The sequence below is a fragment of the Salvelinus alpinus genome, chromosome 27 (genome assembly GCF_045679555.1).
Source record: "Salvelinus alpinus chromosome 27, SLU_Salpinus.1, whole genome shotgun sequence".
Taxonomy (NCBI): domain Eukaryota; kingdom Metazoa; phylum Chordata; class Actinopteri; order Salmoniformes; family Salmonidae; genus Salvelinus; species Salvelinus alpinus.
In genome coordinates, this window is record NC_092112.1 from 23,995,558 (window position 1) to 24,139,736 (window position 144,179).

The 144,179-nt window shown below is 42.5% G+C and overlaps 3 protein-coding genes and 1 long non-coding RNA gene across 4 annotated transcripts; 3 read left to right on the forward strand and 1 right to left on the reverse strand.

The window, feature by feature from the left end:
- The first annotated feature begins 2,700 nt into the window (after window positions 1-2,700).
- Window positions 2,701-97,649, forward strand: LOC139556200 (heparan sulfate glucosamine 3-O-sulfotransferase 5-like). The gene is made up of 3 exons (XM_071369832.1): window positions 2,701-3,243; window positions 93,971-94,112; window positions 94,334-97,649. Exons 2-3 carry the CDS (start codon window positions 94,006-94,008, stop codon window positions 95,265-95,267), a joined length of 1,041 nt encoding a protein of 346 aa, XP_071225933.1. The 5' UTR covers window positions 2,701-3,243; window positions 93,971-94,005; the 3' UTR covers window positions 95,268-97,649.
- Window positions 97,650-102,688: 5,039 nt separating this feature from the next.
- Window positions 102,689-108,269, forward strand: LOC139556202 (histone deacetylase 2-like). Its single transcript, XM_071369834.1, has 4 exons — window positions 102,689-102,808; window positions 103,095-103,247; window positions 103,414-103,466; window positions 103,639-108,269. Exons 1-2 carry the CDS (start codon window positions 102,700-102,702, stop codon window positions 103,241-103,243), a joined length of 258 nt encoding a protein of 85 aa, XP_071225935.1. The 5' UTR covers window positions 102,689-102,699; the 3' UTR covers window positions 103,244-103,247; window positions 103,414-103,466; window positions 103,639-108,269.
- Window positions 108,270-110,651: 2,382 nt separating this feature from the next.
- Window positions 110,652-114,145, reverse strand: LOC139556201 (myristoylated alanine-rich C-kinase substrate-like). The gene is made up of 2 exons (XM_071369833.1): window positions 113,703-114,145; window positions 110,652-112,514 (listed from the first exon to the last, which is right to left on the reverse strand). The coding sequence occupies exons 1-2, from the start codon at window positions 113,796-113,798 to the stop codon at window positions 111,825-111,827; spliced, it is 786 nt and encodes a 261-aa protein (XP_071225934.1). The 5' UTR covers window positions 113,799-114,145; the 3' UTR covers window positions 110,652-111,824.
- Window positions 114,146-115,010: 865 nt separating this feature from the next.
- Window positions 115,011-116,136, forward strand: LOC139556203 (uncharacterized). The gene is made up of 2 exons (XR_011671081.1): window positions 115,011-115,402; window positions 115,567-116,136. It is a non-coding gene; the product is annotated as an uncharacterized lncRNA (long non-coding RNA).
- The last annotated feature ends 28,043 nt before the right edge of the window (window positions 116,137-144,179 follow it).

Here is a 144,179-nt window from a genome sequence, read left to right on the forward strand (position 1 = left end):
ACAAAAAAGTGTTAAACAAATCAAAATATATTTTCATATGAGATTCTTCAAATAGCCACCCTTTGCCTTGATGACAGTTTTGCACACTCGTGGCATTCTCTCAACCAGCTTCATGAGGTAGTCACCTGGAATGCATTTCAATTAACATGTGTGCCTTCTTAAAAGTTAATTTGTGGAATTATTTTCCTTCTTAATGCGTTTTGAGCCAATCATTTGTGTTGTGACAAGGTAGGGGGGTATACCGAAGGTAAAACACGAAGTCCATACAGCTCAAATAAGCAGAGAAACGACAATCCATCATTAATTTAAGACATGAAGGTCAGTCAATGCGGAAAATGTCAAGAACTTTGAAAGTTTCTTCAAGTGCAGTCACAAAAACCATCAAGCTCTATGATGAAACTGCTTCTCATGAGGAACACCACAAGAATGAAAGACCCAGAGTTACCACTGCTGCAGAGGATAAGTTCATTAGAGTTACCAGCCTCAGAAATTGCAGCCCAAATAAATGCTTCACAGAGTTCAAGTAACAGACACATCTCAACATCAACTGTTCAGAGGAGACTGCGTGAATCAGGCCTTCATGGTCGAATTGCTGCAAAGAAACCCCTACTAAAGGACACCAATAATAAGAAGAGACTTGCTTAGGCCAAGAAAAACAAGCAATGGATATTAGACCGGTGTCTTTGTGAGACGTGGTGTGGGTGAACGGATGATCTCCGCATGTGTATTTCCTACCGTAAAGCATGGAGGAGTTGTGATGGTGTAGGGGTGCTTTGCCGGGGACACTGTCTGTGATTTATTTACAATTCAATGCACACTCTGTAGCAATACGCCATCCCATCTGGTTTGGGCTTAGTGGAACTATCATTTATTTTTCAACAGGAAAATGACCCAGCACACCTCCAGGCTGTGTAAGGGCTATTTTACCAAGAAGGAGTGTGATGAAGTGCTGCATCAGATGACCTGGCCTCCATAATCCCCCGACCTCAACCAAATTAAGATGGTTTGGGATGAGTCGGACCGCAGAGTGAAGGAAAAGCATCCAACAAGTGCTCAGCATATGTGGGAACTCCTTCAAGACTGTTGGAAAAGCATTCCAGGTGAAGTTGCTTGAGAAAATGCCAAGAGTGTGCAAAGCTGTCATCAAGGCAAAGGGTGGCTATTTGAAGAATTTCAAATATTAAATATATTTTGAATTGTTTAACACTTTTTTGGTTACTACATGATTCCATATATGTTATTTCATAGTTTTGATGTCTTCACTATTATTCTACAATGTAGAAAATAGTACAAATAAAGAAAAACCCTTGAATGAGTAGACATAGATTCTAAAATGTTTGACCGGTAGTGTACAGTAGGTACACGGTAAGGGTTTAATAATTTACATTTCTACAATTATCGACTTTTAATGTAGTGGGAGATATAGTCCATGTGAAGTACGTTTTGGAGTTTAGTTTTTCTTAGCTAGGTTTACACCTGTTGTATTCTGTGCACGTGACAAATAAACGTTGATTTGATTTGGTTCTGTTAATGTGACAGGACCGATCTTGTTAATATATTGGTATAATAATCATACAGGCAATCATTAAAGCTTCAGTCTAATATCACTAATGGCCAATATGGTAATTGTGGACCATTAAATGTCTTAACCTTCACATAATGTCTCTTTAGTGAATTTATGACCAGGTTTTGTTTTATTGCTTTTCACACATTCTTCTCCAACTTTTGGTAATTTCCATAATTGCATTTGATTTTATGTAATGCATTAGTGAATGGAGCAAACATTCAACATCTATTAAAAGGAATAACATGTTTTTTTATGTGCAGGTAAGTGCTGTGTGGTTAGTAAAAGTTGGAACAGGTAAATAATGTTTTTTCACCTCTGCAATGAAAACGACACATTGTGCTCTCCAAAACAATTACGAAGCTTAACTACTGTAACTAAATCTTGAGCAACAGCACCTGCATAAGCTTTATTAGTTACATTTGAATATGTAGGAATGTATATTAATTTATTGATGTAAAAACAAGTGGTACCAACTCACTAGTACATATCCCATGGTTCCACTTGCAGCACAGGAAAAGTCCAGCCAAGTTGTCTTACACTTGACAGATTCAATCTGCTCTGGGATGACTGAATAATTGAAAAATCTAACGCATGACCATCTGGCAGCTGTGAGTGCTACACATCCAGACTAGTTCTTCAAATAGTTTTTGTGACCAAACTAGCCTAGTGACTGAGAAGCCTCAATATTATATACAACTGTATTAGGAGGTTGATCATCTTCTAATGTACTAATTGATATTTGTGGCACTGCATCCAAAGTTATGCTTTGGATGCATCTTTATCAAATACCGACTTCAGTGCCAAATTATCTAGGGCATTCTCAGTAGAGCTGATGATATGGGTTATCAGCTAATTGTCCTATTATATAATGTCATGACAGTGCCAAGCATGAAGCCCCTGGAAAGTCTTTCAAATATTAAGTGGTACTATTGGTTTTATGGATATTTAAGGACCTCTCCTTGTCAATAACACACACACTTTGCCCTGGTTATCAATTATTTACATTCTACATAGCTGAGGATTTTTATATAAACTACCACATGTGTTTTTATGGTAGGCTAATTTGATCATCACCTTTCTTGTCTGAGCTGAGCTACATGTATTTTCCCGCATCCACCTTTCTTCTCCAAGAAACACGCCCAAACTCTCAACATCAGTCGTCCGTCAGAAGTCTGCTGCTACTGGTCGAGGTCTGTGGTGGGCGATCCTATTGTATTTGGAACTCAAAAGCTTGAACGCGCATATTCCAACAGCACAGTATTTTTTCAAGGTCCCCTAAAACCAGAGAGAACAGGAGAGGACGTACTTTAATGCAGATCAAACATTTCCGCGGGACAGCTCTGAGATTCACCAACACCATTAATATCCCACTAATTTAGCAGATTTACACCTGTCTTCTTATCGCCAAGACTGGTGTCAGTCTGGAACCATCGAGATGATTGTTTAGAATACTTTGAGAGCATATGAAAACAGCCGACCAGAACATTTTCTAGACGACTCGCTCCGGGACAACTCTTCCGGCAGTGTGTGTTGGTGCTTGAGACGGAGAAGCACCTGCTCTAGCCTGCGGGAAGTTGATTATGTGTAGGCGCTTTCTGACCTCTACTGCATCTTGTCAGTTTTTGTGCATTTCGCTGCTGAGAGGATAGCCGTGTCCCGAGGAGGATGCCGAACAGGTACAGTAACATTTTGCTGGTTCAAAACATTTTTCTAGACGTGTCATGCGTTTCACAATGTCGGTAAGGCGCTGGGTACTGACTAGGCTGTTTTCTACCGACTAATTCGTCACTAAGGCATTTAGACAGGTAACTGGAAGGAAGCATAGGCTGTATTGACATATTTTACGTTTTCATCCCAAAGTCCCTATAACTTAGTTCACAGAAGTAATAGGCCTTTGCATTTTCCTCCATATTTCCACCTGTCAGGACAGAGCTCAAATTGACCTTCTAGACATCATTATTTTTGCCCATGATTTAATAATATAATATTTAGAAACAAACAAAAGTTTCCCTTATGTCAGCCTTTCAGTTCACAGTTATACTAACTTATGTATTGGATACATAGTATACTATATATCCATCTAATAACCATGTAATAACCTCCAGAATTTCAAACATATTCCCACTAAATTAATTTGTAACACTTTATCACCTGTTTATAGTTGATGTATTATAAACATGCACAGCCTCTACAGTATGTGTTTATGCTGTTATTTGCTGTAAATTGCTTTATGAATTCTCATAGCATGTTTTACTATATACCGTACTATGGGAGTGATAGAGATCACAAAATGCATTACACAGGCAGTTCATAAAAATTGTTGATGATAAAACAAAAAATCATAGAGATAGCTTTTGAGATACATTCGCTTACAGATTGCTTTTTAGGATGTACTATAATACACTATATAAAGAAAAGTATGTTGACACCCCTTAAAATTAGTGAATTTCAGCCACACCCATTGCTGTATAAAATCGAGCACACAGCCATGCATTCTCCATTGACAGACATTACCAGTAGAATGGCCTTACTGAAGCGCTCAGTGACTTTCAACGTGGCACTGTCATAGGATGCCGCCTTTCCATCAAGTCAGTTCGTCAAATTTCTGCCCTGCTAGAGCTGCCCCGGGAAACTGTAAATGCTGTCATTGTGAAGTGGAAACGTCTAGGAGCAACAACAGCTCAGCCGCGAAGTGGTAAGCTACACAAGATCACAGAATGGGACCGTGCAGCGCGTACAGATCACCTGTCCTCCGTTGCAACATTCACTATTGAGTTCCAAACTGACTCTGGAAGCAAAGTCAGCACAATAACTGTTTCGTCGGGGACTTCATGAAATGAGAGAGCCCTGACCTCAACCCCATCGAACGCCTTTGGGATGAATTGGAATGCCAACTGCGAGCCAGGCCTAATCGCCCAACATCAGTGCCTGAACTCACTAATACTCTTGTGGCTGAATGGAAGCAAGTCCCAGCAGCAATGTTCCAACATCTAGTGGAAAGCCTTCCCAGAAGAGTGGAGGCTGTTATAGCAGCAAAGGGGGGACCAAATCCATATTAATGACCATTATTTTCAGGTGAGATGTTCGACGAGCAGGTGTCCACATACTTTTGGTCATGTACTGTATTTTCTTAGACCTGTTCTCAAAGTTTTCACCTTCATCCAGCAAATTAAAATCAATAGAACCTGATTACTCTGATGTGCAAATAGAGCTCTCATGTCAGACATTTTCAGATCTTAAAACAGATCTGGGCTTCTAGTGATTGGGTAGGTAGATTCAAGAGGGTCTTTGCTTTATAAACACAAGAGTTAGTGTATTTTAATGTATCCCCCACAGGTTTACTCTTGGGGTTTCTCTGTGTTCTGTTTTGAAGGATGGAGACCAAGGCATTATTTAGACAGGAAAGCGCTGGTTGTATTGCACCCTAAGCTTGCTATGTGCTATCCAGTCATATTTTTCCTATGCCAATGAAATTCATGAGTTTAAAGTGATACCAGACCGACCAACACAACGCAAACACACATACATACACATTACACACACTCACACACACACACATACTCTTTTACACTCATCATTTGCTGCTACTGCTCTGTTCCTTATTTTACTGTTATTATTATCTATCCTGATTCCTAGTCACTTTGCCCTGCCTTCATGTACTGTAAATATGTACCTCAAATACCTCTTACTTCTGCACATCTGTTACCGGTACTCATTGTATATACTGTAGCTCCATTCTTGTGTATTTTATTGTAACGCTCTTCTACTTCGTCCTCCTCATCAGACGAGGAGAGGCGAGAAGGATCGGATGACCAAAACGCAGCGTGGTAATTTGACATTATATTTATTTAAAGAAAAGACGAAAAAAACACGGAAACACTTTAACCCACTACAAAACAACAAACGAAGTAGACAGACCTTGACTTACGAACTTACATACAACGAAGAACGCACGAACAAGCACAGACTACAAAATAAATGAACGAACGAACGATACAGTCCCGTATGGTGCAATAACGACACAGACACAGGAGACAACCACCCACAACAAACAATGTGAAACCACCTACCTTAATATGGTTCTCAATCAGAGGAGATGAAAACCACCTGCCTCTAATTGAGAACCATATCAGGTCACCCATTAACCAACATAGAAACACATAATATAGAATGCCCACCCACACTCACGCCCTGACCGACTAACACATATAAAAACAACAGAAAACAGGTCAGGAACGTGACATAACCCCCCCCTCAAGGTGCGTACTCCGGACGCACCACCAAAAGTCTAGGGGAGGGTCTGGGTGGGCATCTGACCACGGTGGTGGTTCAGGCTCTGGGCGAGGTCCCCACCCCACCATAGTCAATCCCAGCTTACGTATCCCCCTCCGAATGACCACCCTCCTATTCCACCCACCTAATTTAAGGGGCAACACCGAGATAATGGCCAGCAACGGGATAAGGGGCAGCACCGGGATAAGGGGCAGCACCGGGATAAGGGGCAGCACCGGGATAAGGGGCAGCACCGGGATAAGGGGCAGCTCCGGACTGAAGGACTGCAGCTCCGGACTGAGGGGCGGATCCTGGCTGGCTGGCTCTGGCGGATCCTGGCTGGCTGGCTCTGGCGGATCCTGGCTGGCTGGCTCTGGCGGATCCTGGCTGGCTGGCTCTGGCGGATCCTGGCTGGCTGGCTCTGGCGGATCCTGGCTGGCAGCTCCTGGCTGGCTGGCTCTGACTGCTCATGGCTCGCTGACGGCTCTGGCTGCTCATGGCTCGCTGACGGCTCTGGCTGCTCATGGCTCGCTGATGGCTCTGGCTGCTCATGGCTCGCTGACGGCTCTGTCTGCTCATGGCTCGCTGACGGCTCTGGCTGCTCATGGCTCACTGGCGGCTCTGGCAGATCCTGGCTGACTGGCGGCTCTGGCAGATCCTGGCTGACTGGCGGCTCTGGCAGATCCTGTCTGGTTGGCGGCTCTGGCAGATCCTGTCTGGTTGGCGGCTCTGGCAGATCCTGTCTGGTTGGCGGCTCTGGCAGATCCTGTCTGGTTGGCGGCTCTGGCAGATCCTGTATGGTTGGCGGCTCTGGCAGATCCTGTCTGGTTGGCGGCTCTGGCAGATCCTGACTGACGAATGGCTCTAGCGGCTCCTGACTGACGAACGGCTCTGACGGCTCGGGACAGACGGGCGGCTCTAATGGCTCGGGGCAGACGGATGGCTCAGATGGCGCTGGGTAGACGGATGGCTCAGATGGCGCTGGGCAGACGGATGGCTCAGATGGCGCTGGGTAGACGGATGGCTCAGATGGCGCTGGGCAGACGGATGGCTCAGATGGCGCTTGGCAGACGGGTGGCTCAGATGGCGCTTGGCAGACGGGCAGCTCGAGCCGGATGAGGCGCACTGTAGGCCTGGAGCATGGTGTCGGAACTGGAGGCACTGGGCTAAGGACACGTACCTTCAGGCTAGTGCGGGGAGCAGGGACAGGGCACACTGAACTCTCAAAGCGTACTATGGGCCTGGTGCGTGGTACCGGCACTGGTGGTACCGGGCTGAGGGCACGCACATCAGGACGAGTACGGGGAGAAGGAACAATGTGTACAGGGCTCTGGAGACGCACCTGATGCTTGGTGCGTGGTGTCGGAACAGGAGGCACCGGGCTGGAGACACGCACCATAGGGAGAGTGCGTGGAGGAGGAACAGGGCTCTGGAAACGCACTGGAAGCCTGGTGCGTGGAGTAGGCACTGGTGGTACTGGGCTGGGGCGGGAAGGTGGCGCCGGATATACCGGACCGTGCAGGCGTACTGGCTCCCTTGAGCACCGAGCCTGCCCAACCTTACCTGGTTGAATGCTCCCCGTCGCCCGCCCAGTGCGGGGAGGTGGATTAACCCGCACCGGGCTATGTAGGCGAACCGGGGACACCATGCGTAAGGCTGGTGCCATGTATGCCGGCCCGAGGAGACGCACTGGAGACCAGACGCGTTGAGCCGGCTTCATGGCACCTGGCTCAATGCCCAATCTAGCCCTACCAGTGCGGGGAGGTGGAATAACCCGCAACGGGCTATGAACACGTACAGGAGACACAGTGCGCTCTACTGCGTAACACGGTGTCTGCCCGTACTCCCGCTCTCCACGGTTAGCCTGGGAAGTGGGCGCAGGTCTCCTACCTGCCCTCGGCCCACTACCTCTTAGCCCCCCCCAAGACATTTTTGGGGTTTCTTCACGGGCTTCCGTGCTAGCCGCGTACCTTCATACCTCCGATCTTGGGCTCTCGCTGCCTCCATCTCCTCACGAGCGCGGCGATATTCCCCAATGTGAGCCCAGTGTCCTTTTCCCTCCATTGCTTCCTCCCATGTCCAGAATTCCCGTGTAGTGGACCACTGTTCGTAGTCCCGCTGCTTGGTCCGGGTTTGGTGGGTGGTTCTGTAACGCTCTTCTACTTCGTCCTCCTCATCAGACGAGGAGAGGCGAGAAGGATCGGATGACCAAAACGCAGCGTGGTAATTTGACATTATATTTATTTAAAGAAAAGACGAAAAAAACACGGAAACACTTTAACCCACTACAAAACAACAAACGAAGTAGACAGACCTTGACTTACGAACTTACATACAGCGAAGAACGCACGAACAAGCACAGACTACAAATAAATGAACGAACGAACGATACAGTCCCGTATGGTGCAATAACGACACAGACACAGGAGACAACCACCCACAACAAACAATGTGAAACCACCTACCTTAATATGGTTCTCAATCAGAGGAGATGAAAACCACCTGCCTCTAATTGAGAACCATATCAGGTCACCCATTAACCAACATAGAAACACATAACATAGAATGCCCACCCACACTCACGCCCTGACCGACTAACACATATAAAAACAACAGAAAACAGGTCAGGAACGTGACATTTATTTTATTCCTCTTGCGTTAGTATTTTATTTTTTATCTTTAAACTCTGCATTGTTGGGAAGGGATCGTAAGCAAGCATTTCACAGTAAAGTATACACAAGTTGTATTCAGCGCATGTGACAAATACAATTGGATTTGATTTTGATTTTATATGTAACAATACCACCAAATAATGGATAACATCAACAGATTCGCTCTCTCTCACTCTCTCTCTCTCTGTGTGTGTGTCTCTCTCTCTCTCTCTCTCTCTCAGCCTCCCCTCTCTTTCATTTCCTATGTGTAGGCTCTTTGTTCTGTGTGTTCGTTTTTATCTCTTTGTGTCTTCCGCTCGTTTCTCTGTGGTGATTTAGTTTCATTACTGTCTACAGATGCTTTTTGCAGTGTAGATTGGCCTGTCATCATTATTCTGCAATTACTTTATAATAGGTATTTTGCAATTAGTTAAGTCTCCAAACTCATCTATAACAGTCTGTGTAAACAAAGACATAAACCACACAGACCAATACTGAATAATGTGCAATGGCAGAATGAACTACGTTAGTATCTACACATTGCAGTGCCATGTTGTTGGATGTTCAACATGGGTAAAAAGACAACGGCATAACTTCCTTAAGCCACCTGCCTCTGTGTTCTGCAGCGCAGTCTTGAACATAGGTGCACCTCAGCCACGCTCATGATCCTAAACAATATCATAACCGCCATCGATAAAAGACAGTACTGTGCAGCCGTCTTCATCGACCTGGCCAAGGCTTTCGACTCTGTCAATCACCGCATTCTTATTGGCAGACTCAGTAGCCTTGGCTTCTCAAATGGCTGCCTCGCCTGGTTCACCAACTATTTCTCAGATATAGTTAATTGTGTCAAATCGAAGGACCTGTTGTCCGGACCTGTGGCAGTCTATATGGGGGTGCCACAGGGTTAAATTCTCGGGCCGCCTCTTTTCTCTGTATATATCAATGATGTCGCTCTTGCTGCTGGTGATTCTCTGATCCACCTCTACGCAGACGACACGATTCTGTATACATCTGGCTCTTCTTTGGACACTGTGCTAACAAACCTCCAAACGAGCTTCAACGCCATACAACACTTTCCGTGGCCTCCAACTCCTTTTGAATGCTAGTAAAACTAAGTGCATGCTCTTCACCCGATTGCTGCCCGCACCCTCTCGCCCGACTAGCATCACTACTCTGGATGGTTCTGACTTAGAATATGTGGACAACTACAAATACCTAGGTGTCTGGTTAGACTGTAAACTCTCCTTCCAGACTCACATTAAGCATCTCCAATCCAAAATTAAATCTAGAATCTGCTTCCTATTTCGCAACAAAGCATCCTTCGCTCATGCCGCCAAACATACCCTCATAAAACTGACTATCCTACCGATCCTTGACTTTGGCGATGTCATTTACCAATTAGCCCCCAACACTCTACTCAGCAAACTGGATGTAGTCTATCACAATGCCATCTGTTTTATCACCACAGCCCCATATACTACCCACCACTGCGATCTGTATGCTCTCGTTGGCTGGCCCTCACTGCATATCCGTCGCCAAACCCACTGGCTCCAGGTCATCTATAAGTCTTTGCTAGGTAAAGCACCGCCTTATCTCAGCTCACTGGTCACCATAGCAACACCCACACATAGCACACACTCCAGCAGGTTTATTGCACTGGTCATCCCCAAAGCCAACACTTCCTTAGGCCGCCTTTCCTTCAAGTTCTCTGCTGCCAATGACTGGAACGAAATGCAAAAATCACTGAAGCTGGAGTTTTATATCTCCCTCTCTAACTAAGCATCAGCTGTCTCAGCACTTACCCATCACTGTACCTGTACACAGCCAAACTGTAAATAGCACACCCGACTACCTCATCCCCATATTATTACTTACCCTCTTGCTCTTTTGCAACCCAGTATCTCTACTTGCACATTCACATCTGCACATCTATCACTCCAGTATTAATGCTAAATTGTAATTATTTTTGCCTCTATGGCCTATTTATTGCCTTACCTCCCTAATCTTCTATATTTGCACACACTGTACATAGTTTTTTATATTTTTTTTATTTTGTGTTACTGACTGTACGTTTGTTCATGTGTAACTCTGTGTTGTTGTTTTTGTCATACTGCTTTGCTTTATCTTGGCCAGGTCGCAGTTGTAAATGAGAACTTGTTCTCAACTGTCCTACCTGGTTAAATAAAGGTGAAATAAATACAATTAAAATAAAACATGGGCACCAGTAGACTTCACTAGAGAGCTTGATATCCTTCTCCTTCTCAGCAGAAACTGTAAGTAAAGGATGGATCTCATGAAAGGAGTCTGTCTTTCCCCTCTCCACTCACCTTCCACCCCCACATAGGCAACAGTACACCACAGGGATGAACTAATGGCTGCTGCATTGTCGAAAGCCTAATTTGAGATAATAAATGCCATAATGGCAAACAGTGGGAGGCATCCAGGGCACCATATTGTTGTATTCATCTTAATGATTCCCGCTGGGTAGGGCTGCAGCAGGGTTCCCAGGCAGGAAGCTGAAAGTTGAATACAGGCCAGTCTCTGTTGACCTTCTGGAGGTAAAAAATGAGGTGTCCTGCTACTGGCTGATGAAACAACAGGCCTGGCTGGAGAGCTTGCCAAGCACTGTAAAACTCCCAGGAAAAAGAAAGCAAGAAAGAAAGAAAGAAAGAAAGAAAGAAAGAAAGAAAGAAAGAGAGAGAGAGAGAGAGAGAGAGAGAGAGAGAGAGAGAGAGAGAGAGAGAGAGAGAGAGAGAGAGAGAGAGAGAGAGAGAGAGAGAGAGAGAGAGAGAGAGAGAGAGAGAGAGAGAGAGAGAGAGAGAGAGAGAGAGAGAGAGAGAGAGAGAGAGAGAGAGAGAGAGAGAGAGAGAGAGAGAGAGAGAGAGAGAGAGAGAGAGAGAGAGAGAGAGAGAGAGAGAGAGAGAGAGAGAGAGAGAGAGAGAGAGAGAGAGAGAGAGAGAGAGAGAGACTGGATACAACCATGGAACACATGCTTACAATGTGTAAACACACAGAGAGAGAGAGAACCCTGTCACTCAGAGTTTACAGTGTCCTTTATGGTGAATACATTTTCTCCATCTCTCAATACCCAAGTTAGTTATGTTACATTTTATTCACGTTTGGGGGCAGAAGCACTAATTGAATGTATTTAGTATACAAGATAAACCATTAAAAACATACACAGTGTAATCATGCCCTTATGAATCAGTGTCATCATTCCTGATCCATAATAATCCATGGTGTTTGCAGAACAACAACTGAGATGTTGTTGTTGCTTGCTTGTTACTTGCTTGCAATGAATGCAATTAGAGAAAGAGAAGAGATGGGCAAAGGTGTTAAAAGCTGCTGCATATCATGTAAAAATGTGTCAGTCCTCTGTGCTGACACCACTATCTAAGTCATCTACCTGTGGCTGGTGAGTTATAGCTAAGGTGACTGTGATCATTATTCACAGACCGATCTGCTCTTCCCTTGCATTCTGTTCCTCTTGGGTCTGATCAAGTGTGCTCTATTATACCTCCCAGTAATTATTTGTGGAGGTCTGGCTGTGTAACATCTGAAGGACAGCGGCGCGTACTAGCACCTTTGAAAACAATATCACAATCCACATCCATTAGGCATATGGGTTTCATTCTCAGGATTCATCTGAAACAATTTAGACGCCATTCTCAAGGGTTTACCGTTGGAATCCTTACATTAGAGTTTGTACTTCTGATTCTCATTTTCTTTTTTCCAATTGAGCTTCTCTTTCAAACACACATTTTTATTTCACATGAAATAAGCATGGTTTAATTAGAAATACAAAAATGCATGCCATAGTATTGGTGATATGTTGAGTAGCTTTTGCTACAGGTTTTCGAATCAGTCTCAGGGTATATCAGGAATTGTATCTTTTTTCGTTTGTGTTTGGATGAACAATGAAAGTGATAGCTCTCCCTCTGTGGTGCTTGTGGTTTTAAAGCCGTTGAAGGAAAACGCAGGGAATTACCCCTAGCATGGATCCATATTTACTACCAGTGCTCTGTACTGTGTGTAAATGAATTTGGAATGCATAAATAATGACGACGACTTCTTCTGTGAGTGAGTGATGCCTACGGCCTCGCTCCCTCCCGTGTTCCTCATCGTCCCTGTTGCAAGCTCTCACTGTTCATTACTTATCGTCCCTCACCCAGTCTCTGTTGTAGGCTAAGCGATGATAGCGCACCTGTAGCAGTGCTTCCATTAGGAATAGTGAGTGACCGGTACAGGTGGCACCGGGCTGATGACACGCACCTCAGGGCGAGTGCGGGGAAGAGGAACAGGACGGACCTGACTGGGGACACGCACTTGAGGGAGAGTGTGAGGAGCAGGAACAGGACACACCTGACTGGAAAAGCTCACTTGAGGGAGAGTGCGAGGAGTTGGCACAGGAGGTACTGGGTTGAGAAGGTACACTGGAGACCTGGTGTGTATAGCCGGCATCAATTGTTCCGGAACTTTAACACACGTTTCAGGACGAGTACGAGGAACTGGCACAGGTGGCATCAGACAGCTAACACGCTCCTCAGGGCGAATGCCGTGCATACTACGCCAAACCAACAGCTCTCTCTCTTCACTCTCCTCCAATTTGATCAACAACTCCTCGAAGGTCTCTAACTCACCCCTCCGTTCACTCTCCTCCAATTTGTCCAATAACTCCTCGACAGTCTCTGACTCACCCCTCAACTTCGCCGACTGCTCCATGTGCCTCAAAAAAATTATTGGGGTTTCTGTGGCCTACCTCCCCGACGTCGTTGCTGTCCTCTCATGCTCCTAGGCCACTCCCGCCAAGGAAGGCGATCCTGTCCTGCCAGGATTTCCTCCCAAGTCCGGGAACCTTCCCATCCAGGATCTCTTCCCAAGTTTAGGATACTTCCTCCTCCTGGGCACGCTGCTTGGTCCTTTGTTGGTGGGATCTTCTGTCACGATCGTTGTAATGATGAGACCAAGGCGCAGCGTGCATAGAGTTCCACATACTTTTAATAAAGAGAAACTCACTAAACAAAACAACAAAAGTACAAACGAAACGTGACGCTACTGGAGTGCACAAAGGCAACTTACTGTATACAAGATCCCACAACTAACAATGGGGAAAATGGCTACCTAAATATGATCCCCAATCAGAGAAAACGATAAACAGCTGTCTCTGATTGGGAACCATATCAGGCCAAGATAGACATACAAACACCTAGATGACCCACCCGCGTCACTATCACGCCCCAACCAACACAGAGAAAAACAGCTTACTATGGTCAGGGCGTGACATTTATTCAGTTTAAGGTTTTGCACCGTCTCCATTACTCAAATGACAGATTGGAAAAAATATACCCAAATGTTGACCCCAAGTGTTTGAGATGCCACCAGAGTCCAGCGACTGTGGGGCACATGTTTTGGTCATGCCAATCTTTGAGTGGTCTCTGGGACCCCAGAGGCATTCTCACATATGTGTAATACAACTGTTAGCCCCAACCCGGTCACTGCCATTTTTGGGGTACTTCCTCTAGACCAGAATGCTACCTCGCTGCTAGCTCACTGCCAGCTTGCCGCCTTGTCCTCTTTCAATGGAAGTCTGCAAAGTGGATGGATGGGAGGGAGGGAGGGAGGGGGTGGGAGAATGAGGGGTTGGGGTTGTACTGTTTTTTTTATATATTTGAAAATCTATAAATAAGGTTTTAAAGCATATGTAGTGTACGTATATGTGCAAGCATTGGTGAATGTCGGCATTGTATTAGTACATAGTCTTTTTTGTGTCAAGTCAAAACACATAATAGTTGTGTTAGTAACTGACACAGATAATAACATGAGTAGGTATATTATTACTCCATTTATATAAAGAGGTGGGCATTTGAGTTTGGACCAATATTGGAATCAATTTAGCCTTTTCTCATTTAGAAACTGTTAGTTGTGACCTTCATAGGGGCGTTTCCCATAGGGACAGATCTAGGATTAATTTAATTAAATAATAAATAAAAATAATAATAATTAACTGATCCACTTCCCCTCCCCCAACATGAACCATTAGTGGGAAAAATGCGAAACTAACCCAAGATCAGCATCTAGGGGCAACTTCACCCGACCTCGATTCCTCCATCTGGGGGGACAAGTATCTGTTCATCCATAGGACATTCTAGACATTTGAAACGTCTGTATGTTTAAAAGGAAGAGCTCGGCTTGTCTTCTGTCACATATCTTGGTCCAATCCACCTTTTCATCTCAGGCAAGGGGAACAGAATGGGTAGCCCATTCTAGATCAGATGGGAGGTCAGGGACCTCCACATACACGTACGTGCACATGTGCATCACACACATACACACTAAGGCTTGGAGATATGGCCTAAAAATCATATCTCGATTTTTTCAAAGTTATGGGCGATTCACGATATACTGTATTCACGAGTCACTGAGCTTTTCAGTAAGGCCATTCTACTGCCAATGTTTGTCTATTGAGATTGCATGGTCAAATCAAATCAAAGTTTATTTGTCACGTGCGCCGAATACAACAGGTGTAGACCTTACAGTGAAATGCTTACTTACAGGCTCTAACCAATAGTGCGAAAAAGGTATGTGTGTGTGTGTGTGTGTAGGTAAGTAAAGAAGTAAAACAACAGTAAAAAGATATTTGAAAATAAGAGTAGCAGTATTTAGTAGTAGTATATACAGACACCGGTTAGTCAGGCTTATTGAGGTAGTATCTAGTGGAGGAATGTGTGTACTGTTCTGCACTGTATGTTCAGTCCCATGGAAGACCCAATGCAGATAGCTGCAGAGAGAAGGTCAACATTCCTAATAACAGGCATAATCTCCTCTATGCATGTCAGTCATCCCTTGTGTATCTCTGTCAAGCTCTTTCCACAGCTTTCAATCATATGACACAAGTGATTGACTGTTGACTGACCATATTGGCCACTGGCTGAATACAAACACAAGATCAGATCATTCAAGATCGTTCAAATGTTATACATAATGTGTCTCTTATAAGATGTAGTTTTAAATGAATGTTTAATTCTGGCATAGATCTGGCAACACAAAAAAGATTCTGGGGAAGATATTACAATCTCCCCTTCCCCCTTCAAAGCTTCATAAAGTCTCACGCTTGTGAATCAATTGATAAACATCAAGTTTTATCTGATCTGCCTTCCTCTCCGGCTGTGTCCAGGATATCATTCTCCAGCCTGACCTCTCTGTTGACAAAAATGATGAGAGCAGTATTTGTTTGTTGTCTGACTGCAGAGCACTCACTCATTACTTCACAGAGACAGACAGAGGTTGTGGTGTTTTTTTTTCTCCACTGTGGCGTGTCGAGTTGCGTCAGGGTTCAGCGTTTTCTTGTTTTTTTTTGCATTAGTGTGTCGCCGCTGAAGTCTTGACCGTAAATAATATACACTGTTGAAGCTTGGTTGACAAATGGTAGACATAACTAAATGAGAGTCAGGTTCATGGCTGCCAGGAATGAGGGGAAAAAGGACAGAGAGAGAGAGAAGGGACCTAATTTCTCTTCTTCAATTCACTCTGCTGAGAACAAGATATGAGAACTAATGTATTCTGTAATGTTACCTTACAAGTGGCATCACAAACAATACCAGCAAGTCATATGTCTGGTTTAGTGTTTATTACAGTATATAGACTTGAGATTATTTTTGGTGATTCATGCTAGTGAAACAACATCCCATTCTTGGCGAAGATTATTTGATAGTTTTTAGGACGTCTAGACAAGTCTGTCAGTTGTTTTATGTAGTGATAGAGTACTCTCCTAACTTGGGCCACACAGGGGCACAGAGTTACGGGGATACAGGTTTGATCTGTCTGACAGTGGAATGCAACACAAAGTAACAGACAAGCGTGATTCATTTTGAGCTGCTATTCACCGCTGTCAATTACACGTTTTATAGGGAGGTGCTCTCAGAGTTGCCATGGCAACCCCGTGTCTTTGGGAGAGCTATGCATCCCCTGTAGGGCTTGTGGATGGAGTGCTACACATTTTACTGCCCTGTACCATTTAAAGATTCAAAGTTTTCAGCGTCCAGGGACAGAAACAATAAGCATGAATACTTAGCAGTGTTGGCAGAGCGAGCATAGTGTGTACCGCAGACCTAGTTTCTCCACTGAGTTCTTTCGGTCTAGCTAGGATTGCTGAGGCTATCTCTTGCAAAAAGATCGGCTTTGACAATTTTGTGTCGAGGCAAGAGTCTTTCAGAGGCAGTCATACAGCGGCATCGGTTCCAAGCCCCGGAGTATGTTGAGTTTAATATTTCCACTTTTCAACAGGAAATTGCCTGAGATAGGACATTTAGACAAGCCTCTTAGATGGATCCAGGCAAATGAAAATGGATGGGTTGACAACTTGATTCAAGTCAAATAGTATTGAGATACAAATTCTGTACACAGACAGTCTCCTCTGATTTAACCCTCAACCCTGAGTTTGCATCCACAGACTGAAACATCTAGGAATCTGCCATCTTGGAGATACTGCTACTGGCGGCCAGGAGAGGTGAACCTGAAACATACAGAGATGAATGGAGAGACAGGGACATGGAGTCTGGAATGCTTGATGTCATTCAGATCTGGCTGAGCCACTGGAGAGTGATGCTGATGAGGAGTAATCTAACCGGCCCTCGGACAGAGAAAAATCTCTCTCTCTCTCTCTCTCTCTCTCTCTCTCTCTCTCTCTCTCTCTCTCTCTCTCTCTCTCTAGTCTACCCACTTTGAGTTATGGGCGGCATTTATCTGATGGAGCGGTTCGTTGCTGTTTGAGCCTTGTTTTCAAGTCCTTTTTTCACTTACGTTGTATCGATCGCTGTTGCCAGAGTGTTAATGATGAGTCATACTAATAAATGGGATGACCCACACCGTATTCAATTACCTCCCTTTCTTATAGAAATGGCCCCTTGTAATTGAGGTCTAAGCAGATGCACTTAGAAAAGAAGAACAGCAGGCAAAACACAATTACCCAGATAGCCTTCACACTGATACCAGTAGAGAAGAAATATGGAGCAGAGCAGATCTAAGGCTGTGTAAGTTTATAGTTCTCATTTTTTATTGGTGTCTCTCACTAAAAGAGATTAATGATTTGGTGAAACTAGTGAAATAAAATACTGGTGTGAAACTGACAGGATAATAATTTATTGGAATTAATAGGGGAGCACATCCTTATTTAATTCATACGGTGTGGTATTTTCCCCAAGTTGACTGTACTGTAGGTTGTGTTGGGAATGTGCAGTCACAGTTGTAGATGTAATGCCGAGGGCCTCCGGTCAGGCTAAGGGTTTATATACATGAATAATTGAATGTAACGAGGCTGTGTAGGACAGAGTTGTGTAACCACAAGGCAAAGTGCTTCTGTTCAGCCCGTCATCACTCGAGACATCTTTTGACTTCATGTAGGCCACATGGAATGTAAAGAGTCTTAAAGTTCTATGTTGAATTCTACTGATTCTACTTGCTGTATATTTATAGAGAGGAGGAGGAAGAGGAGGAAGAGGAAAAGGGCTATGGGATATTCTTGTCAGTGCTGGCCACCCTGTCTGGGTGTGTTATAAGCAGAGGAACTGGGGGGGAGCTGGAGGCTGCGTGACTTTCATCTAATAGCAAGCTGAATAATTCAAGAGAACCAACCAAGGAATGTTTTAGGTAGAAATGGTCTGGATGTCTCCTGGGCACGTCTTACTTCTCATAGGAAACCAGTTAGAACTCCCTGCTGCCCATTTAAACTATGTTCTGAGAAAGAAGTTGACCCAGGACTGCTTAGATTCATGTGAACATGTTTTCCTAATGCATAAGAACGTTGATCACTTAAACCATGACAAAACCTTCATGTTGGATCTCCAGTGCTTATGTGGATCAACGATTACGTTTTAATGATTTGTGTTTTTCTTGCAGGCAGCATAACAAACACGAGGATCTAGTTTACATGGTTTCAGAATATCAGTCTACCAGCTCCTCTAAAATGTGTTCATTTCATAGCCAGTTTACTCCCTGAATCTCTGAGAGGGCAGACTCCTCTCCTCATAACTTTATTATATTCTCAGGACAGTCTTGTGTCTGATTGCGTATTCAGGTCACCCTGTTGCAGCCCGAGGGGCGTTAATAAGAGACATGTCAGAGGCCATAAAGGCTGTGAAACTGGAAAGTTTCTGCTGTCAAAACAGCAAAATCCCATTAATATTCAATTGGTCTCACATAGCAGAGCTAGGAGGCTACAGCATTCCTTTAGTCATCAATTAGCCCATGGAGTAGGGCACATAGGCTGAGTGACACCCAGTGCTCGCCCACGTCATAGCCCTAAAATAGTCAGTCAGAACATCAGCATTGTCCTTTAGTTTGACGGACCTGACTCCAGTGCTAATCTACCACCAATAATAATAAGAGAATAATAAGAGAATGATGCTGTTGAGGACACTGTTTTGAATAGACAATGCAATCTGTTGCATGTATTTGAATAAGATATTCAACATTAGGTTAATGCAATAAACTGCAGGCTCTTTCTTAAGGCCGACAGGTGAAGGAAGAGCTGCTAGATCATCTTAACTCGAACCCTTACTGGCATCTGATTAACTATGTTAGAACAACTATGTTCTAACTATGGTATGGAGCATAATGGTTTAACATAGACTAAACAAGTATCCTAGATTTTAGTGACGTGTTTATAGAAGGTAGTGGGTCGTTCCACCAATTCAGTGCCTTTTGTTTAAAGAACGAAAAATAACCGCTCCTCAGCACTAATTACTTGTTACTTCTGTGAACTTTTATTATCCTCCCCCCTCATGAGGGACAGAAATTAGAAAATATCTTAAAGATATGTGGGTTTTTGGTAATGGAATTACAAGGCAAAAGTTTATGTTTCTTAAACTTACAGAAGGTAAATAATTTATCCAAAACGAAATATGTGTTGATATTAGTTGGCAGGGGTTTTTACGTCAACATTATTGTGTGTTGATGTACACTGAGTGTACAAAACATTAAGAATCCCTTCTACAAGGTGATGAAAGCGTTCCACAGGGATGCTGGCCTATGTTGACTCCAATGCTTCTCACAGTTGTGTCGAGTAGACTGGATGTCCTTTGGGTGGTGGACCATTCTTGATACACACAGGAAACTGTTGAGCGTGAAAAACTCAGCAGCGTTGCTGTTCTTGACATAAACCGGTGCGCCTGGCACCTACTACCATACCCAATTCAAAGGCACTTCAATATTTTATGTTGCCCATTCAAAATGGCACACATACACAATCCAGGTCTCAATTGTCTCAAGGCTTAAAAATCCTCCCCTTCATCTACACTGATTGAAGTGGATTAAACAAGTGACATCAATAAGGGATCATAGCTTTCACCTGCATTCACCTGGTTAGTCTATGCCATGGAAAGAGCAGATGTTCCTAATGTTTTGTACACTCAGTGTATTTCTGATACCTTTTAAGGCTTTTTCTGGTAGATGTTTTCTAAGACCCCTTTTCTATCTGTTTATCCAGAAACCAAAGCCTTTACGTATGCCTAATTTTTAAGATGGAAAATGGTTGAAAAATGTATATACTGTATGCCTTAATTTCCCCAAAATATGGACTCTTACTGTATCTTCCATTTGACACCCAATTTGATATGCTCCTATGAATTCCCATGTTGGTGCTCAAGGGTCCTTTTTGATGGAAATGCCTTGCTACAGCAAACAATATTACTATCATAAGATCATTACCCTCAAGCAGAACTATCAGGGACCTCGACTTAAAGTACTCTGACACTGTTGGCTTTTTGAAATATTAAAATCATCCTGAAAGCAAAATCTGTCACTTTTGCTTAGAAACTCATGTTCTCACTCGGCCAAATGTAAAGTTTTGTGTCTGAACCCTCTCCAGGCCTGAGAGTGCAGTGCCCTTGCCCTTGCCAGTTAAATAAAGGTTAAATAAAAAATGTAAATAAAAACAAGGAGACTCACCTAATGCTTTTCAGTGTCAGATCCCACAGTTACAAATACTCCCCTTCCCTCTACTTTTTGAAGCATGTGCTCAAGTATTAATGTGCAGGGTTATTTCATGGCTAGCTTTATTTTTTGTATTTTTTTTGTGTCTCCTAATGAATTTGAAATAACCACACTCAAATGCAGTATTCAATTTGGGAATATTAGTGTGTAACATTTGCTGAAACTGTTCCAGTGCACCTCTTGCACTCCTCTGCTCTCTCAGATGCACACACAATCCATCATTACATTTTTTGTCACGTATAGAATGAGGTGCAAGTGGGGCTTGGCACAAGTCAAGGTACAGTAAATCCTCCGGGATGTAACCTACAGGTTTTTATCCTCTCAGAGCTGCAGCCTTGCCTGCTGCATAACAGCTTCTTAAGCTTACTGTTGCTTACGTGACCTAGGAGGTTATACAAACATTACAGCCCCTGAAAATAATTCAGTTTTTTGTCATTTTTGTTTTGACATCTCTGTGTTTACACATTGTAAGCATGTGTTCCATGGTTGTATCCAGTCTCTCTCTCTCTCTCTCTCTCTCTCTCTCTCTCTCTCTCTCTCTCTCTCTCTCTCTCTCTCTCTCTCTCTCTCTCTCTCTCTCTCTCTCTCTCTCTCTCTCTCTCTCTCTCTCTCTCTCTCTCTCTCTCTCTCTCTCTCTCTCTCTCTCTCTCTCTCTCTCTCTCTCTCAAATGGCGTTTTCCTGGGCTGTGTAATATCTCAGAGGTCTCAATTGTAAGTGTTGATGGTCTTTTAGTCTTCAAAGCAGTTCTGTTGACTTTCTGTTTCTCTGTTTACTCCACAACACTGCATCAGCCATCCAGTTTGGCACTTTCAGCAGCATACAATTGTGTTTTTATATAACATCACATTTGCTGGGTTTTCTTTTAAATCTGCTGTACTAATGATATTATATGCAGAAATCTGACCTAATGCTAATGTACCAAAACACTGTAACGAACACAATAATGTAACTACAGTAGAAGAAAAGTCCACTGTTCAAGCTTTAGGTTATTTCAATTGCTTCACTACTTAGACTCTGCTACTTACACATGCAGTGTTGAGTTCATATGAACACAATACATGCATGAACTGGGATGTATTATTCATTCTTCCATGTTTCTCTCTGCGTTTTGGATGATGTGGTAGGTGGTGGGGGGTAAAAGCTGAGGCAGCAGAAAAAAAGGCATTGAGAATAACAGTTTGCGTTGAGCACCGGAGCTGATGACCTCAGAGTCAACAAATGCATTTGCAGGTCATAGGGGCTCTCCATCTCCGACAGCCACTTCCATTATCAGCGGACAGCTGAGCGTCTTCCAAGATTAGGTGCAGCCTCTGCATCGCAAGGCACAATGGAGATGAGGAGGATGGAGGGTAGGTGTAAGGGAGGGGGGTATGGACACGGACCGGGGGTAGATGGACTGGGGGGTTGCAGCGAGCGAGGTCATCCATTCTGGAGCTCCAGCTACTGTCTAGGTCAGTAGATGTACATATATACACTACCGGTCAAAAGTTTTAGAACACCTACTCGTTCATGGGTTTTTCTTTATTTGTACTGTTTTCCTACATTGTAGAATAATAGTGAAGACATCAAAACCAAGAAATCACATTTATGGAATCATGTAGTAACAAAAAAAGTGTTAAACAAATCTAAATATTTTTTGAGATTCTTCAAATAGCCACCCTTTGCCTTGATGACAGCTTTGCACACTCTTCTACAATGTAGAAAATAGTCAAATAAGAGTGAGTAGATGTGCCCAAACTTTTGACTGGTACTGTATATTTAACCATTTTATATATGGTATAATTGTGTGATATGACAGCATTTAGCAAACCCGTGGTGTGCATGATCATGAGCGAATTCATTGTAGCCTATCATTTCACTTCCCGTGTGAGAACCATGAGCACGGGCTTACTAGGCTTTGCTGTACTGCGGTCAAAGCCTGCCAGCAGCCTACCTACCAAAGATTGCCCCGTGTCCATTACAATGCAGAAAAACTAATATCAGCTATCTTTCAAAGTTATCCATATTAGCGGAGCTTCATCTTATTCTTTCTATCTATTTCTATGGCAGATTTGCAGGCGCAATTTATGGAAGATGCAAAAACTTTGGAGATAACAATAGATGGCAAAGTCAAAGATAGGCCAGTGGTTTCCTCTAAATCAATATGTATGACTAATCCAGCTCCAGAACCAGCCGTTGAGCCAGCTGGCTAATCTTTTGAATACGGTGTAGTTAAAAAAAAACAGCATTAACAGATAACATTAGCTAGCTAGATAAGGTTAGCAAGATAGCTAGCTAGATAATGTTAGCATGCTAGCTAGCTACACTGACAGCTGTCAGTGCCTTATTTGTTGATGTTTGTCAACTCCACGTGGAAATTCCAACACCCAAATTGTGAATATAATATACCTCTAATATTCTTTAGAGGTGAAACCTAAACATGCATTTTCTCTCTAGAACAGGAAATTAGGTCTAAATAGTGGTGTCAACTACAGTATCCTCAGCCCCAGGGCTTCGTAGTACAGGATCTATAGATGAGAGCAGAGCAGGGCTGAGTGAAGGAGTCTGCAGGGCTGCTGTCCATGTTGCTGATTCAGCCCAAGGAGCAGGGAAAGCTATCACCCCAGAACTCAGACTCAACTATGAACACTTTTACTAGAGTGAAGATACATATTTGCTTTTGGTCTGAATAGTTCCATGACTGCGAGTCTGCGAGCGAATAGAACTGTGTCTCAATTATCCCTCATGCTTGTCATTTGACAGATATTAGGTGTATTTATTCAATTAAAATATGTCCCAAGTAGTGCATAAGCAGTGCTACTCATTTGTGCAAAAAGATTGATTTATTTCCAAGGTATGCTGTTCTTATCAGTAAAACGCTGCATCATAGTATTGGTTCAGCAGAATTAAATCCACTAGACGTGGTTCTGTGTCTAATTGGATTTGCTGCTCTGTGATTTGTGGGATCGGTAGTGTCCTTTTAACACAATTTCACGAACAAGAGATTATTGATAACAAGCCATGAATATAATGGCCGGCTGTTGCGTGCGTGGTCAGTGAGGAGGGAAGTGTCATACGTTGGGGAAGATTGATGCAGGCCACGCTGTGTGGGGTCAAACACATTTCCAGAGCTGTGGCTAGGAAGCCATGGCCAAGTGTAACTGCTGTTGGAAGGAGAGGACCAAGGTGCAGCGTGGTACGTGTCCAAAATTATTTAATGAACACTGAAATAACAAAAATAACAAAGAGAACGACCGAAACAGTTCTGGCTGGTGCAGACACACAACAGAAAACAACTACCCACAAAACACAGGTGGGATGAGGCTACCTAAGTATGGTTCTCAATCAGAGACAACAATAGACAGCTGCCTCTGATTGAGAACCACACTCGGCCAACACATAGAAATATAAAACATAGAATGCCCACCCCAACTCACGCCCTGACCAAACCAAAATAGAGACATAACAAAGGAACTAAGGTCAGGGCGTGACACCAAGGTAAAACTCTACATCTACATACTATATGTATAATATACCCTGTTAAACATTTCTGCACTATGAGCCCAATGCAAGGGGAAAAAGTTGTAAATAAACCCATTGCGATGCGATATGCATTACACAGCTCTGTCTAGACATGATAAAGCCATGAAAAGTTTAGACATTATATTATTGTACTGTATCTGCAACTCAAAGAAAATAGATGACTATCAACAGTCGGGTTATGAGGCAGAGTTTATATGAGCTCTGTAATCATTGGAATGCATGTTTATACCCCGCTGTAAATAAACCATGGTAACAGTGGCCATGGTTAGATGAGCCTCCGTAAAAACCGCAGAATCCTATTAAAAAATATATTAAAGTGGCCATGTTTTATGAAGTCAAATCCACTCAATATTATTTCCAAGGTTCATAGCTTAGCATTGGGACTTGGGAGGGAGCAACTGACAGGATCTTATTACACAGGATGTAGCAATGGACAATAACAATCCATAGATCTCAGGGCCCTCCACATTGATGTCAATGTCTCTTGTATCCCATCTTACCGGGAAAAGTATTCATTTTGATGTCATCGGTTCCTATCAACAACCTCTCATGTGAAAGCTGAAGAGTTATGTCTCTCTGTTGAGCATTGACAGGTCACTGTGGTGCTGTGCCTCAGAGAAACTATGTTCACCTTCCAGCCATCACAATAACAACTGAAATAGAGCCGTCCGCACTTCTACACTTCTAACCCACCTGAGCTTTCATTTTCTGCTGGGTTTCTTAACTAGTGATGCATCACAGCACACAGCATGCACAGAAAGGGCTGCTTCGTGGGAATAGCTGTTGCCTTGGCTGTTACATGACTTTTGGCTGAGTGTGTGATTTAATTTACTCTGTGGCCCCAGCTGATGCACTCTTCATTATTTGTCAACACAGCAGAGCATGACTTATTAATGATTTCTTCATGGTTTATTAAGCTCACAGTCAAAACACTTCGCTGGGGACTTCTTTGGGGTAAAGTTCCCTTTCTCTCCTCCCACTGACAAAACAATTTCATGCTGAAAGAAAGTTTTAAAAAATGGTTGTTTTTGCTTTACTCACAACACCTGAGTCCCTGTATTCAACACTGTGTAAGGAAAACGATACTCCTGGGAGCTTGATCATCACATGGGACTGGATTACTGCTCGTGTGCACTTTGCCTTGCGGCCATCTTGGAGCAGATTGTCCATGTTATTGCAGAGCTGTGTGTGTGGTATCAATCAGGCTTGCTTACCCTTAACCATTCATCCTTCAAGCTGTAGATGCCATTTAGAAGCCCTCCTGGTCAATGATTTTGGCAATCTACAATTATCACCGCCTCAACAGTGAGTCCATGCCAAATGGAGCCACAGTCGGCCAGAAGAAGAAGCAGTAGTGTGGCTCCCCTCCCCGGCCACCTCAGATCAGGAAGCACTGCCATCAAGAAGGCTCTGCTTATTTTAGGCATGGCTCCTTTCCTCTACCCTGTCTGCATTACGGATGTGACTTGCTCTTGGAGCACATGGCAGCCTTGGAGTGAGACTATAGATTTACTTTAGAGGGGGTTCTCTCTACCCTCTACAGTCTACACCGAGCACTGAGGTCTGAGAGACAGATGTTCTTTTCCTGATTCTGTTTACTAGGTGGGCTCGGAGCCAGCGAAGCCAAGTTTACCACTGTGCTTGTTACTTTGCCTGTATCTATGTCTAGACCAGCTCCAATACATTTACTCATCTGCTGCTTCCCCTGATTAAGTTTGTGTGATGTTCATGCAAAAAAGCAGAAGAATTTTAGAGTTGGCAGGAAGACATCTCATGTTCAGAATGACTAATTGTAAAACTAGATATTAAATCAGTGATCAAATAGTTCTCTCTGAGCAATTGTGTTAGTATAAAATAATATAATTTCCCCAATTTCTTTTGCATACAATATAGTTCAGTATTTGTATTATTTATTTTCTACATAATTTTTTGCTCATCTTTATCAAGGGTGCCAATCATTTTGGACATATATGTGTGGAATTATCATGGGTCTAGTTATACAATGACAACCCAGAGACTCTTCTGGTGTTTTTGCGCTTAGAGACAAATAAGATAACTCATCAGTTGGGAATGACTTCATGTTGCTACATCTCAGCTCAAGTGATCAAAGTGGGGAGAAAACAAGCTAATTGGATCTCCTCAGGGAAATCAGGCAGGAAGACAGATCTTGCTTGAAATGTAGTTCAAAACACTGAAAATACAGTCTAAATATATACAGTACAGTGCAATATTATTTATGTCATTTCAAATCACGTACACAGAGATTAGCATATGTTAAAACAGGCGCAGCGAAATGCTTGTGTTTCTAGCACCAGCAGTGCAGTAAATGTCTAACAGTACAATACTAACACAACTAATTTCAAAAGATGAAAAAGAATGACGAATGTCGGAGTCCGGAATATAAATATGTGGTGTGTATAGACAGTATGGACAGTATATAAGTAGGAAAAGGTATGTATAACAGTAGATAGATAGGATGAGCTATGTCCAGAAGACAGTATGTACAGTTGAAGTTGGAAGTTTACATATACTTAGGTTGGAGTCATTAAAACTCGTTTTTCAACCACTCCACAAATTTCTTGTTAACAAACTATAGTTTTGGCAAGTTGGTTAGGACATCTACTTTGTGCAGGGCACAAGTAATTTTTCCAACAATTCTTTACAGACAGATTATTTCACTTATAATTCACTGTATCACAATTCCAGTGGGTCAGAAGTTTACATACACTAAGTTGACTGTGCCTTTAAACAACTTGGAAAAATCCAGAAAATATGTCATGGCATTAGAAGCTTCTGATAGGCTAATTGACATCATTTGAGTCAATTGGAGGGGTACCTGTGGATGTATTTCAAGGCCTACCTTCAAACTCAGTGCCTCTTTGCTTGACATCATGGGAAAATCAAAAGAAATGTACATTATGGCAATTCATCTTATCATACACTACTTGACCAAACGTAGTCGAACATCTCATTCTAAAATCATGGGCATTAATATGGAGTTGGTCGGTCTCCCCTTTGCTGATATAACAGCCTCCACTCTTCTGGGAAGGCTTTCCACTAATTGTTGGAACATTGCTGCTGGGACTTGCTTCCATTCAGCCACAAGTGCATTAGTGAGGTCGGGCACTGATGATGGGCGATTAGGCCTGGCTCGCAGTCGGCATTCCAATTCATCCCAAAGGTGTTCGATGGGGTTGAGGTCAGGGCTCTGTGCAGGCCAGTCAAGTTCTTCCACACCAATCTCGACAAACCATTTCTGTATGGACCTCGCTTTGTGCAAGGGGCATTGTCATGCTGAAACAGGAAAGGGCCTTCCCCAAACTGTTGCCACAAAGTTGGAAGCACAGAATCGTCTAGAATGTCATTGTATGCTGTAGCATTAAGGTTTCTCTTCACTGGACGTAAGGGGCCTAGCCCGAACCATGAACAACAGCCTCAGACCATTATTCCTCCTCCACCAAACTTTACTGTTGTCACAATGCCCAGGAGGCCTATACACATTAGCTTTGCAAAGTGATTGAGTAGGCTGTAAATGTTAGCAACACCTTCGCCTTTGAGGGATGCACAGCTCAAAAGATGAAAGCAGTCATTTTTTTTATTTTATTGAAATTTTCTGTTGTAAATTTTATAGCAAAGTACATCCTCCTGAATGTTCATAACAAACAACATATGTATGGAATGGGTCTCTCCGATAGGAGACTCTCGAACAGCTCATTAAAATTATTCTCGAGTGACTGGTCAGTTGCCAATAGAACGGAGGGGAGCGCCGTTTAGTTTTATCTTCACCTCAATTTCACTGCGTCTACACCTGCTGTGTTTTGGTAGCCCATGAACAAAGGAATAGGGTTCAGTATGTACATTGGAACAGCTGAGATGGAGTTGCAGTCATAATCGAGGTTAGTAACAGATCTGATGTCCATAAATGCTTGGTGGTCATATGTGATAATCTTTACTTCTTTTGTACAGAAAGTTCATACTATTAACCTTTCTAGGACACACGTTCCGCTAGCGGTACCCCCCCCCCCCCCCCCCCCCCAACAGTCCGCTGAAAAGGCAGCGCGGGAAATTCAAAACTATTTTTTAGAAATATTTAACTTTCACACATTAACAAGTCCAATACAGCAAATGAAAGCTAAACATCTTGTTAATCTACATATCGTGTCCGATTTTTAAAATGTTTTACAGCGAAAACACAACATATATTTATGTTAGATCACCACCAAATCCAAAAAACACACAGCCATTTTTCCCAGCCAAAGATAGAGTCACAAAAGCAGAAATAGAGATGAAAATTAATCACTAACCTTTGATAATCTTCATCAGATGACACTCATAGGACATCATGTTACACAATACATTTATGTTTTGTTCGATAATGTGCATATTTATATCCACAAATCTCGGTTTACATTGGCGCCATGTTCAGAAATGCCTCCAAAATATCCGGAGTAATTACAGAGAGCCACGTCAAATAACAGAAATACTCATCATAAACTTTGATGAAAGATACATGTTTTACATATTGTAATATTCATATGTGTAAACATACTGAATTGTAATTGGATGCATTTTACTGCCATATCATACTGTGCTATGATTGGTTAAGACCACCCAAATGGTTAGGTCATGGTCAGTTTGATCCTGGTTGGCATTACGTGAACATGCCAGTTATAGCTAGCTAATAAAGAGCTACGTTAAGAAATATCCTGTAGTACTGCATTTTATTATTTTGTACAAAGCGTGCAAAACAAGACATGGTGTCAGAGTAAAAGGTCTTAAAAGATGGATTTTTCTGGAGTTCCTTCACCTCGAATGGACTGGGAGTCTACAAACTTACCCGATGCATGGCGTAAGTACAAACAGCATGTGGAGCTCATGTTCACGGGTCCTCTGAAGGAAAGAGGAGAAGAGGAAAAGTGCAGCTACTTGCTCCTCTGGATCGGTGAAAAAGGAAGAGATATTTACAACACATGGACACTTACCGAGCCTGAATCAAAGGTACTGAAAACATACTACGATCGTTTTGAAGCATATGTTGTGCCGAAGACCAATACGATATTCGCTAGGTACAAATTCCATGAGAAAGTACAGGGAGCTAGCGAGTCTTTTGAACAGTTTGTGACAGAGCTGCGTCTGCTTGTGAAAGACTGTGATTATGCAAACAAGGATGAGATGGTCAGGGACCGTATTGTATTTGGAATACACTCACCGCGAGTGAGAAGGAAACTTTTGAATGTTGGGTCTGAGGTAACGCTGGACAAAGCTATCGACATAGTCGGATCTCACGAGCTAGCACAGGCTCAGATGAAAACTATTTCGCGCGGCAGCATGAGCGCATCACGTGAACAAGAAGTGCACGCAGTCAGGCAGACATCAAAGCACACCTCCGGTGCGCAGAGAGCGCGTTTTAGAACAGAGAGAGACATAACTCCAAAACAGAGCGACACAGACTCAAAACGCCCCAAACCATGTGGATATTGTGGATACAAAGTGCATGGCGAACAAGGAAATTGCCCAGCTAAAGGCAAACAGTGTACTAAATGTGGAAAATGGAATCACTTTGCAAAAGTGTGCAGAGCTTACCGTGGAAAAACAGTACACGCAGTGAGTGAAGATGAAATGTCAATCAAAGAGTCAAACGCTGATGAACTGTTTATTGATTCAGTGACACAGAAAAGTCAAATATCAGAGACAGAGCAAGCCTTTGCTGACATTGAGATAGGAACACAAGGCACAAAGCTGAAGTTCAAACTAGACACTGGTGCACAAGTAAACATTATTCCTCTGAATAAGTTCCGCAGCTTGACATCTGAGTGCGAGCTACAGCACACCACGCGCAGACTGACTGGTTATGGTGGTGAACAGCTCCCAGTAAAAGGCACATGCACTTTCAAATGCAAATACAAGGAAAGTGACATGATGTTGGACTTTTATGTTGTTGACACTAGAGCACCTGCAGTGCTAGGTCTTAAAGCATGTTTAGACATGGACCTCATCGAGCTAGTTTTATCAGTGACAGCACCAGTAGAGACAGACAATGTACTGGAGGAGTTTGCTGATGTTTTTACAGGAATAGGATTATTCCCAGGAGAATGTACCATTCACCTTGACCCAGACGCAATCCCTGTAGTCTACCCACCGAGAAAGATTCCCCTTGCTCTCCGTGCCCGTCTGAAGAAAGAGTTGGAGAGCATGGAGCAATCTGATATAGTCACCAAGGTTACAGAACCGACTGACTGGGTAAACGCGTTAGTGGTGGTGGAGAAACCACGCACAGGCAAGCTCAGAGTATGTCTCGACCCAAGAGATTTGAACAAGGCTATTTGAACATCCCAAACAAGGCTATCATTATCCTTTACCGACGCTAGATGGCATCACACACAAGCTAGCAGGAGCACACTACTTCAGTGTCATGGACGCTAGATCAGGCTACTGGGCTATCAAGCTCACAGAAGAATCATCTAAGCTCACAACATTCAACACACCGTTTGGACTCTACAGGTTCCGTCGCCTGCCTTTTGGGATTATCTCAGCCCAAGACGAGTTTCAGCGAAAGATCGACGAAGTGTACGAAGGCCTCGATGGAGTTGTGGCAATTGTGGACGACATCCTTGTCTATGGTCGAACCAAAGAGGAGCACGACCGAAACCTCCGCGCGATGCTGCAAAGGTCCCGCGAGAGAGGAGTCCGGCTCAACCCCGAGAAGAGCACAGTCGGCGCTACAGAGGTCAGCTACTTCGGACATCTTCTTACAGCGACTGGAATCAAGCCAGATCCACAGAAGATCTTAGCCATAAAAGAAATGGAGCCACCAAAGAACCGTGCAGAGCTGGAAACAGTGCTTGGCATGGTCAACTACTTAGCCAAGTTCGCACCTAGCCTCTCCAATGCTAATGCACCCCTGCGTCAACTGCTAAAGCAGTCCAGTGAGTTTCTCTGGGACAAGCAACACTACATTGCTTTCCAGAATGTGAAAGACTTGATCACGAGAGAATCAGGACCAATCCTTGCCTACTATGACCCCGACAAAGAGCTCAGACTCCAAGTGGACGCGTCGAAGTATGGACTAGGTGCAGTGCTACTGCAAGAAGGAAAGCCCATCGGCTACGCTTCCAAATCTCTCACAGACTGTGAAATCAACTACGCTCAAATTGAAAAGGAGCTCTACGCCATTCTGTTCGGATGTAAACGTTTCCATCAGTACATATATGGATGACAAGTCATTGTGGAATCCAACCACAAGCCCCTTGAGTCAATCATGAGGAAACCACTAGCAGCAGCCCCGCCAAGGCTACAGAGAATGATCCTTCAACTACAAAAATACGACTTCACAATCACTCACCGTCCAGGCAAAGACATCCCTGTCGCAGACACACTATCCAGGAAGTTTCTTACCTATAAGGACAGCAGCCTCAGTGAAAGAATGGACATGCAAGTGCACACTGTGTACAACAACTTACCAGTTAGTGACACAAAACTGAAGGAGATCCAAGCAGAAACAGAAAAGGACTCACAACTCGCACAGCTGAGGAAAGTCATACAGGATGGATGGCCTGAGGAGAGGAGAAAATGCCCTCAGAGCGTCTCAGAATTCTGGAACCATCGTGATGAACTATCACAGATCTACGGAATAATTTTCAAAGGAGAGAAAATCATTATTCCTACCAGTCTCAGAGAAGAGATTTTGACAAAGATCCATGCTGGACACATGGGCATGGAAAAGTGCAAACAGAGAGCACGGGACATTTTGTTTTGGCCCGGAATGTGCAAACAAATAGAGGACATTGTTGGTAAATGCGCCATATGTCTTGAACGACGCCCCTCAAACACCAAAGAGCCAATGTTACCTCACTGTATCCCAGACCGACCCTGGCAGGTCGTGGCAACCGATCTGTTTACCTGGAACAACGAGGACTACATCGTAACAGTGGACTACTACAGCAGATACTTCGAACTCGACAAGCTTCACAGCACCACATCTGCAGCTGTGATACACAAGCTGAAAGCAGCCTTTGCCAGGCATGGCATTATAGAGACTTTAATATCTGACAATGGGCCCTGTTACAAATCAAATGAGTTTGAATCCTTCACAAAAGCATGGCCGCTTACACATGTCACCACAAGCCCGCATTACCCTCAAAGTAATGGCCTTGCTGAAAAATCTGTGCAGATTGCTAAATCACTCATGGATAAAGCAAAAGCAGACAAGAGAGACCCCTACCTCAGTCTCCTTGAATACCGCAACACTCCAGTTGACAACTTCAAATCACCAGCCCAGCTGTTGATGAGCCGCAGACTTCGCTCAATCCTTCCCAGCACCAACCAGCAGCTACAACCTGAGGTCGTCAGCTACAAGGAAATGCATGGAAAACGTGCACAGAGACAACAACAACAAAAGCGATACTACGACAGGTCAGCTAGACCACTGCCACCACTGATCGACGGAGAGTCAGTTAGAATCCAAGAGCATGGCCTCTGGAAGCCAGCAGTCCTCATCCAGCCAGCTGACACTGAACGTTCATATCACGTCCGCACCGCAGAAGGAGCGGTGTACCGCCGCAATCGCCGTCACCTACTGAACACAAAAGAACAACACACTGATGAGATGAACTGTTCCCCTGAAAGAGAACGTGATGGACTAAACACACACACAGCACAACATACACCATACTTACCTGCAACACCACAAGAACTGTTGACTGACACAGAAGCATGCTCAGCATCATATCGCACAAGGTCAGGAAGAGAGGTCAAGCCCAGAGCTGTCCTAGACCTGTGAAATGTCAAAGGGTGTAGGCGGATCGCTGCCCTAAAAGAGTTCCAGACTGTAAACTTGTTATTGAAAGTTCACTTGAAATGCTTTGGTATTATATTTGTTTGAAATGTTAAGATGTTATTTCTACAGTGAATGCTGAGTTGCTGAGAATCCCTTGTTTGAAAACTAACAGTATGTTGGATTATTGTTTCAGAGTCTATGTTGATTCAGTTGGTATAGTATGCAATATAAATGGTTACTTACCTTGAGTTCAAACTACAGAGCATGTATTCAAATTAAACGCTTAGAATATGTAAACATTTTTATTTTGTTTTTAAAGAAGGGGGATGTAATATTCATATGTGTAAACATACTGAATTGTAATTGGATGCATTTTACCGCCATATCATACTGTGCTATGATTGGTTAAGACCACCCAAATGGTTAGGTCATGGTCAGTTTGATCCTGGTTGGCATTACGTGAACATACCAGTTATAGCTAGCTAATAAAGAGCTACGTTAACTTCTTGCAACTATAGGGGGTGCTGTTCCGCATTAGCATATTTGGGTCTCCAAATTAAACTGCCTCGTGCTAAATTCTTGATCGTACAATATGCATATTATTGTTATTATTGGATAGAAAACACCTTCTAGTTTCTATAGAAGTTGGAATTTTGTCTCTGAGTGGTACAGAACAATTTCTACAGCACTTTTCATGACAGGGTTCAGATTTCAGAAATGTTTACCTCTGATCTGGAGTCTGTTTTTAAGGCGACAGTGAATGCTATGAAGAAACCGACACTGCCTACGTCTTCCTCTGGGTGTCTGTACGTCATCACGTTTTGAATGAAATCGATGGGACATTCACAGCCATTATAAAAGACCAAAATGTATAGGGACCGCCCTTTCTCGTCGTGCGCCTGAAGCGTGAAGGCCATCGGACTTGCCTCGTTCCAAATCGTTGTCTAACCAGCAATATTTCTCCGGTCATGTTTTCAGTCGTTATAGTTGTTAAAAACATCATAATGTAGTTAATTTGAACCGTTTTATAGCAATTTATATCCGTTTAGTGCGATTTTGAGGAATTTATTTGTTGTGCACTCTGAAACTTTGGACACGTTTTGGGGTGTCGGTCGTTGGTGGTGGACATTTCGAAGGACAGAGGACATCTATCGACCAAAAGACGTTTATAACATAGAAAGGATACATTGCCCAAGAATATGATGGAAGAACAGCTCAAAGTAAGCAATATTTAATATGATAAATCGTGTTTCTGTCGAAATATTTTAAACGCATATTTCGCCATTTTGTTTGGTATAGCTTCACTTGGCGAACCCTGTATTGAAAAGTAAGGATAATTTTAAAAATGTAAATCAGCGGTTGCATTAAGAACTAATTTGTCTTTCGATTCCTGTCAACCCTGTATTTTTTAGTCAAGTATATGATTAGCTTTCAATTAAACTAGATCACTCTGATAGATGACGTCAGACATATTGAGGCTTGATTTCCTAGTATTTTTATTGTGTAACCACGGTTTTGTATGGCTAAATATGCACCTTTTCGAACAAACTGTATATGTATATTGTAAAATGATGTTACAGGAGTGTCATCGGAAGAATTCTGAGAAGGTTAGTGAAAAAATTAATATATTTTTGCGGTGATTACGTTATAGCGCTCTTTGGCTGGAATCGATGCTCTGGTAACGTTTGCACATGTGGTATGCTAACTTATCGATTTATTGTGTTTTCGCTGAAAAACGCTTAGAAAATCTGAAATATGGTCTGAAATCACAAGAACTGGGTCTTTCCATTGCTATGCTTTGTCTATTTTTATGAAATGTTTTATGATGAGTAAATTGGTCATACACGTTGCTCTATCTAGTAATTCTAGTCGATTTGTGATGGTCGGTGCAATTGTAAACTGTGATTTCTACCTGAAATATGCACTTTTTTCTAACAACACCTATCCTATACCATAAATATGTTATCAGACTGTCATCTGAAGAGGTTTTTTATAGGTTATTGGCTATCAATATCTTAGTTGAGCCGAATTGGTGATAGCACCTGAAGGAGTAAGAAACTGATGGAGTTAGAAAAGTGGTGTATTTTGCTAACGTGTTTAGCTAATAGATTTACATATTGTGTCTTCCCTGTAAAACATTTGAAAAATCTGAAATGGTGGCTTTATTCACAAGATGTGTATCTTTCATCTGGTGTCTTGGACTTGTGATTTAATGATATTTAGATGCTACTATCTACTTGTGAAGCTATGCTAGCTATGCTAATCAGTGTGTGGGGGGGGTGGGGGGTGATCCCGGACCCGGGGTAGAGGCTCGTGAAAGGTTAAGAAATATCCTGTAGTACTGCCTTTTATTATTTTGTACAAAGCGTACAAAACAAGACACATATAATTAAAGATACACTTGTTCTTAATGCAACTGCTGTGTCAGATTTAAAAAAAACTTTACGGAAAAAGCATACCATGCAATAATCTGAGACGGCGCTCAGAAATACACAACATTTGTCCGCCATGTTGGAGTCAACAGAAATACGAAATTACATCATAAATATTCCTTTACCTTTGATGATCTTTCATCAGAATGCAGTGCCAGGAATCCTAGTTCCACAATAAATCGTTGTTTTGTTCGATAATGTCAATTACTAGTGTCCAATTAGCTACTTTTGCTAGCACGTTTAGTTCACATGTCCAAACGCTGGCGCCGGTCCAGGCGAACTCGGACAAAAACTTCAAAAAGTTATATAATAAACTGGTCAAATTAAGTAGAGAATCAATCTTCAGGATGTTGTTATCATATTTATCCAATAATGTTCCAACCGGAGCATTCGTTTTTGTCTACAGAGTAATGGAACGCATGGCGATATCATGTGGAATGCGCGGAACCAGGAACAAGCATTCTGCCAGACCACTGACTCAAATAGCTGCCATCCGGCCCCACATCACACTAGAGGCTTCCTTCCACGTTCTACTGACTGTTGACATCTAGTGGAAGGGGTAGGAAGTGCGAACAGATCCATATCTTACTGGGATGTGAATAGACGATGAGTTTAACATCAACCAGACCCAGAATTTCCACTTCCTGTTTGGAAGTTTGCCTGCCATATGAGTTCTGTTATACTCACAGACATAATTCAAACAGTTTTAGAAACTTCAGAGTGTTTTCTATCCAATAGTAATAATAATATGCATATATTAGCATCTGGGACAGAGTAGGAGGCAGTTCACTATGGGCACGCAATTCATCCAAAAGTGAAAATGCTGCCCCCTATCCCTAAAAAGTTAACACTATAAAAGTCACTAAATAGTTGGGTTGGAACAAGATTTCATCGTTGTGAGAAAGCATCTCTCTGCGTTGCTGCTTGTTAAGCAGAAGGTCCACTTTGGTGTCCCCAAATGTCCCCGTAGCTCGCAGATGAGCGCTGACTTTGTAAAACTGTAAAACGGGCTAGGTCTCTTTGAAACCAACCAGTACTGGCCCTGGTTGACGTGCTTGTTGGTGCTGAAGAGCAGACAATCCCAGCAGTACAGCTTCTTGGTTTGCTCACACCCAGTCATCCATGGATAGCACTCATACTTCTTAGCTTGAAATGCCTTTCAAATATCTTTCTTCGTTGCACCACTCCTGGCTGTGCTGGTGTTGGTCTCCCCCATTTCATTTCTTGTTGAAAGTTAATCTTGAAAAGGGTGATCTTAAATTAAACACCACATCCTTCTCAACAACACCTGCTACAGCCACTGCCATTGTCACTACCACCCATTGCAAGTCAAAATGTGAGTGGTTCATTCCACTGTCACTCCAAAATTCTGCCCTAATACAGTTGAATTGCTGATGCCTTCTGTCCAGCGTTTGAAGGCCTAGCCAATGGCTGGCTGAGCTAGCTGAGCTAGCTTTTTCTACTCAGATACCTCAAAAACAAAATCCTGATTTTGATATTTTTTTCTCTTCAGTATTAACCCTTCTCTTTCCAACACAAACTGAAAAACAGAAGGTCATTCAAATTGTTTTACATGTTAAATAGAAATTAAAACAACATAATTTTGAACTGATATTTTCACCTCAGTCACGTGAAACCACTTGCAGTGTGTAAACAGTGTTTACCCGCTAATTGCATTTTGGAACATTTGCGTGTAGCATGTGTGCATTGTTGATCTGTCAACCCTGAACTGTCCCATAGTCTTTTTTGAATCGTATACATATTATTTTGCCCAAGGGATGACATACATGGTTGGAATTATTTTATAAAGACAAAGTATTTGGTTGTAACTGTAATATTGCAATATTTTATAGGGTACCAAAGGTGGCCAACCATCCTCCAAGAAAGCCTTAAAGGGGCAGGTTAGTGATTTGAGACAGGCCTGAATATGCAAAGAAGCCAATAGGCAGAGTGTAGCTTACATTTTTGTCTGATTCTCTATGTTGAAAAAATATAGCTTTTGAACTAGTAAAAAATCTGTCCGTCTTGTCCAAAGGACAAATGGCTAAAAAAGTGAATGTCAAGCCTTGATGTGAGGTAGCCACACAGCTAGTGACTCACTTCTGATGGGTTTGCTCTGTTTTTGCTGTCTATTAAATGCCCAAATATGTTAAAAAAGGACCTCACTATGTATAAATAGACCACAATGTCTTCACAAGACATACAACGCACATATACAATGACATAGTAGCAGCTATGCAGTTAGATTTACCGTGCTGGTTGTGAACATAGCGCTTGCCCTAAATGACTGTATTGTTTCACTGATTACTGACTCGATCACACAACGATCTCCCTGATCAACTCTATCGGAGTAATTGACACGTAGACACTGAGGACTTGGCCTGACAGTTTTATCAGTCACATCTCACACATGATTCAAACTTTAGTGTTTGCCCTTTCAGTCTTTGTCTTCATTTAATGTCCCCTTCAACCCTCCTGAAATTTCAACTAGTTACAGTGTCTTTAGACTTTTCCACATTTTGTTGTGTTACAGCCTGAATTTAAAATGTATTAAATTGAGATTTTGTGTCAATGATCTACACACAATACTCCATAATGTCAAAGTGGAGTTATGTTTTTAGAACTTTTTACAAAAAGATTTCAATAAGTCAATAAGTATTCAACTCAAGTAAAAATGTGCTTAACACATCACATGATAAATTGCATGGACTCACTCTGTGTGTTTAACATGATTTTTGAACGACTACCTCATCTCTGTACCCCACACATACAATTATCTGTATGGTCCATCAGTCGAGCAGTGAATTTCAAGCACAGATTGAACCACAAAGGGCAGGGAGGTTTTCCAATTGTTCCCAAAGGAGGGCACCTATTGGTAGCAGACATTGAATATCCCTTTCAGTATGGTGCTCTAATTAATTACACTTTGGATGGTGTAAATCAGTTGCTTGAGAGGAAGGAAACCGCTCAGGGATTTCACCATGATGCCAGTGGTGATTTTAAAACAGTTACAGAGTTTAATGGCTGTGATAGGAGATAACTGAGGGTGGATCAACAACATTGTAGTTACTCCACAATACTAACATAAATGACAAAAAATATTCCACACATGCATCCTGTTTGAAGTAAGGCACTAAAGTAATACTCCAAAGAAATTGTACTTTTTGTTCTGAATACAAAGCGTTATGTTTGGGGCAAATCCAACATACCACTGAGTACCATTTTTAATATTTTCAAACATGGTGGTGGCTGCATCATGTTATGGTATGCTTGTCATCGGCAAGGACTAGGTTTTTGGGGGGGGATAAAAATAAATGGAATAGAGCTAAGCACAGGCAAAATCCTAGAGGAAAAGTTGGTTCAGTCTGCTTTCCAACAGACACGGTGTCACGCCTGCTCCCGCTCCTCCTCTCTGGCAGTCAAGGGCGCCAGGCTGCCCATCATTACGCACACCTGTCATCATCATTACCCGCATCAGCGCTCGCTGGACTAGCTGTTACCTTGTTGATTACCCCTCCTATATCTGTCTGTTCCTCAGTTAGATCCCTGTGTCAGCATTATTGTCGTTTTGCTTTCCCTTGTCCAGACGCTGTCCGTATTCTGTTCATGTCCGTGTTTCATTAAATGTTCACTCCCTGCACTTGCTTCTCGTCTCCAGCCTCTGTCCTCACACTGGGAGACAAATTCACCTTTAAGCAGGACAAAAACCTAAAACACAAGACCAAATATACACTGGAGTTGCTTACCAAGACGACATTGAATGTTCCTGAGTGGCCTAGTTACAGTTTTGATCTAAATCGGCTTGAAAATCTAGGGCAAGACTTGAAAATGATTGACAGAGATTGAAGAATATTTAAAAGAATGATAGGCAAATATTGTACTATCCAGGTGTGCAAAGCTCTTAGAGACTTACCTGGAAAGACTCACAGCTGTAATTGCTGCCAAAGGTGATTCTAACGTATTTACTCAGCGGGTTGAATAATTATGTAATCAAAATGTATGAGTGTTATAATTTAATAAAAACATATTTGACATTACAGAGTATTTTGTGCAGATCGTTGACAAAAAATGACAATTAAATCCATTTTAATCCCACTTTGTAACACAACAAAATGTGGAAAAAGTCAAGGGGTTTGAATACTTTCTGAAGTCACTGTAAGCTCTGCCTTGGGTGCTGACAATAGAGATGCTTTTTATTTATTTATTAAAACACAAGTTCCAGCTTTAAGTTTTACCAGAAAACCAAAGCACTTGAACATAATCGACAAACAAACACAGAAGGCAGAAGGCATTTGCATAACTTGGCTTTGATTGGCCACTTTTATATGTCAGTGAAATACCATTAGCTCAGTTGATTCGCATAAATCACTCACAAAGCCTGATGCAGCAGAAATAAAAGGGAAAATTAATGATGAAAATTGAGTGATTATGGGTTTCTCAGAGTGATGCTGTCTCTGCTAGACTTCCGGGTGTGAGTGCTGCTGTCACAGATGTGTTGCTACCAGCCAACTGAAGAACAAGTAGAGAGAGTTTATTATGCACCCAGTAAAATAAAACGGGTACAGTATTTCCTGTTCCCATGGAGATCGTTCATAAAGTACAGCATGCTACTGGAAGTAGACCACCCAAAGGTGAAGTGCAAAGTCACTTAAATCTTTATGGTTCACTGTTCACACCAGCTAATTGGCTGTCCTTATGGGTCTGTACTCTGGCCACATACAGAACTGTCCTGCGTTTTACTGACCCAGCTTTAAAGGCCTCAGCATGATACTATGTAGCCACTAAGTGCTATTTTTAAAGCTGGTCAGTGATCATGTGTCACTGGCAACAGGTGATAAACTGGGAGATGAGGAGGAGATGAAGCCTTGGCTAGTAGTGGGCTGCTGCCGCTGCTGTTTGAAGGCTGTCAGTTTTACAGCTGACCTTGAGCAGAGTTCCAGTAATTTATGGGAAATAATGTTTTAAGAAGATCCATTTCCATGATTCACTGTCATTTTGCACTAAAGATCACTCTGCCTCCAAAGACAAATCTACACTCCTGACAAGGCAATCCTATAAAAAATATTGCCTGGCACCTAGGTGTCCTATACAATAAGGTGGAGTGGAAATTAATATTTTTAAAAGCTGCTAGTTTTTGAAAGGTAATTGCAATTTATTCTAGCCGGTTCCCTAGCGTTATGATCTATTGGCTTATGGCATCATTAGTTTCTAGTGTGAGCGCCTTGCCTTGCAAGAGTGAACTGCATTGCCAACTTATTGATGTAATACTTATTCTGAATATTGAAGTCCGAGGGCAATCTATGTCACGAGCAGCTTGGTAATTGGTGACATTAGACCACTATATTTGAAGAATCTCTGGCCTGAACTTTGGTTTAAGAAAGGTTTTTACCAAAATAAATGATCAATTCATGTTAATGTATTGGTTATATATTAAAATATTGGTTATCAATTTGCAATGCATTAATACTAAATAACCACATTTCCTTGCTGTACGTGTCGTTAGATTGTTGTTACAGTGCCTTCGGAAAGTATTCAGAGCCCTTGACTTTCCACATTTTGTTTGTTATTAGCCTTATTATAAAATTGACTACATAGTTTTCCCCCCTCATCAATCTACACACAATAGCCATAATGACAAAGCAAAAACAGGTTTTAGACATTTTTGCTAATAATTAAAAAGAAAATCTGAAACATCACATGTACATAAGTATTCAGACCCTTTACTCAGTACTTTGTTGAAGCGCCTTTGGCAGCGATTACAGACTTGAGTCTTCTTGGGTATGACCCTATAAGCTTGGCACACCTGTATTTAACAACCCTCCAGACGAGCTTCAATGCCATACAACTCTCCTTTCGTGGCCTCCAATTGCTCTTAAATACAAGTAAAACTAAATGCATGCTCTTCAACCGATCGCTGCCTGCACCTGCCCGCCCGTCCAACATCACTACTCTGGACGGTTCTGACGTAGAATATGTGGACCAATATGTGGATCTCCAATCCAAAAGTTAAATCTAGAATTGGCTTCCTATTTCGCAACAAAGCATCCTTCACTCATGCTGCCAAACATACCCTTGTAAAACTGACCATCCTACCGATCCTCGACTTCGGCGATGTCATTTACAAAATAGCCTCCAATACCCTACTCAATAAATTGGATGCAGTCTATCACAGTGCCATCCGTTTTGTCACCTAAGCCCCATATACTACGCACCACTGCGACCTGTATGCTCTCGTTGGCTGGCCCTCGCTTCATACTCGTCGCCAAACCCACTGGCTCCAGGTCATCTACAAGACCCTGCTAGGTAAAGTCCACCCTTATCTCAGCTCGCTGGTCACCATAGCAGCACCCACCTGTAGCACGTGCTCCAGCAGGTATATCTCTCTGGTCACCCCCAAAACCAATTCTTCCTTTGGCCGCCTCTCCTTCCAGTTCTCTGCCGCCAATGACTGGAACGAACTACAAAAATCTCTGAAACTGGAAACACTTATCTCCCTCACTAGCTTTAAGCACCAGCTGTCAGAGCAGCTCCTACTGTACCTGTACATAGCCCATCTATAATTTAGCCCAAACAACTACCTCTCCCCTTACTGTATTTATTTATTTATTTTGCTCCTTTGCACCCCATTATTTCTATCTCTACTTTGCACATTCTTCCACTGTAAATCTACCATTCCAGTGTTTTACTTGCTATATTGTATTTACTTCGCCACCATGGCCTTTTTTTTGCCTTTACCTCCCTTATCTCACCTCATTTGCTCACATTGTATATAGACTTATTTTTCTACTGTATTATTGACTGTATGTTTGTTTTACTCCATGTGTAACTCTGTGTTGTTGTATGTGTCGAACTGCTTTGCTTTATCTTGGCCAGGTTGCAATTGTAAATGAGAACTTGTTCTCAACTTGCCTACCTGGTTAAATAAAGGTTAAATAAATAAATAAATACAAATTTGTGGGGTTTCTCCCATTCCTCTCTGCAGATCCTCTCAAGATCTGTCAGGTTGGATAGGCTGTGCAGTTGCTGCGCAGCTATTTTCAGGTCTCTCCAGAGATGTTCGATCGGGTTCAAGTCCGGGCTCTGGCTGGGCCACTCAAGGACATTCAGAGACTTGTCCCGAAGCCACTCCTGCGTTGTCTTGGCTGTCTGCTTAGGATTGTTGTCCTGTTGGAAGGTGAACCTTCACCCCAGTCTGAGGTCCTGAGCGCTCTGGAGCAGGTTTTCATCAAGGATCTCTCTGTACTTTGCTTCATTCATCTCTGCCTCGATTCTGATTAATCTCCCAGTCCCTTCTACTGAAAACTATCCCCACAGCATGATGCTTCACCGTAGGGATGGTGCCAGGTTTCCTCTAGACGTGACGCTTGGCATTCAGGCCAAATAGTTCAATCTTGGCTTCATCAGACCAGAGAATATTGTTTCTCATGGTCTGAGAGTCTTGCAGTGCATTTTTGGCAAACTCCAAGCCGGCTAACATTTGCCTTTTACTGAGGAGTGGCTTCTGTCTGGTCACTGTACAATAAAGGCCTGATTAGTGGAGTGCTGCAGAGATGGTAGTCCTTATGCAAGGTTCTCCCATCGCCACAGAAGAACTCTAGAGCTCCGTCAGAGTGACCATCGGGTTCTTAGTCACCTCCCCAACCAAGACCCTTCTCCCCCGATTGCTCAGTTTGGTGGTTCCAAACTTCTTCCATTTAAGAATGATGGAGGCCATTGTGTTCTTGGGGACCTTCAATGCTGCAGAAATGTTTTGGCACCCTTTCCCAGATCTGTACCTCGACACAATCCTGTCTCAGAGCTCTACGGACAATTCCTTTGACCTCATGGCTTGATTTTTGTTTTGACACTCACTGTCAACTGTGGGACCTTATATTGACAGGTGTGTGCCTTTCCAAATCATGTCCAATCAATTTAATTTAGCACAGGTGGACTCTAATCAAGTTGTAGAAACATCTCAAGGGTGATCAATGGAAACAGGATGCACCTGAGCTCAGTTTCGAGTCCCATAGCAAATGGTCTGAATACTTATGTGAATAAGGTATTTCTGTTTTTTTTAAACATGTTTTTGTTTTGTCATTATGGGGTATTGAGTGTGGAAAAAGTCTGAATACTTTCCTAAGGCACTGTATGTAGCATGCTACATTGTACTGCCATATTAATATACTCAAAGTGGAGTTGATTTATGACTTGTGTTGCTGCGTAGATGTCCCTGGATCCTGCTCTGGCACAGGGTGACCAAGGCCCTGGCCCAGGTTGCATCCCACATTTTTGGGGTCCCAAATGGAAGCCTATTCCCTTAATAATGCACTACTTTTGACCAAGGCCCTATGGGGACGCATCCCCAGAGTGTGCCTCTAAGCAGACCTGACTGGGATAAAGTGTGGAACTTCTCAGCTATTAATAATTAGAGTCCGGCACTCAAGGACATATGTTTCCCCAGGCTGGATCAGCACATAAATACAGTAACTTGATGCAGGAGGGCTAAAAGTGGACTCACTGGGTGACACTGCAGTTCCTCACCAACCTTTCTTTGTCTTCATCTTGGCCCAATGCCAGATCATGTTATAAATTAGTGGATTAGCATTTGGTCTCCCTTCCCTTTCCCTACCCTGATAAAAACAACAGCCCATATTAGAGCAAGTGGAAAAACCCTGCCTCACAGCTGTAAAGAATGGATAAGACCTGAGTGGATGCTAAAGCCATTTGTTATCATAAAAAAAATTGACTGCTGGGTCAAAAGGCATTCAAAAAATAGAGGGGGGATCCTGGCGAGATTAACCGGCCACCTCTTCCCTCTGTTCTACTGGTCACTTGATAATAAGATGGATGACCTTCGATCACGGATTTGCTACCAATGGGACTCCCAAAACTGCAATATTCTTTGCTTTTCTCAAACATGGCTCTCGGACAACATACCCCCAATAGCTATCCAACTCGATGGGTTCTCCATTCACTGTGCGGACAGGACAGTGGAGTCAGGCAAATCGAGAGGGGGAGGGGTTTGCCTCTTCATCAACAACAACTGGTGTGCTGATTCTAGCGTGGTGGAAGTGTCGACCCATTGTTCACCCGTCTTGGAATACCTGATGATCAAATACCGACCCTACTACCTCCCGAAGGAATTTTCAGCTGTTGTCTTGACTATTGTATACATTCCACCTCAGTACAATAAAAATAACAAGCTGGCCCTTAATGAACTGTACAAGGCTATAAACAAGCAGGAAGACGTACATCCAGTGGCTGCTTTTCTGGTTGCCGAAGATTTTTATTCTCGCGTCATCAAGACACTTGATACAAGAAGTCCCTCTATGACCTCTGCAGAGTCATCAACCGAGCAAAAGGACAATATAGGAATAAGGTTGAATCATATTACACAGGCTCTGACACTCCATTACGGATTACAAAGGAAGATCCAGCCATGACCTGCCCACGATGCCTCTCTACCAGACAAATTCCATGCATTTTATGGACGCTTCGACAATAATAACATCGTGCTTGGTGTGAGGGCCGCCACCGACTTAGAGGATTGGGTGATCTTGCTCTCTGAGGCCGACGTGAGTAAGCTCTTTAATCAGGTCAACACCCGCAAGGCCGCAACGCTCGGTGGTATTCCAGGGTGCGTTCTCAGAGCATGTGCAGAACAGCTGACAGGCATATTCACAGATTTTTTCAACCTCCCCTTGTCCCAGTCTGTAATACTCACATGTTTTAAGATGACCACCACCACCATTCCTGTTCCCAAGAACTCTAAGGCTTCATGCCACAATGACTACCGCCTTGTAGCTCTCACATCTGTAATCATGAAGTGCTTTGAGAGGCTGGTTATGCCACACATCAACTCCATCATACCAGACACTCTAGACCCACTCCAATTTGCATACCACCCCAACATATCTATAGAAGACGTAATCTAAGTTGCACCCAACACTGCCCTCACCCACCTAGATAAGAGGAATACCTATGTGAGAATGCTGTTAATTGACTACAGCTCAGCGTTCAAGACCATTGTCCCCTCCAAGCTCGTCACCAAGCTTAGGAAACTGGGACTGAACATATCCCTCTGCAACTGGATCCTGGACTTCCTGATGGACCAACCCCAGGAGGTGAGGGATGCTGACCATCAACACGGGTGAGGCCTTAGAGGTGTGTGCTTAGTCCCCTCCTGTACTCCCTGTTCACCCACGACTGCATGACCACGCACGACTCCAAGACCATTAAGTTTGCTGACGACACAACGGTGGTAGGCCTGATCACCGGCGACTATGAGACAGTCTATAGGGAGAAGGTCAGTGACCTGGCAGTGTGGTGCCGGAACAACAATCTTTCCCTCAACGTCAGTAAAACCAAGGAGCTGAATGGACTAAAGGAAACGGGGGGTGGGGGGGGGGGGTGGGGGGGGCACGCAACCATCCACATAAACAGGGCTGCAGTGGAGCAGGTCGAGAGCTTCAAGTTCCTTGGTGTCCAAATCACGGTCAACTCACAGCGCACAGTCGTGAAGACTTGGATAGACATAACATCTCTCTATCTCTCTATCTGTGTTATGGTGGTGTCTGTGAGAGCATGGGCAGCGCCATTGAGGCCATCTCCATCTTGAAATAGTCTATTTTCTACTTCATTGGCTGATCCCTCTTGATGACCCGGCTGTCACGACTCCAACCTGGTTATCAGGTCATGCCAACTGGGTCATCAGGAGGGATCAGCCAATGAAGTTGGAAGTCTCGCACAGTTGACTAAGTCAAAATGGCGAAAGTCCTCAATGGCGGTACCTATGCTAACACAGGATTTTGGCCACTAGAGGACTCCATACAACTCCATGGCCAGGACATAGGATTGGTTAGGTTTAATTTCTAAATCAATCCTAACTTGGATTGAAAGGATAAGCGCCTAGACTGGTGCAAGAAATATGGTGGAATGAAACTCTCTTGCCCATGTTCATTCCAATCCAATGCTTTTTTAACTTTAGTAGTAGATGTAAGAAGAGGAAAAAACTATAAGTCATGGCACATTCGACATGTTATGTTTATACAATATTAAACATGTATCACTGACTAACCCCTTCAAATAGGGTTAACAAAAATAGCTGCAACAACAGCAAAGACATAAGCAATTCAACACTTTTCACAAATCTATCAGTTCACAGCCTGTGTGTGTGTGTGCACATGCGTTCCGCAGCTTACACGTGGCACTTAATGCCCTGCCAGGTTGCCCCTCCGGCTGGACAGTGACCTCAGACACAAACTTTGATGTGAGATGCTTGCTGGATTCATCATGCTGGCATCGTCCCGAGCACGCCCCTATCCATATCGACGGGACCGCAGTGGAGCAGGTGGAAAGCTTCAAGTTCCTCGCCATAAACATCACTGACGATCTGAAATAGTCCACAGACAGTGTGGTGAAGTGTGGTGAAAAAGGCGCAACAGAGGATGGTGCGGTCTGCCCAACACATCACCGGGGGCAAACTACCTGCCCTCCAGGACACCTACAGCACCCGATGTCACAGGAAGGCCACAAAGATCATCAAGGAGAACAACCACCTGAGCCTTTGCCTGTTCACCCCGCTATCAGAAGGTGAGGTCAGTATAGGTGCATCAAAGCTGGAACTGAGAGACTGGAAAACAGCTTCTATCTCAAGGCCATCAGACTGTTAAATAGCCATCAATAGGAGGCTTCCACCCGGTTACGTAACCCTGCACCTTAGAGCCTGCTTCCCCATATACATAGACTTGAAACTTTAACCTTTACTTCATACCCATCCCGGATCCGGGAGCATCCTCATCAAAAAAGCTGACTAGCATAACCTAGCCTAACGGGACAGGGATATCATATAATATAATTTCATGAAATCACAAGTCCAATACAGCAAATGAAAGATAAACATCTTGTGAATCCAGCCATCATTTCCGATTTTTAAAATGTTTTACAGCGAAAACACAATATGTATTTATATTAGCTAACCACAATAGCCAAACACACAATGGCATATTTTCACCATGTTTCCACCGCATAGGTAGCCTTCACAAAACCCACAAATAGAGATAAAATTAATCACTAACCTTGAACAACTTCATCAGATGACAGTCTTATAACATCATGTTATACAATACATTTATGTTTTGTTCGAAAATGTGCATATTTATAGCTACAATTCCTGGTTTTACATTGCTGCCACCATCACAAATAGCACCAAAGCAGCCAGAATAATTACAGAGAGCAACGTGAAATACATAAATACTCATCATAAAACATTTATGACAAATACATGGTGTACAGCAAATGAAAGATAAACATCTTGTGAATCCAGCCAATATTTCCGATTTTTTAAGTGTTTTACAGCGAAAACACAATATATATTTATATTAGCTCACTACAGTAGCCAAACACACAACGCAATTTACTCCCCGCCAAAATAGCTTGCACAAAACCGACAAAATAGAGATAAAATTAATCACTAACCTTGAACAACTTCATCAGATGACAGTCTTATAACATCATGTTATACAATACATTTATGTTTTGTTCGAAAATGTGCATATTTAGAGCTGCAAATCGTGGTTATACATTGTGAATACGTAGCAAAGATTCACCAAAATCTCCGGAGATATTTTGGACAGTCCTCTAATCAAAGAACTCATCATAAACTTTACTAAAAAATACATGTTGTACAGCAAATGAAAGATACACTGGTTCTTAATGCAACCGCTGTGTTAGATTTAAAAAAAATAACTTTAGTAGAACATACAGCATGCGTTATTGTGAGACAGCGCTCACCAACACGGCGGAGAATAGGAGTCAACATATTACACAGAAATACGAAATAACATCATAAATGTTGTCTTACTTTTGCTGAGCTTCCATCAGAATGTTGTACAAGGAGTCCTATTTCCAGAATAAATCATTGTTTGGTTTTAGAATGTCCATTTCTTCTGTCGAATTAGCAACCTTGGCTAGCATTGTGGCGCGAACATTCCCATCATCTCTTGGCGCAAAGAATGGAAAATTCCAAAAGTCCCAATAAACGTTGAATAAACTGATCAAACTTGGTTGAAAAATCCTACTTTATGATGTTTTTCTCATATGTATCAAATAAAATCAGAGCCGGAGATATTCGCCGTGTATACCGAACGCTTTTCAGAAGACAATGTCGAGGTCCCCCGCGCGTCGTTGAAAACAAACAAAATACCGGACCTGTCACTCCAAAAGCTCTTATTCGGCCTCAGATCAAGCTAGACACCCCATTCAACCTTCCACTGCCTGTTGACATCTAGTGGAAGGCGTATGAAGTGCATACATATCGATAAATAAAAGCCAGTTGAATAGGCAGGCCCTGAAACAGAGCCTCGTTTTCAGATTTTTCACTTCCTGTATGGAAGTTTGCTGCCAAATGAGTTCTGTTTTACTCACATATATAATTCAAACAGTTTTAGAAACTTCTGAGTGTTTTCTATCCAATAGTAATAATACTATGCGTATTGTATGATCTAGAACAGAGTACGAGGCCGTTTAATTTGGGCACGATTTTTTCCAAAGTGAAAACAGCGCCCCCCTATTGACAAGAATTAATAATGGAACACTAGTCACTCTAATAATGTTTACATATTTATGCTTTACTCATCTCATATGTATATACTGTATTTTATTCTACTGTATTTTAGTCTATGCCACTCTAACATTGCTCACCCTTATATTTATATATTCCTTAATTCCATTATTTTACTTGTAGGTTGTGTGTTGTGTGTATTGTTGTGACTTGTTAGATATTACTGCACTGTTGGAGCTAGAAACACAAGCATTTCGCTACACCCGCAATAACATCTGCTAAACATGTGTATGTGACAAATTTGATTTGATTCCTGGTGTCCTGCTGCCCCACGGCTGTACGCTCAGATTTTTCTGAAGTACAAAACACTGCTTCCCTCATCAGTGGCATAATCTCTGATGAGTGAAGTGCCAGAGACACACAGGTCCATCAGGCAAGCTGCTGTAGGGGTTGGATCGAAGTTGGCTGCCGGAGGGTTTAGTATGCATGCGAATTACTCATGCAGTGACTATAGTGTTATTTATATTGGGCAAATTACAGGAGATGTTGTTCCACTTGAAACCAATAGGTTGCTCAACCTTATTCATTGTTTCATCACACATAAAGGTGGTGGAATTATGAGGGAATTAAGTCAAGGTCAGAATATGGAGTATCTTAGACACACCTTCGCTATACCTTAATTTCTTTGATCTTCACCCAAAACGAATAGCGGGTGCATAGCATGTGTCGTGGAAATTCTTACACAGGGACACTCGAAGTCAATCTTAAATGAATCATTGTTTATTATCAGAGCGCTAGAGAGGTTCCAACAAACTTGATGCACCATAGTGAACTGTCATATTTGCATGATTTAGCTTATTCATCATTCATAATTAATTAACGTTTGCTTCATTCATGTGACCGACCAATACTGGTTCATGCATGTGGCAGACCAATACCTCACGAGGCTTCTTCTCTCCAAGCTGAGACCTTGAAACTGAGATATCATTCTCAAAACAAGGGTCTGGGCATACTACCAAATTGCAGATAATACAGTGAGGATTTCTCCCAGGCGTTCAATCAGTCACTTGCATGAACACAGAAATTAGTTGATAGAAAAGCACAAACAGAACACTGAAATTAGTTATTTAGAAAAGCATAAATATTTCCATCACATTCCATCCTTTTATTACTTGTGTGATAATAATCATTACATTTTAATGTAAGCATTTCATGTTTATCTTCTATATCATATTTCAATTAAAGTAAGGGAAATCAAAACATAAAACCAGACACTTCATATTTTCAAACCCTTCATTCTGGGTTATACAATCTAATTAATATGGTAATACTATCATCATAATAAAAGTTATCCTCTCTAGGGTACGTGGGACGGTAGCGTCCCACCTGGCCAACATCCAGTGAAATTTCAGAGCTACAGAATTGTAAATATTTAACATTCTTGAAAATACACATGCAATATGTCAAATTAAATCTTGACTTCTTGTTAATCCAGCCACAGTGTCAGATTTCAAAAAGGCTTTACGGTGAAAGCAAACCATGCGATTATCTGAGGACAGCACCCCATGAAACAAACACAGACAATCATATATCATCCCGCCAGGCGTGACACAAAACTCAGAAATAACGATATAATTCATGCCTTACCTTTGAAGAGCTTCTTCTGTTGGCACTCCAATATGTCCCATAAACATCACAAATGGTCCTTTTGTTTGATTAATTCCGTCGTTATATCTCCAAAATGTCAATTTATTTGGCACGTTTGATCCAGAAAAACACTGGTTCCAACTCGCGCAACATGACTACAAAATACGTAATAAGTAACTGTAATCTTTGTCAAAACATTTCAAACAACTTTCCTTATACAACTTTAGGTATGTTTTAACGTAAATAATCGATACAATTTAAGACGGAATAAACTGCGTTCAATACAGGATGAAAACAAAGTGGAGCGAGCTTTCAGGTCACGCGCCCCAACCACAACAGTACACTAGACTCGACCCTCGTTCTGAACAGGGCTACTTCTTCATTTCTCAAAGGAAAAACATCAACCAATTTCTAAAGACTGTTGACATCCAGTGGAAGCGATAGGAACTGCAAGCAAGTGCCTTAGAAATCTAGATCCCCATAGAAATTTCATTGAAAAGAGTGTCCTCAAAAAAAACAATCCTGGACGTTGCTGGTTTTCCCTTTGTAGTCTGTGTTTGTCTATAGACCCTGCCACATACGTCTCATGTCTGAGCCGTTGAATTGCGACTCCACTTTGTCTCTATTCTGACGTTTTGCCTGTTTGATTGCCTTATGGAGGAAATAACTACACTGTTTGTATTCTGCCATATTCACAGTCACCTTGCCATGGTTAAAAGCAGTGGTTCACGCTTTCAGTTTTGCTCGAATGCTGCAATCTAGGGCAGGATTGAATAGTTACAGTGGGTACAACATCTCCTGTACACTTCCTGATAAACTCAGTCACTGTATCAGTGTATACGTCTATCTAATCTTGGAGGCAACCTGGAACATATCCCAGTACGCGTAATCAAAACAATCTTGAAGCGTGGACCACCGTTGAATAGTCCTTAGCATGGGTACTTCCTGTTTGAGTTTTCTGCCTATAGGAAGGGAGGAGCAAAATGGAGTCCTGATCAGATTTGCCGAAGGGAGGGCGTGGGAGGGCCTTATAGGCATTCCGGAAGTTGGAGTAGCAGTGGTCGAGTGTTTTAGCAGCGCGAGTACTACAGTCAATGTGTTTGTATTTTTGTTGGTATTTTATTAGGTACCCCATTAGCTATTGCAAAAGCAGCAGCTACTCTTCCTGTTGATAGAACTTCAGTAGTGTTTTCCTCAAATTTGTTTTGTTAAAATCAGCAGCTACAATAAATGTGGCCTTAGGATATGTGGTTTCCAGTTTGCTTAAAGTCGATTGAAGTTCTTTGAGGGCCGTCGTGGTATCGGCTTGAGGGGGAATATACAAGGCTGTGGCTATAACCGAAGAGAAATCTCTTGGGAGGTAATACGGTTGGCAATTGATTGTGAGGTATTCTAGGTCGGGTGAACAAAGGGACTTGAATTCCTGTATGTTATCACAATCACACCATGAGTAGTTAATCATGAAACAAACACCCCCGCCCTTCTTCTTCCCGGGAGATATGTATTCCTGCCTGCGTGATGAACTGAGAATCCAACTAGTTGTACGTATTTAGACAGTATATCCCAAGAGAGCCATGTTTCCGTGAAACAGAGTATGTTATAATCCCTGATTTCTCTCTTGAAGGAAATCCTCTCCCTGAGTTTGTCAAATTTATTATCCAGAGACTGAACATTAGCAAGTAATATTCTCGTAAGCGGTGTGTACGCCTCCTGAGTCGGACTAGCCGATACCACTCCAAATACCTCTTTTCCGCCGGCGGTGTTTGGGATCAGCTTCTGGAATCAGTTCAATTGCCCTGGGGGGTCATATTCCTGGAAAGTCATATTCCTGGTCATAATGCTGGTAATGCTGATATCCAAAAGTTCTTCCACGCTGTCATAAAACAAACAAAATTCTGGGCTAATAATATAAGAAATAACACATAAAAAACGAAATACTGCAAATTTGCCTCAGAACAAGAAGCATGGCTGCCCTATCTGTCGGCGCCATTTTACATTGTTAGTATTCAGACCCATTGACTTTTTCCACAATTTGTTTCTTGATTAAAAAAATGTCCCTCATCAATCTACACACAATACCCAATGACAATGCAAAAACAGGTTTTTAATAATTTCTGCAAATTTATATAAAAAAACTAAACTGAAATATCACATTTACATAAATATTCAGACCCTTTACTCAGTACTTTATTGAAGCACCTTTGGCAGCGATTACAGCCTTGAGTCTTCTTGGGTATTACGCTACAAGCTTTGCACACCTGTATTTGGAGAGTTTCTTCCATTTTTCTCTGCATATCCTCTCAAGCTCTGTCAGGTCTCTCTCGATCGGGTTCAAGTCCGGGCTCTGGCTGGACCACTCAAGGACATTCAGAGACTTGTCCCGAAGCCACTCCTGCGTTGTCTTGGCTTAGGGTCGTTGTCCCGATGGAAGGTGAACCTTCACCCCAGTCTGAGGTCCTGAGTTCTCTGGAGCAGGTTTTCATCAAGGATCTCTCTGCACTTTGCTCTGTTCATCTTTCCCTCAATCCTGACTAGTCGCTGAAAAACATCCTCACAGCATGATGCTGCCACCACCATACTTCACCATAGTGAGGGTTTCAGGTTTCCTGCAGATGTGGCGCTTGGCATTCAGGCCAAAGAGTTCAATCTTGGCTTCATCAGACAAGATAATCTTGTTTCTCATGGTCTGAGAGTCCTTTAGGTGCCTTATGGCAAACTCCAAGCGGGATGTAATTTGCCTTTTACTGAGGAGGGGCCTCCGTCTGGCCACTCTACCATAATGGCCTGATTGGTGGAATGCCCTTCTCCCCTGATTGCTCATTTTGGCTGGGCAGCCAGCTCTAGGAAGAGTGTAAGTGGTTCCAAACTTCTTTCAATTAAAAATGATGGAGGCCATTGTGTTCTTGGGGACCTTCAATGCTGCAGAAATGTTTTGGTACCCTTCCCTAGATCTGTGCCTTGACACAATCCTGTCTCGGAGCTCTAGGGATAATTCCTTCGACCTCATAACTTGGTTTTTGCTCTGACATGCACTGTCAACTGTGGGACCTTATATAGACAGGTGTGTGCCTTTCCAAATCATGTCCAATCAATTGAATTGACCACAGTTGGACTCCAATCAGGTTGTAGAAACATCTCAAGGATGATCAATGGAAACAGGATGCACCTGAGCTCAATTTCGAGTCTCATAGCAAAGGGTCTGAATACTTCTTTTCGCTTTGTCAATATGGGGTTTTGTGTGTAGATTGATGAGGAATACTTTTTATTTAATACATTTTAGAATAAGGCTGTAACGTAACAAAATATGGAAAAAGGGAAGGGGTTTGAATACTTTCAGAATGCACTGTAGTTGACTGCAGAAATCAACACTGCACCTGCGAGTAGTGTGAAGATGGTTATCGTCTCTACGGGCGAATGTTGTGATATATCCTGTATTCCTGTGCCTGCTTCACAGGTTGTATTCTTCCTCATCAAAACACAGGGCTGTGGTTCATAATTAGGTTGGTGTAAGACACGGCAATCTGTTGCATGGAGAGCTGTCTCTTTTTGAATTATTAAAATGAATATACTCTTATCCCTATTTGCATAAATTAAATTAATATTTGTTCTGCACCGCTTGGCAAACACATTCCCGTTCCTAACAGTGTATAAGCTTTCTTACTTGCAATGTGCGCGTTTTTGTGGATCCTACAGGAGCAATATTCTCCATAGCTCCACTGATAGCAGAGAGAGGACACAGTTCAATGGCGTTATATATGACCTTATCATATATGATTAATCTCCTTTCAATGCTGTCATGACACTAACTATTTTAAGTGATTCAAGTACTGTGCATTCCTTGAGGTCAGACCAACAACACCCGTTCCTTTTGACCTTTTGACCCTGTGACCTTTGGGGTCATTGTAGAGCTCTGTAATCGCAATATTGCCTGCCTTCCTCCTATCTCCATCTCTGCCTTCTGCTACTAGTCCATAAGGATCAAGGAAATAGAGCCCAGCAAATGAGTCTTATTGATTGTCATGAGCCCCCTACTCCAAACTGATGTTATAATATTCTTGTGATGGAGCATAGTCCCATTGCATCAGTCTGCATGGAATACATTTTGGAGAGGCTTAAAGCCAGTTCAAATCAATACATTATATAAAGAGAAAGGTCTGTGAATAATTTTTTGGGGGGTTTTGTGCTTTCATGTCTGTATTGCATTCCCCCCTGAGCCTCAGATCTTTAAGCTCAGAGACTTCCTATTGTCTGGGAGAATGTAGCTAGCAGTACAGCCTGCCTGGGCAGGTTCAATTTACAGCTTGATACTTTTGTGATGGTCAATGTGGTTGAAGGTGAAGGCAATAGTAATTACAAGGTTGTAGACTTGCTGTGTAACCAACCACTGTGGCCCATCTGTTTACATAATGTTGTCTGAAAGTCAAATTGAATCATACTTAAAACCCCTTGTTTCCAGGGTGTCCAGACGCTTGGCGGACCAAGATTGTTTCAGAGGAGAGAGAAACAGCATTAAAAGCATAATAATTAAGTCATATAAGTACAAGCAGTGTGGTTGTAAATAAATTATTTCCAGAAGCTTCCCGGATAAAACTGCTTGTGTTTATGCTAATGTTTTGTTATAGCGATGAGTTCTGTGTTATTCTCGTCTGCTTGGACGCTTTTAACACAGCACAGAATCCCCCTGGTGTATGCCAGTCTATTTATCATACCTGCTAGAGCTGAATGAGCTTCTCCCTGCGTGTGAGGTAAAGAGATGTATTAATAATTTAATTTACAGATGTTTACTATGATTTATACCACAGTATTGTTGAATACTCATTTCTGATTGGTTAGAAGGGCATTCTAGAATGGACAAGGTTCCTTTATAAAAGTGTTTTAATTACATACCATTAATATTAGATGTAGTCCTGAAAGAATTATGAAACTCCATGTATTTTTGTCTCAAGGTGACATAGATGTATGTAGGTGAGTTTACTTTTACTTGAGTACTGCACATGTTTATATGGTCATAGTAAGTGTTGCTTAACAGATGCAGTGAAAATTACGGCGCAGGATTAGCTGACCTTGTTGTCTGGCCTAGGTGACTGTTTATGTTGCTGCAGGTTACCTGTCCTTGGTGGTGACTTTGTCCTGTTCCGCGTTCACTTGTCAAAAGTTGATCTGAGAGGGGAGATGGCTGGCGAGCCCTGCTGCCTGGCTTTGTACACACTGTGAGGGGTGGTTGGGTGCCAGCATCGTCTGGGCTGGGGGGTGGCAGGCCACTAAATCGCCCCCACACTCATCCATCAATCTTCCCATATTTCCGCTCTCTTCTCGCTCTCTCTTTTCCTCTCTCTCCCCTATCTCGCTCTCTTTCTCTCTGTCTCTTTCTCGCTCTCTTTTTCTCACCTTCCCTCCCTCCCCCTCTCTCTTTCAGCAGAGGCTAAGAAACCTCTCTGTCTACACAATTCCTGGGCTGCATGATTAATCCCACCTCTCATATCTCTGCTGATGTGTCAGCACCGTCACTGGTTTATAGGATTATTTTCAGATCAAGTGACAGTTCCACACTAACATATCACCAAATTAAGATCACTGGCATGTGGAAACAACACAAATATAATTCTACATTGTAAATAAATCTTTGAACATGGTTGTTTTAACACTTTATTGGCCAGTAGTGCTGCTGTTGTTCACCGGATATCAAATACATGTAGTGTGTGTATAATCAGTTTACTATTAGCCAGTGGGGACATGTTTATTGTCTATACAGTACATTCAGAAAGTATTTAGACCCCATGACTTTACCCATATTTTGTTACGTTACAGCCTTATTCTAAAATTGATTAAATAAAAAATGTTCCTCATCAATCAACACACAATATCCCATAATAGCAAAGCAAAAATAGAAATACCTTATTTACATAGGAATTCAAACCCTTTGCTATGAACCTCGAAATTGAGCTCAGGTGCATCCTGTTTCCATTTATCATCCTTGAGATGTTTCGACAACCTGATTGGAGTCCACCTGTGGTCAATTCAATTGATTGGACATGATTTGGAAAGGCACACACCTGTCTATATAAGGTCCCACAGTTGACAGTACATGTCAGAACAAAATCCAAGCCATGAGGTCGAAGGAATTGTTCGTAGAGCTCCGAGACAGGATTGTGTCAAGGCACAGATCTAGGGAAGGGTACCAAAACATTTCTGCAGCATTGAAGGTACCCAAGAATGCAGTGGCCTCCATCATTTTATTTGGAAGAAGTTTGGAACCACCAACACTCTTCCTAGTGCTGGCTGCCCAACCAAACTGAGCAATCGGGGGAGAAGGGCCTTGGTCAGGGAGGTGAACAAGAACCCAATGGTCACTGACAGAGCTCCAGAGTTCCTCTGTGGAGATGGGAGAACCTTCCAGAAGGACAACCATCTCTGCATCACTCCACCAATCAGGCCTTTATGGTAGAGTGGCCAGACAGTAGCCACTCCTCAGTAAAAGGCACATGACAGCTCTGTTGGAGTTTGCCAAAAGGCACCTAAAGGATTCTGACTATGAGAAACAAGATTCTCTGGTCTGATGAAACCAAGATTGAACTCTTTGACCTGAAGGACAAGCGTCACATCTGGAGGTAACATGGCACCATCCCTACGGTGAAACATGGTTGGCAGCATCATGCTGTGAGGATGTTTTTCAGTGATAGGGACTGGGAGACTAGTCAGGATAGAGGGAAAGGTGAGTAGAGCAAAGTACAGAGAGATCCCTGATGAAAACCTGCTCCAGAGTGCTCAGGACCTCAGACTGGGGCGAACGTTCACCTTCCAACAGGACAAACACCCTAAGCACACAGCCAAGACAAAGCAGGAGTGGCTTCACGACAAGTCTCTGAATGTCCTTGAGTGGTCCAGCAAGAGCCCGGACTTGAACCCGATCGAACTTCTCTGGAGAGACCTGACAATAGCTGTGAGTAACACTCCCCATCCAACCTGACAGAGCTTGAGAGGATCTTCAGAGAGGAATGGGAGAAACTCCCCAAATACAGGTGTGCCAAGCTTAAGCGTCATACCCAAGAAGACTCAAGTCTGTAATCGCTGCCAAAGGTGCTTCAACAAAGCACTGAGTAAAAGGTCTGAGTACTTATATAAATGTAATCTTTCAGGTTTTTTTATACATTTGCAAACAGTTCTAAAAATCTGTTTTTGCTTTGTTATTGTAGGGTATTACGTGTAGATTGATGAAGAAAAAAATATATTTTATTAATTTTAGGATAAGGCTGTAAAGAAACAAAATGTGGAAAAAGTGAATGGGTCTGAAAACTTTCCGAATGCACTGTATAAGAACATGTTATACAGATGAGCTCTACAAAGTTTGTTTTGAGAGAAACTTTTCTGATCAGAATTTATTTATATATATTTTTTGTCAGTTTTCCATAACTTTTTACTTCTAAGTATTTCTCTAAAACCTCAGTAATATTTTCAACCCACATCTTTATCCAGAGCATATTTACTTTGAGCTTGTATCAAGTCACAGGGAGCATTCTGTTGTGTAACTACTTGAAAGTTTGTCAGGGTAAGTTTGGCAACTTGGTGGAAGTGTGAAGCACTTTGACGGGAGGGAAGGGAGGGAGCTTCTCCCATTGGAGTCTAATCCAAGGCAAGGCCCTGCAGTAGCCCCGCTGTGTAGCAGACAGATGGGGAAGGATTTTTACTGTGCAAGTTGTAGAGAAACGCTTACAGTCTGAGATCTGACTTACCTGCATATGCATGAAGTTAAAGTGTGTTGAATCCGCCGAAAAAACGTGAAATAAGCTCCATCTCAAACACATTCTTTTGGCACAGCTCTGTAACCATATTTCAGACTGTTCAAGCATGTTTGAGTTATCACCCATCAGGATGGATTTAGCCTTGCTACTGAAGGGGGCTGGAATTTAATTTCTCAGATCTACCAGAGAAATAATTTTCTCCTTTCCATCCGCCATAAAATACAGGCATCTGTGAGACAGAGGCCTACCTATCAATATTCTTAATTTCTCTTTGAAACTGGAGGGATTTATCTCACGTTTACCCAGAATGCGTTGCACAACGATTAAGAAGCAGGAAGGGTGGGATATAAATGGAGTTCTGTAAGCTGTCCTAAGCGTGTTGACAGATGACAGCAATTATGGAAAAAAATCAAATACACAGAATTATTCAAGAATATGAGAAACAGATTATTCCATCTGAGCATTCAGATATTATCTTCCCCTCAGTCGGGTTATTTTCATACACAGGGTATCTGTGCTAGGCCTACTAAACTTGGCTGAAATGTGACAACAGCTTGCGGCTAATTGTATTGACAGAGAAACATACATCATTTAGGCCATTTACATTTTCATCAGCTGAATCATTATCACTTTCACAAGACCAGCTGAAGGACAATGGCATTTTGAAGTCTGCATTTTCTGATATGTTTATGATCAGCTGGCTGTTGAATCACGATGGAGGGATAACAGTGTTAGCTCACCTTTTGGAACATTTTTTGTATGCAAGTGACTGGCCACAAGCAAATGGTACTAACAGTAATGATGCAATGACATTTAATTCTATGCAAATGGGATGCCTAGGGCCCAGACCTGAAACGTTCAATCAATGCGATCAAAGGCGGCCATCGGCCATCCTGCTGTGCCCTAAATGTTCCAGCAGAAATATCAAAGTTCTGCACTACTTACTGCCCCTCTCTCACCTTCAGGTGCTGCAATATTTCATCAACTCAATAGAATATATTGTTAGGCTGGCTTATTTATGGATCGACGGTGTTCCCTTTTAGTTTGCAGGGCAGAGCTCGGTCACGCTCTAATGAGGCAGAACACAAGCTGAAATCAATAGCTGCTCCAAGTGCAATGCAACGAGTTCTAAGCCAAGGCAACACAGCTAGGACACCAATAATTAAATGTATTTCACCATGTATAACAGCAGACTGGTTAAAGGTTGTAGGACCAGAGAATTACTCTGTAGATGCTGCCTGGCTGTCAGAATGGAGGTTATTCTTCTGTTGGAGGGAGACCATTTCACACTAGCCCCGGTACTGAAGAACGTTTGCTTCATAGGGTTAGTGTACGTTGAAGGCCTGTTAATTTTCACTGTAGGAGACAGAATACTTTGGCCCCGATGTTAAAGCTTGATGTAGCACAAATGACTAACATAGGAGCCGTTGCACAGATTTGCTTGGTTGCTATCTCGGTGTGCTGTACAGCATGGAAATGTCAGATGATTACCTCAAGAAGAATAGAGAGTTGGTTGGAACTGCCCTTGCATCTCCCGATCGCTCCACACTTCAGGGTGAATCAAGGAGTATCCATCAGTCTCTGCTAATAAGGAAATGGAGTCAATCCCACCTTACTGGACTAGTCATGGGTATCAGGAATCAAGGTAAGACCCAAGTGCAGACTGTGTGAAGTAACAATGTTTATTGTAACCACAGGAGCAGGCAAACGACAGGTCAAGGCAGGCAGGGGTCGATAATCCAGAGTAGAGGCCAAGGTACAGGACAGCAAGCAGGCTCAGGGTCAGGTCAGGCAGAGGTCGGTAATCCAGAGCAGGAGCAAATGTACAGGAGGGCAGGCAGGCTCAGTGTCAGAGACAGGCAGTGGACAGGCAGTGGACAGGTGGTGGGGGGGTACAGGGTCAGAACAGGAAAAGGTCAAAAACCAGGAGGATGAGAAAAAGAGAGACTAGGGAAAAACAGGAGCTGAGCCAAAACGTTGGTAGGCTTGAACAAACAAGACGAACTGGCAACAGACAGACAGAGAACACAGGTATAAATACACAGGGGTTAATGGGGAAGATGGGCGACACCTGGAGTGTGGTGGATACAAGCACAAGGACAGGTGAAACAGATCAGGGCCTGACAAGGGGGTGTAATACAGATGTTCAAACTTAAACTATAAGAGATTTTCAGCTTGTTTTAGGTTTTGGTAATACAGTATGTAGTTTTAAACAATACACATTGCACTCAGTTCTTGGAAATAACAGATATTAACATCAGGGTCTGCAAGAGAACACAGCAAGCTTTTGCATCACAACCTCAGTAATGTCTTCTATTGAGACAAATAATCGAAAAAGACCACTCCCCTGTTTTATAATCAGCCTGTTATAATTTCCATATTTCCTATTATTCAGGAGTTTCATAAAACAAAGGAATATTCAGGGCCATTGCTCCAGGCACTGTGGCTTTATATTGCTGTATCCCGGTGCTAGGCAACCTTCCTGTGGAGAGCCATAATTGAAGTTGATATCATGAGAGGAACAGGACGAGGTCATCGGAGGAATACATCCAGCACGTGGCCAGATGACACACTGGTGTAACCGAGCAGTCACCGTTGCTGTATACATTATAAACTACTGCCACCGGGGCGAGGGTACACAGTGGCGAAATGGATGCATAAACCACTGCCTTTCAAACAGGCCTTTGCCTTAGCTATTTTGGCATAATTACATTGTGTATAGAGGTTATTGTTATCATTTTGCTTGAGATGTACAGTGCTGTATTAGCTATGAGAGAATGTAGTTTGAAGGACAACACAGATTTTTTAAAGAGAGTTGAATGACTGTGTTCTTCTGACGTACTGTATATGTATGACAGTGCTCTTCACATGCACTAGACTTTATCTTGTAGGAGACTACAACAGTAAGAGGTTTTTACGGAAGGTTTTGTCTGATTAGCTTTGTCAGAAATAAAGTTTGAGTTGAAATAGATTTGTTCAGGTTTGAGAGTAAATAGCAACATGTGTTAACAGTTTAATTCCACAGGTGATTAATTAACAGTCTAAATGGCTTGCAGGTTCTATACCCCAGATGGGGAAAACACAATATATTATATTCTGGAGTTCCAATTCACACTATCACACATTGCATGTTGTTTTTTGTGTGTTTTTTTTCACCCCCCAAATATTCAACTGATTCTAATCATACGCTTGTCTAGTTTCTACTGACAGGATTATACTGTGCATCCTCTCACTGAAGTAGGAAATTGGATACATACTATATTTCATTGCACTCCAATACATGGACAATTCATAGAGTTGATCTCTGCCTACATTGGTAGAACGTATAGACTGTAATATCTCCTAATGGGCCACTAGTGACATCTTCTAGACAGAGCCTGTAAAGTACAGTGCTACGGTATGCAAGAGCGAATGTATGAAGTCTTTATCCTACCCCAGAGTGCTTGGACTCTATGAGATATTCCTAAGATCACAGTCAATGCATGGCTTAGATATGTTTAGCAAGCACTGGGTTCACCAGGCACGTACACAACATGAGAGAGAGAGGGGAGAGGGAGGAATGGTATTATTTAGGAACACAGCAACACACTGAATCCATTATTCATGAGCCGTGTACTCACTGCAGTCTTCATTTCGTGTAACAAGGCTTTTCGATTCCATCCGCCCGGCTTTGGAGGCAGAGCACCCTTCTATATGAAATTGTGGGTTTTGCCTAGCTAATGTGGCCTTATAAATAATGAATTGTAATAAGTGGAGCGTCCAAGCTTCTATGTTTTATTGCCTCCCTCCCTCTGCATTGCCCTGGCATTCCAGAACTGGCAAATATGTCTGGAAATGGCCAGAGCACATTAATAATAGAGAAGGCTTTAGTTCTTTTGAGACTCGACTTCTCTCTCTAGCATGGCTTCAGAGCTGCACTTCTACTCCACATAGCAGGGTTTTTACCTCCGCGTTAATGCCCTTTCCTTTTATCACTTCCATTGTGCAAATGTTATGATGGATATAATATGGGGCGTAATGCATGTTTTTATACAAAGCTTTATAAGTCGTTCATAAAGTCACCAGAGCCACGTGCTGTGGAACTTAAGGGAAGTTTTGGAAGCAGAACAAATGTCAGAACCTATTTGAGCAAAGCTATACTATGCAGAGCAATATCTGTACCTCTTCTTCTTTCTCTCTCTTCCTTCCCTTTCAGTCTTCCACTGAGCTCCAAATTCTCAGCTAGGACAAGTGCGTGGTCCATCAGTGCTGTCTCTCCGCAGAGAAAAAAAAAAATGTCATTATTGTTCTCCATGCATTAGATAAATCCACCTCTCCACACTGTGACACATGGATTGACTATAGACTCTACTACTTTGAGCTTTTAGGTAATACTTCTCCGTGTGGCTTTGAGCAATGATTGTTCTAACAGACGGCTGAAAAGAAGGTATAGGACAGGAGCTGCTACTGCCCATGTTGTCGTCTCTGATGAAGGAGTAGGGATGCACTGTAACGATCTTCGTCTGGAGAAAGAGAGGAGGACCAAAGCGCAGCGTGGTAAGTGTTCATGATGAAACTTTAATAGAACAAACTGAACAATGAAATACAAAACAAGAAATTGAACGAACTAAAACCGAAACAGTTCCGTGTGGAACACACAGACACGGAAGACAACCACCCACTAAACCCAGGTGAAAAAAGGCTACCTAAGTATGATTCTCAATCAGAGACAACTAACGACACCTGCCTCTGATTGAGAATCATACCAGGCCAAACGAAAAAAACAATATAGAAACACAAACATAGATAACCCACCCAACGCACGCCCTGACCATACTAAAACAAAGAAATAACAAAAGAACTAAGGTCAGAATGTGACATGCACACAGAGGTTAACAACATAGATTGTGGGTTATTCCTTGCTACTTTATTCTGTTTCATATGCAGCTAGTGAGCTAGTTTTAATCATACTGCTAATAGATTTTAGAGAGAAAAGAGCCTGCAACAAATTCACAAATACCCCAAAATATGATAACACGTTGCGATATGATTTACGAAAGAAGCACGCAAACAATGTTCTCACATGGGGTTTTGTAGATGGACATCATGTATATATCAGTTTGATTGTGTCTGACAAAAATAAAACAGAGCCTCTTTCTAAAAGTGAATCTGTTTCAAAGTCTGTATTAGACGACATCGACAGAGCACAAACAGGCCAGAATAAATATTTCATTCCTAGTTGAGAGGTATTCCACAAACAGAAAAACATGGCTGTATATATTTAGAATACATTATTAATAGCACATCAGCTATTTAATGCGTTAGTATTCTCCGAAGACTCAATTTGATTTGACTGTTTTGCTGTATGAGATGGATCTTATGAGCCAGTTCTTCAGTGACACCATTAGTCGGGAGTGAGGGGTGATCCATTGGAACTAATTTTCTATTTCGCTCCCCCAGGTGATTCTGTTTTACCTTTAGCAGTAGGCTTTAGTAGTGATGGACAAATCCTCTAAGAGTATGACATATACTTTGGTAATGAAGCTAATGCATAATGACACCAGGATGGACTTTGTTTGGCAACATGGTGAAACAAGCACTTAAGGAAAGAATCCGAATGTGCCGCCAATTAGTTTAGAGTGTGGCAAACCACCAAAAGCTGCCCACCCGGGGCGACAGCACACTAGGCACACTTATTGGCCTAGATGGTGTGAATGTCCCCAGTGTTCAGTGGTAGAGAGAGGGTCTTCCTCCCACAGTGGGGGTCTAACATTGTGTGACGGTTCCACTAATCAGCCGATCCGCCAATCTCCACGCTGTGGTTGGTCAGTACGATCAATCGCCTGATTGACCGGAGACATTGACTGGGCTTGATGGAGTGTGATGGAGGAGGACGAGAGTCTAGAGACAATGAATTGTTAAAGGAGTGGATACATGATGTAAACAGAACTGACCAACATTGGGACTACAGTAGCTATGTACTCTATGTAGGTTTAGCTATTGTCACCCGACATTTTAATCCAAAAAGGAAGCACGTTATCAGTGGTGCAAAGTACTTAAGTTAAAATACTTTGAAGTACTACTTTTACTTCACTACATTCCTAAAGAAAATAATGTACTTTTTACTCCATACATTTTCCCTGACACCCAAAAGTACTCGTTACATTTTGACAGGAAAATGTTCCAATTCACACACTTATCAAGAGAACATCCCTGGTCATCCCTTACTGCCTCTGATCTGGCGGACTCACTAAACACAAATGCTTTGTTTGTAAATTATGTCTGATTGTTGGAGTGTGCCCCTGGCTATCCGTCAATAAAAAAATGATTGCTTAATATAAGGAATTTGAAATAGTTATACTTTAACTTTAACTTTTGATACTTAAGTACATTTGAGCAATTCCATTTACTTTTGATACTTAAGTATATTTAAAACCAAATACTTTTAGACATTTACTCAAGTAGTATTTACTGGGTGAATTTCACTTTTACTTGAGTAATTTTTTGTTAATGTAATGGTGGTGAGACTTTAATGAAAGTTCCTAGTTTCAAATTTGTTCATGATTATTAAGTTATAACAGTGATGATTAAACTCAACAGGGTTAAAGCTATCTGGACAGCGGACACCACTGAGGCAATTGCCCTGGAGCCCATTTTGTCTTCTCCACCTTGTTCACATCTCCCATTTTTCACTCTCGTAGACCAGACGAGGCCTTGAGCGGTGCACACTAACAAGGAACCAATTACAGAGAGAACATGGTGCTCAGGATCAGCTCATTACAGGGACTGAAGGAGTTCTTGCTTCGCTTCAGTCCGTTACAGCAGGGGATAAGTATCTACAACCATTCAAGTGCAGGGAACAGCGATGGGGATCTCACTCAGTCCAGTTCTCCACTGTGAATTTCCATTTAGATTCCCTGCGAGAACAAACTGCTTGTGTGATTGAAACTTGAGATTGAATCTATTGATCCGGCGCTTGATTCAATATCATTGTTTTCCACCCCAAATGAAAAAAGTGTAAAATGCTAATATTGATTTGATTGTACGTGGCTGGTCTACTATTAAAGACATAGGAGATAAGACTATAACAGCATTAATAGGGATGTCCTGTGGTGCTGAGATGGGCTGTTTGCTGACAACCTGATAGAGCAATGAAATCCTGGGCACCAATAGGTCTCTGCTGATCGGAATGGATGAAATGTTAAACAGCTTGGTGGGGTAGATTCTTTATGCAAGGCAGAGCAGCAGACCTGTCACTGAGAATCAGAAGCATCTTGATGGCTGTACACAGAGAATGTTCTGGGTAAGAAGAGCCTGCTGCATATATGGGCTAAAAAGGTCCATGTGCATTTTGTTTTCTCTTGCCAGAGGGTCCCCCCACCCAGAACCCCTTCTCCCCCACACCTCTCCCCCACCAAATCGACCCTGGGCCCATTCACCACTGCTGGATGACAATTGAGAGCTGTGTGCACATACATTACCATAGTAGTAGTTACATTACTCCATTTTCAGACCAACATCTTGTGATACATTATCGTGTGCAATATGTCTGAAATTGATATCTTTATATAATGTACTGATGCTTAAGCACTAGGATATAAAACCTTCTTAAATGCAGATACCCTTGGATGTTGCATTGCATTGCACATGAAACCTTCAGAGAGGAAGAAGCAGTCAGTATGAGGAAATGCTGACCCAAAAGGCTGGGATATGTTTAACATGACTCAGAGGGTTGCATCTAAAATGGTACCCTATTCCTTATATAGTGCACAACTTTTGACCAGAGCTCTGACAAGAGCCTCATAGTCTGATAACTTACACATTAGTCAGCTTTTAACCTCCACATGCACCTGCCTTGATCTGCTGTCCCTCAGACCCTTCATAGGCCAGCTTTAAATCATGGATGTATCCCAAATCCCAAATGGCCCCTTATTCCTCATATAGTGCACTAATTTTGACCAGCTGTATGTGCCCTAGTCAAAAGCAGTGCTTTTTAGGGAATAGGGTGCCATTTGGGATTCACACCATGTGAGACCGATGATCCTGTTAGGATATGACCTCTCACTCTGAGCTGTGTGTGGATGGCAGAGTTTATTTACCCAAGTGTGTGCATGCATAAGCCCTTGATAAGATCTGGTCTTGTTATCACTGGGCTACTGGCAAATGTGCTTTCATCTTTTGATAAAACACCTGCTTGTTTCTCTCTCGTGCCATATCATGGGAAAAGCATTGTTGCTGATCTGCAAGATGATCCAGTGTTTGCTGACTGGAACAAATATGAAAATACCTTAATAACAGATTAATAATAATAGATGTATTTGATATATACAATTTAACAAAACAAATGTAGGGATCTTGCAGTCTTGGGCGAAGGTCTTCCATAGCTTTAGACGATAGGCAGTTCAGAAAGGTAGTGGCCGCGTTCTGGAGCTTAGGCGTTGCTGACGCCTGACAGATCTGACAGCGCCCAGTATCTTGAGAGGAGGAAGCGTCTATGGTACAGCCAGACAGGGAGGTAGAGATATCTGACAGACAGGCCACTAAGCTCTTCATCGGGCACCTCGTTGTCTTCAATAGCCACAGCTTCTCGTCTGGAGGTAGGCTGGATCGTCTACTACTGAAATGTAGCAGCCACCTGGGTGATGCTTCGGCGACTGTAAAAGCAACAGTAACACCACCACACCTCAGCAGTGGTCCAGAAAAACCCTCTACGAAGCGAGCCTTTGCATTCCCTCACACCGCAGTCCACTTCCCTCTAGTTACTGGGGCAGGGAGCCAAAAAGCTGATGCTGTTGATCTGGTTTTGCTGCATCATTCAAATGGCTAGCTAGCCAAGCCAAATAAAAACGGACTTGCCGTAATCAGTCCTGCAATTCCGTGGGTCACCACCAGATATTTCAGTTCATATATCAACAAAAAAACTCTCTGCCTAGGCTACCTCACGGCGCCATGGCAACCCCGGAACCATAGAGGTGTGCTTAAAACACACACACACACACAGTCCACACACACACACATTAATGCACGCTTATGCAGGCATGTCTCCTATTAGATCCTGCCAACAAAAAAGCCCTCTAGTCAGCGTGCTATGTCTAGATGATGGTATCCGTCTAGGAAACATGCAGGCACGACACTGTTCTACAGAACTAAGCTTGTCTCCCCTGGATATCTGGATTAAGTTGTTTCCACTTGACAACCTCTGTTTTAGCAGTGCCTGCCCAGTCTCCCAGCTAGCTGTAATAGTGGGGGGCAGAGCAGAGCCCAGTACAACCAGGGAACAAAGTGCATGTAGCAGTAATGGAATTGAATCAGAGGGGTTGAAGCAGCAGCAGTGGCTCTGGCTCTCGGGAGGTTGTGATTGTGCAGCACTGCTCCTCTGGTGGAGTACCAGACAGACAGACAGACATACGGACATCAGCCTGCCGATGGCCAAGCCGGGCGCTTTATTGAGCACTGAGCACAGCCAGCCAGCCTACATGGCCCAGCCGGCCTTCAGAGGAGAGTCTGCTGATAGGGAAGGGGGTTGGGGGGCACAACTGTTAGGGGAGCCAGCTGCTCCAGAACAGAGCCCATCTGTCAGATGTGGCCCAGGTTCTCCCCAGAGGTAGAGAGGCAGCCAGAGGCGCCCCATAACCCCCTCGTACACCCCCACCCTATTGCATTCCCACACAACTAAAGTACATCACGTGCCCCCTTCTCACAAGTAACATTTGCATATTTAACTATAAAAGTAAAAAAGGCCTTCTTCTATTAGCGTACTTAACTACAATGGTAAAATCCCCCCTTCCCTGATACACGTGTAAATATTGGACTATAAATTGTGCCTTCCTATATTATACTGATGCTAAAATGTCTATTCTATTCTACTGAGTCATTTACGTTATGTTCGTATTCTTTTATTATTTCTTATTGTTGTTGCATTGTTGAGAAGGAACCTGCAAGTAAGCATTTAGTTGGACAGTATATAGCATGTGGTACCTGTACATACACTATATATACAAAAGTATGTGGACCGCCCTTCAAATTAGTGGATTCTGCTATTTCAGCCACACCTGTTTGCTGACAGGTGTATAAAATCGAGCACAAAGCCATGCAATCTCCATAGAAAAACATTGGCAGTAGAATGGCCTTACTAAAGAGCTCAGGGACTTTCAACGTGGCACCGTCATAGGATGCCACCTTTCCAACAAGTCAGTTCATAAAATTTATGCCGTGCTAGAGCTGCCCCGGTCAAGTGTGGTTATTGTGAAGTGGAAACGTCTAGGGACAACAACGGCTCAGAACGGTACCCCGAGTGCTGAAGCGTGTAGCGAGTAAAAATTGTCTCTCCTCGGTTGCAACACTCACTATTGAGTTCCAAACTGCCTCTGGAAGCAACATCAGCACAAGAACCCATCGGTTTTCCATGGCCGAGCAGCCAAATACAGCCTAAGATCACCATGCACAATGCCAAACGTCGGTTGGACTGGTATAAATCTCTCCGCCATTGGACTCTGGAGTGTGGAAACGTGTTCCCTGGAGTGATGAATCATGCTTCATCATCTGGCAGTTCGACGGACAAATCTGGGTTTGGCGGATGCCATGAGAACGGTACCTGCCCCAATGCATTGTGCCAACAGTAAAGTTTGGTGGAGGAGGAATAATGGTCTGGGGCTGCTTTTCATGTTTCGGGCTAGGCCCCTTAGTTGACGATGCAGGGTATCTCGTTAGTCGTCAGTGTCTGTGATGATGCAGGGTATCTAATGTCAGTTCACAACACAACACCTCCAGTTACAGATGTCTGTTTGCATTAACAAACCTCAGCAAACCACAGCCACATAGAGAACATGGTTGCTCCGAATGCAGTTAGCTGTGGTTTTGCTGAGGTTTGTTAATGCAAACAGATGTCTTTAAATGGAGGTGTGGTGCTCTCCTGTGCCTCATTCGTAAATGACATCTCATTTCTCTGTGAAGTAAGCTAAGTCTAAGTCACAGAAATAGAGAAAGTATTTGTCTTACCTCGCAACGACGCTGACTATACTCGATTGAGGGACGAGCGTTCGTAGGAGTTACGCCACCTGTCGGAAGACAATGTGATAGAATCAGGGTGACTGCAAGTGTGATCAAGCAATTGATTTCAAGGGATATCTCCAGTTTACATAGACAAAATGAGGTTGTGAATATCGTTTTTTGGCGCACATATGATGTGTATTCCATCAGTGTCTGGGATCTATGGTGCCATTCATATCATCTTCAGAAGGGGTGGGGAAATTAGATGTAGAGTAAATGCCACACTATAGACAGACTTTGTCTTGAGGGGTAGAAGCATAAACCTTGTATCTCTCCCTCTCTATCTCCAGGCTGTGAGTTTATTGCATCAAGGTCGCAGCATAGTCAGCAATAAAGCAGATATTGTCTTTTGAGTTAATTGCAGTGATGCTGTTTATTATTTCACCCCACTAGTTAACTTCCTCCGACCATGTCTGCATGACCTTTGTATGGATATTCTAAAGACCCCTCAAAGGGACTTCTACCAATTAGTGTCTTTATATTTGGCGATGTGTCTGATAGCAGCTTGCCTGGAGTTAAAAGGGAAGGCTGGCATTTATGAAGAGCTGAAGCACTTTCAGGTTGTCTAATTGAGCCTGACATTAGTAAAGTCGCTTGACATTAGTCATGTCCTGGGAGGATCAAGCCTTCACAAAGACATGAATGGCTTAGTCAGTTGACCTGTCAATGATGTGATTATACCCCCCCCTTAACCTCTCTGGTACAAGTGGGACGGTAGCGTCCCACCTCGACAACAGCCAGTGAAATTGCAGGGCGCCAAATTCAAAACAACAGAATTCCCATAATTAAAATTCCTCAAACATACAAGTATTATACAACATTTTAAAGAGAAACTTCTTGTAAATCCAACCACAGTGTCCAATTTCAAAAAGGCTTCACTGCGAAAGCACACCATGCGATTATGTTAGGTCAGCGCCTAGTCACAGAAAACCATACAGCCATTTTCCAGCCAAGGAGAGGGCTCACAAAAGTCAGAAATAGCAATTAAATAAATCACTAACCTTCCATGTTAGACAATAAATGTGTGTTTTGTTCGATAAAATTCATCTTTATGTCCAAAAACCTCATTTGAAATTGGCGCGTTATGTTCAGAAATGCATTGTCTCAAACAAACGTTCGGTGAAAGTGCAGAGAGCCACATCAAATTACAGAAATACTCATCATAAATATTGATCTAAGATACAAGTGTTTAACATACGATTAAAGATAAACTTCTCCTTAATGCAACCACTGTGTCAGATTTCAAAAAGGCTTTACGGCAAAAGCACACCATGTGATTATGTTAGGTCAGCGCCTAGCCACAGAAAACCATACAGCCATTTTCCAGCCAAGGAGAGGTGTCACAAAAGTCAGAAATAGCGTTAAAATGAATCACTTACCTTTGATGATCTTCATCTGATGGCATTCCCAGGTCTCCATGTTAGACAACAAATGTTCGTTTTGTTCGATAAAGTTCATCTTTATGTCCAAATACCTCCTTTTTGTTTGCGCGTTTAGTACCAGTAATCCAAATGCACAAGGCGCGGGCACTAAGTCCAGAAGAAAAGTCAAAAAAGTTCCATTACAGTTTGTAGAAACATGTCAAATGATGTATAGAATCAATCTTTAGGATGTTTTTATCATAAATCTTCAATAATATTCCAACCGGACAATTCCTTTGTCTTTAGAAATGAAAGGGAACGGAGCTCGTGCTCACGGCTTCGCGCGTGACTAAACTTAAGGCTTTCAGCTTGACCACTGGTTCAACCAGCTCTTATTCGCTCCCCTTTCATAGTAGAAGCCTGAAACAACGTTCTAAAGACTTTTGACATCTAGTGGAAGCCTTAGGAAGTGCAATCGGAGCCCATAGACACAGTATATTGGATAGGCAATCACTTGAAAAACTACAAACCTCAGATTTCCCACTTCCTGGTTGGATTTTTCTCAGGTTTTCGCCTGCCATATGAGTTCTGTTATACTCACAGACATCATTCAAACAGTTTTAGAAACTTCAGAGTGTTTTCTATCCAAATATACCAATAATATGCATATCCTAGCCTCTGGGCCTGAGTAGCAGGCAGTTTACTCTGGGCATGCTTTTCATCCGGACGTGAAAATACTGCCCCCTACACCAGTGAGGTTAAAAACCCTTATTTAACCTGTCTCCTCCCCGTCATCAACACAGATTGACGTGGATTTAACAAGTGACATCAGTAAGGGATCATAGCTTTCACCTGGTCAGTCAATGTCATGGAAAGAGCAGGTGTTCTTAATGTTTTGTATACTCAGTGTATCATTTTGATATTAGTTTATTATGTTCCGTTGTGTACTGTGTTTGTCTTTACTGTGTAGCCAAAGCAGCCACCAACTGCTTCTTTTGATATGTAAATCATAACATTATCCCAATGTTCATGGCTTCTCTGGTGTATATTTCCCTCAAATGACATGTTGATAATTCTCTCACTGTTGTGTCACATACAGCTGGAGTGTGAGGAGTGGGATCCTCTCCATGGACATGAACAGCACTTTTGAAAAGTTACGTTTCCTTTGATGTAGAGACAAAATCCCTAACAGAATGCAGCACAGCGTGGACTTATTGAGTATAGGGTCATTCACTGTCCATGTCAGTGTGGTATAGAGCTTCAAAGCTGACACACTGGATGGACACAAGCAGGGGTGTGCGTGCAAGCAAGCGTGTGTGTGAGTGTGTGCGTGTGTGTGAGGGGGTGTGTCTGTGGACAATGAGGGGTGGCAGCTGGGCTGGCTGCAGCCAGGGGCGGACTGAGGCACGCAGACACGTTGGTGCCAGAGGAGAGTTCAGGACAAAGCCAATGCAGTGTGCTGGTGATAAATAATGTAGGTGTAATATCACAAAATGGAGGCTTGGAGAGCCTGGTGGAAGGGCTCGGGTGGAGGCTGGATGCAAACAGAACAGTAAAATCATTCCCCAGTGCATAAGCATACAGATCAATAATAATAATAAACCTCACACACAGTGGTGAATTATTCATAACCATTCTGTATTTTTTCATCTCTTTCATCCCTCCACGTTGTCCTCAGATGGCATTACTGGGCATTAGATGGAATAATGGCGCCAAAGTCTGTCTCCATTAAACTTCATTGGGATTTTTTCATTAACAAAGAGCCACTTCGAAATGTGAGAGTTCCAATAAAGTTTGTATATGAATATGTTCAGATGAATGGGATGGAATGTTGTTTTGCCTACATCAATAGTCTGTATCCTTCCTTGTGCACTACTGCACAATCCCAGTCTTCTGTCAGCTATGGAGAATGAGATTCCTATTAATCCCAGTCTTCTGTCAGCTATGGAGAATAAGATTCCTATAAATCCCAGTCTTCTGTCAGCTATGGAGAATAAGATTCCTATTAATCCCAGTCTTCTGTCAGCTATGGAGAATAAGATTCCTATTAATCCCAGTCTTCTGTCAGCTATGGAGAATGGGATTCCTATTCATTCCAGTCTTCTGTCAGCTATGGAGAATGAGATTCCTATTAATCCCAGTCTTCTGTCAGCTATGGAGAATGAGATTCCTATTCCTGTGTCAAGTAGACTGTCATTTCTAGTGGTAGTCTCTTGTCTAGCAGCAGTGTTACAAATAAATGGTATGAGGTAAATCACTCAACTCAATGTACTTGCCCCAAAAGTAAGTGAATTTCGCCTCTAATATTCAGCAGTCACATTACATGAGCATAACTCAAGATGGGACATGATTCTGAATAAAATATAGTAATTTGCTGCGTGCTTCATGGGTGTGAACAACAACTCGTTTGAGGAAAAATGTTCCTCCTGGAAATAGTTCCTCATATCACTTCTTTGTGTGGATCATTACCATTTCCTAATGTTCCGCTCCATCCCATAGACATTCTGTTTCCCCAATGGTTTATTTGAAGTGGAGAAAATGGTATTGATCTGACATGATAGTTTGGATCAGAGACAATGTGTCTCTCTAGACAGTTCTTACGGTATCCATGTGATGTGACACTCCACAGCTTCTGACTGTTGCTTTTGCTGCTACTGCAGGTGTCCCTGTGCCCTTCTGGCTGTCTGTCCTCATGGTCCTTGTGACAAACAGGGAGTAGCCTAGCAGCCAGTAGCCCTGAGACCCTACTCTGTGAGGCTGTTGGGGGGCAGGCAGGACCAGAGACTAGGGCGGGTTGGGGTGGGGATAGGGGGTGCTGGGAGTCTTCCCTGGCTTGTCTATCAACACTGGCCCACTCAGGTGTTCTACTATGATCTCAGACGACCATCCATGGACTCCACTGAGACCAACTGCAGCACTGATCTATTTTACCACCCGGCCACAGCATGATGTCCTGAGAATTAGAACAGCAGCGTAGCGGTGTACACATAATTAGCAGAACACAGCAGGCACCTTAATAAGTCAACAAGATTTTATGCAGTATCACTGTCTATAAGCACATGCTACAGTACACTAATATGAGTGCTTTATTATAGGGTGCAATAGTCTATATTGAAATGACTGTTATTATGTAGCCTGTGGATATTAAACATTTACTCGATGTAGCATATAATGATCTCCATGCTATTTGCAATTGCAGAGGACGCATTGTGGTAAAAAAAAAACATTGTATTTTGAAGCCTATGCTGTACTTCAGAACTCATGTCAGTCAAAATTAATGTAGGAAACAAATATTCTGCCCTCTATCTCTGATTTGCATACAATAAATATTTGAGAGGTAAGAATGCTCGGAGACAGTTAAAGACATGCTCTGGAACTTTTTCGACTAGTAAGTAATTTTTAAACCTCCCGCTTTGGGCTGGATGTGTCAATGTGTAGTCCAGACATGCGTAATCTATGAGCAGAATTACTGGCTTACCTCAATTAGCCATGGAATCCTTAGTTTGAAAGCAACTATTTACTAGGGCCAGGACGATACTAGTATTGTGATACTCGTTAGTATCGTGGCAAGGAAACAAAACAAGAAGTGGATTTGACTTCTTTAGGAAAACAGCCCTATTGTTGGAAACAAACATCATTATATTGTCATCCAGTTACATACAGCAGGTTTTTAAAGTACCAAAGAGAGAAAAATATTGTGATACTGGTATCGTAACATCCCTACTGTTTACTGGAAGCTATGCGGTGCTATTTTCCCTACAACCCCCCCCCCCCCCCCCCCCCACACACACACACACACATGGACTAGCCCCCTAGCAATTTGAGTTCCAGCCAATGAGATTCAGCCCCTCTCCATTTCAGTGACAGCTAGCAAGATGCACAAATAGCAGAGCGAGAGAGGGAGCAATGACATGGTGCACATGTCTGCACAAATGTGATGTAGTACGCAATTTTCGGGGACCACTTTTGGCTTGTGAACGTTACTTTCTGAACTACTGGCTAAAAAGTATACAAAAGGTCAGGAGCATAGATGAGAGAAAATGTAAAATGACTGAGTAAAAGGTTATTTATCCGAGAACTGAAATATCAGAGTGCCTTATTATGGATATCCATGCTTTGATGTAAAAAAATCAACACAAGAGACTACCAGATTTAAGACTAGAATCCCATACATTAATGTCAATTCCTTGTGTTGTCTGTTAAACTGCATATTGGCTCAGAGTTGGACAGAGCAAGATTTTTTGTAAAACTGAGGAACTAAAAATAAATGCATCTTGTCATAAACTTGCTTCCAGAATCTAGTAAAATTGTCAAGGTGAAAGTGATTCCTTCTCAAAATGTGTATTGATGCTGCTGTTCAATTTATTTGTATACAATTCCATTTCTCTCTCGAAGGACCTGCCTGCTTACAAATGCATAACAAATATGTCAGTCTTCGTTTCCCTCTGTCACTAGTAGCTGTACACTCTCTACTCTGTATTGTTCAAACTTTTCTCTTTGTCAAGTCCATCAAAGGGAATATCTCAGAGGCTCATCTTGGTTTATTTAGGTCACATTGTGTGAGTCTGCTGCTCGATTGCCTTCTGAGACTATTGTGCTCCTAACTTCGTTTATAGACTATATATACAGTGCCTTCAGAAAGTATTCATACCCCTTGACATAATCCACATTTTGTTGTGTTACAGCCTGAACTCAAAATTGATTAAATATATATATTTTTTATGTCACCCATCTACACACAATACTCCATAATGACAGTGAAAGTGAAAACATGTTTTTAGAAATTCTCACACATTTATTGAAAATGTAATACAGAAATATAAAATGTATATAAGTATTCACACTCGAGTCAATACTTTGTAGAAGCCCCTTTGGCAGCGACTACAGCTTTGAGTAGTCTTGGGTAAGTCTGTATCAGCAGTAATCAACAGTAATCTTCAAGGCTGAGTTGTCCTTATGTTCGGCCCTGATCTGGCTATGCTATATGGCTGTGGGCTACACTAGTTCATTTAGCAGACAAGATTTGTTTAGAATTCTGTGGCATTATTTGTATTATTTTATATTATGAAGAATAAAACTGAACATAGCTAAATAAAATAGAAAGGATATTTTCTCCAAGCAATTTGAAGAAGTGTGCACATGCGGCTATTCTGTGCTGAGCGGTTAACAAAGAAACAGGTACTCCTATATGCTTAACTTTGAGTTATTTATGTAACTTTATTTGTGAAACAAATGTTTGGCTATATGTTTAGATTTTTTATACATTCTAAGGCTGCATGATGCGACTCTAATGATGATTTTTTTTAAGTTGCATGAAGGGCATGAGCTCTGCTTTGTTTTTTTTTGCGCAGGCTGTACACACTTCATCAGTCTTTCATTCACAATTTAACAAGCACTTGATAATGCCTCAAATTCCCTTTGTGTGGCCGTAATGCCCCCTAAAAAATGCATGCCTTTTGCGGCCAGTGTTGTGTCCTTGGGCTGAATATAATAATTATAATTCCCAGTGGTGTAAAGTTCTTAAGAATACTTTAAAGTACTACTTACCCTCTAACGAGTCACAACCCCGGATCCGGGATCCCCCCCATCAATAAAGCTGACTAGCATAGCCTAGCCTAAAGCCACAGGGATATCATATAATCAAATGTTCATGAAATCACAAGTCCAAGACACCAAATGAAAGATACAGATCTTGTGAATCCAGCCATTATTTCCGATTTTTTAAATGTTTTACAGGGAAGACACAATATGTAAATCTATTAGCTAACCACGATAGCAAAAGACACAACTTTTTTTTCTCCACCATTTTTTTCCTGCATGGGCAGCTATCACAATTTCGACTAAATAAAGATATATATAGCCACTAACCAAGAAACAACTTCATAAGATGACAGTCTGATAACATATTTATGGTATAGCATATGTTTTTTTTGAAAAATGTGCATATTTCAGGTATAAATCACAGTTCTACATTGCAGCTGCAATCTGAAATAGCGTTGGAAGCAGCCGGAATAATTACAGAGACCGACGTCAATTACCAAAATACTCATCCTAAAACATTTCTGAAAAATACACAGCATACAGCAAATGAAAGCCCAACATCTTGTGAATCCAGCCATCATTTCTGATTTTTAAAATGTTTTACAGGGAAGACACAATATGTAAATCTATTAGCTAACCACGTTAGCAAAAGACACCACTTTTTTTACTCCACCAGTTTTTTACTCCATCAGTAGCTATCACTAATTCGACTAAATAAAGATATATATAGCCACTAACCAAGAAACAACTTCATAAGATGACAGTCTGATAACATATTTATGGTATAGCATATGTTTTTTTTGAAAAATGTGCATTTTTCAGGTATAAATCACAGTTTACCATTGCAGCCACTATCACAAAACTCACCCAAAGCGACTAGAATAACTACAGAGAGCAACGTGTATTACCTAATTACTCATCTTAAAACATTTCTGAAAAATACACAGTGTACAGCAAATGAAAGCCCAACATCTTGTGAATCCAGACAATATTTCAGATTTTCTAAGTGTTTTACAGCGAAAACACAATATATCGTTATATTACCATACCACATGAGCTAACATCACCCCAGCATTGATTCAAGGCAAAAAGCGCGATAACGTTATCACCACCAAAATATATTAATTTTTTCACTAACCTTCTCAGAATTCTTCAGATGACAGTCCTGTAACATCATATTACACAATGCATATAGAGTTTGTTCGAAAATGTGCATATTTAGCATCACAAATCGTGGTTATGCTATGTAATCAGTCAAAACATGGCATGCATTCTGGCCGGCGCCATCTTGGAAGGGCACCTAAGTTTACGATTATTTATCGATTAGATTGACAAAAAAAATACAGGTTGGACAGCTAATGAAAGATGCATTGGTTATTAATGCAACCGCTGATTTAGATTTTTAAAATTAACGTTACTAGACATACAGTGTGCGTTACAGCCAGACTAGTGCCGCAATATTGGCCGAAAAATGCGTTTACATTTTTCCACATAAATACGGAATAAAATCATAAATAGTTCTTACTTTTGGACGAGCTTCCATCAGAATCTTGGGCAAGGTGTCCTTTTGTCCAAAATAATCGTTGCTTTGTTGTAAAACGTCCACTTCAACTTCGGAACTAGCAGCTAACAGTAGCTACGTGGCACACACATGTCCATATCCTCAAACGCAATACTACGAAAATTCCGAAAATAGCAATATACTCGCATAAACTGATATAAATCGGTTTCAAATAACTTTGTTATGATGTTTCTAACACCTATACCGAATTAAATTACAGACGGACATATCTAAGGCCGATAACTGAGCGTTTCAAAATGCTATCCTGGGGTCTTGCGTTGCGTAATGGCGGAAGTCGAAAAGAGAGCGCACCTCGTTCCTTGCCCTTTTATAAGCTCTGAGAAATACGTAGAAACACAATTCCACTTCTCATTGGTTACTGACATCCAGGGGAAGGCGGGTGCAGTTCATTTCGATCCATAGGGCACACACAGAGCTTTAAACTGATCCGAGATCAGAGCCTAGTTTTCAGACCTTCGCATGTCCTGTCATGATTTTCGCTGTAGAAAGAGTTCTGGTTCACCCACAGACATAATTCAAACGGTTTAAGAAACTAGAGATTGTTTTCTATCCAATAGTAATAATAATATGCATATTGTACGAGCAAGAATTGAGTACGAGGCAGTTTAATTTGGAGACGCAAAATGTCGAAGTTGAAACAGCACCCCCTGTAGTGACAAGAAGTTAAGTATTTTTTGGGGGTATCTGTACTTTACTATTTATATTTTTGACTACTTTTACTTTTACTCCACTACAATCCTAAAGAAAATATCGTACTTTATACTCCATACATTTTCCCTGACTCGTTACATTTTGAATGCTTAGCAGGACAGGAAAATGGTTAAATTCACACACTTATCAAGAGAACACTTGGTCATCCCTACTGCCTCTGGCCTGGCGGACTCACTAAACACAAATGCATCTTTTGTTGGAGTGTGCCTGGCAATCTGTACATTTTACAAACAAGAAAATGGTGCCGTCTGCTTTGTTTAATATAAGGAATTTAAAATGATTTATACTTTTACTTTTTATTTTGAAACTTAAGTATATTTTTTAAATTACATTTAGACTTTTAGTCAAGTAGTATTTTAGTGGCTGACTTTCACTTTTACTTGAGTAACTTTCTATTAAGGTACCTATACTTTTACTCAAGTATGTCAATTGGGTACTTTTCCCACCACTGATAATTCCCTTCTCCCGGCTGCATGCTCCAAAGCACCTCTCACTCACGTGGCTCTCCATCAAGTGATCAGGTCTTTCTCACAGGCTACAAGTGAAGACAGACATCTGGGACGCAACTGCGTGTGTCCTTAACCAATTCTGAGGCGCATGAAGATATTGGAAGAACTGTCCACATTTACTTTTCGTCAAGATGAGTAGGCCTAACAAACAGCAAAAATGAAAATGATATTTTAATATTGTCACCCATCAGACTATTCTTGATTTAAAATTGTCTTTACATATACTAAATCATATATGTGTGAAATTTGTTTTGATTTAGAATGGACCATTATCATGCACCTGTCTCGAAACAGGGACAGCGGAAAAAAGTGCATGTCATCTATGCACTTAAATAGCGAATGGGGGATTATTTTCCAATGGTTCATTTCCATATAGGCTATACTCCTGTTGTAAAGAGAAGCAATGTGCTTAATATTAGGAAAGTTGAGAAATACATAGATTAGGCCTAGCCTATAAGAAAGCTGATGGGATCCTCCTTTGTTTTATAGAGGCCATCACATTTCTCACGCAATTGCATAGCCTATAGAAATGTTGCGCAACATGAGCTCATGGGGTCTCATGAAATGTTTGATTACATTTTTGATTACATTTGCATTGATGTCAGAGTGATTAGAGGGACAATAGAGGGCTGAGTACCAGGCAGTTAGCAAGTTTGGTAGGCTACTAATGACCATCAGCAGCATCAGAGCTTGGAGAAGCCTAATCACCGTGACTAAACGGTCACATGGAATTTGACTGCCGCCATGACTCATGACCGCTGGTGTGGTGGTAATATGGTCACTAACAGCTCTCTCCAATCAAGTTGTAGCGACATCTCAAGGATGATCATAGGAAATTGGATGCACCTGAGCACAAATTGGATTGTCATAGCATAGCGGTGTGAATATTTATGTAAATTCGATATTTTTGCATTTCATTCTCAATACATTTGAAAAGATGTTTGTGCTGTTGTTATGGGGTATTTTGTGTAAAGGTGTAGTACAAAAATCTATTTAATCCTTTTTGAATTCAGGCTGTAACACAACAAAATGTACAATAAGTCAAGGGGTACGAATACTTTCTGATGGCAATGTAATACTAAAGTACAGTCAGAAGAATACTGGCCACCCCTTTGGAAATCAAATCAAATCAAATCAAATCAAATTTTATTAGTCACATACACATGGTTAGCAGATGTTAATGCGAGTGTAGCGAAATGCTTGTGCTTCTAGTTCCGACAATGCAGTAATAACCAACAAGTAATCTAACCTAACAATTCCACAACTACTACCTTATACACACACACAAGTGTAAAGGGATAAAGAATATGTACATAAAGATATATGAATGAGTGGTGGTACAGAACGGCATAGGCAAGATGCAGTAGATGGTATAGAGTACGGTATATACATATGAGATGAGTACTGTAGGGTATGTAAACATAAAGTGGCATAGTTTAAAGTGGCTAGTGGTACATGTATTACATAAAGATGGCAAGATGCAGTAGATGATATAGAGTACAGTATATACATATGAGATGGGTAATGTAGGGTATGTAAACATTATATTAAGTGGCATTGTTTAAAGTGGCTAGTGGTACATTTTTACATAATTTCCATCAATTCCCATTTTTAAAGTGGCTGGAGTTGAGTCAGTATGTTGGCAGCGGCCGCTAAATGTTAGTGGTGGCTGTTTAACAGTGTGATGGCCTTGAGATAGAAGCTGTTTTTCAGTCTCTCGGTCCCTGCTTTGATGCACCTGTACTGACCTCGCCTTCTGGATGATAGCGGGGTGAACAGGCAGTGGCTTGGGTGGTTGTTGTCCTTGATGATCTTTATGGCCTTCCTGTGACATCGGGTGGTGTAGGTGTCCTGGAGGGCAGGTAGTTTGCCCCCGGTGATGCGTTCTGCAGACCTCACTACCCTCTGGAGAGCCTTACGGTTGTGGGCGGAGCAGTTGCCGTACCAGGCGGTGATACAGCCCGACAGGATGCTCTCGATTGTGCATCTGTAGAAGTTTGTGAGTGCTTTTGGTGACAAGCCGAATTTCTTCAGCCTCCTGAGGTTGAAGAGGCGCTGCTGCGCCTTCTTCACAACGCTGTCTGTGTGGGTGGACCAATTCAGTTTGTCCGTGATGTGTACACCGAGGAACTTAAAACTTTCCACCTTCTCCACTACTGTCCCGTCGATGTGGATAGGGGGGTGCTCCCTCTGCTGTTTCCTGAAGTCCACAATCATCTCCTTTGTTTTGTTGACGTTGAGTGTGAGGTTATTTTCCTGACACCACACTCCGAGGGCCCTCACCTCCTCCCTGTAGGCCGTCTCGTCGTTGTTGGTAATCAAGCCTACCACTGTAGTGTCATCCGCAAACTTGATGATTGAGTTGGAGGCGTGCATGGCCACGCAGTCGTGGGTGAACAGGGAGTACAGGAGAGGGCTCAGAACGCACCCTTGTGGGGCCCCAGTGTTGAGGATCAGCGGGGTGGAGATGTTGTTACCTACCCTCACCACCTGGGGGCGGCCCGTCAGGAAGTCCAGGACCCAGTTGCACAGGGCGGGGTCGAGACCCAGGGTCTCGAGCTTGATGACGAGTTTGGAGGGTACTATGGTGTTAAATGCTGAGCTGTAATCGATGAACAGCATTCTCACATGGGTATTCCTCTTGTCCAGATGGGTTAGGGCAGTGTGCAGTGTGGTTGCGATTGCGTCGTCTGTGGACCTATTGGGTCGGTAAGCAAATTGGAGTGGGTCTAGGGTGTCCGGTAGGGTGGAGGTGATATGGTCCTTGACTAGTCTCTCAAAGCACTTCATGATGACGGAAGTGAGTGCTACGGGGCGGTAGTCGTTTAGCTCAGTTACCTTAGCTTTCTTGGGAACAGGAACAATGGTGGCCCTCTTGAAGCATGTGGGAACAGCAGACTGGGATAAGGATTGATTGAATATGTCCGTAAACACACCAGCCAGCTGGTCTGCGCATGCTCTGAGGACGCGGCTGGGAATGCCGTCTGGGCCTGCAGCCTTGCGAGGGTTAACACGTTTAAATGTTTTACTCACCTCGGTGGCAGTGAAGGAGAGCCCGCAGGTTTTGGTAGGGGGCCGTGTCAGTGGCACTGTATTGTCCTCAAAGCGGGCAAAAAAGTTGTTTAGCCTGTCTGGGAGCAAGACATCCTGGTCCGCGACGGGGCTGGTTTTCTTTTTGTAATCCGTGATTGACTGTAGACCCTGCCACATACCTCTTATGTCTGAGCTGTTGAATTGCGACTCGATTTTGTCTCTGTACTGGGACTTAGCCTGTTTGATTGCCTTGCGGAGAGAATAGCTACACTGTTTGTATTCGGTCATGCTTCCGGTCACCTTGCCCTGGTTAAAAGCAGTGGTTCGCGCTTTCAGTTTCACGCGAATGCTGCCGTCAATCCACGGTTTCTGGTTTGGGAATGTTTTAATCGTTGCTGTGGGTACGACATCGTCAATGCACTTCCTAATGAACTCGCTCACCGAATCAGCATATTCGTCAATATTGTTGTTGGACGCAATGCGGAACATATTCCAATCCGCGTGATCGAAGCAGTCTTGAAGCGTGGATTCAGATTGGTCGGACCAGCGTTGAACAGACCTGAGCGCGGGAGCTTGTTGTTTTAGTTTCTGTTTGTAGGCTGGAATCAACAAAATGGAGTCGTGGTCAGCTTTTCCGAAAGGGGGGCGGGGGAGGGCCTTATATGCGTCGCGGAAATTAGTATAACAATGATCTAGGGTTTTTCCAGCCCTGGTAGCACAATCGATATGCTGATAGAATTTAGGGAGTTTTGTTTTTAGATTAGCCTTGTTAAAATCCCCAGCTACGATGAATGCAGCCTCAGGGTGTGTGGTTTCCAGTTTACAAAGAGTCAGATAAAGTTCGTTCAGGGCCATCGATGTGTCTGCTTGGGGGGGAATATATACGGCTGTGATTATGATCGAAGAGAATTCCCTTGGTAGATAATGCGGTCGACATTTGATTGTGAGGAGTTCTAGATCAGGTGAACAGAATGACTTGAGTTCCTGTGTGTTGTTATGATGATCACACCACGTCTCGTTAATCATAAGGCATACCCCCCCGCCCCTCTTCTTACCAGAAAGATGTTTGTTTCTGTCGGCGCGATGCATGAAGAAACCAGCTGGCTGCACCGACTCCGTTAGCGTCTCTTGAGTTAGCCATGTTTCCGTGAAGCAGAGCACGTTGCAATCCCTGATGTCTCTCTGGAATGCTACCCGTGCTCGGATTTCATCAACCTTATTGTCAAGAGACTGGACATTGGCGAGTAGTATGCTAGGGAGTGGAGCGCGATGTGCCCGTCTCCGAAGCCTGACCAGGAGACCGCCTCGTTTGCCCCTTTTACGGCGTCGCACAGGGTCGCCGGCTGGGATCAGATCCATTGTATTGGGTGGAAGGCAAAACACTGGATCCGTTTCGGGAAAGTCATATTCCTGGTAGGAACGATGATGAGTTGACGTTAATCGTATATTCAGTAGTTCCTCCCGACTGTATGTAATGAAACCTAAGATTACCTGGGGTACCGATGTAAGAAATAACACATAAAAAACGTGTTCCTCAAAGTTTCTGCCTACGTGCCTGCCTTCTTGGGAATTGTTCCTAGTGTTACAATCTGGCTCAAGATTGTAACTAACAATGGGAAACCACACACTGAGTAAAGGAATAACAAAATGAATGTATTCCATAAATAAAGTAAACACTTACAAAAATAATCAACTGAGGCATGGTCAGTAAATTAAATGTCAACTGCCGAAGCCACAACCAAAGGTATGCATGGAGAGAGGGATTATTTTGCTGAGTATGGGGGGGACTTTATGTCACAGCTGAGTTTTCACAGGTGTGCCCCATCAGCACTGACGACCCTCCCAGCTCCGCCCACCAATCTCTTGCAGGAAGTAAGCACAGCAAAACCCAGAAGGCAGAGCAGGGAGGGGCCGTCACACTAGGCACTGTGCTTCTGCCTCTGCATTGCTTGCTCTTTGAGGTTTTAGACTGGGCATCTGTAAAGAACTTTTATATTTGATAAAATACATTTCATAATAAAGTGTTGACTGTTTATGTTGACACTGGGGATTCATAGAGAAACCGCATATGGCCAGTGCACAACTCTTCTTAGCTCTTGATGACCAAAATGTAAATATAACATGTCCTGATAAGCGCAAACAAGATCATGTTGCAGAGGTTCACAACATGGGTCAAGAAAACTTGTCTGAAAGGCAATTTACGATACATTACTCTACTCTAAAACTAATTGGACCACAAGTCTCTCAGACATCTTTGCAGTGCTAAAATAAGTCAGGGTTCATCCTGTGAAAGAGGCAATTAATTCAGACACGATTAGACTAACACTGTGGATTCAACAGTCTGAGTGAATAGAAGGAATTGAAATACATCAGTATTTGGTAAGACTATTAGAGATATGGGGGTAGCAGGGGAATGTTTCCCACAGATTTCCTACAATTGAGTCAAATGTAGGTCATCTGTCCCTGACCATAACGTAGTAGAGGATAGGAAAGAATGGACACCCTGGAATTCTAAGGGTGTACATTAAGTGTACTCTAAAGTAGGTTGGGACATCAAAAAACAGTACATTGATTTTGAGAGAGTCAACTTCAGCATTGTAAGTAGGAGCATTGTTCTGCAAATGACACCCTCTATAAACCAAAGAGCCATTAAAATGAAAGCTCTCCCCAGGAGATCTGTGAATCGCTCCCCAGCCCTCTCAAAGATACCACCTGTAATGAAAAACATTTCATTTCCAAATGGGAATCCACAAACAAGGGGACTGAACTGGCCCTCTGGCTAAATGGGTTTATTCTCCTATATTGTTAGACTGATAAAATAGCAATTGCTTGGCTAGAGTCCCTTTAGAGGCCAGGCAAGGCAATATGACTTATTTTGTAGTTACAGCGAGAGTCAAAAGCCCACTCGACATGCCTGTTATGTGTTATATTAAATCAAATGAAATGCTATTCGTCACATGCTTTGTAAACAACAAGTGTAGACTAACAGTGAAATGCTTCCTACAGTGCAGAGCACAACATGTGGCACGACAACACCCCTTCCCTACAATGCAGAGTAAAAAAAAATTGAGAAATAATAGGAAAGTAATAACACATAATAATATAAGTAATAATAAATACACAACGAGTAACGATAACTTGGTTATATACATGGGGTAGCAGTAGCGAGTCGATGTGCAGTGGCACGGGGCAATTGAGGTAGATATGTACATCTTACTAGGAATAAAGTGACTAGGCGACAGAATAGATAATAAACAGAGCTTGATGGGAGAGGGCAGTGTGGAGTGCAATAGAGGAGTGCAATGGAGATTGCATCATCTGTGGATCTGCTGGAATGGTATGCGGATTTGAGTGGGTCCAGGGTGGGTCCAGGGATGATGGTGTTGATGTGAGCCATGACCAGCCTTTCAAAGCATTTCATGGCAACAGATGTGAGTGCTATAGGGCGATGTAATCACGCCCTCCGTAGCCGATGCGAGTAAGACCTTTAAGATGGTAATCTGGCCTTGTGGCCTTGTGAATGTTAACCTGTTTAAAGGTCTTACTCATATCGGCTACGGAGAGCGTGATTACACAGTCGTCCGGATCATCTGCTGCTCTCATGCATGGTTCAGTGTTGCTTGCCTCGAAACAAGCGTAGAAGGCATTTAGTTCATCTGGTAGGCCCCGTCACTGGGCAGCTCGCGGATGGGTTTGCTTTGGTAATCCGTGATAGTTTGCAAGCCCTGCTACATCCAACGGGCTTCCTCATATTGTATTTGGAAGATCTAAGCCGGCTATTCCCAACCTTGGGTATGCGCAATGCCGCTGGAGGTACGCCAAATAAAAATGTGATTCACATATTCAAATAATCCGTTTAGATTTTCCAATGGGGCTATACATTTTGGGTGTATATTTTTTTTCGCCTTAGTAGCCTCGTTTCACTGCCAAAAATAAAATTAAACCATCTAGTGTTCAGCAAAATAACAACACAATGTCAAATATAGGTAGCCTAATCAAATAATGAACATCCTATCACATTAACCGTTACTCTCTCGCGGGAAACGTTCACTCTTGCGCAGATATTTAGAAACGAAACATGCCAATTTGAAAAATAAGCCACGGCAGTTTTTGGAGCGAGAATTAAGATGACTTTCGAGTAGTAAGACCTGTATAAAAGCAACAGGTACCATGAATAAGAAGGGGCTAGAAGCGTCTTATATGGTGAGCTACCGAGTGGCTAGGACAGGCGAGGCCCATACTATTGTGGATAACTTAATTATTCCTGCTGCCGTTGATATGGCTGGGATAATGCTGGGGGAAAAGGCCAAAAAACTATACAGACAATGCCTTCATCAAACAACACTGTTTCACGACACATCAGTGACATGGCAGGAGATGTTTTGAAACAATTACTGCTTTGCATACAAGCCAGTGAATTCAATGCGTTACAGCTGGATGAGTCAACAGACGTGGAGGGCCTGGCACAGCTCCTGGTATATGTCCGTTACGTTTAAGGGGGAGGTCAATTAATGAAGACATCCTCTTCTGCAAACCACTGGAAACCGGGACAACAGGAGAGGATATTTTTAAAGTACTGGACAGCTTTGTGACATCAAATGGACTTTGGTGGTCAAGATGTGTTGGTATCTGTACTGATGGCGCAAAAGCCATGATAGGGAGACATTGTGGAGTGATAACGCGCGTGCAAGCAGTTGCTCCCAACGCCACTTGGGTACACTGCAGCATCCAGAGAGGCTCTTGCTGCCAAGGGAATGCCTGACAGTTTGAAAGACGTTTTGGACACTACAGTGAAAATGATTTACTTTGTTAAAGCAAGGCCCCTGAACTCTTGTGTATTTTCTGCATTATGCAATGATATGGGCATCGACCGTGTAACGCTTTTACAACATACAGAAGTGCGCTGGTTATCAACGGGCAAAGTATTGACACGTTTGTTTTTTAGTTGAGAGACGAGCTTAAAGTTTTCTTTTACTGACCATAATTTTCACTTGTCTGACCGCTTGCATGATGACGAGTTTCTCACACGACTGGCCTATCTTGGTGATGTTTTTTCTCGCCTGAATGATCTGAATCTAGCATTACAGGGACTCTCCACAACTATATTCAATGTGCAGGACAAAATTGAGGCTATGATTAAGAAGTTGGAGCTCTTCTCTGTCTGCATTAACAAGGACAACGCACAGGTCTTTCCATCATTGTATGATTTTTTTGTGTGCAAATGAACTCAAGCTTACGGACAATGTCAAATGTGATATAGCGAAGCACCTCAGTGAGTTGGATGCGCAATTACGCAGGTACTTTTCCGAAACAGACGACTCAAACAACTTGATTCATTATCCCTTTCATGCCCTGCCTCTAGTCCACGTATCGATATCAGAACAAGAGAGCCTCATCGAAATTGCAACAAGCGGTTCTGTGAAAATTGTATTTAATCAGAAGCCACTGACAGATTTCTGGATTGGGCTGCGCTCAGAGTATCCTGCCTTGGCAAATCCAACTGTTAAAACACTGATGCCCTTTGCAACCACGTACCTATGTGAGAGTGGATTTTCGGCCTTCATTTGCATGAAAATTCAATACAGGCACAGACTGTGTGTGGAAAATTATTTAAGACTGAGACTCTCTCCAATACAACCCAACATTGCAGAGTTATGTGCATCCTTTAAAGCACACCCTTCTCATTAACCTGTGTGGAGTTATTCACAATTTTTTATGAACAAATAAGGTTTTATATGTAAGATGGCTAAATAAAGAGCAAAATGATTGATTATTATTATTTTATTATTTGTGCCCTGGTCCTATAAGAGCTCTTTGTCACTTCCCACAAGCCGGGTTGTGATAAAAACTCACTAATTCTTATGTTTAATAAATGTATTGTATAGTGTGTGTGTGTGTGTGTGTGTGTGTGGCAGGCTTACAATTATGGCAAAAAACAACATTTGAGAGTGTGCTGACCCTGGTGCTAGAGGGGGTACGCAGCTGGAGGTTGAATGTTTGAACGGGTACAGCACTATAAAAGTTTGTCAACCACTGATCTAAGCCATCTGCTAATTGGTTTTGGAGACTGATCTCTCTGGGTCCACAGGGGTAAACAGTCAAGGCTGTGTAATTTGTCAGTTGGTGGTTATTCTTTGGGGAGGAAGTGGGCTTCCATTTGCTGATCATAACAGCAGTTACATTCTATTGTAAAGCCTACAAACATCAGTATGTTGCAGACCTGCAAAAATGATCTCTCTAGACTCAAATGTCAATAGCCTAAATCTACATAACTTTGCAAAGCAGAGTGTTCTACTGCTCCCTCTTATAATTGTTCTAACATCTGCAACTACTAAAAACCACTAGTATGTCTCAACCTGGAGCAGGATAAAAGACTTGTAGAAAAAAAACGGTGATGTCTGTGAGAGTCACTGTACTTTGATGTCATTCTTAGATAATGAAATACTGCCCCCGCTTGGTTTAACAGGGGAACAGGTTTTAGTTTTCCATCATTGAAGGTCAAACGAGTCATGCTGTACATGATAAAGACACAGCAGTTTTATTTTGTATGCTAATCACAAGGGAGATGTGCTGAGGCAGATAGTTATTGATGATCTTACACTATTAGCACCAACAGTAGTCTCTGGGCGCAGTTTTTCAAAAATGATCAATCTGGGTTTCGTCTACCGGATAGGAATAGAATAAATAGAATGGGTCCCAATTCAGAATGAATAGAATGAGTCCCCATTCAAGTAAATTATTTGTATAATGGGAGTCCCCATTCAAGTAAATTGTTTCTATAATGGGAGTCCCCATTCAAGTAAATTATTTCTATAATGGGAGTCCCCATTCAAGTAAATTATTTGTATAATGGGAGTCCCCATTCAAGAAAATTATTTGTACATTCTATTCATTCTATTTCTATGCATGTGCTCCTGTTCGATGGCCGTAATCAAGATAGATATTTTTTTGCAAAACTCGGCCCTGGGGATTAATCCCTTTCCGCTCTAAAATAAAAAACACACATCTAATGTTGTGAACACTAGGATCTGTTCTAGATTGGAACAGTAGATGAAGTGTAGCCGACAATGAATTGAGGTCAGGTTTTTCTGTTTCCTTTGATCATTCTTGTTTTGTTCCTATGCAGCAGCTTCTCACAGTGATGCTTTCTTTTCATAGAACATGATAGTGCGTGTGTGTGTGTGTGTGTGTGTGTGTGTGTGTGTGTGTGTGTGTGTGTGTGTGTGTGTGTGTGTGTGTGTGTGTGTGTGTGTGTGTGTGTGTGTGTGTGTGTGTGACAGAATGGTTTGAACATCTAGTTAACAACATCCTAATATACCATTTCTATCCTGTTATCAGACTTTCTTTGAGGTGAACTATTTTCACGTGGCACCAATTTACAGTATGTATTCTAGACTGCTGGTTTTTCTTTAGCTCCTCAATCCTCTGAAACGTTATAATTGAATGGAAGTCACAGTAATCTAGAAAGTTAAACTTGATCTTATTCTAGCTAATTTAACTATATATATATATACAGTATATATATACAGTACCAGTAGAAAGTTTGGACATTCCAGGGGTTTTCTTTATTTTTTACTATTTTCTACATTGTAGAATAATAGTGAAGACATCAAAACTATGAAATCATGTAGTAACAAAAAAAGTGTTATACAAATCAAAATATATTTTATATTTGAGATTCTTCAAAGTAGCCATCCTTTGCCTTGATGACAGCTTTGCACACTCTTGGCATTCTCTCATTCAGCTTCATGAGGTAGTCACCTGGAATGCATTTCAATTAACAAGTGTGCCTTGTTATAAGCTAATTTGTGGAATTTCTTTCCTTCTTAATGCGTTTGAGCCAATCAGTTGTGTTGTGACAAGGTAGGGGTGGTATACAGAAGATAACCCTATTTGGTAAAAGACCATATTATGGCAAGAACAACTCAAATAAGCAAAGAGAAATGACAGTCCATCACTACTTTAAGACATGAAGGTCAGTCAGTCCAGAACATTTCAAGAACTTTGAAAGTTTCTTCAAATGCAGTCGCAAAAACCATCAAGTGTTATGATGAAAATGGCTTTCAAGTTGACCACCACAGGAAAGGAAGACCCAGAGGGAAGACCCAGAGTTACATCTGCTGCAGAGGATAAGTTCATTAGAGTTAACAGGACCTCAGATTGCAGCCCAAATAAATGCTTCACAGAGTTCACGTAACAGACACATCTCAACATCAACTGTTCAGAGGAGACTGCGTGAATCAGGCCTTGCTCGTCGAGTTTCTGTAAAGAAACCTCTAATAAAGGGCACCAATAAGAAGAAGAGACTTGCTTGGGCCAAGTAACACAAGCAATGGACATTAGACTGGTGGAAATCTGTCCTTTGGCCTGATTTGAGATTTTTTGTTCCAACCGCCGTGTTTTTGTGAGATGCAGAGTAGGTGAACGCATGATCTCCTCATGTGTGGTTCCCACCGTGAAGCATGGAGGAGGAGGTGTGATGGTGTGGGGGTGCTTTGCTGGTGACACCGTCTGTGATTTATTTAGAAATCAAGGCACACTTAACCAGCATGGCTACCACAGAATTCTGCAGCGATACGCCATCCCATCTGGTTTGCAGTTAGTGGGACTATCATTTATTTTTTAACAGGACAATGACACAAAACACACATCCAGGCTGTGTAAGGGCTATTTGACCAAGGCGAGTGATGGAGTGCTGCCTCCACAATCACCCGACCTCAACCCAATTGAGATGGTTTGGGATGAGTTGGACCGCAGAGTGAAGGAAAAGCAGCCAGCAAGTGCTCAGTGTAACGGCTGTCGTCGGTGGAAGAAGGTGAGGACCAAGGTGCAGCGTAGTAAGTGTTCATGACGTTTAATAATCATCAAAACAGAACACTGAATAACAAAATAACAAAGAAACAACCGAAAACAGTTCTGTCTGGTGCAGACACACAAAGACTGAAAATAACCACCTACAAAACACACTAGAAAGCAGGCTACCTAAATATGGTTCTCAATCAGGGACAACGATTGACAGCTGCCTCTGATTGAGAACCATATCAGGCCAAACACAGAAATAGAAAATCATAGAAAAACGAACATAGACAACCCACCCAACTCACGCCCTGACCACACTAAGACAAAGAAATAACAAAACAACTAGGGTCAGAACGTGACAGTACCCCCCCCCCCCCCCAAGGTGCGGACTCCGGCCGCAAAACCTGAACCTATAGGGGAGGGTCTGGGTGGGCATCTGTCCGCGGTGGCGGCTCTGGCGCTGGATGTGGACCCCACCTCACCATAGTCTTAGTCCGCTTCTGTGGCCTCCTAGGAACGGCAACCCTCGCCGCCGACCTTGGCCTGGGAACCCTAATAAATGGGCTCACAGGACTGAGGGACGCCTCTGGACTGAAGGGCACCTCTGCACTGAAGGGTAGCTCAGGACTGAAGGGCAGCTCCGGACTGAAGGGTAGCTCCGGACTGAAGGGCAGCTCCGGACTGAAGGGTAGCTCAGGACTGAAAGGCAGCTCCGGACTGAAAGGCAGCTCCGGACTGAAAGGCAGCTCCGGACTGAGGGGCAGCTCCGGATTGAGGGACAGCTCCGGACTGAAGGGCGGCTCTGGCGGCTCCTGACTGGCGGACGGCTCTGGCGGCTCCTGACTGGCGGACGGCTCTGGCGGCTCCTGACTGGCGGACGGCTCTGGCGGCTCCTGACTGGCGGGCGGCTCCTGACTGGCGGGCGACTCTGGCGGCTCCTGACTGGCGGGCGGCTCTGGCGGCTCCTGACTGGCGGGCGGCTCTGGCGGCTCCTGACTGGCGGGCGGCTCTGGCGGCTCCTGACTGGCGGGCGGCTCTGGCGGCTCCTGACTGGCGGGCGGCTCTGGCGGCTCCTGACTGACGGGCGGCTCTGGCGACTCCTGACTGACGGACGGCTCTGGCGACTCCTGACTGACGGACGGCTCTGGCGGCTCCGGACAGACGGGCAGCTCAGGCGGCGCTGAACAGACGGGCAGCTCAGGCGGCACTGGACAGACGGGCAGCTCAGGCGGCGCTGGACAGACGGGCAGCTCAGGCGGCGCTGGACAGACGGGAGACTCAGGCCTGCTGAGGCGCACAGTAGGTCTGGTGCGTGGTGCCGGAACTGGTGGTACCGGGCTGGGGACACGCACCTCTGGGCGAGTGCGGGGAGCAGGAACAGGGCATACTGGACCCTGGAGGCGCACAGTAGGCCTGGTGCGTGGTGCCGGAACTGGTGGTACCGGGCTGGGAACACGCACCTCAAGGCGAGTGTGGGGTGCTGGAACTGGAGGCCTGGTACGTGGCACCGCCACCAGAGGGCTGGTGCGTGGGGCTTCCACAGGAGGGCTGGTTCTTAGCAAAGGCACCGGATAGACTGGACCGTAGAGGCGCACTACAGGTCTCGAGCACCGAGCCTGCCAAACCCTACCTGGCTGAATACCATGCCAGTGCGGCGAGGTGGAATAAGCCGCACTGGGCTATGTACACGTACAGGAGACACCATGCGTAGGGCTGGTGCCATGTACCCCGGCCCGAGGAGACGCACTGGAGACCAGATGCGTAGAGCCGGTTTCATGGCATCTGGCTCGATGCCCAATCTAGTCCGGCCGATACGAGGTGCTGCTATGTACCGCACCGGGCTATGCACACGTACTGGAGACACTGTGCGCTCTTCCGCATAACACGGTGTCTGCCCGTACGCTCGCTGTCCACGGTAAGCACGGGGAGTTGGCTCAGGTCTCCTACCTGGCTTAGCCACACTCCCCGTGTGCCCCCATCCAAGACATTTTTGGGGCTGCCTCTCGGGCTTCCTTGCCAGCCGTGTTCCCTCAAAGCGCTAGCTCCCTTTAGCTGCTGCCTCCACTCTCCTGGCTGCCTCCACCTGTTCCCATGGGAGGCGATCCCTTCCAGCCAGGATCTCCTCCCATGTTTAGCAACCCTTGCCGTCCAGAATGTCCTCCCATGTCCATTCCTCCTTATAGCGCTGCTCCTGCTGCTGCTGCCTGTTACCACGCTGCTTGGTCCTTTTTTGGTGGGTGGTTCTGTAACGGCTGTCGTCGGTGGAAGAAGGTGAGGACCAAGGTGCAGCGTGGTAAGTGTTCATGATGTTTAATAATCAGCAAAACAGAACACTGAATAACAAAATAACAAAGAAACAACCGAAAACAGTTCTGTCTGGTGCAGACACACAAAGACTGAAAATAACCACCCACAAAACACACTAGAAAACAGGCTACCTAAATATGGTTCTCAATCAGGGACAACGATTGACAGCTGCCTCTGATTGAGAACCATATCAGGCCAAACACAGAAATAGAAAATCATAGAAAAACTAACATAGACAACCCACCCAACTCATGCCCTGACCACACTAAAACAAAGAAATAACAAAACAACTAGGGTCAGAACGTGACACTCAGCATATGTGGGAACTCCTTCAAGACTGTTGGAAAAGTGTTCCTCGTGAAGCTGGTTGAGAGAATGCCAATAGTGTGCAAAGCTGTCATCAAGGCAAAGGGTGGCTAATTTGAAGAATCTAAAATCTAAAATATATTTAGATTTGTTTAACACTTTTTTGGTTACTACATGATTCGATATGTGTTTTTCCTAGTTTTGATGTCTGCACAATTATTCTACAATGTAGAAAATAGTAAAAATAAAGAAAAATCCTTGAACGGGTGAGTGTGTCCAAACTTTTGACTGGTACTGTATATATATATATAAACCGTTTACTGTTTACTCTACGAACCAAACGAAACCAAACGGGGAGGGACCTACCTGAATTTGCCCAATAGAAACTATCTTTTTTGTTGGAAAATGTTTTACATTTGGAGGAAATGGTTTCTGTTGCATAACGTTTTGCAACAGACAAAACGTTTTAAAACGGAACCCGACTAATGAATAAACCCCAGCCGTCTGCTCTAATGGCACTGCAGCACTTTGCAGGCTCCTGTGAGTTTGGCTTAATCACTTGTAAGACTTGATTGAGTGTGTGTTAATAAACATTATTCTGTCTCTCTCCTCGCCAGTGATTAGTGGTTTATGTGCTCTGCTCTCCCGTCCCCAGGCTGAAGACGCAGTCCTGAAGATTGATGGAGGGCCATGCTATTCAAACAGCAGGCGTTGCTGAGACAGAAGCTCTTCTTGTTGGGCAGCCTTGCTATCGGGAGTCTCCTCTATCTAGTGGCCAGGGTTGGGAGCTTGGATAGGTACGTCGTTTGCTGAAAGCAATGCCTGTTGAATGTCAAGTATTGAATGATTTTAGTTTATATAAATAATCTAATATTTTTTTCAAATATCAAAATCTTGATCATATATGATTAGATTATGATAAGACTTCATAGTATTTAACAATGTGTTTAAAGATAATTCTAAAGTGCTCTAAAGTTTACTGATGAAATTATTATATATAACTAAATGTCTCCTCCAGGCTGCAGCCTATTTGCCCCATAGAGAGCAGACTGGGCCCTCCTCACCTGCCGGAGCAGATCCCTCTCCGGACCCTGCAGTATAAGCGTGGTCTGCTCCACGAGATCCGCAAGGGCAATGCCACCAAAGAGCAGATCCGCCTGCACAACCTGGTACAGCAACTGCCCCGGGCCATCATCATCGGGGTGCGCAAGGGGGGCACGCGCGCCCTGCTGGAGATGCTCAACCTGCACCCGGCGGTGGTCAAGGCTTCGCAGGAGATCCACTTCTTTGACAACGAACAGAACTACGCCCGGGGCATCGACTGGTACCGGGAGAAGATGCCCTTCTCCTTCCTCCACCAAATCACCATTGAGAAGAGCCCCGCCTACTTCATCACAGAAGAGGTCCCCGAACGCATCTTCAAGATGAACTCCTCCATCAAGCTGTTGATTATTGTGCGTGAGCCCACCACCAGAGCTGTGTCCGACTACACACAGGTGCTGGAGGGCAAGGAGCGCAAGAACAAGACCTACCACAAGTTTGAGAAGCTGGCCATCGACGGCAACACGTGTGATGTGAACACAAAGTATAAGGCAGTACGGACCAGCATTTACACCAAGCACTTGGAGCGCTGGCTGAAGTACTTCCCCGTGGAACATTTTCACATTGTGGACGGTGACCGTCTGATCACAGACCCGCTGCCTGAGCTGCAGCTCGTCGAGCGCTTCCTCAACCTCCCCTCCAGGATCAGCCGGTATAACCTGTATTTCAATGCCACCAGGGGATTCTACTGCCTGCGATTTAACAATGTCTTCAACAAGTGCCTGGCAGGCAGCAAGGGGCGCATCCACCCTGAGGTGGACCCCTCAGTGGTGGCCAAACTAAGGAAGTTCTTCCACCCCTTCAATCAGAAGTTTTATCAGATTACTGGGAGGACGTTCAACTGGCCCTGAGAAACTAAGGGAAGGTCTAGGCCTAGCCTATATGAACTTCTTAACTGAAGTTGTTCTGTTGGCATTTTCAAGATGTCAACCACAACAATATTAAAGGATATTAAAAGCACTTTGATTGAATTTAATACGTAGAGGAGAGTGGGGTAAGTTGAGCCGAAGGGTAGTTGAGCTACTCCTTGTTTCTAGGAAACCATACACAAAATGTACCATGTGACCAAATATTAAGGAAGAGGTCGTCATTTCATGGAGTCTGTGAAAGAAAAAAACACATGGAAAAAGTGGTAAGCAAGTTAGGGCAAATGAATGTATTGTGTTATAGGTTTCATGCAGCTTGTATCTAAACCAAGGTGGATTGTTTTGTATATCAGTTGGGGTCTCTATAAGCTACAATATGAGGTCCTAAACCTAGCATGAAAACGCATCCTTGTACCTGTGTGGGCTAATATAGTAAACATGTTTGCCTTGGGGTAAGTTGAGCCATTGGCCACCATACCCCATACAGATTATGATTACATTTAGTCAGTTTTATGCATAATATGCATAGTATTTTTGCAATGTGTCATGCATATGAACTCAATATACTGCATTTGTATTGTTATAGAGCAGACCTAATCATTCCCTGTGTATACAAATGTAAAACATGCAGGGATCCAGCCCCCCTTCAGGTCCCTGAGAGAGCAGCCAAGGAAGTGAGAGAAGGGAAGAAGTCCATTCCAGAAGCACCAAGGGATGAACAAATGTACTGAATGACACTGAAGAGGTACATTGACAAAAATTAAAACAAACATGTACCTGTGTGAAAGAGAGGCTGTGATAGAGTAGCAGAGACACACAAGGTCGTATCTGATGACATGGAGTCTGAGCTTGCTAAACATATAAAGAATATTGCGGACCAGCTTCATGGGCTTTAGTAGCCTGAAATGCAGAGAACTTGCCTACGAATTGGCACATCTAAACAATATCACTGTCCCAGACAACTTGTCAAGAAATGCAAGGGTAAGTCATATTTAACAGATCCATCTATATCTGAATATAGGCATACATTTAAAATTTACAGTACAATATACCTCACCCCCATTCCATGAATTAAACTTTGACCAACCAGCACCATCACCCACTGTCACAGGGCACCTACACCGACTTATCCCAAGGTGGCTCAACTTACTTTATCCCTATGCTCAATTTATTCTGGGATAAGTTGTGCAAAGAGACCAATTTTTTGGGACAAATTATGTTTTTAAAACTGTTATGTTTACATGAATTATGATTATTTCCAGGGATACACAACATCCTGAAATATATGTAGATATCTTTGTTACAAAGAATACCATATTACTGTAGTGAGGCTGAATGTAAAAAATGGCTCAACATACCCCACTCTCCTCTGTGAGAATGACAATGTGACCAAAATCTGTAATGGAATCAATGTATGTTTGTTTCTTAATATGTAAGGTGGCATAAGAGGAAAAAGGGTTTGTGAGTTGTGTGATTACAAAACAATTCAGGTTAATGCACCTGATCTTTCTTCATAATAATTCACCTGTCTGACACTTGTGCCCGTTATAAACTCAGCATTTTGCCATCATCTCAGCCAATATTGAATGAAGGGTATACTACAATGAGTGATAGACATGAGATTATGTTAAGTGAACACGTGGATTATAAAAGAAGACTTGTCAGTCAACAACACATACATTTAACATATTTAAAGGCTATATCATGAAGCTATATATGTGTCAATGTTTCATATAAAAACAACCTTGACAAAGACGTAGGCTTACGTGGTCTTGCAGTTCTAAGTGTGATAGTCTTGTATTTATTACAGTCCTCTCATTTTGGTTTTGCTTTTCTCCTGCATGTGTATTGAACATACAATTGACAAAGCATTGGCTCTCTAATGTAGTTTTGTGTTATTTAATTTATTCCAGTATCATTCTTTAAACATGTGCTACCTTTATTTGTTTCTCTGTTGTTTTTATGTAGTTTTATTTTTCTCAAACTACCATGACGTACTTGTATCCGTAATATATCCCAGAAATCTGTAGAAGGATAGGAGATTCTCATGAGGGAATGGGAACATAGATTTCTCATAAAATTCTGACTCCGATGATGTCCTCATACGCCAAGCATTTAAATGTTGAATAAGGGATTTAAGTGGTAACTTTGTTCTCATTCTTTTTTTCCAGTATTAATGACATGTTTGTCATTCCCCTTGGTGAAAAGCCACAGTAAAAAAGTAATTTGTTAGTTACTGTCAAACCATCTCATGCTTATTCTACTACAATTAACATATTTGTCTTATGTGCAAATAGCCATCCTGTATCATAAGTGTGTCGTTCTGTAACAAAAAATTATTGAATTAAAATGACATTTAAACACGTGTCAGCTGAGTCATTCATTATTTCTGTTTTGTCTCGTAATCTATTGTGTGGTTCAAAGACTGAGACTCTTCCTTGATGCTTTCATTAACCTATTTAATCCCATTGGTCTCAATAGTGACCGTAAAAAACATTTCCAGTTATAAGGCTCTAAAAATGTTACTGAATGATGTATCAATGCATTTCCAGCAAATATTGAACTAATAAAGGGTCTCAATGAAAGATGTGCAGTGTCACATGTTTAGTGTAAATTGTCACATGACCAGAGCTGTTTACTTCCTGGTTGCACCACAAGAAGAGGATGGCTGCATCAAAGCTCCCAAACAAAAGGTTAGTAAAGTATGTTAACATAAAGTTAGGACAAAGATTTTTGGTACACATCATCTTTAAGGTGTCTAGTATTGATATATGCATTTGCAATTACTCAACTTTGTTCAGTGTGGTCATAGAATGTGTAAACATGTTGACGGCAACAATAGTGACCGGCGGGATAACACAGTGTGTCTAGGTATACACATAGTTATACACATACATAGTTCTTGTTTTACCTAACTTTCTACTCTGTTCTTTCTTTTAGTTTCACTTTGAGTCAAGTTCTGGATATGTTGGATCTAGGTGACTGCCCAGACAAGGCATGCAACATTGCAGTTATCCCTCAAAATGAGAAAGATGCTGTCCTGAGTGATTGTGATAGCGATGGGTCAGATATGGACTATGGACAGGCCATTTGCCAGCCAGGCTGTTGAATGCATATGCTGAACCTATGCAAACAGATCATGACAGGAACAACGTTATCAGTGACGATGACCTACCCCTACCCCTCTAGAAACTCCTGGTACCTTCATTAATTGCACACATCTCAGCAAATACATAATTCCACATATAGTATCTTATTATTAGAGGGTGTCACGAGAATTTTTTATCCCAATGATAATAACTGACAATTATTTAAACTTTGACCAATCCCCGAGGTTTGTAAGACCCTGGGTTTAATAATAATTAGGTAAAGACTTCTGCAAAAGGTTGGTTTCTTTATTCACGAGAACGTTCTGAAGTCCATAATACCAGGACATGTAATTTTATAACTCTCCCCCCCTACCTACTTACACGCACATACCGACACACAAAATAGTAGGGGGATTACACACACATACAGAAACACAAACAGTAGGTGGGATGTGTCTTTCCCCACAGTTCTCATTCCTGTTTTTAACCAGGGCAGGGTGACCGGAAACATGACCGAATACAAAGTGTAGCTATTCCCTCCGCAAGGCAATCAAACAAGCTAAGCGTCAGTATAGAGACAAAGTAGAGTCGCAATTAAACGGCTCAGACACAAGAGGTATGTGGCAGGGTCTACAGTCAATCACGGATTACAAAAAGAAAACCAGCCCCGTCGCGGATCAGGATGTCTTGCTCCCAGACATACTAAACAACTTCTTTGCTCGCTTTGAGGACAGTGCCACTGATACAGTGCAACTGATACGGCCCGCTACCAAAATCTGCGGACTCTCCTTCACTGCAGCCGACGTGAGTAAAACATTTAAACGTGTTAACCCTCGTAAGGCTGCAGGCCCAGACGGCATCCCCAGCCGCGTCCTCAGAGCATGCGCAGACCAGCTGGCTGGTGTGTTTACGGACATATTCAATCAATCCTTATCCCAGTCTGCTCTTCCCACATGCTTCAAGAGGGCCACCATTGTTGCTGTTCCCAAGAAAGCTAAGGTAACTGAGCTAAACGACTACCGCCCCGTAGCACTCACTTCCGCCATCATGAAGTGCTTTGAGAGACTAGTCAAGGACCATATCACCTCCACCCTACCCTACCTGACACCCTAGATCCACTCCAATTTGCTTACCGCCCCAATAGGTCCACAGACAACGCAATCGCAACCACACTGCACACTGCCCTAACCCATCTGGACAAGAGGAATACCTATGTGAGAATGCTGTTCATCGACTACAGCTCAGCATTTAACACAATAGTACCCTCCAAACTCGTCATCAAGCTTGAGACCCTGGGTCTCGACCCCGCCCTGTGCAACTGGGTACTGGACTTCCTGACGGGCCGCCCCCAGGTGGTGAGGGTAGGTAACAACATCTCCACCCCGCTGATCCTCAACACTGGGGCCCCACAAGGGTGCGTTCTGAGCCCTCTCCTGTACTCCATGTTCACCCACGACTGCGTGGCCCTGCACGCCTTCAACTTAATCATCAAGTTTGCGACACTACAGTGGTAGGCTTGATTACCAACAACGACGAGACGGCCTACAGGGAGGAGGTGAGGGCCCTCGAAGTGTGGTGTCAGAAAAATAACCTCACACTCAACGTCAACAAAACAAAGGAGATGATCGTGGACTTCAGGAAACAGCAGAGGGAGCACCCCCCTATCCACATCGACGGGACAGTAGTCTAACGGTTCTCGTGGGCTGAAGGAAGAGTGGACCAAGGTGCAGCGTTTAAAGTGTTCATGATTTAATCCAAAAAACGAAATCGAACAAAAACAACAAACAGGAGAACGAAAGCGAAACAGTTCTGTCTGGTGCAGACACAAAACAGAAAACAACTACCCACAAACCACAGGTGGGAAAAGGCTACCTAAGTATGGTTCTCAATCAGAGACAACGATAGACAGCTGCCTCTGATTGAGAACCACACCCGGCCAAACACATAGAAATAGAAAACATAGAACAAAAACATGCCCACCCCAACTCACGCCCTGACCAAACCAAAATAGAGACATAAAAAGGATCTCTAAGGTCAGGGTGTGACAGTACCCCCCCCCAAAGGTGCGGACTCCGGCCGCAAAACCTAAACCTATAGGGGAGGGTCTGGGTGGGCATCTATCCGCGGTGGCGGCTCTGGTGCGGGACGTGGACCCCGCTCCAGCTTAAGCTTGGCCCACACGAGGGTCCCCGCTCCAGAGGCGGGGACCCTCGCCGCCGACCCCGGACTGGGGACCCTCGCAGCGGGCCCCGGACAGGAGGGCGACGCTGGCGGCTCCGGACAGGAGGGCGACGCTGGCGGCTCCGGACAGGAGGGAGACTCTGGCGGCTCCGGACAGGAGGGAGACTCTGGCGGCTCCGGACAGGAGGGCGACTCTGGCGGCTCCGGACAGGAGGGAGACTCTGGCGGCTCCGGACAGGTTGCAGGCACAGGACTCACCAGGCTGTGGAGACCTACTGGAGGCCTGGTCCGTGGAGGAGGCACAGGATAGACCGGGCTGTGGGGGAGCACTGGAGATCTGGTGCGTAGCCTTGGCACCACACTTCCAGGCTGAATGCCCACTCTAGCCCGGCACGTACGAGGAGCTGGAACAGGCCGCACTGGGTCCTCCTGACGAACTGGGGAAACCCTGCCTAGAGCCGGCGCAGGACTCACCGGGCTGTGGAGGCGCACTGGAGGTCTGCCGCGCCAAGCTGGCACAAGACGTGCAGGGCTGGGGAGGCACACAGGAGGCCTGGTGCGTGGGGCTGGCACAGTCTTCACCAGACGGCTAACACGCACCTCAGGACGAGTATGGAGAGCTGACATCAAATCGAGGACACGCTCCGTCGGGCGGATGTCGTGCCTCATGCACCAACACAGCAACTCTCTCATTACTCTCTCCTCCAATCTCCCCATCAACTCCTTCACTGTCTCTGCTTCGCTCCCTTCACTCACCTCCAATTTCACCCCGACTGGTTCTGGTTCCATCATCGGCTCCCTACGGTAAGCACGGGGAGTTGGCTCAGGTCTGAATCCTGACTCTGCCACACTCCCCGTGTGCCCCACCCCAAAGCATTTTGGGGGCTGCCTCTCGTGTCTGCTTCGTTGCCGTGACTCCTGGTAGCAAAGTTGTTCCTCCCTCGCTACTTCAGCCTGTTTCCATGGCAGGGTCTTGTCCCCTGCCATCACCTCCTCCCATGTCCACGATGTCCTCCACTCACTTTTCTCCCGGGCCCAGGATCCCTGCTCCTCCTGGCCACGCTGCTTGGTCCTTTGGTGGCGGGATCTTCTGTTATGTCCGTCGTTAGAAGGAGACAAAGGCGCAGCGTGGTAAGCGTACATCTTTCTTTATTAAGATGAACACCAACAAAACAACAAAAGAATAAACAAATGTGAAGTTCTGCAGGGCTAGACAGCAACTGTGAAAAAACAAGATCCCACAAACTAGGGTGGAAAACAGGCTGCCTAAGTATGATTCCCAATCAGAGTCAACGATAGACAGCTGCCTCTGATTGGGAACCATACCCAGCCAACAAAGAAATAGAAAACTAGAATGCCCACCCAAATCACACCCTGACCTAACCAAATAGAGAAATAAAAAGGCTCTCTAAGGTCAGGGCGTGACAAGTGCCTAGACCTGTATCCTGGAGGGAAAATATCAGGCCACTGAGACCTGTGTACTTTCATGGTTTACTTAATACAATTGAAAAAGAAAAAGAGAGCCCCACACCCTAGGAGTTCAGATGCAATAATTTTATATGCACAGTTTCTACAAACAAGCTGTACAAACAAGCTTTCTACAAACACTGCGGGTCACTAATTTATATACTTTAAAGGATTTACTTAACACCATGTCTTCTTTCCACCTGAAATATGGGATGGGTCTCAAGAGAAAATGCTATGTGGTCTCAACACTAGACAGGGGCTTTGTCCCAAATGGCACCCTACTCCCTACACAGTGCACTACTTTTGGCCAGTGCCCTGTTGTCCCTGGTCAAAAGCAGTAAACTATACGGGGAATAGGGTGCCATTTGGGACGCAAGCAGGGATAGTGCTGGTCCTGACATTCGGCTGCCTACAGGGAGCTGACTAAGCAGAATGTCATTGTTCCACCAAGTGTGTGAGGACATTAGAGCAGTCCCCGACAGAAATATATATTGGTCCACCAAAAGTTGTCTGTTCTTTCGACCAATTGATCGGTCAACATTTTTAAATTTGTATTTTTCCATATATAGACATACCCTACGTGTTTTAATAAAATCAACTATACGCATTGAGCTTACGGTTTGATGAAATAAGACAAATGCCTCAAGGGGGGGGGGGGGGGGGGTCTGTTTGAGAACCGGATGCTACCCTACGCCCCGGGAGTGGTGCAGATGCAGGCTATCCCTGAGGACGCCATCCCTGATGACACAGTGGACGAGGATACAGAGGACCCTGACAAACGCATGTCCAGTAAGACACGCCTCCTCTAACCCATCACATCCTCTGAACCATCTCATTGACCTTCCCTGTAAATACTCTCTGTTGCAGTTATATCACTCAGAGTGTTCCATTTCATTTGTATTTTTTTTGCCAGGATAGTAAACTCCACTGTTTTCCAGTGAGACCTCGGCTCCATTCATATTGTATCAGCGGCTGTATTTTCCATATTCAATCATATTGGATCCCATTTTGGATCCAATTTTGGATCCTATTGCCAGCAGCAGCATCTGAATGGTGACTTCCTGTCTCGTTTCAGTCAGTGCTTCAGACAAGAGGATAGCCTCCGATGAGGAGTTCTCTGACTCGGAGGACAAGGGACAGGGAGGAATGAGGAACGTGGCCGATAACAAAAAAGGAACGAAGCAGCCCCGGGTAGAGGAAGACAAAGAGCGAGAGGAGATGTAAGTTGGTGAGTATTCAGAACTTGGTTATCCTGAGTACAAACCTTGCAAGAGCACTGAGTTCAATGTGATAATAGAAAAGCACCTAGCAATATTTCATCCAAGTGGTGATAGCTTGATGTAATGCAGCTTGTGATGTAGCTTCCTAATGTATGTGTATATTTGTGCTGTTAGAGGTGAAAGAGGAGAAAGCAAAGGAAACAAGCACTGAGAAAACTGACACAAAGGTAAGAGTGACTGTGTTATCCATGCTAGTCTCTGCTATATTCACTTGTCAGGACTACACTTATAGTTGTAACATGCATTTATGATTTATTAGAGGTTGTCACAAATCTATTCAGACCTGACAGTGTCTTATGGAGGTGAAATGGCACTCATTTTTCCATCTGTTCTTTCTAGTGTGAAGAATGAGCAGACTAGTAGTGCCTGATTCAGCCACATGGTATCACTGTGATCTCTCCATGGACAGTCCAGAGTGTGGCAGTCAGGGCAGCTCATCTCAGCTGATTCTACTCCCTCATGTCAGACTCCATAACTGAAGCATTATATTTATTGTCATTGATCTGTATCAAAGATCATTTCTTATATTGACAAGATGGTTGAGGGACCACTCTAGCAATGGAAATGCATGTCCTCAAAGATGGAAGGCAGGCAAGATCAGGTGGGACCATTCTAGCAATTTTATGAGAGGGCAGATACGCATGTGAACAACAGACAACTCTGATATAAAGTTGTTTTTTAAAAGTTGCCGAAATGCCACGTGCGTCCACTTATGTCAGTGCATTCGTAACAACCTAACCATTACACACCTTCTATATCTGTCACGATCGTGTGGAGAGACGGACCAAGGCGCAGCGGGATATGAATACATCTTCTTTTTATTTATGAAGATGAACACGAAACGAAACACTTACACAAACTATACAAAACAACAAACGATCGTGAAGCTAAATAACGTAGTGCACACACACAGGCTACAAACGTTAAACATAGACAATTACCCACAAACATCTAAAGCCTATGGCTACCTTAAATATGGCTCCCAATCAGAGACAACAATAACCAGCTGTCTCTGATTGAGAACCAAATCAGGCAACCATAGACTCTCCTAAACACCTACACTCAACCATAGACAATACTAGACACATACACTCCACACAAACCCATACACTAAAACCAACACCCCCTTTACCATAATAAACACCCAAAACACAAACATACCCCATGTCACACCCTGACCTAACTAAAATAATAAAGAAAACAAAGAATACTAAGGCCAGGGCGTGACAATATCAGGGATCATCGACTAGATTTAGCAGTGGGCCAAATGTTTTTTTCTTGAGCAGATGGTCATAGGGCCGGAACATAATTATAAATAATTTGTAGACTACAAATTGACCACAAGAAGCCCAAAAATATTTTTTTTTACGAAAACATAATCATTTCTAATCTTGCTTACATTTGTACATGATCATGTGTCTATTGTCTATCCATGGGAATTCTTGGGAACAGATTTTTATCAGAGCTTTTATCCGTAAACTGCATAGTGGACCCAGTTATAGCGTTCTCTTTCTTTTCATCAATTTTTATCTTCATGTTTGATAAACACACCCCGTTAAAGCGACTTAGGCTAAAAAAATCGAACTAATTCTTAGTTCTCCTGTGATTTGAAAATCCTTTTCCTGCAAAAGAATCAAGCATGGGCCTTGTGAGGAAAACTGGTGAAACAGCTGATTGGCTGCTGTTATAAATAAATGGACTGTCACGTTCTGACCTTAGTTCCTTTTTAATGGCTTTATTTTAGTTGGTCAGGGTGTGAGTTGGGGTGGGTATTCTATGTTGTTTTTCTATGTTTTGTTCTGTTGTTATATTTCTATGTGTTTGGCCTAGTACTGTTCTCAATCAGAGGCAGGTGTCAGTCGTTGTCTCTGATTGGGAGCCATATTTAGGTAGCCTGTTTTCTATTGTGTTTTGTGGGTGGTTGTTTCCTGTTTCAGTGTTTGCACCATACGGGACTGTTTCGGTTGTTTGTTTGTTTGTGTTTTGTTATTTTTTGTTCTGTGTTCATTTTGATTTATTAAAAATCTATTATGGACACTTACCACGCTGCACATTGGTCTGATCCTTGCTACTCCTCTTCAGACGAAGAGGAAATCCGTTACATGGACCGAAGGAATAAAAAAGGCAAAATCTAGGTATTTTCTTGATGCTATGACAGAGTCTGCTGGTGATCCCTCTAAATTCTGGAACACTGTTAACTCACTTAAACGAGGAAACTCCTTGACTTCCCTGCCGAAGCAAATTACATCGGAATCTGGGATCATCAGTGACCGAACTGAAATTTGTGATGTTTTTAAACTGTACGTGTTGTAAATTATATTACTAATGCCCTAGATAATAGAAAGTACTGTGCCGCCTTGTTCATAGATTTGTCTAAAGATTTTGACACTGTAGACCATGCGATACTTTTGGGTAAGATGTCGTTAATAGGACTGGGATCGGATGCCTGTCGTTGGTTTCATGACTATCTAAAGGATAGAAGTCAGGCTGTAAAAGTCGACGGCTTCCAGTCGGAGCCATTGGAGTTGGTTAAAGGGGTCCAACAAGGTTCTATACTCGGTCCATTACTGTTTACTCTCTACATAAACAATATCGGTGATGAGATAAGAAAGTGTAAATTTCATTTATATGCTGATGACACTGGCATGTACTCTATCGCTTCAACGGCTGACCAAGCATTATCACTATTGGAGACAGATTTGAAGATATTACAAGGGTCTTTATTACAGCTGAAACATGTTTTAAATGCAAAGAAAACACATTTTATGATTTTTAATAGATTCAAAAAGTTGGTTGAAAATACACTTGCACGTACGAGCTTAGATGGCTCTCGAATTAATCAGGTCTCTGCATATAAATACTTAGGGATATGGTTGGATGATAAACTGTCTTTTAAAATGCATGTTGATGAACTTTGTAAACGGCTAAAAATCAAGCTAGGCTTCCTCTATAGAAACAGGACATGTTTGTCCTCTACAAATAGAAGACAAATTGTGCAAGGTTATATCTTTGTTGAAATAAAGGTATAATCATTTCCCAAATTAAAATCACTTGGAGCTGACTTATTGTTTTTACAGTCATGTCCAACAATAAAAAATAAAAAAAGTGTTTTTGGTTTTTTTATTGCTCAGAAAACTTGGGGGGGGGGGCAAATAAAACCCGCTGGCCGCCAGTTGGGGAACCCTGTTCTATTTGATCAAATAAATCTCACGTAGCAAATTAGAAATTACATTTTATGTTGACTAATTTCTACACTTTCTCATTGACCTCCATACAACAACGCCTAAATTCGTGGTCTTATTTTCATGGACAGATTTTAGGCAAAAAAAAACACTACCTTCGCCTCATCCTCTCTATATGTCCTAGTTGTACGTTGTTGTGAAGATTTAGTTTCCTTTGTGTACTGTAACAGTTGATTTCTAGGATTCACAAAAACAACCTGGATTTGCTGTGCTTCCCTTTGGTACTCCTTGAATGCACTTATAGTGTGACGTGCTTTATCTTCTGAATGAAATATCCACCTTTTAATTAATGAAATGTTTTTAGAGAAGATTATGTGGGTGTTCCCGTAATTGAACCTACTATCATTTCATATTTGTTGAAAATGGGATATTTTGCATTTGCCAATTAAAACCTTTGTATACTAACGTTAATTCTTAGTGTGAATGTATGAATTGGAGTAGTTAGAAATCAGTTAAAGTATGTGCTAAATATGCTAAATCCACCATGATCATGTAAATGATTTATACCCATTGAGTCTTGAAGAATATACATTTTAAATGCCATGAGTTTAGGTCAAATGTAACCAACCCTATCATAATCCAATATATAAGGTTGTTTTACTCTATTATTTGTAAACAATGTACTGTATTTGCAAATATGCATAATGTACTATGTCAAATCTAAGATACAAAACCTACTAGAGATTTTTGTGGTTGATGCATTACATGGCAGCCACACGATGGCGTTATAACAAATAATACACAGGCCATTATTTTCATCAACACACACCTACAATTTAAACCGCCATTATTGCTAGCTAATACAACCTTGATCTTCGAGTTGTGTGGACTGTAGACCTGATGAACAGACAAAGTATATTTAGATTTTCAGTCCAGTAACTTACTAGTATTAGTGATTACATGCACCTGCAAGCGGGAAACGAGCGTGTGTGGATTTAAAAACTTGAGGAAGCTGGAGTAGCATGTGCACATGCTTTTTTGTGGCCTACCCATAGCTGTGGGAAGATGTTTTGGGTTGCGGCCTTCCACCCTCGCTTATATGGTGCTCTCACCAGGAATCATAAAGGCGTAGTTCACTGATTTGATTGAAAAAACACGACGACCGGAGTAATAAAGGCCTGTGACCACCAAAAAATGTTGGTAAAAAACAAATATATGGGCATGCTGCAGCACCCTCAGCACCTCTACTTCCTGCAACTATGGGCAACTAGAATTTGTTCTTAACTGACAATTTATGAGGCATGTATAACATGCTCTTCAGTTGTTGCAATTATTGCAATGTAGTATAACATAACTTGATACAGAATGATATATGCTACAATGTTGCAGCTCCCCAACTGATCATTGAGTCATTTGCCAATTTCACTTTACTTGGAACCTGTTGCACAGGCCACTGTGTCACGTTCTGACCATAGTTCTTGTGTGTTGTGCTTGTTTTAGTGTTGGTCAGGACGTGAGCTGGGTGGGCATTCTATGTTGTGTGTCTAGTTTGTCTGTTTCTGTGTTCGGCCTAATATGGTTCTCAATCAGAGGCAGCTGTCAATCGTTGTCCCTGATTGGGAATCATATATAGGTGGCTTGTTTTGTGTTGGGGATTTGTGGGTGGTTGTTTCCTGTCTTTGTGTTTTCTATGCACCAGCTAGGACTGTATCGGTTTGCCACATTTATTATTTTGTATTTGTTAAGTGTTCACGTTTATCGTTCGTATTAAACATGTTGAGCACTGGCTACGCTGCGTGTTGGTCTGATCCCTGTTATACCCCCTCTTCTAGTGAAGAGAGGGAAGGCTGCCGTTACACACTGCCACAGTTTTGACCAAGAAGCCACAATCTTCATGAGGTAGTAGGTAAACTAGGCTAATATGAAATCTTTCCTATTTCTGCAGCAAATGAACAGGAACAGATGCCAAATGACTAGTCAGTTGTGAAATAGGCCTTTCCTTGGAAAGGTTTGCACCCAATGCATCTGACATCAAAATATGTTTTGTGTCTGCAACACCATTCATTGAGTCTCTGAAGCTGAAGAGCATGGTAACAGGTTAATGAACACCTCCTTACAGAATATATGGCCCATATAGGCCCTAAGCTACAATAGAAACTAACATATAACATGTAAACACTGTAGCCGGGCCTTCTACTGCCAGGTGTTAACCCAGCTACTGTAAAATAGGTACATTTTAGTCTCTAAACATGGGCACCTTGGGAACTTTGACTAGGTTACTTGTGAGCTAACCTGGCCGGGAGGGAGCCCTGGCCCTGAAACAAAATCTGTGATAAGCATATTGCATTGTCCAAGTGTAGCTTCAAACCACCGTATTGATGGTTTCTTTTAATGTTTTGGGTGGGTCTGCGATTGATTCATTGTTCAACGTCATTGCAAAGTATTGAGTCTGCAGTGACGGTCTCTTGCTAGAGCAATGAGCTGCTCAATAGAGCTGCACTGAAATTTTTTTAATTTTCAGTTGGCATTGTACCAGTCAGAGAATAACTATTGTTCTACAATCTCACACCAGTCAAAATATAATTAGTGAACGTAGTTAATGTCAGTGACGTAGGCAGCATCTGATGTTGAGGTGGAATTGCACTCTAATAGTGGAACTTGCAATGAACAAAACCTGATCCCTGTGACAAACACATGTACAGTGCATTCTGAAAGTATTCAGACCCCTTGACTTATTTCACATTTTGTTACATTACAGCCTTATTCTAAAAATGATTAAGTTGTTTTTCCCCCCCTCAAATCTACAGACTATACCCCATAATGACAATACAAAAACAGGTTTAGACATTTACATAAGTATTCAGACCCTTTACTTTGCTGAAGCACCTTCGGCAACGATTACAGCCGTGAGTCTTCTTGGGTATGACGTTAATAAGTTTGGCACACGTATTTGGGGAGCTTCTCCCATTCTTCTCTGCAGAGCCTCTCAAGCTCTGTCAGGTTGGATGGGGAGCGTCGCTGCACAGCTATTTTCAGGTTTCTCAAGAGATGTTTGATCGGTTTTCAGTCCGGTGCCACATTTCCTCCAGAAGTGACGCTTGGCATTCAGGCCAAAGAGTTTAATCTTGGTTTCATCAGACCAGAGAATCTTGTCTGATTGGTGGAGTCCTGCAGAGATGGTTATCCTTCTGGAAAGTTCTCCCATCTCCACAGAGGAACTCTGGAGCTCTGTCACTCCCTGACCAAGGCCCTTCTCCCCCGATTGCTCAGTTTGGCTGGGCGGACAGTTCTAGGTAAAGTCTTGGTGGTTCCAAACTTCTTCCATTTAAGAATTTTGGAGGAAACTGTGTTCTTCAATGCTGCATGATTTTTTTGCTAGCCTTCCCCAGATCTGTGCCTCAACACAAGCCTGTCTCTGAGCTCTACAGACAATTCCTTCAACGTTATTTCTTGGGTTTTACTTTGACATGCACTGTCAACTGTGAGACCTTATATAGACAGGTGTCTGCCTTTCCAAATCATGTCCAATCAATTGTATTTACCACAGGTGGACTCCAATCGTTGTAGAAACAGTTCAAGGATGATCAATGGAAACAGGATGCACCTGAGCTCAATTTCAAGTCTCATAGCAAAGGGTCTGAATACTTACGTAAATTGTGTGTGTAGATTGATGAGGAAAACAATGAATTTAATCCATGTTAGAATAAGGCTGTAACAATCAAGTGTGGAAAAGTCAAGGGGTCTGAATACTCTCCAAAGGCACTGTATTCAGGTCCATACTTGCTTTTAAAGCTTTGAACAAGTTAGACCTAGTTTATGTTAGTTGTAATGTGAGATTAAATATATTTGGCCAAACAATTGAGGAGTCCATGTTGGACTTTTGTAGACGACCGAGGGGCATTGACACTGGCTGTGATCAGCTGTAACAGTATAAATTAAAATCCTAGGCAAAACCATCTTGGTGTTGTTGCTTAAGGCAAGGTGCTTCTGCAAACATACCGTAACATTTGAGTATGTAGAAAAGGCAGTTAACCTGAATACACTACTGTTAACACACTTGTATCCAATGATGACAAGTCTTCACTTAGCTGTTGAAATTACTCAATTTACCACCTCCATCTTTACAGTTAACTGAACAAAAATTGGTTAAATGAAAACACAGATGCTGCACAAATTTTATTCACATTTATTTTTGCTTTTAGTGTGCTCACAGAAAATTAGAACACCTTAAGCAGGAGTTTAATAGCAATTTTTGTAAGCAAAGTTACATTCCATCTCTAAGTCAAATTGGTAAAACCTTCTCCAGTATTTACAAAAGAAAAGAAAGAGACAAGATGCTACACAAACATTGCATCTGATAGAGATTCCTTAATTCGTCAAAGACCACTGAAAAGCATTGTCTGCTGTAATCAAAACATACCACAGTATATAAACAGTAACCATTCCACTTATCACAGCTTGGTTGAGTTCAAAATTGCTTAAAAGGTCTTCCAGGATGAATTTGTTTCCGTTATCTTACAAAAATGAGCGGGTGGAAAAAGAGCTGCAAACTTCATGTGCTTCTTGAGATCAAGATTTCATTTGTACAATAATCACAGTTAAAAACACCCCGCCTATACATACTTACACTTTATTAAGGTCATAAAACCAGCAATAAACAATAAAGCCTATACAACTTGTATTTCTACTGAATCACTGACTGGTACAGCTAATGAGAAGTGAAAAGCTCCTATGATTTCTTTTAAATGACTTCCTAAACCTAACTCTGGGAATTTAATATTTTGTCTCATAGTATAAATGACTTAGTGTTGTAAATCGCATGGTACTCTCGTGGTACACAGATGTTGGTCGTTTCATTCAAATTTTTTAAGATTACTCTTTACATCAGTCTGTGGCACAATTGTGCCACCTTCTATTCCATCCCCTGCCCACCCCAAAATCCCCTTCATTTACAACTCAACTTTTCCCCACCTCCTTCATACCATGGGGATGTCCATACATTGACAAGTTTACATTTTGTATAAAAATGCAAAACCAAAAACATTTAATACTGATGCTAAAAATATATGGCAGAGTGTGGATGTATTCTTTCTGTAGTATTACATTTAAGCCACCCACCTCTGCCCGTTGGAATGGTAGTAACAATGGACCGAGACAGGTTTTGTGGAGGGGGAAGGGAAAACCAAAAAAAGGAAAGCTTTAAAATATCCCTGGTTGTAGACAAGTTCTCCAAAGCCATCAATTGGCACCACTCCAACATACAAACAGGGAAATGTTCTTTGATTATCTTTTTTTCTCCTTTTTAAATTTTAATTTATTCTGTTTTGCTATGAGTTTCCAGCTTTACTCAACAGCAGCTTCTGCAGTAACGGGGGCTTCTGGACTGGATGCAGCCTCTGTTGCAGGTGCAGCCTCCTCCGAGATGGGTGCCTCCTCTGCAGCAGCAGGCTCGGCTGGCTTCTCATCTGCTTTAGGCTCCTCAGTGGCTTGGGCTACCTTGGCCTCCTCAGCGGGGGCTGCTGCTGTTTCCTCAGGCTTGGCCTCTGCAGGGCTAGCTGCTTCCTTAGCCTCCTCCTCAGCAGCAGCGGGTGCAGCCTCTCCCTCAGCAGACTTGGCCTCCTCACCCTCTGCCGTGACCTCTGGGGCCTCGGCTGTCTCAGCCTTGGCCTCCTCAGTGGACACAGCAGCCTCCTCACCCTCTGCCCCATCGCCAGTCTCCTTTTTGGTCTTCCTGAAGGAGAAGCCGCTGAGCTTGAAGGACTTTTTGAATGAGAAGCGCTTCTTCTTCTTTTTGGGGGTCTCGTTGCTGGTTGAAGCCGTGGCTCCCTCCGGCTTGGTGGCCTCACCCTCGGCTGCTGGAGACACAATCTCTGCATTCTCTGTCTTCACCCCATCTACTGCCGCCACTTCTGCCAGTGCAGCCTCCCCTTTTGGAGCCTCCTCAGCTGTTGTGCTGCCATTGGCCTGCACCTCTTTGCCTGCCTCGGCAGCTGCAGGAGAGGCATCCCCATTCACTTTCAAATGGCCATTTTCCTAAAGAGAAATTGAAGTCTTATCATACAAGAAGCAAACGTGGAAATATAACGTGTGGCACGGACCATTGCCACACAGTTACACAAGGGGCAGTAGACACCACAAATTCAACTGAGACCAAAGCATACAGCCTCATCTCAAGTTTTTACCTGTTTAGTATCACTGGGCTTTCAGGCACGCGCGGCGGTAATTACTTTGCGAGTTACGAATTCAACACAATTTTTTTGCGATTCATGATTGAAACATTTTCCCACTAATCACAAGCGAGAATGAGCCGATTCCAGCAATGACGGAGGCAATGTTTCGGGTGTTTCACTAGGGGGCGATGCGCCTCTGCCAGTCTCTCCAATACCGAGGCACCAACGCAAAGCAGCTGCTCATTAAAACAGCAGATGCTCATTAATACACCCGACTACGCAGAGCAAAGTCTAGATGGATATCTCAAAAAACTACACAGAACCTTCAAGCAGTATTTTTTGTTGTTGTTGAAATATCGCGTTCATAAATACCACCCTTTCCAACACTTATTATAAGATCTACAGGACGGGCGCATTATTCGAATATGGCTCCCCTGCCTTCAGTGTCATAGTAACCGTCCCTGCTCTCTACTCGAGCATCTGTAACAAAAGGCGAGGTGATGTTAGCTGACCGTGGCAAGCCATTGTTGGCGTCGTGCATCTCCCCCATTCACTTACCGATAGCATCAAGTTATTACATTTGTGCTCAGTTATAAATATGATTTTGATTCAAAACATAATCGATCCAATTGCCATTTAACAATACATGGCTACCTATGGACCGACCCTACAATGTGATACCAATTCCCAATGTCTCACAATCGGACATTTCAAACAAAGGCTGTAACCCCATTATCGGTGTGGAAATCCCCACATCGCAAATGAGTCAATGAAAACGAGTGTTTAATTTACATTTGTCTCCAAATAATTATCCAAATCAGTTTGTCTTAATATATTTTTTTTAGAAATTACATTTCAACTCAATGATCAAATGTTAGATTAAATAGTACTGATTATATAGAACATGTAGACTTATGAATCAATGTTTTCCCATCGTGGTCGTTTGCTCCAACAGCCCGGCGTGCGTCTCCATAAGTGCCCACAATAACGCAGAGAGAACTTTTACGCAAACCAACGGTATACATATATTTCCTTTAACAAACGCAATTACCTGTCCATTGGTCTTGGTTGGTGAAGCGGCAGCCTCTCCAGGCTTTTCAACCGCGGTTTCGCCATTTGCAGCTGTCTTGGAGAATTGCGCTCCCATGCTTTCGCTCCAACAAAGAAACTCAACAGATCCAAAAAAAAACGAACAAAGACCACTAGCCTCTTTTTTAAACGCAAGCTCTTTGCGAAGGTCCCTCTTTGAAAAGTTTACTGGAGAAGCAATCAAAGTCCAGTCGCAGTGAACAAAATGGGAAAATGTCAGAAGAAAACCTGCCAACTGAAGAGAAGTAATAAAAAATCCCAGATTTGTGGCTTTCGCTGTAGACAGGGTGGAAAATGGAGAAATTTCCCTTGTTGCTAATAAGATGCGGAGTCCAACGCCCAAGTGCACAGATGAATGAGCATTCCGAGCGATGACGGCATCCGCGCTCAGATCCAGCCAATCAGAGTCCTCACACAGAAAGTGGGCAAGGCTTAAAAACGAGTCAAACAATGGATTTTTTTCAGATTGTAACAAATATGAAAAATATTATCTTGTCGCGGCAACAAATTTTACTTTCAAAATCACAAAATAAAAAAAAGTCGACCGAGAATGTAATTTGGGCAATTATGGTGCATACAGAGGTTTGAAATACGTTCTAATCACTCATAACAAAGTCATACCTAATTATTGATTGATAATGATACATTTGTAAGGGTGACATTATTGTTTGTAACAATTTCATCTCAAGTATGTAATGTGAATATGAGGAATCGGCATTTGCGTTAGGTAGAAATTGGTGTTTGGCTTTTTGGCTCAGTGAGCTCGAGCAGGCACCACTTTCAGAACGTGCTCTGAATACAGCCAGATTCACTTGAAACAGACAGTGTTCATAGAAGGTATATTTAGTGGCGGCTGTTTTTCATATTGAAAAAATACTGCTTATGTGAGAATCAAATATTTATAAAAATGCACATTTCAACCCTTTGCCATCTTGTAAGAAATACATTTCAAGTCACAATATGCACCACATTTAAGTTACGTTTATATATTTTTTAATTTAAGATGTTTATTTTTAATAAAGATACCGTCGAATGGATTGCATCATTCGGTGTATTCTACAGTATATAAAACGTCAGTTAGGATATTAATAATGAGCAATTATGGTGCAGGGTTTTCCCCTCAATGCACACCGTGTGTATACACAATAAATTGAACGAATAATATTTTAGTGTCCCGTTATGCCTATCAAATGAAACGAGAGGGAGGGGCGACAGGCTTAAATTAAAGCTATATAAAATGCAATAGCCTTGGCTACTAAATACATGTTTAAAGTCAGGGGGTTCAAAAACGTTGCTGTGGAAATTCTAAAATGTCTTGACAACATGGTCTAACTGTACTTTTCCCTCATTGATTGCAATACTTATTGGCAGTGATATATATGTAGTCTATTGAAATAATCGTATTTGGATTTATTGAACACATTTTCTTTTTTTCTCCTATTGTCTTGTCGCTCGGAATCATCATGTTTCCATGGTAATCTGACTGGCAAAACTGATGTCAAAGCTTCAGGGAGAGGCGAGTAGTAGACTTGCACAAAGCTTTCAGCGCACGGTCAGCGTCTCAGCAGTGTAGTGTCATTCGAACGCGGTATGCAAAACTCCACGGAATCTTGAGGATGGTGAATGAGAGAACTCATTATTGAGCGTACTAGAGCACAAATGGTGGGTGGTGAGTTGTATTTTCGTAAAGTTAGGTCTTCGGATATTTTATTACAGTCAGCGGCCGTGTTCGAGATAATAAAAACGTAATGCATCATGGGTAAATTGTGACTGACTGATGTACAAGTAATAATAGGTAGTTATTTATGATGCAATTTTCTTTGTAGATCTGTCAGTCGGCTATCGCCTGCACTGTCGCCTGCAATGTCGAACAAGCCCAATGAGAAGGACATGATGCGGCGATTCAATTGTCATAAGTGGAGACTGACTGCAATGTAAGGCCAAATCATTCAGGGGATCTACTATGCTGAAGACACCCCTAGTTGACTGATTGCGGAAGTTGCATACTTTTGGCATTATGCACAACTTTTTGGAGGCTAATTTGGAACCCAAGTGGTCACCATTCTGCTTTTCTTCTCTGCTTTTCCAAGACACATTAGCTGGACTGAAATATACTTTTACTGTATTGAAGACCTAGTTCAATATATGTTATCTTGTGAAGTATGTTGGAGATGTTTATTTAGTGAACTTATAAGATAAAGTTAAACCTTGATGTGTTTTTGCCTTACTTTGCAAGCCATATTGGTTTGTGTAAGGATCCAGAAATATTATGCATGATATGATTTATCACTAGTGTGTATGTCTGTCATTTTGTCTTGCATTCATTTTGCAAGTTGCCATATTTCCATTGTGAAGATGTGTGGTAACAAAAGCACAGTAAAGATGACCATCTCCTATTCACACTTCCCTGTCTGGGCATGGTTCTGCAAAATAGTTTGTCCACAGTTTCATAGTTGTGGTGTTACACAAACACACACACACATTCCCCAAGTTGGACAAATAACTTATGGCACTTTGCTTATTTCACTTATCTGAGAGATAGGAATGGTGACAAATGATGGGTGAAGACTTTCTCTTCTCGGGTGACAGGTCAGGGGCAAAGAGCCTTTCAGGGTCAGTGATAAAACTGATAGCCATTCTCTCTCTCCCTGCACATTCCTTTCTCAACAGCTCCCCTTGGAAGAATTCTGCTAAAATATCCTCTGTGTACAACGTAGAACACCAAATAATGCATGCAGAGCAGAATTAGGCCGATACCCGCTAATTATCAAAATCCAGAAAAGAGCCGTTAAATTCTACAACCACCTAAAAGGAAGCGATTCCCAAACCTTCCATAACAAAGCCATCACCTACAGAGAGATTAACCTGGAGAAGAGTCCCATAAGCAAGCTGGTCCTGGGGCTCTGTTCACAAACACAAACACACCCCACAGAGCCCCAGGACAGCAACACAATTAGACCCAACCAAATCATGAGAAAACAAAAAGATAATTACTTGACACATTGGAAATAAATAATTAATTCCTGACCACTGTGACGGACCCAAACTTAAGGAAAGCTTTGACTATGTACAGACTCAGTGAGCATAGCCTTGCTATTGAGAAAGGCCACCGTAGGCAGACCTGGTTCTCAAGAGAAGACAGGCTATGTGCACACTGCCCACAAAATGAGGTGTAAACTGAGCTGCACTTCCTAACCTCCTGCCCAATGTATGACCATATTAGAGACACATATTTCCCTCAGATTACACAGATCCACAAAGAATTAGAAAACAAACCCGATTTTAATAAACTCCCATATCTACTGGGTGAAATACCACAGTGTGCCATCACAGCAGCAAGATTTGTGACCTGTTGCCACAAGAAAAGGTTAACCAGTGAAGAACACCATTGTAAATACAACCCATATTTATACTTATTTATTTTCCCTATTGTACTTTAACCATTTGTACATCGTTAAAACACTGTATATATACCTAATATGACATTTGTAATGTCTTTATTATTTTGGAACTTCTGTGAGTGTAATGTTTACTGTTCATATTTATTGTTTATTTCACTTTTGTATAATATCTACTTCACTTGCTTTGGCAATGTTAACATATGTTTCCCATGCCAATACAGCCCCTTGAATTGAATTGAAAGAGCAGTGTGTTGGGTGAGATGACATATCACAGTAAACACTGTGGCAGCCAATCAGGAGCTACAGCCACTTAGAGTAGTCACTCAGCTACACTCTTGAGCTCTGAGTCTCCCCCTTGTCACTCTCTCAGCTAAATGATGGTTTAACAAGCCCCAGTCGTTTTGGCAGTGGTGGAGAGGGGAGGAGGAGCGAGGGGGGTTCTGCAGAAGGGAGGAAGTGGTCTCCCGAAAGTTTCAGTTACTCACAGCACAGGCTTGTTGACATCTAGTGATTGGCCCTAGGGGGAAGTGAGTGTTCAAAAAGGTACAAGGTTTGCAGTGCAATTGCAGCACCAAAATACAGTCAACTGTACTCTCTTGTATGAGCCTGATAAAGAAATCAAATCAAATTGCATTGGTCACATACACATGGTTAGCAGATGTTATTGCGAGTGTAGCGAAATGCTTATGCTTCTAGATCCGACAATTTAGCAGTATCTAACATGTAATATCTAACAATTCCACAACAAAACCTAATACATACAATCAAATATAGGAATGGGATGAGAATATATAAGTATAAAGTATATGGATGAGCAGTGACAGAGCGGCTAAGATGCAATAGATAGTAAAGAATATATAGTGAAGGATACAGTATACAGTATATACACTACCGTTCAAAAGTTTGGGGTCACTTAGAAATGTCCTTGTTTTTGAAAGAAAAGCATATTTTTTGTCCATTAAATTAACATCAAATTGATCAGAAATACAGTGTAGACATTGTTAATGTTGTAAATGACTATTGTAGCTGGAAATGGCAGATCTTTCATGGAATATCGACATAGGCGTACAGAGGCCCATTATCAGCAACCATCACTCCTGTGTTCCAATGGCACGTTGTGTTAGCTAATCCAAGTTTATCATTTTAAAAGGCTAATTGATCATTAGAAAACCCATTTGCAAGTATGTTAGCACAGCTGAAAACTGTTGTTCTGATTAAAGAAGCATTAAAACTGGTCTTTTTTAGACTAGTTGAGTATCTGGAGCATCAGCACTTGTGGTTTCGATTACAGGCTCAAAATGGCCAGAATCAAATAACCTTCTTCTGAAACTCAGCAATTTAGCAATTGCGCTAATGTTAGTTTGTAACTTCCTTCAAACTACACAGAGACATAAAAATGGTATCCACAAGTTCATCTGGCTCTGGAAAAGTAGATAAAGGGCTTCATTGCCAAAATCCCGAAGTATACCTTTAATATATAGTGATAACAATCTGTAATATCTAGCTTTCTGTTAACAACAGCACCAAAGTATGACCAGAATCACTGAAATTCTCTGAATACAGATCCACACTCTGTCACGCCCTGACCTTAGTTATTTTTTATGTCTCTATTTTGGTTTGGTCAGGGCGTGAGTTTGGGTGGGCATTCTATGTTTTTGTTCTATGTTTTCTGTTTCTATGTGTTTGACCGGGTGTGGTTCTCAATCAGAGGCAGCTGTCTATCGTTGTCTCTGATTGAGAACCATACTTAGGTAGCCTTTTCCCACCTGTGGTTTGTGAGTAGTTGTTTCCTGTTTTGTGTTGTTGCACCTTTCAGGACTGTTTCGATTTTCGTTTCTTACATTCACTTTGTTATTTTGGATTTTCGTGTTCAGTTATAATAAATTAACATGGACACTTACCACGCTGCGTTTTGGTCCGATCTTTCCTGTTCCTCAGATGAAGAAGATCGTTACACACTCTCTTTGTTTTCTTTTTTTACTTCCCTGTTTCTTATTGGTTCTGTCAATGTTGACTTTTTTTCTATTGCCTCATAGGAAAACATTCAATAGCCTTGCTCTGAGCATTTCTTCAGCATTTAGGAATGCAATAATTAATTTGTTTAGGGTCAATGTTGTGTAACGGCACTGAGGGCAGGAGGAAGCAGAGAGGTGAAGGCACTGGGCGATGGAGGGAGAACTGTGAATAGCTGCACACAAAACACCAGGGAGGAGCCTGGTGACCTGACTGAATAGGACAGGGACATGAGGTGAAAGGAACCTCTTTAAAACTCAATCTGCCCAACCGTAAATGTTAGTCCACACAGCTTTTCCACCACCATTACAGGAATCCTATTAGTTGTGCTCATTGTGTCCTCCACTCAACCTCAATGGCTAAACTAATATTTGTCCATGTAGTTGTACCAACAAAAGGTACAGGAACCAGACACCCCAGTGTGCACAAAAGATGTGGAAATATAATACTCCATTTCATAAGCCTGAGTTTTTTTGTGTGAGGTAGAGGAGGAACAGCTTCTGCTGGGCTAGTAATTGCAGGTCTCCACTCCCCTCTGTGGATCTGGACTTGATTCCTGCTCCCGTTGCTTTGTTTCTTCCTCTGCACCACTACCCCACCCCCCTGGGTGCATTGGGGGAATATCTCCTTCTGTTTTGGGTGTGCCTCTGTGCTGACACAGATGGCGATTCAAGCCCCTGCATTTCAAACACCACAGTGTGCTAGCCTAGCTTATCTCTCACAGCGACTCCACACTCCACATGGATGGCTTTTATTTATCCACCAGATCACATTCTGAAACATAAATAGTAAGATATGTGACATTTTTAAAGCCCTGGTTTCTGCCATCTTGTTGAAGCATTTAAGCAGCGGGACTGGGTGTGCATGCAACATGGTTTTACCCTCCCTCTCCACTCCCCTATCCCCTGGGATCCATCACATGCAGGGCCTGGTAACTATCCCCTCAGCCTCTTCACATCTGTGAGTGGGAGCAGCGCAACACCGGAAGGAACACCATTCAATTGTTGTTATGGAAATGCTTCTATTATGCAAGTGAATTACATTTGTGTTTTACTGCAAAGTGTTTTTGGAATTATGTTAATGTTTTATATTCCCCACAGTGCGACAATGTATGAAATTCACTGGAAAAACAAAGTCCCAGTGCTCCCAAGTGTGACTGAAATGCATAATTGTATTTAGGTGTTTACATATTAATGATCTTGGTAAACATTCAAGTACTCCACAGATATGGCTCTTTTGCAACTTGTGGATAAAATCTTTCAAGCCCTGAACAACAATGAATACGCTCTTGGCATTTTGATTTATTTATCCAAAGAGTTTGACATGGATGATCATGAAATATTATTTTCTAAATTGCATTGTTACAATTTTCATGATTATACACATAATTGGCTATATAGTTATGTTTATGGTAGAGAACAATGTGTTTATGCAAATGCCTGTGCATCTACCAGAGCCAAGATATCCTGTGGCGTGCCACAGGGTTGGATAATTGGACCGTTGTTATTCCTAATCTATATCAATGACCTTGCTGCTGTGTCTTCTACCGTACTTCCCATTTCTCTTTGCTGATGACACCAATTAGATTTTATCACACAAGAATTTTGATTCACTAATTAATGAAGCCAACTCAGGCATTGCCAAATGTTATGAATGGTTCAATATATTGTTTATTGTCATCAATTTGTCATCTCTTAATCTCTGGTTAAATGACTGAAAATAGTGAGTGTGTGTGTGGGCATGGGCAAATGGAAGCAATAGTTACACAATCCCAAGCTGATGTAAAATGTTTCTCATTAGTACAGGAGGAAACAGTCGCTCCCATTCAACCTTAAAGCATTCCATCCACACATCCTTGAAAGAGACCTCATTATTATTCACCTTGAATGCTGAAGCATCTATCAACGGTATCTTTCACAAGCAGCCAGATAGCAGAAGGGATCAGGCTCAGTCAGATCAATTGTGCTTCTCTGATCAGTGATACTAAGATGGCCCTCTCCTATGACTGATGGAGAGTACACCGCCACCCCTTATGGAGAGATACAATTGATTAAAAGCAGGCCCTGGGGTTTGGAGTGGAGAGTGGTGGTGGGGTTGGAAGGGGCAGACTGTTGTTTGTATGGCGGGTCGATAAGACTTTTTGTCTGCGCACATCGCTGCCTCAGCACAGGCTGCAGCTGCAGGAATGCCACCGTCTGACAGATGCACCAGAACAGAACCGTCATGTGTCTGTCTCCCAGAGTAACCGTCCAGTCCGACAGCCGCGGTGGGTGCCAAACTCACTGTTTCAATCTGACCACCGTCCTGTCCGTACCCCCTCTTAGCCCACAGGGAGAAAAGCCACGGCATTGTGTAAGCTTATGATCCCAGTATCTTTGGTATGCCAGTTAGTGCCGATGCCACCCCAACCAGTGTGATTTGTAGATCTAATGAACGAATGGTGGGCATAGAGCTATGTGCACTGAATGATTAGTCATATCGTTAGTCTGTCTGACTGACTTCTTTCCCAGGATAATCACTGCTCTTCCTAGCTAGAATCAGGAAGTAAGGACATGATAATGGCCAGTGGCCATGCTTCAATAGAACATGTGCTGCACATATTGGAGTAGCGTATCTGTCCAATGTGTGACAATACAGAGTTGTCACAACATGATGGCTGGCTGGTTAAAACTTGATCACAGTAAATTATCATGATATACACAATACAGCCTAGACACTTCTGCTTCCCAAATGGCACCCTATCCCCTACATAGTGCAATACTTTTGAGCCCTATGGGCCATGATCAAAGTAGTGCACAATAAAGGGAATAATGTGTAATTTAGGGGACACATATTGTTATTCTTGACCATGGTACTGACTGAGCTGGGCTCCTCCTTCCTGGGTGTGGTGCTCTCCACTCCCCTCAGTCTCCACTCACTGCCCCCCAGCAACCAACGGTCCCCCTGTGGCCTGAAGAGTAAACACCCATGCCCCCCTCTCCTTTGATCCCCTGCCACCTCTCCTTTGATTGTCCCATTGGTCAGATTTGGTATTTGGTATTTTTTTAGGATCCCCATTAGCTGTTGCAAAAGCAGCAGCTACTATTCCTGGGGTCAACACAAAATATGAAACATAAAACAGAATGGCATAATACAGAACATCATTAGACAAGAACAGCTCAAGGACAGAACTATATACATTTTTAAAAAGGCACACGTAGCCTACATATCAATGCATACACACAAACTATCTAGGTCAAATAGGGGAGAGGCGTTGTGCCGCGAGGTGTTGCTTTATCTGTTTTTTGAAACCAGGTTTGGTGTTTATTTTGTTGCTCCCAATTAATGACAAATGTGACAGGTTAAAGGAAATACTAATAGCCTGTTATACATGAAAAAGTATTAGTAAATTCATAGTATGTGAGGATCTTAAAACATCTAAGGTTAAGAAGATCATGCAGTCAGTATTAGTTGATAGATTGATAACATTTATATAATTCTGTTAAAATCCGTCAAGCATACAAAGGGTACGAATTGTGAGAGGAATGTGTAAACGTTATGTTGATTCCTTTATGTTGTCGTGGATAAAAGTGCTAATCTGTGATCTACTAAATGCTCTTAATCTATGAGCCTGAGATCGATTGCTCTGGTCTCCACTCAAGTTCACGGAGAATTCGCGGTCTTTTTCTCATTGCACTAAACGTTCAATGAGTAAACATTCCGTATCACTATCGTGATTCTTTCTACCCTTTTTCAGGTACATTATTGATGATTAAAAAGAGTAATTTAAATGTAATAACTTGATAACATGTCAAGAGTGTTTAAGGTTTGTTTAGTAACATGTTGAGGAAGTTGGTTGGGTTTGCAGAGAGTAAGGTGAGCCGTGCTCGGTTGCAGCTAGCTTCGTACTGCTAGGTACTGCTACGTAGCTGCCATTTTATGTCGATTGTGAATGAACGTGTGCGCTGTTGGTAAGATGTTTTGCGGCGTTATTTGTGTGGTTGTTTTTCAAACACTTTGTTGCCTGTTGATGAATTGTGTTATGGTTTACTGAGTTAAAGCTTTGCTTGACAGTTATATTGAAAACAGTATTTGTTTCAGTGATGTACAGTGTATACTGTTATGATTTGAATAAGCCTTGTACCCTACAAAACCTATCGTTCCTGTAGATCTGTTGTTCTGTAAAATGTGTTATTTATGTACAATGATTGCACTAAACGTTCAATGAGTAAACATTCCGTATCACTATCGTGATTCTTTCTACCCTTTTTCAGGGGTGTAACACAAACACGTGTCTGGGATCTTTGACCTCTGACCTCAGTAAACAGGCCTGCCGCTGCGTGTGTTGCGTGAGATAAGAGGTGGTTTAAAGCAGGAATTTAAGGGGCACAAGAACAGGGACAGAGTACCCAAAAAGTTCTATACCTGCACCATTGACAGCATCTTGACTGGTCGCATCACTGCCTGGTATGGCAACTGCTTGGCATCCGACCGCATTGCGCTACAGAGGGTAGTGCATACTGCCCAGTACATCACTGGGGCCAAGCTCTCTGCCATCCAGGACCTCTATACCAATCGGTGTAAGAGGAAGGCCCTAAAAAATGTCAAAGACTCCAGCCACCCAAGTCATAGACTGTTCTCTCTGCTACTGCATTGCAAGCGGTACCGATGCATGAAGTCTGGAACCAACAGGACCCTGAAGACTGCAAAATAGTTAGTCTGGGTAGCTATTTAACTATCATTAACCCTTTTTGCACTAACTGGTTGGGGTGGCATCGGCACTAACTCTTTTGACTCATCAAATGCTGGTTGGGGTGGCATCGGCACTAACTCTTTTGACTCATCAAATGCGCTGCTGTTACTGTATATTATCTATCCTGTTGCCTAGTCACTTTAACCCTACCTATATGTACATATCTACCTCAATTACCTCTGCAGATCAACTCTGTGCTGGTACCCTGTGTACATAACCAAGTTATTGTTACTCATTGTGTATTTATTCCTTGTGTTATAATTTCTTTTCTATAATTTTTTCTTCTTCTCTGCATTGTTGGGAAGGGCCTGTAAGTACTTCACTGTTAGTCTACATCTGTTGTTTACCAAGCATGTGACAAATAAAAATGTATTTGATTTGACCTTGTAGCCTCCACAAGGCATTCCAGCTTCACTCTCATCAGTTAAATCAGAGATAAATAACCACACCTTTAGGCCATAAGTGGGAGGAGTCTTCTCCAAATGTGATTGATGGATGGATCAATTGGCACATTTTGCACTTGTAACAGCTATTGACAAAAAATGTATTGTGTTTTATTGATGTAAATCCATTGATTGAAAATCACAAAGCAGGAACAAAGTTGGGATGTTTTTGATCAAAAGTGTTTTAAATGCTGCCATATGGGTGAATTATGGAATGAACACAAGTCTCTCTTGATCGATATATTTGTCAAAGTCAATGATGGCAATGGAGATTTGTGTTTTGCATGAATGAGTTGTTCGAGCCAGTGTTTAGATGTATGAATATGTTTACAAGCAAAATACTTTTTGGAACTGCTCAAGTTCTCCCGGGTACTTTAAAGAGGAAGTTCACACATGTTTCCATGTAAACGTATTTTCACTTGTTCAAAATGGGTGAACTTCCCTTTTAAAAGTGCTTTGAATCCCTTCCAATTAGAGAAAGTATCCTTAATTGGCATGATTGTGCCTAGAATAAAAAACATCACTCTTTATCGGAGGAGTAGATTCTATTTAGGCTCAGTGTGTTGGTGATGACACACAGTGAATGATGCTCTCCAGATTCCCTAGGCTCTGGTTGTCTGTGCTCAGACAATGGTGACATAAACTGAACGTTTCCCTTTTTCAACAAAAAATTCCATTGCACAATGCTGATGAATTAAACATGGTTTCAGTGGTTTGCAGTGTCAAGCATTTTGAGTATGAGCCGGTCAATAGTCCAGCTCCAAACAAGATGACTATCAGTTTGCTTTGAATCCAATTGACTTAGTTTTCATACAGAAAATAATTACTGCTTGGTGTAAGCACTTGAGTTGGTTCTCATTTTACTTGTTGCAACCCATTGGAGGCAAAAGTGTGCATGATTTAACATAATTACAGAATTTGAATAACTCTCAATGAGTCGTTCACCATGGGGTGGAGAAACAGAAATGCTTAACCAGTGGAGGCTGCTGAGGGGAGGACGACTCATTATAATGGTCGGAATTTTACATTTTAAATGTATTTATTTCACCTTTATTTAACCAGGTAGGTCAGTTGAGAACAAGTTCTCATTTACAACTGCGACCTGGCCAAGATAAAGCAAAGCAGTGCGACAAAAAACAACAACACAGAGTTACACATGGGATAAACAAAAGTACAGTCAATAACATAATTAAAAAATCTATATACAGTGTGTGCAAATGGAGTAAGGAGGTAAGGCAATAAATAGGCCATAGTAGCGAAGTAATTACAACTTAGCAAATTAACACTGGAGTGATAGATGTGCAGATGATGATGTGCAAGTAGAAATACTGGTGTGCAAAAGAGCAAAAAAGTTAATAAAAACAATATGGGGATGAGGTAGGTAGTTGGATGGGCTATTTACACATGGGCTGTGTACAGCTGCAGCGATTGGTAAGCTGCTCAGATAGCTGATGCTTAAAGTTAGTGAGGGAGATATAAGTCTCCAACTTCAGCGACTTTTGCAATTCGTTCCAATCATTGGCAGCAGAGAACTGGAAGGAAAGGCGGCCAAAGGAAGGAATGGAGTGAATGGAATGGTATCAAACACATGATTTTAGAATGGAATGGTGTTTGATATCATTCCATTCACTCCATTCCAGCCATTACACTCCATTCCAGCCATTATTATGAGACATCCTCCCCTCTTCAGCCTCCACTGTGCTTAACAAAAAATGTATTGCAAATATAATTTAATGATGATGGTGATGTATCAGGGAGTTTGACGATATCTTCCATCTTTTCTGCTTGGCTGGTTCAGAGGCCCAGCCTGCACAGATAGATAGTTACACAAGAGGAGAAAGGAGTTCCTCTTCAACCCTTTATCTCAATTTGGCAGTGCTCATTCCTGTATTTTGAGTGTTTTAAGTCTTACATAAACCACAAAAAGGATTAATTATTAATGGTGATGAATAAATGCACGTTACAGTGCTCTGATGAATTCCACATGTCGGATTTTAGATACATGGTATATATGGTATATCCTATAATGTGTCATTTGGAATTAATCAATTTAGCTGGTAGAAAATGTGCAAAAAGTAAACACCAATCCATGTTCAGAATTTAATGTTTGCTGTTTCTGCTCCTCTAAACAATAAGTTGTGTGACTCAATGTAGCTAATTCCGGATGTCCATTAAACCTTGTTTTTCTGTTTTTGTGGTGTGGTTAGACCTACTAATCTCTCTGGAAACCACAATGTGGCATGGGCATCCCTGTTACTCCTGAAAGCCTGACCCTAAGCAACACTAGGGTCTGGTTGCAATGAGAAACTTTGTCACTTCCTATGTCGATAAGGAAAAAAAACTTTGCCGAGGACTCTCCCAACAGATTACGAGGCAGACATGCCTGAACGTCGCGATTCAAAACCAAAGTTTGCAGGAAAAATCTTTGCAGTGGTTTTAGGTAAGGTAGTTGACACAAACTAGCCACTTGTGAAATGCACTCATGCACCATCTTGCTAGCTACTGTTTTGTATTTTATTAATGTGGATAAAGTAGTGACGTAGGCAAAAAGAGTACATCATTGAAACCAGACCCTAGTCACTGTATTGTTGTTGGGAGAGGTGCTCTGTTCTGGCAGCCAGTCAACTAGCATAACAGTAACCTTGGAGAGAGAGATTGTTTTGGGTGGTGGGGGAGGGAGGCAATTGCCTGGAGAACAGCTTGCGAGCCCCTGCCTGCACTGCCCTGATGCACCTGTTGTTTGTCCAACAGCAGCAATCATGTAAGTAAATAGCCCACAAACCCTCAGTATTGAATATACCAAAGTAAAATAATCCTTATTTGTATAGGGTAACTCCCGGAAGAAAAACATTGGCCAAAAATAGTATTTGGCAAGAAGTCAGATTGTATCTGTGAGTGAAGGCTTAGCAGAGGGTCAATAAAGCCGTTTCATCTACAATATAAAAACTCACTTCATTTCATTTGTTAGGTTAGCATAGAAAAGCAACATCAATCACCTGTCAAATTGTAATCAGTGAGCAGGTAATCGGGCATGCTCAAGACAACTTAACTGTGGAATTGGCCAGATAATAATAATGTCAAATGCCAGGTAAGGTCTAATTATGGTATGTTTCTGTTGATTAGGCCTGCAAGGCTGTACACCTAATCTCTTCCCTTTAAATCCTAAAACACTAACGTTACACAGGCAGGCACTGCACATCCACGGATATCATCATCAGAACAGAATGGATCGGATCCACTCTGTGTGATCTTCTCTGTCAATTCTATCTCCATAGTATCCAACTAGCTATAGTGAGACTACTATAATGGATTGTTGTGCAGCTGCACTTCCTATGAAATGCAAAGAAATCCAAAGCATCTATCGTTTTATGTAACTGGGCACACCACGTAATTTCAACGTGGATAATTGAGTAATATTTGGTTGTGGCGTTGATCATTAAGATTACAACCTATATTCACGAACAGCCAAAAGTTAGCAACATTTTCTGTGTTATTACTATGCTTTCAACCATCTAGGAGCACAACCAAATTCCAATTCCTATACGTGCTATCTTGAACATGTACACTTTATATGATTACATAACAACAGCAACCATGGATGTATTACTCATTTTAATATTAGCTTGTAAGATAGCCTTCATTTTAGGCTATTTACTGTATTACAAAAAAATACTTGCTGAGATAGTTGTATGATTAAGACATGAATCTACTGTGAATCTACAGTCACTGTTATACTGTGCCCCATAGAGACAGTCCCCTTAAAAGATGTCATTCATGTTCTTTGACAGATTAATGGTACAATCCTCTGGGGCCTTTCGGTAGAAACAGATGAAATCTGGATTTGGAAAATAAAATTAGAGCAAATGGATTGGTTTGGGATAATACTGTAGGCCTACAGTTGACTGACTAGCATGTGCGTTTGGCTAATGTGAGTGTGGGCTGGGGCATGCTTCAGCTTCATCATTCAGATCAGATCAGTCCTATACCGTTCACCCTGCTGCTATCACACAGATCATCCCAGATTACCACTGTAATTAGTTCATCTCAAGACAGGATCAGTCCTTAAACCTGTAGAAAGAGATAAAGACCCAGAGCCAGGAGTTGTATCAGTTTGCTGTACTATAGGATTCCATTATTGAATGTATTGTAGCCAGTGAAGAGCTTAAAGTAGAAATCTGAAGAGACAGTTTATAGAAGCCACTTTGGAAAGGTAAACAGTGCTTTGTAGACTATCAAACCAGTTGTTTCCAGTGGATTTACTGCTGTTATCGCAGATAGATTAACACAGAGCAGCCTAGCTGACAGTAGCCAGCTTATTCTTCATCAGAGTGTCAGGGTTAAGAGCTTGGAGAGCTTCTCTTCTGCTCATTTAACATCTGTTTCTGTTTGGCTGGTCAAGAACCTACTTTATAGGATGTGTTGTCTGCCTAAAACACTCTGGAATCTGTGTTCAGTCTGTCTGTTCAAGGACTCCAGGGTTATACATGATTTTCAGGAGCTAAAAGAGGAGCACCAAGCTCACCCATGGGGTTGTCATGAAAATAGCATCGCAAACATACTTCTCCTCAACGTCCATTCTGCATACGTTAAGTAGTTTACGTTGACTCGGCCCTGATTTGTCAACACAGTCTTAATCTGCCACTGATGTTTTCTTCCGTTTTTCTTCTCTGCTCCTTCATTAGCTGCAGATGTGGTCCTTTATTGGCAGCTAGTTAAGAGAACGTTCTCTCTAATTGGCCCTTAGTAGCCGCTCTGATCTTTCAGCTCATTCAGCGACAGCTTAACCCCTACATACTTCCTCTTGCTCCTTAAATGTGTCCGCTCAAGAGGACACGGCATCAATATTTTGTCCAGTCCTGCATCGTTTATCGACACAATAAGTAACATGATGTCATCGCCCACCGTAGCTGATAATAGATGACCATTGTCTCTGAGTGATGACTCATCTTGAGCTGATGGCAGATATGAAAAACAACGTATTCCTTAGCCTCTACTACATTGTGATTACTAATACAGTTGTAGGATTATTTGATGAGGAATATTATTATTGACTGCATTCACGGTAAATGCTGCATATATTGGCTCAATCGGAAATTACCTTTACATTTCTATTGCGAGATCTGTAATGCTTCAGCGTTACAGATTGAATAGAGCCCTAAATCACTGTTGCGTGTAGTTCTAAAATATGGTGAATCAGGGGTCTATTCATGACGTCTTGCAATGGAAACCGTTTACCGTTTAGGAACCAAATGGAAGCAAACAGAGCAAATGGAGCAAAACAGGGAATGACCTACCTGAATTTGTCCAATAGAAACTCTTGTTTTTTCTGCTAAATGTTTTCCGTTTGGAGTCAACAGTTTCTGTTGAAAAACGTTTGCAACAGAATCGGCGTAATGAATACACCCCAGTTGTTTGGAATTGTAGCGGTATTGTTTATCTACCTGGCAACAACTTTGCTCTATTATCATTGGTCAGATGTTTTCTAATTGTTGGGAGAGAACAGGAAGTAGTTTTAAGTTGATTCACATAGCTGGACCAGAACTACGAGTTAGTTCTAAAATGGCGTCCCTTGAGAGGGCCAGAACAAGATGTATGTCAGGAGAAGTGCAGTATTATCATAAGGATACGTATACTTGGAATACGGAAGAGGAATGGAGGAAAAAAAGAGAGGCAGAGGTGGTCGAAGAGAGACAGGGAGGAAGAGGGTGAGCTTGAATCGGTTAAAAATGACGGAGAAAGGGGAGATGGTTTGTTAAAGAAGAATGGTAGAAAGTGTAAGCAGAGTGAGCTGTATGCCGGATCGAAGACAGGAGGAGACATGGAAGTGAGTGAGGGCGAATTGTCTGATGGGGTAGGTGTGGTGAAGTTCTCGGAGCCCGAGGCTTGCATCGAGGGTCAGGATAAAGATGAGTCTGTGCCGGTAGAAGTGACATTTTTTGGGCTGATCCAATTGTGGTTTCATGGTGGGTGAAAGCAGAGTTGGGTGCTGTGAAATCAGTGAAAGTAACCAGAAGTGGTCTGGTGATAATTGTTTATGTTTCTGCTGGTCAGAGGGAGCAGGCGTACGCGTTAAACGAATGGGGACAAGAGATGTGAATTGTTTTGCTCTCAAGAAAAGGGCACTATGGAAAGGAGTGATTACTGGGGTAGCAGTAAATGTAAAAGTTGTTCAACTGTAGGGGAAGATTCCCGGTGTTTGGTGCGATGCAGACAGGGAGGTGTGAGTGGTGAAACAGAAGAGTTGTTGTCTGTTCTTTTGAGTTTTGATGTTGAGTCTTTGCCGGACAAAGTGATGTAAGGATATACAGTGCCTTCGGAAAGTATTCAGACCGCTTTTCCCAAATTGTTTTACGTTACAGCCTCGTCAATCTACACACAATACCCCATAATGACAAAGCAAAACAGTATAAAAAAAAAACGGAAATATTACATTTACATAAGTATTCAGACCCTTTACTCAGGACTTTGTTGAAGCACCTTTGGCAGCGATTACCACCTGAAGTCTTCTTGGGTATAACACTACAAACTTTGCACACCTGTATTTGGGGAGTTTCTCCCATCTTTCTCTGCAGATCCTCTCAAGCTCTGTCAAGTTAGATGGGGAGCGTCGCTGCACAGCTATTTTCAGGTCTCTCCAGAGATGTTCGATTGGGTTCAAGTCTGGACTCCAGCTGGGCCACTAAAGGACATTCAGAGACTTGTCCCGAAGCCACTCCTGCGCTGGAGCAGGTTTTCATCAAGGATCTCTCTGTACATTGCTCCATTCATCTTTCCCTCGATCCTGACTAGTCTCCCAGTCCCGAATGCTGAATACATCCCCAGAGCATGATGCTGCCACCTCCATGCTTCACCAAAAGGATAGTGCCAGATTTCCTCCGGATGTGACACTTGGCATTCAGGCTAAAGAATTCAATCTTGATTTCATCAGACCAGAGAACCTTGTTTCTCATGGTCTGAGAGTCCTTTAGCTGCCTTTTGGCAAACTCCAAGCGGGCTGTCATGTGCCTTTTACTGAGGAGTGGCTTCCGTCTGGCCACTCTACCCTAAAGGCCTGATTGGTGGAGTGCTGCAGAGATGGTTGTCCTTCTGGAAGGTTTTCCCATCTCCACAACGGAACTCTGGAGCTCTGTCAGATTGACCATCGGGTTCATGGTCACCTCCCTGACCAAGGCCCTTCTTCCCCGATTGCTCAGTTTGGCCGGGTGGCCACCTCTAGGAAGAGTCTTGGTGGTTCCACACGTCTTCCATTTAAGAATGATGGAGGCCACTGTGTTCTTTTGGACCTTCAATGCTGCAGACATTTTTTGGTACTCTTCCCCATATCTGTGCCTCAACATAATCCTGCCTCGGACAATTCCTTCAACCTCATGGCTTAGGGGACCTTACATGTGTGTGCCTTTCCAAGTCATGTCCAAACTATTGAATTTGAAAATAAAGGAGAGCCTCACACTAGGAGCTCAGATGCAAAAATTTAATTACAAACGTTTCCACAGCCAAGCTGTCTTCATCAGGGTATGATCACAAACACTGCGGGATGACTCGTTTATATAGTGTCAAAAGACACACAGGTGTCTGTAATCCTGGCCAAGAGTGGCCTAATATCATTGGTTAATTCTCAAATATTAAAATGACATACAAAGAACAGCATACAAAAAACAAATGGGTAGCATACGATCATAGATTCATTTTAGACTACACAGGCTTACAAACAATTACAATGGCAAAGTCACAATAATCACAAGAATGGCTTCAGATCAAAGTCAACATTGAGACCGAAGGGAGCAAGGGTCTTTAAGTTAAAGATCCAGACAGCCTCTCGTTTTAACAATAAATTATCAAGGTCACCCCCTCTCCTAGGGGGTGAAACTATTGAATTTACCACAGGTGGACTGCAGATGTTCAAGTTGTAGAACCATCTCAAGGATGATCAATGGAAACAGGATGCACTTCAGCTCAATTTCAAGTCTCATAGCAAACAGTCTGAATACTTATGTAAATAAGGTATTTCTGTTTTGTATTTTTTTATACATTTGCAAACATTTGCGCTGACGGATAGCTCTGCCGTGCTATGTGTTATTTCTTACATTATTAGCCCAGGAAATGTTTTGTGTTATAACATACAGCCGGGAAGAACTTTTGGATATCAGAGCGGTGGTAACTCACCAGCATTACCAGCATTACAACCAAGAATATGACTTTCCCAAATCAGATCCTTTGTTTGTACCCCCCAGGGCAATTCAACTGATTCCAGAGGCTGTTCCAAAACACAGCCGGCGGAAAAGGCCCACTCAGGAGGCGCGCATACCACCCACCGCTTCCGAGTATACTACTTGCTAATGTTCAGTCTCTGGATAATAAAGTTGACGAGCTCAGGGCAAGGATTTTCTTCCGGAGAGATATCAGGGATTATAACATACTCTGTTTCATAGAAACATGGCTCTCTCGGGATATACAGTACCCTCTGAGTCCGTTATGCCAGTTGGGTTCTCATTTCATCGCGCAGACAGAAAAAATATCTCTCTGGGAAGAAGAAGGGCGGGGGTGTTTGTTTCATGATTAACTACTCATGGTGTGATTGTGATAACATAAAGGAATTCAAGTCCTTTTGTTCACCCGACCTAGAATACCTCACAATCAAATGCAGACCGTAGAGAATTCCCTTCAGTTATAGTCACAGCCGTGTATATTCCCCCTCAATCCGATACCACTATGGCCCTCAAAGACCTTCACTGGACTTGATGCAAACTGGAAACCACATATCATGAGGCCGCATTTATTGTAGCTGGGGATTTTAACAAAGATCTTTGAGAAAAAAGTTATCGAAGTTCTATCAACACATTGACTGTAGTACTCGCGCTGCTAAAACACTTGACCATTGCTACTCCAACTACCCGGATGCCTACAACGCCCTCCCCCCCTCCCTTCGGCAAATCTGATCACGACGCCATTTTGCTCCTCCCTTCCTATAGGCAGACACTCAAAAAGGAAGTACCCGTGCTCAGGACTATTCAACACTGGTCTGACCAATCGGAATCCATGCTTCAAGATTGTTTTGATCACGAAGACTGGGATACAGCATGTTCCGGGTAGCCTCCAAGAAGAACATAGACGAATACACTGATACAGTGACTGAATTTGTCAGAAAGTGTATAGGAGATGTTGTAACAACTGTGACTTTTAAAACCTACCCTAACCAGAAACCGTGGATAGATGGCAGCATTCGCGCAAAACTGAAAGTGCGAACCATTGAATTTAACCATGGAAAGGTAACTGGGAATATGGCCAAATACGAACAGTGTAGTTAATCCCTCCGTAAGGCAATAAAACAGGCAACACGTTAGTATAGAGACAAAGTGGAGTCGCAATTCAATGGCTCAGACACGAAACGTATGTGGTGGGGTCTACAGACAATCACGGACTACAAAGGGAAAACCAGCCACTTGCTTCTGGACAAGCTAAACACCTTCTTCGCCCACTTTGAGGATAACACAGTGCCACCGACGCGGCCCTCTACCAAGGACTGTGGGATCTCCTTCTCTGTGGCCGGCTCTGTGGCCACACAATTAAGTGTGTTAACCCTCGCAAGGCAGCCGGCCCAGACGGCATCCATAGCCGCGTCCTCAGAGCATGTTCATACCAGCTGGTTGGAGTGTTTATGGACAATCTCTTCCTATCCCAGTCTGTTGTCCACACATGCTTCAAGATGTCCACCATTATTTCTGTACCCAAGAAAGCAATGGTAACTGAACTAAATGACTGTCGCCCATTTGCACTTAATTCTGTCATCATGAAGTGCTTTGAGAGACTAGTCAAGGATCATATCACCTCTACCTTACCTAACTCCTTGACCCACTTCAATTTGCTTACCGCCCCAATACATCCACAGCGATGCAATCGCCATCGCACTGCACACTGCCCTATCCCATCTGGACAAAAGGAATACCTATGTAAGAATGCTGTTCATTAACTATAGCTCAGCATTCAACACCATAGTACCCTCCAAGCTCATCATTAAGCTCGAGGCCCTGGGTCTGAACCCCGCCCTGTGCAACTTGGTCCTGGACTTCCTGACGGGCCGCCCCCCAGGTGGTGAAGGTAGGAAACAACACCTCCACTTCGCTGATCCTCAACACTGGGGCCCCACAAGCATGCGTGCTCAGTCCCCTCCTGTACTTCCTGTTCACCCATGACTGCGTGGCCACGCACGACTCTAACTCAATCAAGTTTGCAGACCATCACTAGCATCACTAGCCATCACTAGCACATTAGAGGGTGCTGCCCTATATACAGTTGAAGTCGGAAGTTTACATACACCTTAGCCAAATACATTTAAACTCAGTTTTTCACAATTCCTGACATTTAATCCTCGTAAAAATTCCCTGTCGTAGGTCAGTTAGGATCACCACTTTATTTTAAGAATGTGAAATGTCAGAATAATAGTAGAGAAATTATTTATTTCAGCTTTAATTTCTTTCATCACATTCCCAGAGGGTCAGAAGTTTACATACACTCAATTAGTATTTGGTAGCATTGCCTTTAAATTGTTTAACTTGGGTCAAACGTTTCGGGTAGCCTTCCACAAGCTTCCCACAATAAGTTGGGTAAATTTTGGCCCATTCCTCCTGACAGAGCTGTGCCTCAACATAGGATAGAATACCATAGTACCCTCCAAGCTCATCATTAAGCTCGAGGCCCTGGGTCTGAACCCCGCCCTGTGCAACTTGGTCCTGGACTTCCTGACGGGCCGCCCCCCAGGTGGTGAAGGTAGGAAACAACACCTCCACTTCGCTGATCCTCAACACTGGGGCCCCACAAGCATGCGTGCTCAGTCCCCTCCTGTACTTCCTGTTCACCCATGACTGCGTGGCCACGCACGACTCTAACTCAATCAAGTTTGCAGACCATCACTAGCATCACTAGCCATCACTAGCACATTAGAGGCTGCTGCCCTATATACAGTTGAAGTCGGAAGTTTACATACACCTTAGCCAAATACATTTAAACTCAGTTTTTCACAATTCCTGACATTTAATCCTCGTAAAAATTCCCTGTCGTAGGTCAGTTAGGATCACCACTTTATTTTAAGAATGTGAAATGTCAGAATAATAGTAGAGAAATTATTTATTTCAGCTTTAATTTCTTTCATCACATTCCCAGAGGGTCAGAAGTTTACATACACTCAATTAGTATTTGGTAGCATTGCCTTTAAATTGTTTAACTTGGGTCAAACGTTTCGGGTAGCCTTCCACAAGCTTCCCACAATAAGTTGGGTAAATTTTGGCCCATTCCTCCTGACAGAGCTGTGCCTCAACATAGGATAGAATACCATAGTACCCTCCAAGCTCATCATTAAGCTCGAGGCCCTGGGTCTGAACCCCGCCCTGTGCAACTTGGTCCTGGACTTCCTGACGGGCCGCCCCCCAGGTGGTGAAGGTAGGAAACAACACCTCCACTTCGCTGATCCTCAACACTGGGGCCCCACAAGCATGCGTGCTCAGTCCCCTCCTGTACTTCCTGTTCACCCATGACTGCGTGGCCACGCACGACTCTAACTCAATCAAGTTTGCAGACCATCACTAGCATCACTAGCCATCACTAGCACATTAGAGGCTGCTGCCCTATATACAGTTGAAGTCGGAAGTTTACATACACCTTAGCCAAATACATTTAAACTCAGTTTTTCACAATTCCTGACATTTAATCCTCGTAAAAATTCCCTGTCGTAGGTCAGTTAGGATCACCACTTTATTTTAAGAATGTGAAATGTCAGAATAATAGTAGAGAAATTATTTATTTCAGCTTTAATTTCTTTCATCACATTCCCAGAGGGTCAGAAGTTTACATACACTCAATTAGTATTTGGTAGCATTGCCTTTAAATTGTTTAACTTGGGTCAAACGTTTCGGGTAGCCTTCCACAAGCTTCCCACAATAAGTTGGGTAAATTTTGGCCCATTCCTCCTGACAGAGCTGGTGTAACTGAGTCAGGTTTGTAGGCCTCCTTGCTCGCACACGCTTTTTCAGTTCTGCCCACATATTTTCTATGGGATTGAGGTCAGGGCTTTGTGATGTCCACTCCAATACCTTGACTTTGTTGTCCTTAAGCCATTTTGCCACATCTTTGGAAGTATGCTTAGGGTCATTGTCCATTTGGAAGACCCATTTGCGACCAAGCTTTAACTTCCTGACTGATGTCTTGAGATGTTGCTTCAATATATCCACAAAATGTTCCTTCTTCATGATGCCATCTATTTTGTGAAGTGCACCAGTCCCTCCTGCAGCAAAGCACCCCCAGAACATGATGCTGCCACACCCGTGCTTCATAGTTGGGATGGTGTTCTTCGGCTTGCAAGCCTCCCCCTTTTTCCTCCAAACATGACGATGGTCATTATGGCCAAACAGTTCTATTTTTGTTTCATCAGACCAGAGGACATTTCTCCAACAAGTACGATCTTTGTCCCCATGTGCAGTTGCAAACCGTAGTCTGGCTTTTTTATGGCGGTTTTGGAGCAGTGGCTGCTTCCTTGCTGAGCGGCCTTTCAGGTTATGTAATATAGGACTCGTTTTACTGTGGATATAGATACTTTTGTACCTGTGTCCTCCAGTATCTTCAGACGGTCCTTTTCTGTTGTTCTGGGATTCATTTCCACTTTTCGCACCAAAGTACATTCATCTCTAGGAGACAGAACGCGTCTCCTTCCTGAGCGGTATGACGGCTGTGTGGTCCCATGGTGTTTATACTTGCGTACTATTGTTTGTACAGATGAACGTAGTATGGAAATTGCTCCCATAGATTAACCAGATTTGTGGAGGTCTCCAATTATTTTCTGAGGTCTTGGCTGATTTATTTTGATTTTCCCATGATGTTAAGCAAAGAGGCACTGAGTTTGAAGGTAGGCCTTGAAATACATCCACAGGTACACCTCCAATTGACTCAAATTATGTCAATTAGTCTATCAGAAGCTTCTAAAGCCATGACATAATTTTATGGAATTTTCCAAGCTGTTTAAAGGCACAGTCAACTTAGTGTATGTAAACTCATGACCCACTGGAATTGTGATACAGTGAATTATAAGTGAAATAATCTGTCTGTAAACAGTTGTTGGAAAAATTACTTGTGTCATGCACAAAGTAGATGTCCTAACCGACTTGCCAAAACTATAGTTTGTTGACAAGAAAGTGGTTGAAAAACGAGTTTTAATGACTCCAACCTACGTGTATGTAAACTTACGACTTCAACTGTACATAGACTTGAAATGACTGGCCACTTTAATAATTGGAACACTAGTCACTTTAATAATGTTTACATATTTTCCATTACTCATCTCATATATGTATATTGTATTCTATCCTATTGTACTGTATCTTAGTCTATGCTGCTCAGATAATGCTCTCCAAATATTTATATATTCTTAATTCCATTCCTTTACTTTAGATTGTGTGTATTGTTAGATATTAATCGTTAGATGTTACTGCACTGTTGGAGCAAGAAACACAAGCATTTCGCTACACCCACAATAATATCTGCTAAACACGTGTATATGACAAATACAATTTGATTTGATTTCTAAAAACCTGTTTTCGCTTTGTCATTATGGGGTATTGTGTGTAGTTTGATGATCATTTTTAATTTATCAAATTCCTTTTAGAATATGGCTGTAACGTAATTTTTTTTGAAAAAGTCAAGGGGTCTGAATTCTTTCCGAATGCACTGTAACTCTTCAAACCTGATTATTAGTATAGGGCTCTGCTCTATTGAAATGTCTATGGCAATGATAATGATAATGATAATGATAATGACGTTGACAAGTGTGAACAGTGTGTTTTTGTAGCCTACTATGTTTTCATGTTTGTTTGTTTTTTTAACCACACCAGACAAAAGTTCCCTAACTGGAAGAATAAAGTTAATTGATTGAAACAGGGCTGACAAATAGCGCTGTAGCAGAAAGCTTGTAGATAGCATAAATAATGGATACAAGATCCAGCAAAGATTAAACATAACTTAAAATTGCAGTAGGCACTGGAGGAAATAAATTACACTTCAGACAAGACTAAAATAATTCCCCGTTATTAGTCTTAGGATCTAAGGATTGCTTTATATTACACGTTTTGACAGTGGGAAGGATACAAACACCAAAGCATTGATGGACAACAGAAGATGCCTGTATCAATCTGCTGAACTAGAACACAGGATAAAGTCTGAAAGATAGTTACTAATTCAAAATTGCTTCTTCTTTAAAGCAGGATGTCTGACACTGAATCTCCTCCAGCATCTCAATGGTTTTGTTATATTTCAGTCTTCAGTGATGTATATAAAGTGTAATATTGGGATTCAAATTCAAAATGGAATATATTTCAACTCTATATCTGACATGGTACAGGTGTCTTCTTTTTTTGTGAGGTGTATACTTTATATGTTACATTTGTTTCAAAGTAGATTTGTGTAAGACTACCAAGAAACACTCTGTGTGACCCTGATTCAGCCCACTGCAGTAAAAGGTTATTAATCAAAAGCAGTTTTATCTCGACATGAAAGCCTGCTCTCGTACACTCAAGCACCACCAGTCATTATAGTTCACAGAGTGACATCCATCTTGGCTAATATTTGCTGTACTATTTGTTTGTCAATAGATCTTTCACACCTAGTTGCAGTGTTTCACAGAGCATTTGATTGTGTTTGCTTGCCTGTGTTTGTGTTGAGCCTACTTTTCTGTATCTTTGTTTGATTTCTCCCAAACTCTCACTGAGCTTCATGTGGTTGTGGCAGTAGTACAGTCCCTGTGCTGTATTGACCATAAGGGACTGCTGTATTTAACTGAGTGAATGCCAGTTTGGAGGTAACAAACATTTAGCTTGTAATTAGTGACACTATTTGAATGATTCTCACATTAAAACATTTAAAAACATGCACCATTAACATGCCATTTCAACCACTGCTCTACGAAGGTGTATTTCTCATCAGGGTTGGAATTACATGGCACATCTCCCCTGATGACGACATGACAACCAAATGGGCCAACTTGTAGACACAAGGTTGCCATGTAAATAGACACTCTCAGCCTATGACGTCCCCTGTTCTGCTGAATGTTTAGACAGTTATTTTTATCAGCATTGTGAGTGGGGCGATGACACCTCATCCACAGAGTCGTGACACTCTTGAGAGGCTGTTGGCAGACAAACAGAAGTGAACAGAAGGCCACTTCTGCTCTCCTCTCGGTGGAGATGACATGTGGGCCGCAGATGCAGGTCTGTGAGGCCCTGTGGACTGTGACAGCAAGCTGGCGTCTCACCACACAACAAATCAGTGGTGAAGCTATTTCATGTTCCTCACAGGCCATTTGGCACCCATCCCTGTTTAGGACAGGAATAAACAACTTTCATTTTCATTCTCAAACACTGCAGCTGCCCCATACAGTAAGCGTCAATGGACGATGCACAATTACAGCCTCTGGTCAGGTGTAAGCCTATTGTGAGAGAGAGGGGAATTATTGATATATTAGGTATCAATTAAGCTCAATATGGAAGACAACAGCCCTGATAAATGAAGCAGGATATGTGTCTCTGGAGTCTTCTGGAGCTAGTTAGTTGTCTGCTCTGCAGCTGATTGAGCCCTGGATTAATGGAGGGTGTTTAGCTCCCAGTCTTCAGCCTATGGCATGCTAATGTTGTTATCAGTCTGCCTGTGAACAGCCACATCGTCAGCCACAGCTACTGATAGAGACAAATTAAAGCTTGTTTGGACCTTTCGTCTGCAGATAAACTAAAGATGGCGTCAGACTGGTTTTGAAGGGGTTATTGACTTTGAAGGGCTATGGGGAGTGGTGATGGGGAAGTTCACAGATGCATGTTTTGCTTCAGAACTAGATATAGGCTTAAGCTCCAGTGTCTAGGATAGGTCCCTCTAAAATTATTGTTTTATTTAACTAGGCAATTCAGTTCAGAACAAATTCTTATTTTCATTGACAGCTTAGGAACAGTGGGTTAACTGCCTTGTACAAGGGAAGAACGACAGATTTTTACCTTGTCAGTTTAGAGATTTGATCTTGCAACCTTTGGGTTATTAGTCCAATGCTCTAACCACTAGGCTACCTGCCACCCCCAATTCTCAGGTGGCATAAAAACTAGGGAACTCGTCTCTGGCATTTATTATGGTCGTAGATAAGAAATTATACCGTGAAACAGACTGATCGCATTATATTCTGTCTCGCTTGTAATTCACTTTGATGGATGGAAGGAAATTCTTAATTATATGATACACATGAACCGTTACCCTTGCCTGGGTTTAATCCCCTGGCTGGAGTTATACTGCGCTGCCTGGCCTGCCACTATGGCTGGGTTCGGTGCCTCATGCTTTACAGATCCGTGTGCTCATTGAATTGGCTGGGATTAAAGGGTTGATCACAATTGGGCTGTGTTTCCCCAGACAGTACCTCACAGACCTCTTGTACTCCATCACAGGCTAATTGTGAGCCGTTTAGACTGGATCAGATGGCTCACTTGTATGATTCCTTTACGATGTGGAATGCGAACAGTCCCCCATGCTATAGGGTATATATACATACAGTGTATGTAGCCTGGAATGCCGGATGTGCATTGTTGGGGTCTTTTGAAAGGTCTTCTAAGGTCCATGAATGTTATGTTCCCAAGCCCCCTACATATTGTATCTGACAGCCAACTAATTGCTCTGGGTTGAGCTTTCATGGAAAGAATGGCAAGGCCATGGCCTGCATGGAATTTCTCGGGGAATAAAGAAATCAGTCGACATGGAAACAGTGTCATATGGGGTAAGCATAAGAAAATCTAACACAATAAGAAAATCTGCAAATGATAGGCCCTAACAAAACTATGTTTTGGCTGTCCACATATTTTAAAAAGTATCTCAGTCATTTATGTCTGGGTCAAATTGGATGTGAACTTTTTTCCACCTTTTTACCATTAAGGAAATACGATGAACCCCCCCCTGAAGAAAAAAAAGAATCACCTTTTGTGTCAGGTGCACGGAGGTGTTTTCTGTGGGGATTTTGTTGTGCTGCTCTTTGCCCGTTGAGAATAAAAGGTCTCCAGGTGTATGCAGTGATAGCACACTCCCTGGTTACACAATCATCCTTTTGTATGGGGAATTCAGTTACAAGTGACAACACTGTTGGCGGAGGGTCTAAACATCTCTAGGTTGTGCGTCAGCAACACAGTATTTGGAGAAGAGAAAAGGCTCATTTAAAACTGCAGGGACCGTTATAGGCGATCCCGCCCTCTCCTTTCAACCAGAATCCCCATGAAAGCGTAAATAGGAAACGTACATCTCTCTGCACTTCATTTCTAGTAGGAAATAGAACAGTCGTCAATGTGATATTTCTAATGGTCAATGGGTTTTTGTGGTCAAAGGAAAAACTATGAGCATACAATGGCATGATCTGTTGCCAGAAACACTTTTTAATTCCATATTGCTTTCAACTTTGTAGTGCGGTTTTTACTGTGTTAGTTCTGCTGAAAACAATCATTGAACATTTCAACGTTTTCCCTAGAGTTGTGGGTAATCCATGCTGATGCACGTGTTCTTGTCTCTCTGTGTTGCGTTTCGAGTCCTCAACAAGTCCTCAACAATGCAGACCACAGATACAAGATATAAGATAGGCCTATGTAATATTTGTTTACTCTTTTCAAAATGATCTAAGGTAGAGTGATGTGCTGTTGGAGACATTTTTATTGATATTGGACATATTTCTATGGTCTAGCCTATATAAACCAGCAGTTTCTTAATTTTGAGTGGGCTAACACTTAAATACATATTCGCAATCAGCTGTCTTGCAATAAAAGTTCTTCAGAAAATAATCAAGCTGTTCTGAACTAGGCATGAAACACTGGTTACTAAGTAACTTAGAAATATACACTATATATACAAACGTATGTGGACAACCCTACAAATTAATTATTTCAGCCACACCTGTTGCTGACAGGTGTCGAGCATACAGCCATGCAATCTCCATAGACAAACATTGGCAGTAGAATGGCCCGTACTGAAGAGCTCAGTGACCTTCAACATGGCACTTTCATAGCATACCAACTTTACAACAATTCAGTTCGTAAACTTTCTGCCCTGCTAGAGATGCCCGGGTCAACTGTAAGTGCTGTTATTGTGAAGTGGAAACGTCAAGGAGAATAGTCAGCCGCACTACTCAGCCGCAAAGTGGTAGGCCGTACAAGCTCACAGAACGGGACCGCTAGGGGCCGAAGCGTGTAGCACTTAAAAATGGTCTGTCCTCGGTTGCAACACTCACTACTGAGTTCCAAACTGCCTCTGGAAGCAACATCAGCACAAAAACTGTTCGTCGGGAGCTTCATGAAATGGGTTTCCATGGCCGAGCAGCCGTACACAAGCCTAAGATCATAATGCGCAATGCCAAGCGTTGGCTGGAGTGGTGTAAAGCTCGCCGCCATTGGACTCTGGATCAGTGGAAACGCGTTCTCTGGATTGAAGAATCGCGCTTCACCATCTGGCAGTCCGATGGATGAATCTTGGTTTGGTGGATGTCAGGAAAACGCAACCTGGCCAAATAGAGACAACTGTTAAGTTTGGTGGAGGATAAATAATGGTCTGGGGCTGTTTTTCATGGTTCGGTCTAAGCCCCTTAGTTTCAGTGAAGGGAAATCTTAACGCTACAGCATACAATTACATTCTAGACGATGCTCTGCTTCCAACTTTGTGGCAACAGTTTGGGGAAGACCCTTTCCTGTTTCAGCATGACAATGCCCCTGGGCACAAAGCGAGGTCCATACAGAAATGGTTTGTCAAGATCAGTGTGGAAGCACTTGACTGGACTGCACAGAGCCCTGACTTCAACCCCATCGAACACGTTTAGGATGAATTGGAACACCGAATGCGAGCCAGACCTAATCACCCAACATCAGTGCCCGACCTCACTAATGCTCTTGTGGCTGGATGGAAGAAAATCCCCGCAGCAATGTTCCAACATCTACTGGAAAGCCTTTCCAGAAGAGTGGAGGCTGTTATAGCAGCAAAGGGGGGACCAACTCCATATTCATGTCCGTGATTTTGGAATGAGATGTTCGACAAGCAGGTGTCCACATACTTTTGGTCATGTAGTGTAAGTAGATATTTTAGATAACTCGCTCTGGATAAGAGCGTCTGCTAAATGACTTAAATGTAAATGTAAATAACTTTGATTTTGGTCCTGTTTGCTTGAGTGAAAGAATGAAACAATGTTTCCACGGTAAAGGTATTTCTGGAAACCAATTTAGTCCTTATGTAAGTATTTTATAAAAGCCTCCTCACTGGGCAAAAACTGGTTCAATCAATGTGGTCACCCCCCCCCCTCCAAATCAATGTGATGACGTTGGTAAACTTTTTGGATTTGCAAAAAGTCATCAGTGTAAGGACATTTTGTCTTATTTCTCCCAACTTTTAACCTAAATCCAATGACAGGGAAATTTTGGGATGATTTCATGTTGAATTCACACATTAGTTGACAACTCAACCAAATGTTAATCAAAACTAGACGTTGAACTGACGTCGTTGACCAGTGGGTCATCACCAAGTACGGCAACCATATCTCATTCACTGTGCCTTTTTGAATTCTGAAGTAATTGTAGGCTACTCTTATAATTGATTAATAAGTGCATGTTGTCCAAAATGTCTGATTCTTACACAGCACATTGTGTGGTCACTGAGATTCATGTTAGAAAAATAGGACTGATCAATGTTATTTTTTGAGACACTGGCTTCTTCCCTGTTTGCTAGCTACACTGTTTGCTGTATCAAAGCTTTTATTTGTCTGTCATTTGCATTTAATGCAAGTGCTGAACCTTACTACACTGGTGTATAATAAATATGCA

Excerpts from the sequence above, each read along its gene's own strand:
- LOC139556200 (XM_071369832.1), top strand. The coding sequence starts at position 94,006 with ATGCTATTCAAACAGCAGGCGTTGCTGAGACAGAAGCTCTTCTTGTTG. Across the intron at positions 94,113-94,333 it reads AGGGTTGGGAGCTTGGATAG|GCTGCAGCCTATTTGCCCCA; the intron begins GTACGTCGTTTG and ends TGTCTCCTCCAG.
- LOC139556202 (XM_071369834.1), top strand. The coding sequence starts at position 102,700 with ATGCTACCCTACGCCCCGGGAGTGGTGCAGATGCAGGCTATCCCTGAG. Across the intron at positions 102,809-103,094 it reads CCCTGACAAACGCATGTCCA|TCAGTGCTTCAGACAAGAGG; the intron begins GTAAGACACGCC and ends GTCTCGTTTCAG.
- LOC139556201 (XM_071369833.1), bottom strand. The coding sequence starts at position 113,798 with ATGGGAGCGCAATTCTCCAAGACAGCTGCAAATGGCGAAACCGCGGTT. Across the intron at positions 112,515-113,702 it reads CAACCAAGACCAATGGACAG|GAAAATGGCCATTTGAAAGT; the intron begins GTAATTGCGTTT and ends ATTTCTCTTTAG.